The sequence below is a fragment of the Triplophysa rosa genome, linkage group LG5, assembly GCF_024868665.1.
Source record: "Triplophysa rosa linkage group LG5, Trosa_1v2, whole genome shotgun sequence".
In the NCBI taxonomy this organism is placed as follows: Eukaryota; Metazoa; Chordata; class Actinopteri; order Cypriniformes; family Nemacheilidae; genus Triplophysa; species Triplophysa rosa.
In genome coordinates, this window is record NC_079894.1 from 1926019 (window position 1) to 2070197 (window position 144179).

The 144179-nt window shown below is 39.2% G+C and overlaps 10 protein-coding genes across 18 annotated transcripts in view; 3 read left to right on the forward strand and 7 right to left on the reverse strand.

The window, feature by feature from the left end:
- dspa (desmoplakin a) overlaps positions 1–9569 on the forward strand; it is a 21373-nt gene extending 11804 nt beyond the window's left edge. The window contains exons 16-24 of one of the 2 annotated variants that reach the window (XM_057333017.1): positions 602–780; positions 1292–1430; positions 1518–1711; positions 1795–1957; positions 2178–2261; positions 2344–2451; positions 2550–2648; positions 4512–6338; positions 6664–9569. In XM_057333017.1, the coding sequence (XP_057189000.1) occupies positions 602–780; positions 1292–1430; positions 1518–1711; positions 1795–1957; positions 2178–2261; positions 2344–2451; positions 2550–2648; positions 4512–6338; positions 6664–9129 (5259 nt within the window). In that variant the 3' untranslated portion in view covers positions 9130–9569. The remainder of the gene's footprint in view (positions 1–601; positions 781–1291; positions 1431–1517; positions 1712–1794; positions 1958–2177; positions 2262–2343; positions 2452–2549; positions 2649–4511; positions 6339–6663) is intronic. The other variant, XM_057333018.1, reaches the window with a different exon arrangement.
- The window catches only part of LOC130553883 (transcription factor HES-1-like), a 28234-nt gene extending 8165 nt beyond the window's left edge, over positions 1–20069 (reverse strand). Inside the window, exons 1-5 of one of the 2 annotated variants that reach the window (XM_057333094.1) lie at positions 19936–20069; positions 13560–13740; positions 13371–13466; positions 13193–13280; positions 11834–12805 (exon numbers count right to left, since the gene is read on the reverse strand). In XM_057333094.1, the coding sequence (XP_057189077.1) occupies positions 12381–12805; positions 13193–13280; positions 13371–13466; positions 13560–13673 (723 nt within the window). In that variant the 5' untranslated portion in view covers positions 13674–13740; positions 19936–20069 and the 3' untranslated portion in view covers positions 11834–12380. Of the gene's footprint in view, positions 1–11833; positions 12806–13192; positions 13281–13370; positions 13467–13559; positions 13944–19935 lie in introns of those variants that run through there. The other variant, XM_057333095.1, reaches the window with a different exon arrangement.
- A 5965-nt stretch (positions 20070–26034) lies between these two features.
- On the reverse strand, positions 26035–35482 carry LOC130553850 (outer dense fiber protein 2-like). The gene is made up of 16 exons (XM_057333030.1): positions 35248–35482; positions 34904–35021; positions 33586–33711; positions 33231–33305; positions 32656–32727; positions 32341–32457; positions 32014–32199; positions 31714–31823; positions 31379–31514; positions 30828–30938; positions 30648–30752; positions 29796–29954; positions 29283–29383; positions 27122–27284; positions 26924–27049; positions 26035–26338 (listed from the first exon to the last, which is right to left on the reverse strand). The coding sequence occupies exons 2-16, from the start codon at positions 35000–35002 to the stop codon at positions 26177–26179; spliced, it is 1848 nt and encodes a 615-aa protein (XP_057189013.1). The 5' UTR covers positions 35003–35021; positions 35248–35482; the 3' UTR covers positions 26035–26176.
- A 4578-nt stretch (positions 35483–40060) lies between these two features.
- Positions 40061–47667, reverse strand: LOC130553878 (phospholipid phosphatase 3-like). The gene is made up of 6 exons (XM_057333085.1): positions 47384–47667; positions 45270–45427; positions 42792–43072; positions 41530–41587; positions 41242–41418; positions 40061–40663 (listed from the first exon to the last, which is right to left on the reverse strand). The coding sequence occupies exons 1-6, from the start codon at positions 47511–47513 to the stop codon at positions 40535–40537; spliced, it is 933 nt and encodes a 310-aa protein (XP_057189068.1). The 5' UTR covers positions 47514–47667; the 3' UTR covers positions 40061–40534.
- A 2538-nt stretch (positions 47668–50205) lies between these two features.
- si:ch211-188c16.1 (uncharacterized protein LOC562677 homolog) lies at positions 50206–62085 on the reverse strand. Its single transcript, XM_057333026.1, has 20 exons — positions 61917–62085; positions 60614–61508; positions 59413–59604; positions 58917–59343; positions 58499–58614; positions 58403–58428; positions 58242–58282; positions 58090–58131; positions 57567–57699; positions 57245–57404; positions 57001–57124; positions 55550–55584; positions 55397–55460; positions 54396–54430; positions 54262–54325; positions 53210–53299; positions 53102–53115; positions 50967–51000; positions 50814–50894; positions 50206–50676 (listed from the first exon to the last, which is right to left on the reverse strand). Exons 1-19 carry the CDS (start codon positions 61968–61970, stop codon positions 50822–50824), a joined length of 2619 nt encoding a protein of 872 aa, XP_057189009.1. The 5' UTR covers positions 61971–62085; the 3' UTR covers positions 50206–50676; positions 50814–50821.
- On the forward strand, positions 61370–73177 carry c8a (complement component 8, alpha polypeptide). 3 transcript variants are annotated; one of them, XM_057333044.1, is made up of 12 exons: positions 61370–61526; positions 64381–64425; positions 64497–64608; positions 64805–64949; positions 65031–65178; positions 67149–67338; positions 67580–67762; positions 69526–69766; positions 69992–70117; positions 70207–70364; positions 70495–70720; positions 72605–73177. In XM_057333044.1, exons 1-12 carry the CDS (start codon positions 61486–61488, stop codon positions 72751–72753), a joined length of 1764 nt encoding a protein of 587 aa, XP_057189027.1. In that variant the 5' UTR covers positions 61370–61485; the 3' UTR covers positions 72754–73177. The 3 variants fall into 3 exon arrangements, with proteins under 3 accessions (XP_057189027.1, XP_057189028.1, XP_057189026.1); XM_057333045.1 differs by lacking the exon at positions 64381–64425 and having other exon boundaries at positions 72605–73176; XM_057333043.1 differs by lacking the exon at positions 61370–61526 and having other exon boundaries at positions 64205–64425.
- A 1759-nt stretch (positions 73178–74936) lies between these two features.
- Positions 74937–85226, reverse strand: c8b (complement component 8, beta polypeptide). Its single transcript, XM_057333052.1, has 12 exons — positions 85162–85226; positions 84710–84830; positions 83933–84083; positions 83172–83313; positions 80744–80876; positions 80405–80602; positions 79953–80193; positions 79731–79859; positions 79261–79424; positions 77731–77884; positions 75606–75674; positions 74937–75111 (listed from the first exon to the last, which is right to left on the reverse strand). The coding sequence occupies exons 1-12, from the start codon at positions 85224–85226 to the stop codon at positions 74957–74959; spliced, it is 1722 nt and encodes a 573-aa protein (XP_057189035.1). The 3' UTR covers positions 74937–74956.
- Positions 85227–85923: 697 nt separating this feature from the next.
- dab1b (DAB adaptor protein 1b) lies at positions 85924–119440 on the reverse strand. 5 transcript variants are annotated; one of them, XM_057333061.1, is made up of 15 exons: positions 119056–119439; positions 109750–110066; positions 102638–102777; positions 98159–98257; positions 97740–97871; positions 97531–97653; positions 96250–96288; positions 94760–94825; positions 94465–94524; positions 93590–93646; positions 92056–92155; positions 91432–91962; positions 91030–91139; positions 88290–88405; positions 85924–87694 (listed from the first exon to the last, which is right to left on the reverse strand). In XM_057333061.1, exons 2-14 carry the CDS (start codon positions 109817–109819, stop codon positions 88331–88333), a joined length of 1602 nt encoding a protein of 533 aa, XP_057189044.1. In that variant the 5' UTR covers positions 109820–110066; positions 119056–119439; the 3' UTR covers positions 85924–87694; positions 88290–88330. The 5 variants fall into 5 exon arrangements, with proteins under 5 accessions (XP_057189044.1, XP_057189043.1, XP_057189045.1 ...); XM_057333060.1 differs by having other exon boundaries at positions 119052–119439; XM_057333062.1 differs by having other exon boundaries at positions 119016–119439.
- Positions 119441–139378: 19938 nt separating this feature from the next.
- tpgs1 (tubulin polyglutamylase complex subunit 1) lies at positions 139379–141454 on the forward strand. Its single transcript, XM_057333090.1, has 2 exons — positions 139379–139752; positions 140150–141454. The coding sequence occupies exons 1-2, from the start codon at positions 139484–139486 to the stop codon at positions 140694–140696; spliced, it is 816 nt and encodes a 271-aa protein (XP_057189073.1). The 5' UTR covers positions 139379–139483; the 3' UTR covers positions 140697–141454.
- A 115-nt stretch (positions 141455–141569) lies between these two features.
- Positions 141570–144179, reverse strand: part of plekhj1 (pleckstrin homology domain containing, family J member 1) — a 3425-nt gene continuing 815 nt past the window's right edge. The window contains exons 3-6 of the mRNA XM_057333096.1: positions 143177–143243; positions 142849–142939; positions 142695–142758; positions 141570–142606 (exon numbers count right to left, since the gene is read on the reverse strand). Of these exons, the coding sequence (XP_057189079.1) occupies positions 142520–142606; positions 142695–142758; positions 142849–142939; positions 143177–143243 (309 nt within the window). The 3' untranslated portion in view covers positions 141570–142519. The remainder of the gene's footprint in view (positions 142607–142694; positions 142759–142848; positions 142940–143176; positions 143244–144179) is intronic.

Here is a 144179-nt window from a genome sequence, read left to right on the forward strand (position 1 = left end):
TATTCATTTGGCAGACGCTTTTATCCAAAGCGACTTACAAGTAGAGTGCAGTGGGCAGTTTTCACTGCAGAGCAAACGGGGGTCAGGTGCCTTGCTCAACGGCACTTCAGTCATTTCCTGGTGGCACTGAGGATTGAACCAGTGACCTTCTGGCTAAGAGTCCAACTCTCTTAACCACTAGGCCACAACTGACCCTGACATATACCCCTTGCATATAAGTCACCATGTTCTGTCAGCCGTCGTAGTGTTTCGAACGGCAGGGGGAGGGGTGAGCGGCTGGTTGCAATTTGCAACCTTGCAGCTAGATTTCACTGTCTGGACCTTTAAAGAGAGTACCGAACAAACATTTGATAGAAATAATATAGACTGTTCAAAAACAGGACAAATACAAATGATGCAAATCAACACTATATCAGCCATTGGCCAGACCTAAAATCTCTGTAGTTTTCTCTCCCTTTCTCTTGATATCAGCATCAACTTATATTCGTCAACCAATATTATTCAAAACGGTCAATACAGATTTGGACTGTCCAGAGTCCAGAGACTGATCAGCTTTTAATGGCTAAATGAGTAAATTAAGTAAAAATCTCGTTCATTTCAGGGTGTGCATCGTGATCTGGACTCTATCCGAGATGAGTACCTGCGTCTGAGGGAAAAGATCCTGAGAGAGCTGGAGGGAAGCACTAACGCAGAGCAGACCCGGTACCTGCGCACCGAACTGGACCACATCAACAAGAAACTGGGCAGCTTGCAAGGCTTCTCGACGGCTTATATCCAGAGGCAAGAACATTCAACGTGGTCAAACAGGGCAATGTTTACAGTTATAGGTCCCTCTGATAGAACAAATTATTTTGACGCCCCGTTCAGACCGCCAGCGACAAAGCGAGGCGATGTCATTCATTTCAATGGTGAGCTGGCAACAGTGACCATTGGCGACGTGACAAAGTTGAGATTTGCTCAACTTTCTGCAAATGACGAGTGACTTTCAGGAGAGACTACCAATAGGAGTAGAGTAGCGGAGCTCACGTCATCCGTCTCTCGTCAGTTACTGCAGGGTTTGTTTATGAATGTTACTAGAGCAACCAAAGCTAGGAATGCCTTCTAACCACCTCGTAGCAAGAGACTAGCGACACAGTCGCTGGCGGTCTGAACGTACACTGAGAAGGAAATGAGACTTCTAGGTTTGCTAATATTCAGTCGGTTATTTCTGATTAACAACCTTGACAACTTGAAAATGGCTCGTGAAGATCTGGTGTTTGTTCTTATGAGGATTTGTCTGTACTCTGTTCAGGCTCACGGCTCTTCAGGCTCTGCTGCAGAGTCTCCTGCAGGCTGAGGACGTCATTAAAGTCCACGAAGCCCGTCTTACAGAGAAAGAAACGTCTTCTGTCGATTCGGATGAAGTTGAGAAATACTGCGTGACTCTCAAGGTGAACTTACCTGAACAATTCTTTGTATAGATCCTTGTCTCCTTTTCTGTTGTCTAAGCGGGTTTAAACTATGTGGTGCCTCTGCAGAACATGAAAGCTGATCTGGAGCAGAAGAAAGGTGTTTTAAAGACTATGGAGTCTGAGCTGTCCAAGGCCCTCCACTGGAATGGTCAGATAGGTCAGTCTTTCCATCAGTGTGACGTTGATCTGTCCAAGTACACAGAACTGGTTGGGCAGATGACTGACCGGTGGCGTCGAATTGTGACTCAGATTGATAGCAGGTAATGTGTGCTGCTGATTTTTCTTTTGATCTTGTCCTGATATACAATGCGCAAGTTAATGTGTAATAATCATTGTTTTTCAGGACATGGGACCTGGAAAAACAGTTGAAACAGTTGAATCACTACAAGCAGACGAATGGCATGATGAACAAGTGGATTCAGGAGACACGTCAGCGCCAAGATGCCCTCCAGATGACTAAATTCAGCAGTGTGGAAAAATTGATGGACCACCTGAACCAACAAAAAGTCAGTTAAGACACCATGTCCCAACCAAATACCTGAGCTTTATTACTGAATTTCTAGTGAAATTTGGAGAACATTACATGTTAGCTTTACTTTAAATAATACATTTACTATTTTTTTCAAGTAATTTGAAGACTTTTTAATCTGGGTTTAGAAATGTAGTTCATTTGATAAATTGTTTGATTAAAATTGACTGATGGATGAATGTTTCTTTAATGAACAGGCACTGTATTCTGAGATAAAAGGAAGAAAAGAAAAGGTGGATGACGTGGTCAAAGATTCTGACACATGTGCTGCCTCCATCAAGGTAACATTTGTCTCAATTACATGAAATATATCACACTAAAGGTCTTCTCAGTGTTTTAATATACATCTTTGTGTATTTACAGGACTATGAGCTCCAGCTGGCTTCCTACAGTGCAGGTTTGGAGACACTTCTCAACATTCCCATCAAGAGGACTATGCTGCAGTCTCCAGCCACTGAACTGAGACAGGAGGTACTGGCAGATTTACATCACAGTTCATTAAGTTTTGAATGGACAAAAAGACGGCATTGCTTTTTTACAACAACTGATTTGTAACTGTTTTGGTAAAGGCAACAGAGATGCAGTCACACTACATAGAGCTCTTGACACGATCAAGTGACTACTACAAGTTTCTCGGGGAGATGCTGAAAAACATGGAGGAGTTAAAGGTAAGAAACTATGTCTGATGCAATTTTAAAAAATGCACAAAATGCTGTCTTTACGTTTAGAAAACCATTCCTGTAAAAGGGTGACTTTGATGTTTTTAAATTATTATAATAATTTGGTTTATACCATAGTCTGTTTGAAAACTCAATTCTGATTGGCTTGAAGGTGTAGGTAGTTCCAGTCAGTTTGATCAATGTTTGAAATTAACTGACGAAAATAACTGTCGTTTTCTCCTGTCTGATCCAAAATTACACTGTAAACATCAATAACAGCTTCAATTTGGCAAATGACCATGGTATAAGCGAGATAATCCACGGCTAGCTGTGCATTAAAGAGTACATTCCTCAATATTTTTAAGGGCTTATTTTGGTTTATGGAGTGTCCGACAACAAGTTTATGTACATACATGATGTAAAAATACTATTATTTCGTAATAATAAGCAGTTTTTATTACCTTACTTCTTGACTGACTCTCAAATGATTCGTTCCGCGATTCATCTGTGTAATCTCCGCCTTTCCGCCAGCGTAGTCTGATCTGATTGGTCAGATAGTGTAGTCTGCTGTGATTGGTCAGATGGTCTAGTCTGCTGTGATTGGTCAAATGGTCTAGTCTGCTGTGATTGGTCAAACGCGTTCAGCATGTGTCGCAAATGGACCGCCTATCATTACTGCTGTATTACGGTTTGCAGGTGGTTGGATATTAACAGTGTATAGAGAGAGATGGCGTCGATTTTACCTTACCAGTTCGAGCCAGAGTCTGACGAATCATTCTTTAATCCTTATACAGATGCCAGTAAGAAAAAGGACTGTTTAAGACACTTCTCTTGTAACAGTTAGTTATCACGGCATACAGTGTACGGTGTTCGTATCTTCAGATGTTATTATAACTATAGTACACCACGCAGTTCTTGAAATAAAGACTTTGCGAGTTAATATGGTTGAACACTTACATTAGCGCAACGAGTTTATAGCTAACGTTAGGTAAACAAACAGTAACAACCCCAAAAATAACGGTAACGTTAGCTAAACACAGACATGAGATAACGTCACACAAATTTAATTTTAAGTAAAGACAAAAATAAAGAGTCACACTTACAGGTTGTGATTCGGTGGAGCTTACAGGTCCAAATAAAGTTGGTATTGCAACATCTTTTAAGGAAAGACGTTTAATGTATCCTGCAGTAAAGGCGCCAAGATTGATGAAGCAATCTTCGGTAAAATGACGAGCGCAAAGTAAAAAGTTCGGTTTATACTCCTTTGGTGTCGTTTGAAAAATAAATAGTAACCATTTTTTCCTCAGAAGTTCTTCCTTTGGTAGTGAAAATAAGACTGACTTAGTTTCACTACATAGAACACAGCTTCTCTTAGACATGATGCACACGTCACGAACGAGCTAGTACAGTGTTTGGGGAGGAGAGAGTTAAGTTTTCGCAGTCAGTAGGCGGGGATTTTCTAGTGACGTAGGTACATTGTGGTTAAAGATTCGGACAGGTCATGGCTTGTTCGCTTGATTCAGAGTCGATTACCTTTTTTATAAGCTAATAACTTTGTTATTCGTTCACCTTCGGATTTACAACTTGGCAGATTGCTTACATTCAAACACGGCAAAATTAAACACTTCATGAAATGTATTTTTTATGATCTTGAGGAATGTACTCTTTAAAGGATTTTTGCGTCCCGTGGGTCTTGGCCTCTACCTTGTGGAATGAACCCTTCAAAGCACGGCTAGCCTTAAATGATCCCTTACTTAAACCACATCTTTAGAGTTAAATTTAAGACTTGTTGCTCAAAATTTTTTTTCATTTGTTCTGCTTGTTTTACAACACCCAGTAACGTATTTCATTTGGATTTTTGTTTTTGATTAGATGCGGAACACTAAAATTGAACTTTTGGAGGAGGAGCTGAGGCGTATGAAGGATAACTTCAACGATCACATGCAGAAGAACAAGTCACTAGAGGACAGTCTGGCACGCAATCGGCTGGAGCTCAACCAATCCAAAGAACAGCTAATATCTCTGGAAGAGATAAAGAGAACCCATCTCATTCAATGTAATACTACTAAGGACAGCCTGGATAGCACCCAGAATCAGCTAAGGAGCTTACAAGACGAGTTGTCCCGCCTCACGTTGCTCATCGAAGAGGAGAAACGCAAGCGGAGGCAGGCTGAGGAGCGATACACCACCCAGCAGGAAGAGTATGAGATCACTATCCGCAGGAGACAGAAAGAACTGGACGATCTCAACCAGTCCAAGAGTCAATATGAAAGGGCCATCAAAGAAAAAGAGCGGGAGATCGAAAGGCTGAAATCGAAGCTGGACGATGAAGCCTCACGGCGCTCTGCAGCAGAGTCAGAGACCTCAAAGGTAAGATCACAGTTGAGCCAGGAGATTAATAGCCTAAAGCAAACTTATGAATCTGAGATCCACGTCACCAAGACCACCGTGCTCATGGCTTCACAGCAGAAGGATGAAGAATCAGTGACCCTAAAACTCCAGCTGGATAGATTAAATTCTGAGAAAAGGGACCTACAGGAAGAACTTAAAAAGGTGCAGCTCTCGGTCAGTCGCACAGAAGAAGCAAGGAGGAAAGCAGAGGCGGATGCACATCAGCAGAGATCTTCAGCAACAGAGACGGGCAGGTTCAAGAAAGAACTGGAGTCAGAGATTCAGATCATGAGACGATCAAGAGAAGAGATCGAGACAAGACACAAGGTGGAACTGGCCGAGGCCAACCGAGCAGCTCAGGATAAGGTCCATCAGATTAACGTGTTGACACAGAACCTGCAAGATGAGGCCAGAAGAAGGAAAGCCCTGGAGGTTGAGAACCAAAGCCTCAGACAATCTCAAAGCGAACTTCTCACTAAGCACACTTCCACCACCGAGACCATTAACAAGCTGAAGATCACTGAGCAAGAGATACTGGTCATGAAGAGAGAGATGGAGAAGCAAACAAATGAGAGGAGCAGGTTGGAACAGAACACCACCAGACTGCAGAGTCGCATCAATGAACTGCAGTCTAAGGTCAATGAGTTGCAGGCTGAACTGGAAACAGAGAGGAGAGGCACACAGGATGAGCTCACAAGGAGAAAAAGAATAGAAATTGAACTGGAGAGGGTGAACCAGACGTGCCGTGAATACACCACTACCATCAGCACTCTGCGGGCTAACCACGAAAAAGAAAGTGTTTCCGGCCGCAGATATGACCAGGAGATTCGCGGTTTACGTGACGAGTTGGATAAAAGCCAGAAGGAGTATAAGGTCACGGTAGAGAATTTGACCAGGGTGACGGTTGAATTGAAGGCCTTGCAGCAGCAGCTTGTACAGGAACAGGCCCGCGTCCGGGAGGCGAATCAGCGCAACGATTCTCTCTATAAGACTATAGAGGACAAGAGTAGAGTGCTAAATGAGAGCACCACTGAGATTGAGAAGCTGCAAAGCCTCACCCAGAATCTTACCAAGGAACGTCTGCGGCTAGAGGAAGAGCTGAGGAGTGTGCGAATGGAGAGGGATGACTTTAAACGAGGCCTGAGCACCATCGAGAGCGAAAGTGCATCACGATTGTCGGCCATTCAGTTCCAGTTGCAAACCAGCAATAACAGGGCACTGGAACTGCAGGAACTTATCAATGAACTGACTAAAGAGAGAGAAAGTTTAAGGGTGGAAATTGCTCAAATCCAAAAGCAATTCTCTGAGGTATTTCCTTGAGAGGCACAATTGTATTTTTATCTAGATCATTTGAATCAAAATACATCACAATTTTGGCTTGTTTGAAATGGCTTTGCTGGATAATGTTTCAGTGACCTTTGAAATCACCTTTGTTGCACACTGCATGGTTGCAAATTAATTTTCAGATTTTCTTTGGCTAAAAATTCAATTTGAAAAGAATTGAATTTTTTTCAAGGTCATAACTCATCTAACCTCTGCTAGCATGATTTGCGTTTATTGTTCTTTTTTGCTAAGTTCACTAAATGATTTTGAGGAGTTGTTTTAATGAACCAATTTTCTTTTCTGTTTTCAGACATCGCTGATGATCCAAAGGTCTGAGACCCACTACAAAGAAATCGTCCAAGAGAGAGACAGTCTCTTAGCCAAACTGAAACTATTGGATCAGGACAAAGGAAAGCAGCAGCGCTATGAAGAGGAGCTCAGACGCATCAAAGTCTCCTTGGAATCCGAGACGATGCAAAAGAAACGCTTCCAAGATGAAATTGAAAAAATTTCAAAAGAGTTCATGTACTGGAAGAGCCAGTACGAGTTAAAAGAAGGGCAGATCAGGCAGAGCGAGTTAGATAGAGACAAAGCAGAGAGAGACAGGGCCTCCTTGAGGAGTGAGATCCAGAGACTGACTGCTGAGCTGAGGAGTGTGGACGAACGCTACAAGACTCGTATTCAGAGCTCAGAGAGGGAAATCTCAGAGCTCACTCGGCTAAGGGAGTCCCTAGAAATGGAACTGAGGAGGTTGCAGCAGCGTCCAATTGCATCCGTTAAGTATACACAGACTGAAGAGATCGCTAAACCTCAGGAGTCAACGAATATGACAGTAAAAGGCCTTCGTACTGAGGTCACGCTTACAGAGCTTGTAGATTCTAAATTGCTCAGTCAAGCAGATTTGGATCAAATAAATCAAGGAAAGCTAACAGGCAAAGATATTGAGGACAGGCTCAAAAAGTACCTCAGTGGTTCTTCTTGTATTGCTGGTATTTACGATGAGGCCAACAATAGTGTCATGCCCTTTTACCAGGCCATGAAAGACGGACTACTCCGACGGGGAACCACACTAGAGCTCCTCGAGGCCCAGGCTGCCTCCGGTTTCATTATCGATCCAGTCAACAATATCTGCATGACAGTAGAGGATTCATGGAGGAGAGGTCTTGTAGGAAAGGAGTTTAAAGACAAACTGCTGTCTGCTGAGCGGGCTGTCACTGGATACAAAGATCCCGCAACTGGAAAAATAATTTCGCTCTTTCAAGCTATTGAAAAAGAAGTGATCGAAAGGGGTCATGGCATTAGACTGCTGGAGGCTCAGATAGCCAGTGGCGGCATCATCGATCCTAAAGGGAGCCATCGAATTGAAGTGGACGTGGCCTACAAGAAAGGTTACTTTGATCATGAAATGAATGACATTTTGTCATATGACGGTGACGACACCAAAGGTTTCTTTGACCCCAACACTCAGGAAAACTTAACGTATCTGCAACTAAAGCAGAGGTGCATCACCGATCCCAAGAGCGGCCTCACCCTTTTGCCTTTGAAAGACAAGACGAAGCCAAAGCAGACAACAACTCAAAAGAACACACTACGCAAGAGAAGAGTTGTAATTGTAGACCCTGACACAGGAAAAGAGATGACTGTTCGGGAAGCGTACCACCGGGAGTTGATTGACTACGACACTTTCCTGGAACTTTCTGAACAGGAGTGCGAGTGGGAGGAGATCACTATCTCAGGATCTGATGGCAGCAAGCGAGTAGTTCTTGTTGATCGCAAGACTGGAAACCAGTATGACGTTCAAGATTCACTAGACAGGGGAATTATTGATAGACAAAGCCTGGAAAAGTATCGTGCGGGGACTTTGACGCTCACCGAGTTTGCAAGTATGATCAACAGTAGAAGCCGTGGCTTGGAGCTTAACATCCAGTCCAGCAGTGCTGAGGACGTTGCCACTTGCAGCAGTCCCACACAGATCGCGCCATCATCTCCGACCGTCCGCAAACGTTTCTCTGGCATATCCATCACACTCTCCCCTCCATCTGATATGTTTGATGACCAGAGCCCTGTGGGAGCCATCTTTGACACAGAGACCCTAGAGAAGATAACCATCTCTGAGGCACAGCGGCGCGGTATAGTGGACAACATCACCGCTCAGAGGCTCTTGGAAGCTCAGGTTTGTACGGGAGGTTTGATAAATCCTGCCTCCGGCCAGAGACTCTCTCTGAAAGATGCCGTACAACAGAGCATCATCGATGATGACATGGCTGCCAAACTGAAACCAGCACAGAAGGCTTATGCGGGTTTCGAGGATGTGAAGACCAAGAGGAGACTGTCTGCCGCCGAGGCCATCAAGGAAAAATGGCTGCCTTACGAGGCAGGCCAGAGGTTCCTGGAGTTCCAGTATCTGACAGGAGGACTTCTCGAGCCTGAAACTGGCCGGCGGGTGAGCATTGAAGAAGCCATCCGAAGAGGATGGCTTGATGGAAAAGGAGCACAAAAGCTGCAGGATACGAGGAACTACATTAAGAATCTTACTTGTCCTAAAACCAAACTGAAAATCTCATACAAAGAGGCGATGGATAACTGCATGGTGGAGGAGAACAATGGCATGAAGATGCTCCAGGCTACTTCCATGTCTTCAAAAGGCATAAGCAGCCCCTACAACGTGTCCTCTGGTCCAAGCTCTCGCTCAGGATCTAGAGCAGGGTCTCGTACTGGCTCACGCAGGGGCAGTGTTGACTACTCTTCCGTTAGTTATAGTGTGATGACATCTTAGTAAGTCAACTGCTAATTCCTATCCTTAAGATGAAACAAGAGTTTATTTTCATGTTTTAGGTGTGGGGTTGAGTTGACATCAGTTTCCATATAGAATATACATTTACTAAGATTTTAATGACCAAACTAATGATGATGCTTTTTCTTGGGTGGGTTTATCAAGATGCGGTTTTAGATTAGCAATGTGATAGATGTGATTATTTACAAGGGAAATTTGTGACTTTTTTTAATGACATTCAGCGTATTGTTTATTTTTAACATTTTCTCACTTGGCTTTTCTGGTATATAAACATTTGCACCTTTTATCTAAATCATCTGCATATTTGGCTTCTATATCAACATGTATTCAGAAACATCAAAGCTTTGTTTTGCTTTTAACTGATGGGATTGTTTATAAGGTAATATGAACAATAAAGCATATTATTCTATCAAAATGTAAAACACCTGTCTCTGTCATTTAGTAGATCTGGGGCACATTAAATACCAACTGAAAGGGATTATTATTATTATGAACTGCAGGAAACATACCATAAAGATCTTTTTACTGTATGTGGCATATTCACAGTATATCAGTAATAGCATGTGATTAAGTTGTAAGTTCCTGTATTTGTTGGAATCTCAGATGGTAGACGACTACATTTAGTTGTAATAAACTGTTTGGACCATTTTCCTCCAAATCTTTCAGATTTGTAAAATGATTAAAAGCATTGATTGGACAGCCAAGTAACTTTCATACTATGACAGAAAAAGATAAAAGGAAACTCGCACTCGCAACAAACAGGAACAAATTCATAGAAATAAAGCATGCCTGCCACAGCAGGGAGTCCTGGACTGAAGTGGTTCATGACTCCTTGTTCTTTGCGAGTCCTAAAAGAAAACCACTAATAAAGAGGCTCAGCACAAGTGACTGAATCAGAGGAAAGAGAAAGAAAAGCTAAAGTAACTCCCAAATGAAGAGGGGTTGAAGGGCAATATGAACACGATCGGGCACCATGTCGACACTTCCCAGATTTTCTTCCAGAAGCGGCTGCTCTCCACACTGCCAGGCCACATATGCCCAGTGTTTCATCCATTGTGAAAGGGGCAGAGATCTCTGACATGAGAAGACGAGGTGAAGGCTTGTGGCTGGATAGGATTGCCTCGTGAACTAAATAGACCTCTTTCAACCTGACTGCTATTCATAGTGAGTCAGTGAAGCGCTTACTGAGTGATCTGGGCAGTAAATGTGATGTCATCATCGCTAGCCCCCAATACCCCTCCCTAAAACCATTAAGCCTCTTTTGGACAAACAAGGGCAGCCTTTTGGGAGAACAAATGACCGCATATATGCACGACGGGGCACGCCTTTGTGTAGTTGTCTCTGGCTGGGTGAATGTGTTTGGCTTTCCTCATCTTATTATCACTTATTGTCAGCCAAACACACAACTTAATCTGCGACAGACACTTTTTGGATTTTTGTTTATATTCCAACAACAATAAAAAAAACATCGATTCAATGATGTGTCCCTGTAATAATCAGAGTAGGTTTTGTTTATACAATTTTGTTTCACTTTCAAACATTTTTTTTAAAACAATTTTATCGTGTTATATTGACCAGCTGAGCCGCTTAATAATAGTTTATAATAATAATAGACCAAATAAATTCATCGCTAGTGTTTATTATTTATGTTTTGGCTTAAATTGTGCTCTGGGACCAAAATCATAAAATCACATTATGGGTTCAAGTATTCTCTTGGATGTGTGGACAAACGTTGGATTTCTGTAAAGGGTTTTGAGTTATTCTCCGTCACTGCCAGTGCTCTCTAGGGTCTGTCTGCTGAAGTAAACCGTAAGCTGAACTGCAACTCAAATTCTTTGATGCATGAGATGAAATGCCTTGATAAATTTGCCCCTTCAACCCCATTGAGACATCATGCTGGGAAATATAAGACCAATTTGTACCAATTTTATACACTGACCAATTTGAATGACCCTTTTTTGTGCTACATGGGACTCCTGCTAGGCTAAGTAAAGAAACACAATAAATGAGAATTTGGGAATTAAGTCACCATAAGACAAAATGTGTCTAGCAATGCTCCATTAGAGTTGCACAGTAAAACATGTTGTCTTTTATTTGATGTCTAACTGTCAAACATATTGGCTATTTCGAAAGTGAACATGCAAAACTGTCTCTTTGTTGAACAAGTTCTCAGCCACTTTAACCAGGAATAAGGGGAATTCACTAAAGTGAAAATAACTCTTATAAGTAATACTTTTAATTAAGTTGATATTAAATAATTGTATATTTAATAATTCCAAGTATTTTTATAATAATAATTATTATTATAACACGCCCTCAACACACTTGGTAAGGAAAATATTGAACACATTAACATCAAATAAAAACCTGTTGCTTCTGCAGCCAACTGAACAAGCATGCAAGCTGTAAAAGTTGCCTCATCTAATTAATATTCAGGATTTGATAAGGTTATTATAAAGCCACGCCCTCTTTCTTTACAACTTTTCCCGAAGCTAATTTTATACACCTAAACTAACCCATCCTGACAGATAATCACGGGATTTTAACTTTGACATGCTTATCCAAAGCAGCTTGCAAATAATAAGACATTTAACATTTTATTTAAATAAAACTAGCCAGATATTGAAATGAACTGTAAAGACAAATTGAAAGAAATTAATGATTGTATTCTAAAATGAAATGCAAACTTGATTCAATGTTATTTGATGCACAGAATAACGAAGAAAACGACGTCATTGAACGTGATTAATCTTAAATGATGTAAAGGGTCAAACTTTCTCCTCAATTGAACTCTGTAGTTCTGTGTCTTCCCTAGTACTACATGTATTATTGTATTTTCTAAACATTTGATGCATTTTAAACTCACCACAGCCGTACTACTGTACATACATAGGCCTACAGTAGACTAGCAAACTACCAAACTAAAAGTTTCTTATCTGTATTTATCCACAACAAACAAATATAAAAAGGTACATATCTGGTACATAAGCTAAATTATAAGGACATTGCAAAATAAATAAAAACATTTACAGCTTTATTATACAAATATTTAATATTAAAATAATCTTCCATGACAAAATAATTTCTATAAAAACGAATGAACGGTTGCCTACTTGTTCTAAATTACAATTCGTGCTGAATTCAGGCACCAAAAACTATAGTCCTGATGTTTAAAAGGAAAACATGCTTTTGCTGCAACTATTTACATCGCTGTACAAAGATTCTGGGAGGCTCTACCAAGGTCTCCAAAGGGAATCTTGAGCGTTTACTCGCGCGCTTGGGGACACGCCAGACAGAGGCGCACCGTTATGACCCCCGGTCACACTACTACTGGATGAACTGGGTATCAAAAGACCGAAAGTCCCATCACTTGACGGCACCAAACGAAAACCATGGTGTAATTTTGGCAAAATAAAAAGTGGCGCGTTCAGCTGCGGTAGCTCGAATCCTGGTTTTGAAGTGCGCGCGCGCAGGTGATGCTGGCGATGACACGAAATAAGGTCCATGTGTGAAACGCAGCTGGCCAGATGTGACAGGAGTCGGGTCTTCACTTCAGTGTCCACACCCTCGTGAGTGGACAGAAAACGGATAACTTCGTTTATGCATTCGCAAAATCCAGCTCTGTACTTGCCAATGCCAAGCATGGGAAGGCTGTTTGCTTAAACAAAAATAAAATACAACGAGAAATCACTTTAATAAGTTCCAAAAATAAACACATTATTTTAATATATGCACTCAAAGCAAATAAATAAAAAGCGGTATGGTTTTGTTACCCAAAGAATATTTCAACTTCACCCAACCCTTGAAAATGTAGGCTACTTGTGTGTGGTCAGGTTAACATTATTATTATTATTATTATTAGTCTACTATTATTTGTTCATTTCTGATAAATATAGCGGGATATGTAGGTTCGAATGATTGTTTTATAGGCCTGTACTGTATGAAAACATTGTTCCGAAAAGTTTTTAGTGTAAAGAATTTATTATTTGGTTAATATAAAATGCTACATTAAGTTTTCCTTATAAAGCATAATAAAGAGACTCACCAGTCATTTGCGCTCGTTGCAGATTTTTTAAGTGCTTCACTGTTATTTCAAGAATATCTGCTTTGTCCAGTTTGGAGTGCTTAGATGTCTGAATATTAAACGAAGAACAACAATTGTAAAACACACCCCCTTAACAATAATGTACTATATTTGACAGGGAAATTGTTCGTCAACTCACCTCTTTATTCAGTGCGTCCAAAATAAGCGACTTCAGTTGTGTAAGACTGTCGTTTATCCGTGCACGTCTCCTTTTCTCCATTATTGGTTTTGAGGACTTAGGAAACCAAATTAAAATAAACAAATAAAAATGTACTTTCCCAAACATATTCATTGGATCATATTTGATGGATTGTCAATGTCTCTTTACCTTTCTGTGCTGTAAGTCTCTGCTGTGATTCTCAGATGTCGTATTTCGCGTCATGTCAAGTGCGCATCTTTGCTCGTGGCCTGAGAGCTTACATGTGATGTGATGTGACGTCATGTCCAGATACTCTTCAGTCAGCTTTAGACAGCTAATGGTTTCCGCGTAAAATGTGAGCTGTGTAGGTCTATCGGTAAATGTTTCGAGTTGTCAGTCATTTACAAAAGGTCATTCTGAAGATGCTCCAAAACGTTTGCCTGCGTAACTTCCTCTCGCTGGCTCGTCCACGCGGTGAGAAAGCGGCACAGATCAAGTTCACTCAACAGCTGAGCCGCTATATGTGCACGCGTGTGAACGTGGAGCACGCCATTGGTTTCCATGCGATCACAGGCAACCAATAGCGTGCTCCGTTCCACGTCTTTTGTGGGTCAATAATAGTGATTGGTTGACAGTGACCACTGCTCTTCCCGAATACGCTAAATAACCGAGTGAACGTTATTTCATTATCAATACTAAGCTTTTATTAGCTTTAACAAAGTTCACCAAAATAACACGAAATAGAGATTAAGTGTGAATTAAACGTAATTATTCAAGTAGGCCTATGTATAATGAAATTGAATGAAATGATGGTGGTTGAGGAGATTCCCCCAAGCGCTTTTATTATAATAAATAATAATAAAAATATTATTATTATTAAAGATTATGATTACACTGCATTTACTGTTGGTACTTTGACAAAATGCTCTCTCATTTGTAAGAAATAAATGTAAATGTAACAGCCAACAGCTGTAAGTGATTCTGGAGTGATCGCCGGATCGTTTCTATGTGTGCAATAATTGTGTGTCTATGATTTTTTTTGTCTAAATATGCGGCTCGTGTCACTCCGTATTATCCACAAGGTATTTAATCACTTAGAAAAGTATAGCTCACCTTTCCAGTAATGATTTGAGTTATCATGCGTGTTCATGCAAGTTTAGGACACCAGACTTGATCATTTTGATTTCTTGATCCGAATTATGACTGAGAAACAATAGCACTCGTCTTATAGCAGACATACAGCCATGGCTAACGTCTTCATTCTGAGGCCTCATAAGAATGACACTTACTAACATCTTTGGCTCCTTCATCCGAAGCTGACCTGACCTAAAATGACAATAATCCTCCGGACATACATCTTTATTCTGAGTTTTCCATCTAACTCTGAACTCAAGCTTCATGCGAGATTCTTTTTCTCATGGTGGCAATCCCGGGACTGAAGAAGAAAGCATCCTCCCTTCCTTCAGCGGAATGGGTCCCCAATGGGCCGGACAATTCGCTCATTCTTTTCCGAGCCGTCTTCCCACGTCAAGATTTGATTGCGTTTGAAAAGGGAAATTCTGTTTCCTTACGCCCTTCATCTTGACAGCTTGGCCTCTTTGCCCAGTGCCTCTTCATGTCCCTAACCCTCGGACCTCTGCCCCGGCCTGCCAGAACAAACCCCATTTATGCTGTCAGTCTGAGCCTCACTACAGGGCCGCCCTCCGAATTTCGACCAACATCAACACCAGTGCAGATCTAACCTGTTTTTGCATCTTATGAGACGTCTGTGTTTGGGATTGCTTTAGTATGCACCAGCATACGGTCTCGTCTCCATACATGTCCTTGATGCATTTCTACTTCAATTTGAACGAATAAGCTTCACCATACTGAGAAAGCTTGTGTCACCATACAAGTCACAACAGCATGTTTAGATTGAGTAAAATCAAAATGGTGGTACATTATATGGAAATTGCTGCGTGTACACTTGTGATTGATTTTGTTTTCAGGGCGACGGATGCACGAGACTTTCACACAGACTGCTGTTTTGGGGCATCACCCAAAGCGACCCCTCTTCTCCAGTCATTGTGACCATATAAAGAGAAGCGGAAGAGGCGTCACGCGGCTGACAGACGGTTCCGATTCTCATTGTTGAATTTAGATGGATGAGGCTTGGGAGATCTTGAGCTGATGTCCAGAGACTGAATTCACCGGGTAGACATCGGGGTTAAAACCTGATTTAGGAAGGGTCGGGCTTTGCTCCGACATTCAAGTTTTCTTGCCGAACTCCAACGAGACGTCTCAGAGTGGCTCTTCAGCACTCAAAGAGGTTAAAGATCATTTGGGGACTCGAGCTGCTACTCACACAGGACTGTGAGAAGAAAAGCTAAAATACACATACATATGTAAATATCTCCACAAACACACCATTTCACTTTGCCATCTCAACAATCATTCTCAAGAAGAGCTGAACATTCCAACTTTGACAAAGGAAATATACACATCTTGTGCGTTGGTTTCTTGTTTACGCACCTGTTTTAAACTTCACTTTTAACACAAGATGTCACACTGATTATTGTTTACCGGAAAATCCTCACTCAGAAACGGCAGAATTCTGCGAAAGACCGCTGACTTCTATTTCCATTTGTATGATAAGAGGCTGTGACTCACAATAGTGTTTCGAATCACACATTTAGCGCAGCGGTGTTTGTTGGTTTGCGCACGTCAGTAAGATGAGTTTTAGGATGCTAACCTAAACATGAAAATTCTGTCATCATTTACGTAGCATCACAAGTTGTTCCAAACCTTTATACATTTTAATTGAGATATTAATTAAGATATTGGAAAGAATGCTTGTAACCAAAAAGTTCTTGGGTTTTCTTTATCATGGAGAAGATAATGGCATCATCTGCCCTGTTATCTTATATGGACACCCAGGATTGGTTTTGTTGCTGAGCTCACCAGTGTGTTGTTGTCTCCTCAGAATGTTGATGGCCGCTCTTAATGTTCCTGACATCTTTCTGATGGATTTGTTGTGTTCTTGAAATCTAACTATGGTCTGTTTCACATGCATGAAGATCTCCCTGAACCGCATGATGTGGGTTCACATCAAGAGCTTCCAAATGTAAACACCACACGCAGAATCAACTCCAGACCTTTAACATGTGTAACAAATGAAGAAATGATTTAAGGGAAAGCTCATACCTGGCCATAAAACAACTTTTGATTCAACTGTCCAATGACTTTTGGTCCCTTGAAAAAGGGGGAGCTTCAATTAACGAGCCGTCAGTTAATCTGGATGTGAATGCACTCTAAATAAAGCTGAGAGTGTGCACTTTAAGACAATATCCCTTGTATTACTGTAAATTGAATACATTTTGGTACACAGCTAAAATAACAAATGTGCCTCTGTCCAAATATTTATGGACCTAACTGTATATGGTAGTCAACGGTGCCCCAGAACGGTTTCCCACATTCTTCAAAATATCTTCTTTTGTGCTCAACAGCACAATGAAATATAAACAGATTTAAAACAACTCGAGGGTGAATAAATAACGACTGAATTTTAATTCTCGGGTAACCTATCTCTTTAACCCTTAAATGCATGAGTGTGTCCCCAATCATTATTACACATTTGGGTCTTTGGTGACCCGCAAGTTTATTATCTACCACGATTAAATCTCTAAATCAAATAGTAGCCTACAAAAATGTCCCAGCTCATACTTCATGAACAACTCCACAATGATAAATTAAAACATGTTTTTTTTGTACTTTGACTTTTTAGTTGTCATCAAAAACATGTAAAAAATGTACAGTTTCATCTGACGCGGGCGCGCCTGACCCCCAGTAAACTTCCGGTTTGTGTTTGGCTAGTATCTAATAATATAACTTTATATTTTATTTAATTTATGTCCATATTAATTTATATTATTATTTTATTGTATAATTATTGTATTAAATGAACTATTTGTTGAATTTTGTTGTATGTTCATTTTATTAAATAAACAGCATGTTGAATGGGTCCTGTAGTTCGGTCGCATTTAAAGAAACCGTATGATACATTGACATCTAGCGGTTGAGCTTGGTATCGCAGTCTAAAGTCAAAATATTGTAGAGACAGTTTAGCCAAGAAACGGTTCTTCTCGGTTTCTTTTGATTGTTATCAGAAATAATCTACAGGCGCTCTATTATTTGTGAATGTGTACCGGAAGTACACCATTTAGTCACCATAACAAAAGATAAAAAATCATTGGGTCTTTATTATTGTTGATAAGACATAGATTGAGGATTTATGAGACCCGGGTCATGCATTTAAGGGTTAATAGGGACCACAGTTAATGTCACATACAGAACGTTTTCTCTCAACACTGAGTGATCTTGTGAATAACAACATATTGAGATAAGTCAATGGCAGCTTCGAGGTATGGGCATCTGTCAAACTGTTGCACTTTCAGTTTGACACTAAAACTTAAAATTCCTTATCTGTAACAGCACGAGGACACTGTAAAAATGATCTGTTGGTTTTTGTTGTTTCAACTAAAAAAAGTTACTTGGTTGCCTTAAAAATATCAGTTAACTTAATGAATTTGATGCAAACTCGTTGTGTTGATCAATACTTTTAAGTTGAAACAACAAAAAAACACCAATCATTTTTTACAGTGCAACAACCGGATAGAAAATGAACACACAAAAAAAACATCCCTGCAAATTTGTATTTGCCAATACATACTTTTTATATAATTAAAGTTTATTTCATGTGGTTAATTAGTACACACTGTAGGTATGAAACAAAATGGAATGATCAAAATTGTAAAAAAGTACTAGTCAAAATCTTACAAATCATATTTTATTCACCCCATTATGACTGTACTTGACCAACGTATGTAAGAAGTGAACAGTTCAATTCACTTCACTTCTGTGTTGAACATCTTGTACTTTATTAAGCTCTTAGCAATGTGCAGAAGCCTGAGGAAGACTAAAAACCTCACACGAACGAAACACTCGCAGGGCGACGAGTTAACTGAAAGATTTTGGGGAACTGAAAGCACTGAAAACATGGTTCGGTTTCATAATAATCATTTCTTTCATTTGCTTAACTCGTGTTAATTCAAAATGATTCTGTTTTGAAACTATTTCATTCAATTGACATGTATACAGTATATACAGTATCATTATATATATGAAGAGTTCGTTTCCAAAACTCCATTTAAATAAAAAAAAATCACGTTTTGATTTAAGCCATAATAACAAAAACAATACAGCTAACTAACACAATAAAACACAACAAAAACATGATAACATAATAAAAGACGGAGTTATCTCATTTTGGAAACAAACTCTTCATATACTGTATATATACAATATATATATATGATTATGTTGTGATCAATATTCTTGATTAAAGGATGATGTCATCTGAAGTCAGGTCACTTCACAGGTACTGGGTCAACTAAAGGCAGTAGTGTCAGAGACTCAAACATATCTTTCTGGTAAAACATCGCACTTGGCTTACAATACAATCAAGACTGTTGTAGACCTGTCAATGAACTCATGCTTGATAAAAGACCATATGAATGAAGTCAGAGTTCGGTGCTTTCACACCAAAACTAAATAGCACATTGCACAAATAAATACAGAAGAACAGTATTTTTATTCTTAGGATCACTTTCAGAGCCGATGATAAACACTGACAGTGAAGCTGAAAATGACACAAGGTCAATCTTATCATGAAAAGAAAACCTTTTGACCAAATAGGCTGATGTTTAGACTCTATTGTTATTTAGTATATCTTTCAAAAATGGTCAACTTTCTCTGTAGCCACATCAATCAACTAAATACAAACTGACAAGGACTACATGTCACAAAACTCCCATTTTATGGATTTTTATCCCATTTTCCTCATTTTCTTAAAAGTAATAAACGACAAAGTCTAAAGCAATCAACAGACTTGTCACTGTTTAACTAGACTATCATTATCTGTGGATTACAAGCATTGTTTTCCCCAACAAAGACCCAGTAATCCAGTGCACATCCATCTTTGACCCTGCACATGAACCGCTCGACGCTAATCCAGAAGCACACAATCTCACCGTGTACAACAGACTGCACTACATGAACGAACAATCTGACAAATGATCCACTTCAGTGCGAATGATTCTTACTTACGCAAAAGAAATATCACACACCTCCCCATTATTCATTTAGCACCGGATAACTTCTTGTGCACAACAAGAATCTTCTCATAGAAAACTTCAGAAAGAAGACGTGACGCCGTTAAGACCCAATCGGGACAAAGTCTATTGAGTTGGAGAACTGTGTCTCTGAGCACCGAGTGGACCCAGCGAGCGAGGTTACTCTCAAAGTGACTCCACTTGTTTGCTCCTCCGCTTCCCGCTTTGACTCACATCCTCACAAAGAGCTCCCCAGCCAGAGCCCAGAGGAGGCCCGTGAGCCTTTTGTCTGCTTCAGAGGCATCACACAAGCAAGTCTGTGTGCTCAGCACGTGGGACAAGATTAGTGACAAACGGGCCCAGGGAGAGGGTCCGAAAGAATCACCCGGGTAATGTCTCTGAATACATTTACCTACCTCAGTGTCCTTTCACGCTGCCTTTGTTGACAAAGAGATCTATAAGTGGAGGAAAGAAGTGAGATGGGAATCCAACAGACCCCACAGCGCCCGCCTCAGATGAAAATATGGTGGCTCGTAAGTAGAGCGAGCATGAAGAGGTTTCACACGAAGAGGCCTTGTTCTTTCCTGCCCGGTAATCAGCACCCCAGAACAAAAATGAGCGCGCTGTTAAAGGGACAGTTCACCCTAAAATGAAAATTTTGACATGAATTACTCACCCTCCAGTTGTTCCAAGTGTTCTGATGAACACAGAGAAAGATATTTGGAAGAATGTTAGCAGCTGACAGTTCTGGGACATCGTTGACGATCAAAGTAGGACATTTTATTTCATCATTTCTTTGTTCTGAAGAACACAAACGAAGATATTTGGAAGAATTTAGAAAAGCAAACAGTTCTAGGGCACCATTGACTACAATTTAAAACAATTCTACTATGGTAGTCAATAATTTCCCAGAACTGTTGCTAACATTTTTCCAAATATCTTTCTTTGTGATCAACAGAACAATGTAATTTATACAGATTCGAAACAACTTGGGGGGTGGGGGCTGGGTGTGGTGGAGAGTAATTCATGACAGAATGTTCATTTTTGAGAAGAGTATCCCTTTAAAACAAAGTGTGAACTGGTTAAGTATAACCTATGATAGTCCCACAAAGTATTTGGATATAAATGTCTGAATGTCATTGCATGACACATGAAAGCAAATGATTTAACATTTTCGGAACTATTTTCGCGACTATATAAAGCTATCGTACGGCTGCGGTTCAAATGGTCTGCAACTCGAGTTGTTTGTAATACTTTTAAACAGTACTTGGTCTGTTTGTGCGATAAATACCCGTGACTGTACTTTTATTCGTGTGTTGTGTTTTATATGGTTAAAACATGGTTAGGTTTAGGGTGGGGGCGGGGGTAGGTGCTCCAAATATCTTTGAAACTATAAATATTTATGAAACCAGTTATATTTGTACTGGGGTTGTCAACGCCCATGCGATTCAATTTTTTCAGATTAACGCTTTATTCAGATTTATCCGTTTATTTGGTCATCCTTTGTCTAGCGTTACATTATATAATCACGCTCATATAAAGGCCTTTAAACCATTTAAGCGTGATTTGAAACCCGTTTTGTCTAGCATTTTCGTAAGATTTCAGATTTCAACGTGTTAAATCAAATCCTAATTGAATGCAAAGAGTTGTGAAAATGGGAAAGCGCGTAAGAACTGCGCAGAGCGGCAGCTCTTAAACCTGCTGCTGTGACTCCTGTCACTAATGTTCATCAAAGAACAAAAGAAAAGTGGAATTCAGTGTGTTTTGTAGCTTTAATTCTGTAATTAATTTATAATTTAGCATTAAAGACTGTAAAGGGTTTGAGAAATATATATATGTATATTTCATACCTGTTAGACATGAGAGCTCTCAATTATGCTGTACTTCAGTGTTTAACGGCTATAATTAATGTTAAAATAAAGACAAAATCATCAGTTGCAGTACTAATGTCAGAATGTTGGCTTTCATTCATAAAATGATGTCGTTAAAGAAATCTGTTGTTTCCACATTAATTTGGAGATTAAATTTGAAATTATTAGAATGTAAAAGTATATTTTAAAATATTCATGTAATGTACGATTAATCATGATTAATCACAGAAAAATGTGTGATTAATCAGATTAATTGTTTTATTCGATTGAAAGCACGAATTTGTACAAATGCAATGAATTCAACACATCTCGGTCTGGAGTGTATAGCGATCAACCTTAAGCAACGGAATACCCGCTCTTCGAAAAACGACGCCAAAGGGGTACCCTGCGCGTTAAAAAGTGACGCAGAGGGGCGCTGACCGAACGCCAATACAGTATGTGACGAGTCGGGAGTGAGAACGAGTTGGACTATCTGGTATCAACTGGAGTCAATGGGGATTCTGGAGGCTGAAAAGGTCAGTTCAGATGTGGTCCAGCAAAATAACACACGTGTATTTCATCATATTATCAAAAGACATTTTTTAACCTTTTTTAACCGTGAAATCTACTTTATATGAAACGCTTTGCTTAAAAAGTGTGTTTGTGTTATCTTTCTCTAATCTTTTCAAATGTGTCATACTGTACTTTGGAAAATGTAGATTTCAATAAAAAAGGTCAATCTGTTGAGACTATACAGTAGAAACATTGCTTCAATGAAGTTCTGCCACCTAGACTGAAAGCTATCAATATTCAGCTGAAGCAGGGACCACACGCCACACACATCAACTTGGCAGTTTAGAGACAGCCCATGGGTACGGTACTCTTAGGGTTGAGGTGGGTTTCCGAATAAAGAAGCCCTGTTTAGTGTTGTCTGAAGCCTGAGGTAAAGGACATGGAATTAGCTCACAGAAGGAAAATACTCTTGCAATGGGAATGCATCCTTCGCTTTTGTCTTGCTGTTCAAATGCTTCTCAGAAAGGCTCTAAGAGCCGAAATCCAGTTTGCGTGCAAGTCCTTCCATTTCAACATGAAAGTATTTCCAAACAAATACAATCTCAATGGCCTACTTAGCATGTAGATGATATGCTGTTTCAGAGCATTGATAGACGTACCGTGTGTATTTAAATGATAATATGTTGGGAGATGTGCGCTAGCGTGCAAAGACTTTCTTTGAAACCGCAATTGAGAAAAAGCGCAATCATGGGCTAATCTGAGTTAAAGACACATTCTTGATGTGCTAGGAATCAGGAAGATTCAGTTGCGTGCCAGCATTGTCAAGAATGAGCCGGCTTAATCTAACTGGAAATTAAAAATGCGTGACTGAAATGCTTTAAATGAGAGAACTCACTGAGGTCAGAACCTTTATTGAAAAACGTGACAAATAGAAGGTGCACTTGATGAACTTTCACACATGAGCTAAACAGTTTGATGTCATGTTTGAGAGGCAGATAGAGTAGATGATACAGAACTGGACTGAGTTAGCACGTCTGATGGACGCATTCACTGGATCTTTCTGCAGATCCAATCAGATCGGATTTGTAACCTCACGGAGTAGATTGATCAGTTGCTCTGTCTTCCACAAATAAAGTAATTCAGACAATTGCTTTCCAAGGCTTGCCTCGTCAGGTCAGATCATTTGTTTCCCCTGGGATTCTTAAAATCTTTTGCATGCTGCACTGTAAAAAAAATCTCAGTAAAAATGTGAAATCATGGCATATTTGGCATCAGAAAAAACCCTGTAAAATAACATTTTGTAGAGTAAAATCACACACTGTAAAACTTTGCTGTAATTTCGATTTCGTAATTAGATTTAATGTACGATTTTGTTTTAAGCATAAACTTAACTAGTTTATATATTTTTCCTTCATAAAACAAGACTAAATATCTTGGGTCACTTTTCTTGTTGTGTAAATGTATCGTAATTTAAGAAGTTTTAAATATTTTTAGAGAAAACAAGAGAAAAATGCTTAGGAAGAATGCCATTTTTTGCCGCGTTACTGGCTAATAATGACAGTCTCTTCTTGCTCATTTTGAAAGTGTTTTAATTTTGATTAAAGTAAATGAACACAGTACTAATTGGAAAGTAGTAGTAAGTAGTAATTAAATCTACAGTAAGTTACTGGCAAACCAAAAGTTTTACAGTGCACGTTTTCATGTTATTTTACAACAGACTTGTAAATTTGCAGTCTCTTTAGGTAATTTAACATTTCTACAGTGTTTCAAAAACACGTGAACATTCTGTAAAATAAAACAAAACAATAAAATTCAGTAAATTTACAGTATTTTTACAGTGTGTGTGGTAGACTCCAGATGACCCTCTGGCTACAGTCTTTTGCAGATATGATATCCATTTCTAACATCATTTCTTGCCTTTACACAGAAAATTCTAAGCTCTACTAAAGTGACCTTTAGATTGAACGCTTCCTTTTTCTTTCCAAAAAACAACGACAGCGTTGTCAAAACAATCTTCATTTACACAGATCCGGGAAAACGAATCAAAATGCTGTATGCCAAAGTGCTTTTTAATACCCTTGGTCGACGTATATATGTGTGTTTAAAGTCTGTCGAATGTAAATGTGTCTCCGTTGGTCTTAGCGGTGCAGTAAATCAACTTTTTGTGCACGTGCACTTTGAGACCTGTTTTCAAAAGTTTGTTTTTCAGTCCCCCAAGAATGGGAAAAAGTCCGCTGCAGGCCTTCCTGCGTGACCAAATAATAAGACTGGCTCACCCTTCCCAGAGAATTCCAGTACAAGTGGGGTTTATCCTCATTTAGCTCCCGTTTACTTATAGGATGATCTAGTCAGGATACATCAATTCATGACGCTTCTTACGTGGTCATGAATATTCCTATAATCCCCTGGTGGCATTCCAAGCACTTCCATTTTTATCCAAGGCTGCATGAGAACTCTTTCAATCTCAGTCCAGCTATTCATATCCTTTTCCCCTGATCTCTACAAAAATCCCACAGTAATCCCTCAGTAAAGCCTATGACTGATCTGTAATTGAAGTGTGAAACAATGTAACTAAGGAGCTCTGCGGCATAATGGCTCCGATACAGCACCAATGGGAAGACTACTGTATGGGAGCAGTGTAAACTTAATTATTCACCCCTGTGTTATACACGAATTCAAATAGTCTGAGATCATGGTTTTGTTGATTTATAGACACTTTTATGCAATATATTTTGTATTTGAGTGTATTATTTTAAAGATAACATTTGTCATTCATTTTATGTTTTTGTTTATTTTTATAATATGTATAATGTGCATGTACAAATTCGAAAAAAGTATATAGACCCATGTGTAACGTTATAATGTAAAATAAATTAAATAAAAAAGTGCCTGATGAGTCGTGTTCATAAATATATATATATAAATATACAGTATATTATGTATGTTAACAACGCAGGTAACAGTATGTGACCAGGATAATTCCAAAATATTAACTGATTAAATTTTTCATTTTTTTTAAAGCGTAACTGATGAAAATATATATTTAAATACTACATTCATATGTTGGTGTGTTATATAAACATTGTATATGAATGCATTTATTGTCTAACTCACTCCCTGAGTCCCAATCGCATACTTTCCGTCCTAATCGTATTCGAGAGCAGAATTAGTATGTCCCAAATCGTAGTATGTTGAAAATAGTATTCCAAAGATTCCCGGATGGTCTACTACTTCCGGTAGAAATTGGAAGTGCAGAACGATGCACAGTCTAACGGCTGATATTACCCACAACTCACTGCGAGTAGGCGGAGTTTAGTGACACTCACTGCATTAATAAAATCCAACAAGTAATGCTTCACTGAATTAATAAATGTAAGTATACAGTGAACATCACATAAGAAATAATGAATAAATGTATACTTAAATGCAAAGAAGGGCACAGTGTCGTCTAGGCAACAGCAGCCACTTCAGTTTCATGTTAGTATGTCTCGGAACGCACGGAAATGTATATACTGTACTTTTCCATTCACAAAAACAGGTCATACTTTGTGCATGAATGTAACGGTTGCCCTTCTGAAATCAAACCTGCATCCATCGATCAAGTGATTTTCTCTACAGGAATTCACTATCACAAACTCAAAATTCCTGTGTTTTGCATTGTTTATGGTTGTTCAAATCGATCAAACTATAAAACCACAAGGCATTTTTAACGTGTAGCAAAAATTGTTGTTCATGAAGCGGGAAAGTATTGACTGAAAAACAGAGGAAAAAGTGGCTTGCAAACCTGAATCTGCGGCGGAGAGGAGCCGGGTAATGGGTTTAATTTAACGACCAAGGAAGCCCAAATCTTTCTCAAACCTGATTTGTAATAAACACTAGCTGCTGTTGAAAGAACGAGTCCTTATTAACTGTGTAAAGTGAAAATCTCCCAAAAGTCCGTTATAAGGAAACAGCTTATCGTACAGAAACAACGACCACGTTTCTGGAAAACGCAGAATTTACACTCCGGACACGATAACGCCGTCGTTTTCAAAAACTTGCACAGCTGATCCAGTATGACAGTTTGTTAGTATCTCTCTGATCTACCCCCTTTTCAAACCCTTCCCTACACAACACATGCAACACGAGCCCAGGAGAACGACCACAAAATACAATCAATATAGAGTACATACTGTATATTATAGGTATTTATTGTATTTATATACTGTATTTATTTATTATTTTAAATAAATATGAGAAAGCAAGTAGCATGAGAATTCAATTTTCATGCATCACATACATACACCAAGAGTTGTCATTTCAAGTAGCAGTAAGTTGATGTGAGAACTTCCTCAAAAATCGTTGAGTAGGAATTTTTAAGAAAGTCCACATAGCTCCGAATGCTCTGTTTGTGGCTCTCAGATTGCTCCAGGCTCAGCTGCAAGTCTCGAAGTCGGTCTTCATATTGCTTTTCACTCTAAAGGGTACGAAACAACAATAAACCGGTGAGTACAAACACGTGTCAAAATTCACACAAAATAAAACACAACGATGAAAAGAGAGCGGACTTTATTTGAGAGTAAGAGTTAAAGGGATAGTTCACCCAAAAAGAGTGCGGGTCTCTATATTTTCTTTGCGGCGGAGGTCCGGACAATAGTTCTTTGCACGTGTCTGTGTGCACGCATCGGGTGGAAGTCTATACGGAGAGCCGAGGAGAATTGTAAACGTGCGACCATGTAGAAACAGAAATGGCGCTATATAGAAAATAAAATTAACTTGATTTTCAAGGGGGGCGGGGGTGCTGTTGGAGGGGCGGGGTGCCCCCCTATAAGGTAATGGTAGGGGAAACACTGGCATGAGATTTGTTTGGTTACTGACATTCTTCCAAATATTTTCCTCGGAGTTCATCAGAACAAAGACATTTATACAGATTTGTAACAACCTGAAGGTGAGTAAATGATGACAGAATGTTCATTTTTGGTTGAATTATCCCTTTAATAGAGGGATTTACAGTGATAAAACCAGACTTAAAGGCAAAAGAGACGAAGAGATGGATACTAACAGAAAGCTTGATCTGTTTGAGCTGCTGAAGTTCTTTCTCTCTTCTCATTTTTTCGGCCTCTAGTTGCTTGAGCTTGGCCTGCAGGACACTCTCTCTACCACAGGTCTTCTCCTTCACCTTACAAACCTGCACAAATCCATCACAGTCTAAACGTGAACACAAATAAGGATGACAGTGGACGAGCACACCCAGCTCTACCTGCAGTTTAAGGTCCGTGAGAGCCGTCTGCAGCTGCTGGTTGAGAGTCTGACCCTCATCTGAACGCTGTTGTAGTCGTCTGCTGCTGTAGTTCAGCTCCTCCTCTTGAACCGTCAGTCTGTGGATGAGCTCCCTGTTCTCACAGAGCACCTCCTCTATTCTCCTGTCATTCAAACACACGGGCAAGTGCACAAACCCTATAAACCTCCTTTGAAATGAACATACACTATAGCTGCAAGCAGCATCGTAATGGTCATGCACCACACACCCTAATCTAAACACCTAATAGTGTTGCACAATACACCGGTACTAGAAAGGTTGCGCGATACCCTGCTTTAAAAAAACGAAACCATTCCTCATTTTATAAGAACCGGTACTTTGAGAATGACAGCTGCAGTTCCGAGTGTTTGCCAGTAGGGGGAAGTGTGGGCAGCGCGCTGCTTCTACGTCACTCAATGTGCGGCACAAATAGTTTTTTCCTCTCGGGATATCATTGTGATGAAACTAGAGGCATGGCTGCAAATGCAGGTGCTCTTCGCGACCGCCCACAGCTTGTTGACAAAGTAGACGCGCGAAGTGAAATATGGCATTACTTCGCTTACGTTGCTGACAGTCAGGGCAAGCCCACAAACATCACAAAACCCGTCTGTAAGAAATGTTACAAAACAACGCAAGCAAAGGTAGGCAACACGTCCAACTTGGCAAAGCATCTTGCCGACAGGCACCCCGACTTGTTCAAAGAATTTTAAGAGCGACAGGTTAGCACATATGACATCAGTTTTCTGCTCATGTCGCCATATGTCATTTAAATGAATGTGATTTACCGCAAAGAGGTGTGTTGAGTCTAAGACTGCTTAATACGTGAGTCACAATCCATTATATAACACAGTCCTGGTGTTTAGGATGTTCAGCTTTATATTCGGATCATAGACCGTCTCCACGAAGTCCTGGAGGAAACGGTGTCCGAGAAATGGGGACTAACGACAACAAAAGGCATTTGAGAATTATACCTGGATACCATGCTTTGGTAATCTACATCTGGCTGTAGGCCTGACCCGTGTCTCAAGTGTCTTGTCCAGCGAAACAAAAACAAAACAAATCGGAAATGGCTGCATCTGATGCCTAGAGACGTGTGTTTAGCACATCTGGCTTCGTTTGCAGTCATAGACGCTTTAGACTGACTGAGGAACACCTGCTAAGAACCTGAAAATAGACAAAGAACTTTCTAGAAAATAAGTGCGAGTGAAAATATAGCAACATGTTCTAGTTTTCATGTTAATGTTCTGTCCGTTGTGAACCCATGTTTATTTAAACAAAGCATTAAAGCTCAGCAGCAACAATAATTTTATTTTTGTTAAAACATGGCTTGACAGACAGCTGACAAAATCTTTTTTTATATTTATTTAATTTTTTGTTTAAACAGCAAATACTGGGTGTTTATTAATAAATAAAAAGACATTTCTATTATTCAATTCCTTTTGTTTAGTTTTTTCCCACAGTATCGTTTTGGTATCGTAATATTTAATTTAGGTATCGTATCGAAGCCAACACAAGGCCATTGCACATCGAGTCCGAAATTTGCGTACGAAATTTCCGCACGTTAAAAATTAAATACGACCTCAATCACATTTACACACTGCCGCCAAAATTTTCATCCGTCATAAAAAAATTCGGACTGGGTTCGATTTTCTGCGTTTTACGCATCCGTAGCAAGCATTTTGGGAGGCGTTTGACAATTCAGAGACACCGTACAAACCAGCGCCAAATAGGAGAAAACTGTATGTGCGAAGACCCCAGTAGGTCTTACACTGGAGATTTCCCATGCTGAACACAGAAAGGACGATTAGATTTTTGGCACCTTCGTGATCAAATGTTGGTGGAAGATGAAGGCTGATCAAACTTTCTACAAAATGACAGCAAAGAACATTTCTGTGTATTGAAACCACCCATTTTCAAAACAATATCCAACACTGTGCAAGTGGTTGTTAAATATATTCATGCAATTTTTGGACACATTGTGTAATTGCAACAATGAAAGAATTGAAGCCTTGTGTATTTGTATAACGTCCTGTTCACATAAAACAATGTCTTTGTTCGGTTTCAGTGCTTAAAGATGCTTTGGGTGATGTTTAGTGTTTCAGCAACACTTTCAAACACTCACTTCTGAAGTCCATTCACTTTCTGCTTCAGTTGGGAGTTTGTTTCATTGACTGACTCTTTCATCTCCAATGAAGACTTCATTTTCTCCATCTGCATGTTTACCTGGTAACCAAGAACAGTTTGAGGATTCTGACACACATGACATATAAACATTTTTATTCATCACAAGCAGAAAACACATATGAAGGACATCACTTTACTGGTGAAGGTGCCCAGCACAGTTTGACTGTAACCTCGACCTCGAGTCAACTAAAGTGATAGCTAACCCAAAAAACCCAAAGATTTTTCACTTTCCTCAGCAGAAGATATTTTGAAGAATGTCTGTAACCTAACACCAGCGCTACCCATTGACTTGCATTGGTTGGTGTCCATACAATAGAAGTGAATGGGTACCGCCGTTGCCAACGTTCTTCAAGATATCTTCTTTTGTGTTCTGCAGAAGAAAGTCATAGAGGGCGAGTAACTGATTTTAATCTCCAGGTGAACTGTCCCTTTAACAAAGACAAACACTCACCGTGTCCTGTAGCCGTCTAATGGACCCGGTCTTGTCCGCACGTCTCTGCTCGGAGCGTCTCAGGTCTTCTCGACTGCGCTGGAGCTTCTGCTCGGTGACTGCCAGCAACTCTGGATATACCTGCAGTTCCTGCACACGTCTCTCCAGATCCTCCTGAACCTGAGCGAGATCATCACATCAACCCAACGCACAGATTCTAAATCTTAAAGTTCAACCTTTCTCACACATGAACACATGCACAATATTAATTACATGTTTATTTAACGATGTTTTGGAAAACATGTATTGGCAGATTAACCAACAGGATTCATGATGTTATACCGTAAAAATAAGAATGGCCATACCACTGCAAATGATCAATTCAAATCAGCATTTCTAGACGTGTTGTGGCCAGTTTCAAGGAAATCAAACCTCAGGAGTGACAAAGTCATCCAACAGAAATGAGAAAGACCGACGGCATGAAAAGACACATGAAAACTGTGATAATCAGAGAAAAATATATATTTAAATAACTTTTCCTAAATACATGTAGAAATATGACTGTTGCATTGCTTAAAAGGGAGTCGGAACTTGTTTTCTTTGCAGTATTTGAGGTGTGACAAAAATACACAGCATCTTTCACGTGATTTTCACCCGTTTCTCCAGTTTTCATTTTCTGCAATGCATGCAAATAGAACGAATATTTTTATTTGAAATTTGGGAGAAATATCGTTCTTGACAAAAACCGTCATTTTACCAAACCACATATCTACACATAGTAAATCGCAGAAATGTTTTCCTTCGGTTTATTGTAATCGCGCCACAGTATATCATTACACCCCTAAATCAGAGCCCACGTCTCTTCAAGGTTACCTGAATGATCTCAGCATCTCTCGCCTCTTTAGTGTCACGAGTTTCTTGAAGGAGGTTCTTCAGCTTGATTTTCAGCTCTGTGATTTCTGCCTTTAGTTCTGCTACCTGTCAAATAAAACGTTTATTGATAAAACACGACTGTTGAACATATGTTTTCTGAGTAAAGATGCAAGCTTTGACCTGATGCTGGTACTGTTCAGCTTGATGTTTCCTCTCCTCTGCAAGCACATTGTGTTCCTGGAGAGCAGCTTGACCGATCTGCAGCTTCTGTTCAGTATCAGCAATGAAGGCCTGTGTGATTAAAGACCCATCCGTCCATAAATGACAGCAGACATTAATGCATAAGTCTTAACAGGTAGCAGGACTATTAATTATATTCATATGCTACGTGACAGAAACAACCAAAGTTAGACGCAGGGTTGCCATGTCCCCGGTTTTCCAGCAAAATTGGACAAATTTAAAACTGTTGCTGCCGCAAATTTGTATTCCAAAAGTTAAAGGTAAAAGGATTTTGTCATTCGTGATAAGTTACTCATATAAAAATATGAAATTATGACTATACAGTAATTTTCAGGAAGAAATACAGTATGTAACGCATAACAGTCAATGTAAAACATATCTTAAGCGTAGAAGTGCCATGTTTTGAATTTTGGGCAGTTTTTGATTGGCCTTTGGTGGGTTTTGTTACACAGATCTGGCAACCCTGGTTAGAGGTCAACAGTAGCTCACACCTTGAGGGATGCGTGTTCTCGGTTGAGTTCATCGTTTTCAGAAGTGATTTTCTGCAGCTTCTTCAGTAAGTTTGCACTGGCTGACTTTGATGTGCGTCTCTTTCTGTCCAGCTCTGCAGTAAGTGCTGTGATTTCGCTGTCATAACATTCACACTCACACTTTTATGCAGTCAGTCAAAACACAAGCAACTAACACAAGAAGCGCTTCGATAATTTCTAGAGATTTACAGACACGTTTACAGACATCACGTGATTGTTTGTGCAATCACGTTCACGGTGCAAATGTTATTACAAGACATTTGCAGATTAATAAATGTACGTGAGATGAAAGATACTTTTTAAGCACGGCTGTCTGTGTGTCCAGCTGTAGTCTTTCCTGTGAGATGTGCTGCTGCTGCTGCTGCCACACGTCTCTCTCTGCTCCGCTCCGAGCCAGACGGACTCCCTGCGTCCCACCATTCAACAGACATCACACATACTGATCCAGCATAACACAGCGTCTAGACTGGCTTAAACCATCATCATGATGAAAATCTTTGCCTCTTTTAGAAAGCTCTGGACTCTATGTTTTGGCATGTTCAAGTTTTGGCACATCCATAATGCTGGAACGGCCCACATGAAAAAGATCCACAAACCTTCTCTCTCAGTTGTCCGTAGCATCTCTCCGCAGCCATCTCAAAGCGTTCAGCTCTGCGTTTATGAGCTCGTGCGGCTTTCGTCAGCGCCTCCTTCTCCTGACGTGAGCTCTCAGACACGGCGGAGATCTGCGCTCTCAACCCATCCAGCTCCAGCCTCTGATGCGTGACGGTCCGCTCCAGTGTCTACCCACAATAGCACCCACCAGTTACTAAACCCATATGAAGCTATCTCTTCATAACAACAGAAGGAGCTGCGCGTGTTGCTTTCAGATTCATGGTCATGTCTTCAGCTCCTGTAAAGAACTATGGTTCTGTAGGTCTCACCAGCAGCTGGACGTTCAGACGGTCATTCTGTTCCTCTTTGCTTTGAAGTTGGGCCTGTAGATGTGCCCGCGTAGCTTCAATTGACTTGGACAACTGAATCCCCGACTCGGTGTTCTCCTGGGAAACGCGCAGAGATGAAACTGCATTTATACATCACAGTTGGCCACAAAAAGACCGCTTTCTGTTGCTCTTCGGCATCTAATCATCGAATATTTGTGTCGTGTGTACTAGCACTTATAACCTATAAGGTAATGGCTGACAATCCTTTAAAAAGAAACCAATAAATGAATACAATTAGAAAAACTTAACACTTACCGTTTCCTTATGTTGCTCGGCCATCAAATCCTGACACTTTTTCTCTTTTTCAATCAAATATGATCTTAAGCTCTGAGAAACAAATGCAAGCAGTTATTCACACGCCCTATGCACCTTTTTCACGTTTCCGGGTTTCTCCGCAGCGGAGGTCGTCGTAGTTTGGGTAAACTTCTATAGCGGTGAATAGGAGACTACCACAAATATATTTTTGCATTCTCATTTGCTCACACAGCTAATGAAAAACTCAACGATAGTGTTTACACTACTTTAAATATAATGAAAAAAACAGAGAGAGTCTGAAAACGGCGTCAAAAGAGAGATTCATGAGAAACACCCTCGCATTAGGCTTAACAATTGTTTTTTGTATTTAAATGCAAAGGTAACATAACATTAAGTATAGTGTTATACATGTACATACATTTTAAAAAAAAAGAAAAATTTACACAAATCTTTAACAAAATCAAACAAAGTCATAAAATGGCTGTCATCAGATTTATGAAATTGACATTAGATTAATACTGAGCACTGGTTTTATGGAAGACAATCATCGAGGATCATTATTATATTAATGTTACCTGATTATCACTCTCAGTCCGTGCAAGCTTTTCTCGCAAAACTTCTATCTGTTTCTCTGTGTCTATCCAACGTGCCTGCAAAACACAAACTGGTCAATTAGATGCTTTTCTGTAACTATTGAAGAATCATTTTTATCTTTCCAAATGCACATTCGGTTTATAACAACTGGCAAACCTCCCAAACACGTCCATTACCCCAGTATTCAACACCACGTGACAATGTATTTGGGCCTGTGCACACTACCAATATTCTGCGGTTTATTGCAGATGCACATCTTTTATGTATTCTTTAATTGTTCTGCACATTCCTCATGTCATTCGTCCTCTAATAGAAAGTAATGAAGTACAGGTAAACCTCTTCATCGTGGAGTTCATTCAGCTGCTGATGGACAGATGAGATCAGATGTTTCATTGTGTCCAGCTTCTCCATCAACATGCTTCTCTGTTGTGAACACCGCTGCTCGCTGGATGATCTGGAGCCCTTTAAAACAAACAAACAAGCAGTCGGAGGAAACTAAAGCTTGTTTACCACAATATGGCTGACGTGCAGTGTTGGGTGTAACTAGTTACTAAGTGATTAGTTACTGTAATTTAATTACTTTTCCTTTGAAAAGTAAAGTAAGGGATTACTCTAATTTTTTCTGTAATTTAATTACTTAAATTTAGTTACTTCTGACGTAATTAAAGGGGTCATATGACACGGCTAAAAGGAATATTATGGTTTGTTTTAGATGTAATGTAATGTGTCTACAGGATTTAAGGTTGATAAACGCTGTATTCTCCACACACCGTGCATGTTTGTATCTCCTCTTTGCTCCGCCTCTCTGAAACGTGCAGATGTTTTACAAAGCTCATGGCTCTGAAAAGCGAGGTGTGCTGTGATTGGCCAGTTCACCAGTGCGTAGTGATTGGTGGAATACTGCAAGCGTGTGAGGGAAATGTAACGCCTCTGACCATATTTGGAACATCAGGTTCCTCTTCAATTGTACTGACAGGTACGCCCACCTTACTTGCGTATACATGTGGGCGGTCTTAGTCAAATCAGACCACCAACTGATGTAGATTTGTGGGGGTGTGGCTACACGAGGCGTTTCAGGCAGGTCTGGGTGAGCATTCGCTTTAAGATAGAATGCATCTTTTGTTCCCACACTTTCATTTCTGCAATTTTACGTGTCTAATACACGCATGGGCAACTTATAACACACCAAAGACACAGAAAAACACGTGTTCACGCCATATGACCCCTTTAAACTAAATTCTTTGTGTAATATACGTGCATGCAAAAGTGGAATTTACATCACAATTCAAAGTCTAACTTTAAAATCTGTGCTTTAATGTATAATTCTCACATTTGTAATACTTTGATCAGTTAATAAGAGTACTTAATGTAATTTGATATTATTTATTTGAATGAATTAAAAGAGCCGTTTCATGTCTATCCTTGAATCACTGAACTAATCAAGGTTGATGTAGGACTTAGAAAGTAATTAGTAATAAGTCATTAAATACTTTTTGAAGAGAGTAACTTGTACAGTAATCTAATTACACGATTGAATATGTAATTAGTAACTAGTAATGAATGACTTTTTCAGAGGAACTTGCCCGACACTGCTGATGTGTGATTGAGCAACATCAGTGAAGGTGTAAATAAACAGTGAGATGAGATGACGTACAGTAAACTCATGACGCAGACTGTGTTTCAGTGAAAGCAGCTGAGCAGCAGCACATTCGGCAACACTGAGGATCTTCAGTAGCGCTTTCCTCCTGTCCATTGACGCACACCCATGATAACTAAACACAAAAAATACATGCATTATTATAATACTGACAAACCTGTAAAAACCGTTTTAGATGAATCCCATCCGATGTCGCAGCCTAGTCTTGGTGCTGCAGTGCATTTAGATGGTATTCACGGGTGCACACAAAATGCAATACTGCTGCATAACAAGCTGTGTTTCGTGACGTTATTCGCAAACGAACAGCCGGAAGAAGTCGGAAAATAAACCTGCTAACTTACTGTTGTCACATTGCCGAAGTATCACAGTTGGAATTTGTCTTCATGGTCGCGTGTGGTGTTTTAACACCCTCGATTCCTGTCATTCCTGCAGCGTTTTCTTCACAGTACATCGGCACGAGTGCTCTAAATGCGAATGAAATGAAACCTATGTCTCAGTAGGCTAGCTCTTAAAACAGAGCAGAGCTTCATAGCGACTGTCGTCAAGTACGTACAGGCGACCGTAATCTAGGGTTGCCAATTATTTCTCATATAGTCATACAATGTTTATTACTGTACGCATTAATAAACAACATGATTAATAAATAATTGTATTTTCAAATATTTAACGAGATTTATAAAAACGTGTCTTCTTTTTAAATAATGGAGTAGAATGATGAAATGATGAAATAAAAGTAGAATTTTTAGGTTTTAAAATACCCAATTTGGCCACCGCATATAAGTAAAGGCGGATTTCATTGGTGGGTTTTCTAACGTTAGCTGCCATTGGCTGTAGTGAAGTATAATCAAAGCCACTAGATTGAAAGCCTGCAACCTTTAGCCAAAAAAGCGTAACGACTTCGGCCTCGGAACACAGGAAATGAGACCAGAGGCTAGTATATGATTGGCTGAGGTGCCTCACGTGATCCAATTGTAAGTATTACCAAAGACTGAAGCTACCAAGAGGCGAAACTCTGGTGCTTTTTGGTAAATAGCCACTAGGTGGCGCTCTAGTAGCGCGGCAGCCATTTTGGAGTGAAATAGCCACCTGGACAAAAGCGCATGCGCAGACATACAGAAACGCGCAACTTATCAGTAAGTTTTATGACACCTACGGTTAATGCTGTACTGTCATATATTTTCATATGTTATCAGTTGTGAAATCCTACCTTTTAGCCATCTTTATTGAGTGTTTCCATTTTAAGCTTTAACTTTACACATTTGATATTACTATTATTAGTTACTATTTTTTTTACCAAAATGAGATAATATTTCAAAAATCATGTTTTTTATTATGCTATAATGTCTTTATTGTGTTTTATTGTGTTAGTTAGCTGTCATTTTTTAGTTATTATGGCTTAAATCAAAACAAACCAAATGCAGTTTGATTGATCTCATTTTGGACCCAACTCTTCACATATTGTACGTTTTAATCCCCTGGAACACACTACAAACATGATGATCTCATAGAACCATGCTAAAAAAAAACAATAATTGAATGGATTTAATGGTAATAATGTTAAATCCTATTGGAATAATACCAACAACTTTTTGTATTGTGTAATGGTTTTAATAGAAAAAGCTAATGGTTCATGCTTCATAATGGTAACCATTACAATTTCTGATTTCTATTGGGTTTCTATTGTTTTTTTTTTTTCAAGGATGCATTACCGCTGAAAAAACAATAGAAACCCAATTCAAATGGTTTCCATTACAATACCATATGAACCATTAGCTTTTTCCATTCAAGTTTGCCCATTTTTCTGATGTATGTCCTCGATTTGTTGGTATTAATAAAGTGTTTATAATGCTAATACTTGAGAACTCACATGGTTTCTAGAGAGCAAAGGTTTTCTCATCATGTATTGTCATCATTCAGGTTGGATTTCAGCTTTATATTTTTTTTAAACCAGCTGATATTGCCATCGCGACAGCACTTTCACCCCAAAATGGCGGGGTGTGTTGTTTAATATGTTTAATATCCGTCGTTACCACATATACACATTTCTGGGTGCTTCATATGACATAAAGCTGCCGGAACATTCGTGCATTAGGGAAATAAACAGATAATGTCACGACACAATGCGTTTACAAATAATTATCTAAAATGTATACATAGGCTATAACAGGAAGTTGGATTTTTATATTGATAGCTAACTTAATTCCACAGTAAAAATAGCAGATAATTAAAAAAAACACATTTTGGCTGAGCCCGAAAGCTAGCTGAGTAGCTGCCAATCAAAAGTTACTGAAAGTGAAAATTAAACTATTCAAAATTGTGCTCCAACTGGTTTCTCTGCTGCTGTTTTATTTTTTCGAGCTCAACTCTGCTCGACCAATCACCTTAGGGTTAGCACACACGCATAGCATTGTGGGACATTTAAGGCTTAACAACACCTAGCTGTTATAAATTCACTCTAAACCAAGGCTTATTGCTTAAGTTCAAGTTCAAAAATTATTCATCAAAGATCTGATAAGCATCTTAGAAAAGGCAGTTTTTACATACATTCTAAATCATAAACATCTTCCAGATGTCTGCATGACATCCGACAGGAAACGTCTCAGAGACCTATTGCATATGAACAAACAATGTGTTTGTGTGTTTCATTTCATGCAGATATTAATGAAACATTAGCAATAAGATTGAATTGTCTTGTGTCAAGATGCAGTGACTGATCAGGTTGGAAAATAACAATTTTTCTTATTATTAACCTTCATTTAACCAGGAGTGTCAGTTTCAAGCGCAAATGTACACAACAAAAAAACAACACATAACAAAACAAAATATCACACTAACAACAATTACACCTCATTGAGTCGTCTTCCAGTTTCCGAATAATTCGTTTAAAATGTCACAAAGACACCACATTTTGTCAATTCAATTTCGATTGAAGAAAATTCCAGTCAAATGGAGCAGCATACACTTCCCCCGGCTCAGTTCGAGCAAATGGTACAGAAAGAGTATAACAATTATCAGAACATTTTTCCATTGAATAAAAACACGAAGATATGATGGCAACAACCCTAAGATGGATTTGTAGATCATTAAATACCAATGCATTTTTCATCTCGTGGACAAAGAAGGCCAGCCCATAGGGTACAATGATGGGTCAATGGCTTAAATACCTATTGTCTGTCAAACTAGGTACTAGCTCACGATTACAGCACAAAAAATGTGCAGAGGGGCCGCGCACATTGAAATGAATGTTTATGTTCAGTCAGCAGTATTTCACTTCCCGTCTGCTCCCAGGAGAGCCGCTCTCAGACATATGGAGGTCATTTGAGTGAATTCTTTAGCGACAAAAAAAGTTAAGAAAATGGACCCAGTGTTTGAATGAAGTCTTCAAAATCATTCCCATGTTTCAGATTATTTTCCTTTAGGAGACATTTTTGTTTGAAATGGTTCATGACTGAACACTGTAGAAAAAGAACAGTAAAAAAAATAGAAATTTGATATATATATACCGTAAAATAACATTTTGTTCCTGTAAAATTACAGGATTTAAGAATATATAAAAAGTTGTTTTCCCTGTTTTTCTTGTAAATTTGCTGTCTTTTTCTGTAATTTTATGGGGTTTTTTTTTTTTTACCGTATTTCAAAATACATCAAAATCTGTAATGTTTGAGATTTTATGTGGAAAATCTGTAAAAAATAACTGAAAAAATCAGTAAAATTATGTTTATTTTTTACACTGAAGGTACAGCAGCCATCTACGATATCAAACACCTCTCTTATAGTTAAAAACTTACTCCGTGCCAGGTGATTTGAAAGTGGCATCATGACATTTATATTTTACATTCTTTAACTAAAATATAACCTGTGAACGAATGACTACCTAATATACTGTATGTTCACCCTAGAAAATGTACTATTTGCAATAAAGGCTTACGCATTCAGCCTTAAAACTTGTGCTTATAGTGTTAGTTAAGACATATAAGACTATAATCTTAAACATTTTCATCATTTTCCTTTTTCAACTCTTTCGTCTTAAGCCATCTGACCAAATGCAAAGCTGTAAAAATGTGACACAGTTTATTTGCATTTGAAGCCCATGAGTCTGGGAATGCATTAATGCGGGTGGAAGTGACACTTTTCAGTGGCGTTTCAGTGTCTACAGTTCCAAGTAAAACATCACCAGGGCGAAAGTCACTTTCAAAAATGTTTTCTAGAGTAACCAGCTTTCCTTTGTTTGGATTAGACACCACACGTGTGTGTTTATAGGTACAGTACCTATCATAAGTTCTGTTGAGGTTTATAGTGAAGGAGAAAGTGGGAGAGAGCTATGCCAGATTTCACTTTGTTAACTTGACTCCTTATGTGCCAGAAATATTAGTGTAGGAGAGGGGTCAAACGAGTACTCCTAACACTGGACAAATAGATTTCATGGTCGACTGACACATCTCTTCCCTAAACAGAATTTCTTATAGAAATCACGGCTGAACATTAAAACAAGTATAACCTATATGTTATAGTGACCCAGTACATAAAGTAAATTTATACGTGGGAATATGTTTTAAGACTTAAATTCAATTTTGTTTTATACAACATTCAAATGACATTGTTTAACAGCACAGTTTTGATCTTTTGGTGATAAACTCACATATTAGTGGCCACGTACAGTATATAGACTGGCCAGTGTCTGATAATATAGCTATTTTTATTTGATTTTATTTATGTTAATATTCATTTATATTATTGTTTTATTGTACAATAATTGCATTAAATAAACGTTTTGTTGAATTTTGTTGTATGTTCAATTGATTAAATAAACAATTTGTTGAATGGGTCCTGTAGTTTGCTGCATTTTAAGAAACCGTATGGTTCACTGACATCTAGCGGTTGAGCTTGGTATCGCAGTCTAAATTCAAACTAATGGTGAGACAAGTTTAGACGAGTGACGCTTCTTCTGGGTTTCTTTTGATTGTTATCAGAAATAATCTACAGGCGCTCTATTGTTTGTGAATGTGTACCGGAAGTTAAGGTGGGGTCACAAAAGTGCGCACGCGCAGTAACGTTTCTTTATGATGTTAAGATGAAACCGTCTAAAGATGCCACACTTAACGTACAAAGAAAACACAAACCTTAATGCAAGTTGTCTTTCTGTATTTTTAAATCAAGACTTTGTCACACAAAAGTACAGAGAGTTAAATTGTGGCATTAGATTAAAAATAATACATTCCACCCTTGCGGTTCCTTCCATCCGGCAGAAGGAGGTTCTGTAAAAAAATCAACCTGTCCATTTAACAAAGAGCTGCTTATTAACACACTTCTAGCATTCTACACACTAACACACAAAACTACACATTTAACAACAGAGCACTGGACAGCTGCACAGTTTTAACCATTAACATTTAAACCTTTTTTTAGGTTGTTGTATAAGTAACAGTCATTTGTTTAATAGAACTAATCATCCTTCCAGAGGCACAGGAATTTGTTTAAAAAAAGAGGAAAGTTTACGAGCATATGATGCATAATCATGAGGTATCATGTCAGTCACGTCTGTGTTTATAACACACAGACAGTTTTGCATGTAATGTGGATTACATAGTGGTGTCAAAGTTACATGTGTTCAGTCCACTGACTGAATCCTCACGCTGTAGAGAGATGGTTGCTCCGTTCCCTTATGTCCACAGGTGATAGACGGTCTATCTTTCTGGTGGCGGTCGACGGAGAAGAGCTCCTGCCTTTTGACCTGAAGAGGTCCGACACGTAAAACATCTAGAAATGACAAGAAATTACAGACAGTGTCAGACAAATATTTACACATTGTAAGTCAAAATTAATATTCACCGTAATTGTACAGAATTTTTCTGTTGTTTTTACTGATTTTCCCCATAAAATGTGAAAAAACAGAATGTTACTGTTTTTTAAAAGATTTTTATGTATTTTTGAAATACGGTGAAAGAACGTAAAATTACAGACCACAAATTTACAAGAAAAACAGGGGGAACGTTATTTTACAGGTTATTTCTGGAGCCCCATCTGCCAGAAAATTTCTGTTTTTTTAACAAGATTTCTTTTTTTACAGTTTATTTTTGAAATACGGTCAAAAGCTGGAAAATTACAGAAAAAGACAACAAATTTACAAGAAAAACGGGGAAAACAATTTACTCTATATCCTTCTATCCTGTGATTTTACAGGGAAAAAATATTTTACGGTACATTTCCGTTTCTCCAGCTTACAGAACATTTCCATTTTTTTAGGGATTTTATTTTACAGTGTTGTATTAAGGCCAAAACAGGACCAAAAGCCATATGCATTAGAGAAACGTAAAGAGTGTTGTGAGTATTCTTACAGTGCAGTACGCCACAAGAGCTCCCTGAGCAAAGCCTGCGAGTATGTCAGTGGGGTGATGCTTGTGATCGGAGACACGTGACAGGCCGGTGTAAAACGCCATCATGAGCAGGGTGAACTGGAGGAGCGGTCTGAGAACACGAGCCGCTCGCCAGGATAACCGGGACTGCAGGTACAACTGCACGGGTGCAAAAATATTAGAGATCCACACTTACAGAGAAATGTTATCATGAACGACAGTACAGTCATTTGGGGGATAAAATGAGACATGTCGTGCACTTATACTTACTACTAAATACAGCATTGTGTACATGGAGAAGGAGGCGTGGCCAGAAAAGAAGGATTTCCTGTTAACGATCAAAGTACTCTGTGTTATTTTCTGGGACAACAAGTTTCGCGTTACTTTTAACCAATGTTGGGTAAGTTACTCTCAAAAAGTAATTAATTACTAGTTACTAATTACATATTCAATAGTGTAATTAGATTACTGTACAAATTACTCTCTCCAAAAAGTATTTAGTTACTTATTACTCATTACTTTCTATATCCTACATCAACCTTGATTAGTTCAGTGATTCAAGGATAGGCATGAAACGGCTCTTTTAATTCATTCAAATAAATAATATTAAACTACATAAAATACTCTTATTAACTGACTAAAGTATTACAAATGTGAGAATTATACATTAAAGCATGGATTTTAAAGTTAGACTTTGAATTTTGATGTCAATTCCACTATTGCACACACATATATTACACAAAGTATTTAGTTTAATTACATCAATAGTAACTGTAATTAAATTACAGAAAAATAAGAGTAATCCCTTACTTTACTTTTTCAAGGGAAAAGTAATTAAATTACAGTAACTAATTACTTAGTAACTAGTTACACCCAACACTGCTTTTAACACAACTTGTGTTAAAAGTCAACACAAAATGTATAATTAAACAGAACACATAGGCCCTGTTTCATAGACAAGGCTTAAAGTGACAGTTCACCCCAAAATGAAAATTCTATCAACATTAATGAACCCTCTTGTCATTTCAAACGACTTTCTTTCTTCTGCAGAATACAAAAGAAGATATTTCGAAAAATGTTGTTGACCAAACAGCGAGTCCCAGCCTAAAATAAATGTGTGACCTGTCTTAACTGAATGTAAGTTGCCCTGGAATATCTTAAAATATATCGGTGGCATTGTTTTGTGTCAAGACGCACACCAATCATGTATTCTTCTAAGGCATTTTTATGAAAACGACATAAATATCTTAAGTAAACTAAGGCGTAGTCCTGGCTAAAGCTAATCCGTGTCTTTGAAACCGGGCCATCATGTTTTAAAACGAACACATCCCTTTTAAGAGTGCATTTGTACGCATTTATTTCAATCAGCCAAATCAATTGAAAAGCAATACAGAAGAGGAGCTTCTAGAATCTCTAGCATTATTTGTCAGCAGACAGTATCTAATAAACAAGCATGCATATTTCAGTACTTCCAGGCCCATAGGGCCGCTGTACCCTCCTCACCCCCATCGAATAAGAATGTAAAATCATACCTGGCTTCCTGAACTTTGCCGTCATCTCCTGTGCATCTGTATTCAGTGATGTAACCCAATGAACAGTTGACGGAGGCTAAATCCGGCTGGCACACATCTAGGAAGTGAGGTCGTAAGCGGCCCACGGAGACTTTGGCGATGTCTGTGCAGGACTGACTGACTGCACAGCCAAACACGAACACACCGACTTGCTTGTAGAGAGCAGAGATGTACGGGTTCCCCACAAACGTGACGGAGCTTTTACGAAGGAAGCGAATTCTGTAGCTCTCGCCTATTGTGATCTGGGGACGTGATAGGGCAGAAATGTGATGTCTAGCAGAAATAAATTGCCTATTGGACGAATCTTTTTTCAAATGTATTGGGACACCTAAGAGAAGAGGTGCGTCCCAAATCGTGCACTATTCTGAAAAGTGATAGTGAAAGTGACCTACAGTATTTGTCAGGTATGGTGACCCATACACAAAATGCAAGTCGTGAACACACGTACACCCGGAGCAGTGGGGCCAGCAGTTCTACGCCATTTTGTAGTATAAATAGTGTGAGTAGTACTGCGTCCACATTGAAAATGCTCAATAAAGAAGTGCACTTTAAGTACCCGGATGACGCAACTGAAAATATGCATGCGCTTAAAGTCCCAGTGAAATAAAAAATCACAATTCTTATTTTTTCATGAAATATTGCAGCGTTTATTGTAAATACTTTATCAATGTGGGTCATTTTCTTTTTAAAACTCATGTGCCCTCATAATCTTCAGTTAAAATCAGAAAATGCACTTCCTTCCTGTAATGACTATCCATCTCAAATGACGTAAATTAGACAGCTTGGGCGGAGCATCCGTTAACTCCTCCCCTTCAACTGTCAGTCTGCTGCCAGCTTCATTTCAAAATCAATGCAACAGCTGTTTTTACACATCCAATCAATTCGCAGGGAAACACGCAAGCCACGCCCACTCATTTTCTCTTTTGAAATTCCTTTTCACTCGGAAATGTGTCCGAATACGGAAGTAAAAACGATCGCAACTTCCTGTTCACGGGGACTTCAACGGTCGCAATTTCACTTACGCAGCAGAAGGGACTATCAGACACTGCTCGAGCAAAACTCTCCTGCAAGATCATTACGCTTCGATCTGGTGGTGACTGAAGTCATGCGGGGCGAAACATATGGAACTTACATTAAATGTACGATGTACAAATTGTGCGATTGACGTCATTTGCGCTTGTCTGGGAAACCGCATATACTTCCGGTTAGTATAAAACCGTTAAGTATTCCATTTGGGACGACACTATCCTTCTTAAATTCATACACTAGATGGTTGAGTACATAGTGCATAGTGTATAGTATGTCATTTGGGACACAACTAGGCTGCGTGGGAAATGGCATACTGTGACAGTACGTACTGAATGTGAATAAGTACCCACCTATCGGCCGTTAAAACAGTATGTTCTGTATAGTATGAGTGGGAGTAGTATGTATACATTTGGGACACACTGCGTCTGCCATGTTTTATGGTCATGTGACCCGTATGCTCTTTGACCTATGACGTATTAACAACAACCTACACGTGAGCGTTGATAAAAACATGATTTAGTCACGAGAAATTCGTTTATTTGCACTTACATTAAAAACAAACGTCTGCCTTAAAGTTTTCCGCTATATTTATTAGCTTCCGTGGCATCATGGGATAGAGAAGTGTCCATCCGATCCACACTCATGAATCTTGGCAGAAGTAGTACACCATGCGGGTATTTCTCGCCTACTGTTTTTTGCATACTGAGGTATCGAACATACTATTCATGACTCATACTCATTTTCGCCTACTATATAGTATGGAAGTAGGACATTTCGGACGCAGCCCTATTGTCTACCAAACAGGAAGTGGAAAATGTGAATACAGTATTAGAATAGACACAGCCTCAATGCAAAGCATCGTGAATCTGAGAAATATTGCTTTCCTGATTGTGTTTCAATTGAATAATTCAATCTCATTGATTATAATGAGACAACATCATTTGCATTTTCTCTGTCTTTTTCAGCTGGTGAGTTTAAGTGGACGCATTAAAATAAATGATTTCATTTTGAGAAAGACCTACGATTGAAAAAAAAACCGAATTATTTTTGTGAAATGCTTTTTCTTTAAAGAATGCTTTATTTCAGTAAATTCCAATTGGTTTGACATTTTGTTTATTTGATGCGATGCCATTCAGACATTTTTAAATGTCACTTAAAAGACTAATCTCTGAATTACACATTCGTTCTTTCCTCCAAACGATGGGATATTTTATCATCTTCAGCGTAGTCGCCTTTTGTAGAGTTTGCAGAAATCTTCACTTGTCATTTTATCAAGCAGCTTTTTTTCTCTCACCCAGAGATAGTTTTTAAACATGAAGAAATATGTTGGCACAATCATATTTTAATCTAGACAAAAATAAGTCCCAAAAGTGTAAATGTGTGAGCACACACGCAGAGAAACAGACTTACGGAGAGAATGACTATGAGCATGCCGACAGCTGAGAGAACGCCATCGCTGATCGTGTCTCTGTGTTTGGCGGGATATTTGATGGATTCATCTGAACAATAGAAGCCGCGTCTGTAGGGCTTCACAGCACCAGACTCTATGATGAGAAAGGGCAGGGCAGCTACAGGCAAACAGAGAAAGACATGGTCAGAAGAGGGGGTTTGCTGGTAAAATATGACTGACAATTTTACAGTGACAAAAGAGCCCTTCAGGAACCAAAGATGTTAGGAAATGCATGTAAAATTAGGAAATGTCCAAAGAATGTGGTTCACACAAGAGGTAATAAGCGTTCACATTTGAGTGTCGAGCTAAATGTCTCCAATCAATTCAAATGCAACCTGCACGCGTGGTGCAGTCCGGAGCAACTTTTTGCACTAACTTTGGTTTAGAAATAAAACCAAAACCTTGGCATTTTGGAATCTTAACATGATTTAAAGTCCCAGTGAAATAAAAAATGACAAATCTTATTTTTTCATGAAATATTGCAGCGTTTATAGGAAACAGCTTATCAATGTGGGTCATTTTCTTTTTAAAACTCATGTACCCTCATAATCTTCAGTTAAAATCTAAAAATGCACTTCCTTCCTGTTATGACTATCCATCTCAAATGACGTTATTTAGACGGCTTGGGCGGAGCATCCGTTAACTCCTCCCCTTCAACTGTCAGTCTGCTGCCACCTTCATTTCAAATCCAATGCAACAGCTGTTTTTACACATCCAATCAATTCGCAGTGAAACACGCAAGCCACGCCCACTCATTTTCACTCGGAAACGATCGTAACTTCCGGTTCACGGGGATTTTAATATGCTGTCTGAGTCACCAAATGGTGTTTTTCCTTAGATATTTACATTTTTACAGAATATTACAGGAAATGATTGTATAATTACACCAATTAGCCACGAGTATTTATCATTCCAGAGCACTAGAGTTCAAATCGTAAAATTATGTAAGTGTTTCATTTTGAACAAAATACTGTACAAATATTTTGACCTCTCTGTTGCCACAGTGATAAATGTATGAACGGCAACTGAGCCCACTGAAAAAATGATGAGGAATGTGTGTTTCCAGTCGCTAGATTTTTCTTTTACAGTGATTCTTTTTCGTTAGAAACCATAAAGGAAATTCATGTTTTGACACCTGTAAAAACTAAGATCTCATGAGTTTAAGGGAAGGAATTTGAATCTCACATTTCACTCGCACCGTATAAACATCGGAGTGCTGAATGGAGAAAGGAAGCAGATGTCAAAGCAAGACTCGTGAGGTATGTAAGAAATGTGGAAAAATAAAGACTAAGTGAAAAACGGGAGCATGGGCAGGACGGGCAGTTTGTAGTTTCTGACTGTGCCTGTAAAAGTTGATATTCATATTTAAATTCTTATCCCGTGAGTTATATTCTTCATTCTAATGTCAGCTATTTTTTATTTTAGTCTTCGATTTAGCTTTAGTCCCACGATGAATAGACTTCTTAGTTTTGATCTTTATTTAGTCATCCGTGTCCTGTTTTTGTTTAGTCGACTAAATGTCTATGCATTTTCATCTCGCTTTAGTCAATACATGATAAAAAGAGTTATTTTGCTAAAAAGTTGTCATTTGAGAAATTTGTTTTTATATTTCATTATAAGTATCTCTTTTACCAATAAGCACAAATCAATACAATGTCAAATCACCTGCATAGTCATTCTTTAGATGGTTTAACAATAAGAAAATGTCACTTTTCTAAAACCTACAGACTTCAAAAGTGTTAACAATGATCAAAATAAACAATTGCCCAAACTATACAAGATGTTCATTTCCTCGTGCAAACCAGGATGCTGGAGTATTGTATTTACAAGCCCAAGTCATCAGAGCATACCTGGAATCTGACATTTAAGTCTCGGAGACTCATGTTTTGCCTCAGGCAATTATTATTACATCATTATGAAAATGTATTCGGCAAAGCTTGAACCGCTCAACAGTCATCCAAAACATCAACAGTGGAGCTGAGTTTAACCCCAAAATAAGGCCCAAACTGTAAAGAACACTATATGCATCTCTTCAAAAACACTACCTTTGTAAAACCCAAAGTGAATGACTTACCTAGAAACAGACAGAAAAGGTCCAGACCGACCATCAGCCTATTTCTTCTGTAGTCTTTGCCGTCGCTCTTGTTGTTCAGTCCATTGCTGCTGTCTGCAGTCATGGCTTTCTCCACCAGTAACTGCTGCATTTATCAACCTGTGCTTGTTTGCTTTTGTCACTAAAGACTAGAATGAATATAAGAAGCAACGCTCAAGTTGCAGAGACGTCTTCTCAACTCGAACTCCTGAGTTCAACGTTGTCTACCTGATCTAATCGGAAAACTCGACGTGGTTCAACACTAGTCGAACACCACAAACCCTCTTTTTCAAAACGACAAAAACCTGATGGCGAACAGCCCTCCACCCCCTCGGACTGGAGTTAACTCAAACCACATGGTGTCCATTAAAACAGCCGGGCAACACCACATCTGGAACTGTGTGTCATGTCCATGTACAGCATGATTTACTGTAGTGCTCGTTTTACGAATCGCCTTCTAAAGTAACAGAATCGCATTGTCAATGTACATATTTAGCAGATATTTAAAGCAACTATTTTAATACACACATCTTTGAAAGCATGACAAATCTTTGGGGGTTGAAGCTCTTTTGAGTCAACAAGCCACAGCACCCATCACACGCCACAATCAGAAGCTGCTTTATTGGCCGAGTGTGCAAGCGCACGAGGAACCTGTTGTGGTTTTTTAAGCTCTTGGTACATAAAACGATTAAAAAGGAATCGAGATCTGTAAGGTCTGCCGGAGGGGAGAAGTGCAAAGCCATCTGTTTCTAGGTGTGAAGTGAAGTGTTGGACCACATTTTCTTGTCTCCAGATGTCATTAAGGTCCACGTGTGGGACGATCCTGACCACAGTGTGTAAAACAAATGTTTTATCAGTACACTATAGGGGGTCATGGTTTTTAACCCATTTGGGTTACGCTGTCGCGTCATCGTCTTCAGTGACTGTGTTTAGTTTCAGAAGTTTTTGAAAGAGGTGAGAAACCAGGGAACGTATGCAGCAATGTCCTATGTACACTAAAATGTTGGGTTGGGTAAAATATGAACGAATCCACCCGTCGGATTAAATAATCCATATCCATATTTGACCCAAACATGGGTTGAAACAACACAGAACTTTTTTTGGAGTGTAAACATCTGCGGTCTTTAGACATATTCCAAAGCAAACTAAAGCAGAAAACTATGAGTCATACTACTTCATTAAAGCCATACTTCAAACAGAAATGAAAATTCTGTCATCATTTGCTCTCCCTCGAGTTGTTCGTTCTGATGAACGCAGAGAAAGATATTTGGACGAATGCAGATTTAGACCCCCATTGACTCCCATAGTAGGAAAAATACAACGGTAGTCAAAAGTGCCCCAGAACTGTTTGCTGTCCTACATTCTTCAAAATATCTTCTTTTGTGTTCAGAACAAAGACATTTATACAGATCTGGAACAACTGAAAGGTGAGTAAATAATGACAGAATTTTCATTTTTGGGTGAAGTTTAAGCATTAAAGTATTTTAGCCTTTAATCACACATCACATTTGGGGCCAAAATATAATTTAACGCCATAAGAAGACAATACAGAAAGTAGCTTCAGATGTTCAGAAGATAAAACGGCCATCATTTTGTTTTTTTCAGAAGCTGAACTATTATAATTAAAGACCAAAACAGTTTGGTTACTAACATTCTAAAGAAGTATCTTCCTTTTCCCCAAAGAAACAGTAATTCAAGTTTGAAACGACATAAGGGTTAGTAAATGTAAATAAGATGAATTTTTGGGGGGGCAAACTATCACCAATTTATTAGTAGTTATTATTTACTTTTTTTTTTGAAGAATTAAAAACTGCCAATAGGTTGGGGACGGTATAAATGCCATTAATTCATTAGATTCACTGAATTGGTTCAGGAATGCAGTAAATGACTTATAGATCCACTGATTATTGATTCACCCAACTGATTCTCTCAAGGAATGTCATTTAGAAACGAAACCACGCCGTGTGTTCCTCAGAGACACGCAACACTTCTCCTGAGGCTTTATACTTTTACATATCTTCGTTGAAAAATTAGGAAAAAAGACAATGTTGTCTTCATATTTAATTAGCCTAACTGTTGTATAACGTCAACATGACATGTGCACTCCTAGTTTTCTGGACAAAAATAGCACTACTATGATATTGCGCCAAAGATTTGCCAAATCTTTCTCTTGGCATTTTATAAGCCTGGAGGTCTCATGAAGTCGACACGAAACGGAAGTAGCGATTGTTTTTTTTCTTCCGTACATCCGAGTTAAACAACTTCTGAAATGAGTAAACTCATCGAGTACTGATGGGATCGTTAAAAGTTGTGTGTTGCCAACAAAATGGAGTCAGATTTGTAATCCAGTTTGCAACCTGTCAGTCATTGCAGCCCCGCCCTCGCGCCATTGCTCGTGATCATAAGCGAAGAGAGATCGTTTCGAGAGGAGGTTGTTCAAGTTTTTGATTAAAGATTACAAGTGCAAATGAATAAAAAAAATAATGATGTGCACGGATAAATCATTTGTAATGAATGCTACAAGCCGTGTCAATCAATTAGAAGTGATATTTTTCATTTCACGCAGGCTTTAAAGAGTATTGAAGGAGTTCCCAATCTATTCAGGGCTCTCTTATCGGCTGCTTTATCTTCATTATTTGGTCATTAATTTAAAAAATATTTTTTAACATTTTAACGAATGAAATACATATGTTTTTTTCTATAAAGGTAATTTCAGACATTGAAGTATACGCCTACAGATTTTTAAGTGTTTCCAAACAGTATCCGTCAGTTCATAAAGAAAACATGTCCGAATCTCTGCCGTATACTGAACAATTTATTACAGACAACATTCACGTGATCAAACCACCAACTGTCCAAAGTGCCCATATAATACAGACACAATAAAACAAAGAAAACAAAACCAACTCAAAGGTGTATTTTACAGAGATCATACAGAATTAATTTCAAGTCACTTTCGATCCGTACAGATGACTTTAGTATTGTTTATCAGTAGTACATACAGTAGCACTGTGTGCCATTCCCATTTCATTCAGTCCCGGGTTTGTCCTCTTTCATGTCCTGCTCTTCGCTCACAGTGAAGTTTACTGCCAACATAATGCCACAATTTACTGTAGTGTTTCCTCAGGAGAAATACATTGTCACAAAGTCCTTTTATGTCTCATTTGACTATTTTCAGTGACTAAACCCAAAAGTGATGGATTTCTAGTAAAGACCATCTGCCGATCAAGGGTGAAACTTCTCAGTCATGACAGAGGCGACTGCGGTCAACTGAACTGTGGAGAAAAAACAAAGCTCTCTCATTGGCTTTTCTCGCAACGCTTACGCATTATTACAGACGTCTAATATTTCATGCATATTTATTTTAAGTTATATACAGTACTGCGTAAAAGTAAATCAGTAGCACACATACCAGCGGTCTCACTGAGAGTCGGCGTAGAGTGCCGGGGGCGGCAGTAGATCAACGTCTGCAAACTGAAAGTCTTCTGCCTCTCTGTCATGAACACGCGGAGGATATTAACCCACATCTTTGTGTTTTTATTTCTATTCTCTCTCGTTTACTTACAAGTATGGAGGCTCATCCATGGTACTAAGAAAACCTATAAAGTGAAGAAAGATGGTTTTTAGAAAATTATCTTTCTTCTTCTGAATGAAAAAAGTATATAGCACTCAAACACAGTTTTCTTTTGATATATCGTAAGTGAAACTGGACAACAAGCGGATGTGACGTCATAAACTAAATCAGGCTGAAACAAAGTTGTTTTTGAGTTTCTTCCAATGATTTAAAACAGCTCGCCCACAGTGATGTTTAGCATAACCGCCAAGACGATGACATTATGTGTGTGTGACCTTAAGCTAGAAACTTCTTTCCCAGTTCATTTCTTCACTTGAAAATAGAAAATAATAAACATAGTTTTTAGTTGAACGTCCTGCTGGATAACTGGGGCCGGATTCACAAAACATTGTTAAAGAGTAGATAACTAGGGATTTTTAAGGTCCTACTTTGGTTTATGGCGTGTCCAACAACAATTTTATGTACATAGGTGTAAAAACACTATTATTTCATAACAATAGGCAGTTATTCTTACCGTACTTCTTGACTGCCTCTCAAATGGTTCGTTCCGCAATTCATTTGTCTAATCCTCTCCTTTCCGCTAGCCTAGTCTGCTGTGATTGGTCAGATGGTCTAGTCTGCTGTGATTGGTCTACTGCGAATGAGGCTCGCGAGCTACAGTGTTTGGGGGCGAAGAGAAGTTTTGGTGGGCAGTCCTAGCAAAACGTAGGCGGGGACTACATGTAGCGACGTAAATCTGTGGCGGTTGGCGATGAATCGGACTAGGGACGACTCGTTTGCGTGATTCAGAGTCGACTCTCTTTTTTCCAAGCCAATAACTTTATTCATTCACCTTCAGATTTACAACTTGGCAGACTGCTTACATTCAAACACGACAACATGACACACTGCATGACATGTCACTTTCATCATCTCATGTTATGTACTCTTTAAGAAGAAAATTCTTCTGAACTGCCATGCTTTTTCTTCAATTCTAATTAAATTCCCCAAAAAACGGTTCTTTTAGAATTAAGAAGAATCCAAATTCTTGAAACAAAAGCTGTCGTAACTATCATCTTAAAATGAAGACAGCCTGAAGGGTTGTCTTAAATCTCAAAAGGTAAGATGTTTCATACATGTATTTGGTTGTTTCATGTGACGTGAACTGTATTGAGAGCATGGCGCTAGCAACGCCAAGGTCATGGGTTCCATCCCAGGGGATTGCACAGTCATATTGCATTTTACTATACATTTTTGCTTCTAAGTCACTTTGGATAAAAGCATCTGCCAAATGCATAAATGTATCGAGCCAGAATCATCATTTTGACATTTACTTGCCATTAAGGAATATTCCTATTGATATAATAAAGGTCTAGCTCCCTTACTTTAGCTTTCATTATTAGTGCTTTTTACATGACTCTGGGACAAAGTGACTGGAAACGGAGAGGGTGACAAATATTATGCAGTAGTAACACACAAAAAGTATTATAATAAGTATTTCTTTTTACGCTTGCTAACATATTACCTAACACATGCGATGCCATTTAACACATCCCATGCTACTATATAGGCTATACAAGAATGCGATGTGAAAGTTTATTGTATAGATAAACATATACAGTTAAAATACGAGCAAGCGAGAGTAATCATATTATTTTATTCTTACGACAAAAATGAAGATGTTCTTAAGAAAATATTTGAGAATCGCACTTATGAACATACTTACGAACTTCCTATAATTTATCTTAACAATTTTATCCTAAGAATAGTTTCGTGAATCCGGCCCCAGGTTTTGTAAAGATCTGTAAAGCGTGTAAAGGCGTGTGAAAGTCCAAAATGTGTTTTGAGTTGGACAGAAAACTAAAAAACTAAAGAGAGAAAGTCAGAAATTCTTCAGTCGAAACTTTCATACTGTATGTGATTGGTGACAAAACAAGTGGAAATCTGAGCAAATGTTAAAGGAGTTGTTTTTGACTTTCCATTGTAGGAATAACAATTACTGTGGGAAGTCAATGGGGGCGTATTTTAAAGTGAAAACTCCTTTAATGTAAAATATGAAAAAGCCGATAGGAACTGATAGAACGAAGTAACAGCCATCACCCCGAGTTACACAAGCAGATGACCTGAGAAATACTGCAGTCACTTACTTGAATCATCAGCGCTGATATTGCAATGAGGAGAAAGTGAAGACGACATTAACAAAAATCAAAATGGAAAATAATATTCATGAAATTAGGTCAGAAATAAAAGGATACTTTGGTAGATGTAGTTCATTTTCCGTCGTGGTGATGCGGTTTTCATGGCCGTTCTGAAAAAACACAGCCAGTTTCTGCAGAGCTTCACTCCTGACATATGCAAGGATACGCTTACATTAATGTCCATTTCAAAGCGAGTGCACACATTTTATGACATATTCCGTTAGAAAAATGTATAAAAAGTCAGCACACCAAAGCGCCAAACAAAACTTTCACAAAACGTATTAAAGGGGTCATATGGCGTTTTTCTGTGTCTTTGGTGTGTTATAAGTCGCTCATGCATGTGTTAGACACGTAAAATAGCAAAAATGAAAGTGTCGGGACAAAAGAGTCATTCTATCTAAAAGTGAATGCTCACCTAGACCTGCCTGAAACACCTCGTGTAGCCACACCCCCACAAATCTACGTCAGTTGGTGGTCTGATTTGACTGAGACCGCCCCAAATGTAGACGCAAGTAAGGTGGGCGTCAGTGTTGCTTTTGTCAACAAAAATTATGACTAAATATGGTCGTCAACGAACCTTTATCACGTGATGAAAACGAGACGAGACGTAAATGCTGGTCATGTGACGATGACTATAATTAAATGTATAATGCAATATTGTTGACGAATAAAAACGAGACTGAATGTGGTTTACAAAATAAAAACTATGCTAAAATGTCTCTTCATTTTCGTTGACCAAAACGAGACGAGATGTTCTAACGTTATTTCGTCTGATGCTTTAACCTAGATGCGGAGCTGAATCCTGTTATTTCAATGTCATCTGGCTGTTCTGCGTGTCTGAGTGAATTATGTGCAGTTGAACATACAACACGAGTGATGGTCGAGGATTTATCTGCGTCTGCTCTGTATGAGGACATGAACACATGAACTTCATCTCCACAGTTGCTCTGAGAGTTTATTTTACCAGCGTTTACTGTTTGAGTGAAGCTATCGGCAAACACAAAAACTCAAGCGTCTTCCTAAAGACCCGTCAAAATAAAAGTCCCGTTAAACTGAACACTCAGACAAAAAATACTTGCGTGAACTCTAGTATTTGCTATGTGACTCACTGTGTGTTGATGTCCTCCGTGCTGCCGTCACTCACAGTGTGATGAGCAGATAAGTTACTGTAAACTGAAGGAGGAGAGAAAGTGATGAAATGTGCAGAACACGGGAAACGTGAGAAATGACAAGCTGTGCTTACACATGTCAGGCATAGAGACGGCTCTGTTCTGACTCCTGAATAACAGAACACAGAGAACAGGTTACAAACTCGCTTATAACACAGATGGGTTGAACTCATTCTGACTGGACGGGCCACATTACAATCGCACCATTAGCACAAGCTAGTTTTCAAAGCCATGCTATACATTTATGTACAGAATGTGTAGGGTGACCATACGTGCCAGGATTCTTTCTCCACCGCATACGTCATTGAGGTTCTCACATTTCAGTTAAAAACATTATCAAATTGACATTTATTTCTCCCAAGACGTATAATCAGAGTAGTTTCATTCTTACCGTGAAATATAACGGTTGCTTTTCTAAAATAAAACCTGAAATGATAAACCTCAATGATGTATGCGGTGGACAAATGCGACCTCCGGAAGACACAACCGAAATCCTGGCCAGGACGTGTCCGGGGGAAATGGCACGTGTATGGGCAATGCTCTGGGAATCGAACCCTCTTAAAGGGATACTTCACCCAAAAATGAAAATTCTGTCTTCATTTACGTTACTCGCCTTCGAGTTGTTCCAAATCTGTATAACTGTCTTTGTTCTGATGAACACAGAGAAAGATATTTGGAAGAATGCTTATGACCAAACAGATTTTGACCCCCATAGCAGGAAAAATGACATTTTTTGTGTTAAACACAAAAGAAGATATTTTGAAGAATGTACCACAGCAAACAGTTCTGGGGCACTTTTGACTACCATTGTTTTTTTTCCTACTATGGGAGTCAATGGGAGTCAAAATCTGTCTGTTTTAAGCATTCTTCCAAATATCTTTCTCTGTGTTCATCAGAACAAAGACATTTATACAGATTTGGAACAACTCGACGGTCAGTAAGTGATGACAGAATTAATGTTGCTAACATCATTTTTAACCAGATGAGCTACAAAAAAGCTACAATCTTTGAAACATGAATACAAATGAGTTTGAATGTAATTCAAAACGGTTGTGATCAGTGTTGTAACGCTTACAAATTTTCAGCAGATGGCGACACCGTCTCTTCATCACATGTCCACTCTTCACTGTCATCAGAGACTGAACACAAACACAGAGAACTACATGAAATGCACAAAAGTACAGTATTGATCAATACAGCAACACACACACGCACAGGAATAACTTACAGCTGCTTGTGAGCACTGGATTCTGATGAGATGACCTACAAAATAGGTGTTCAAGAGGTTCATTTATGCATATCATTGCAGTTTAGTGTCTGGGTCAGAAACCCTCGGCACACATACGAGTAAACAGTCACATGATGCACTTTGCTCCATTTTGAAACAGTTTACCGTCAAAGTAATGCTCGGCAAATAAGACAACATTGCACAATTCAGTCACATCATAGAAGTGCTGCACACATCGCAAAAGACTTTCTACAAGATTACACTAGTTTTATAAACAAGTCCGAATTAAAGTGATGAAATGAAACTTCTGTCATCATTTCTTCACCCTCTCGTCATTTCAAACCTATTTGACTTTCTTCCGCAGAACACAAAAGAAGATATTTTGAAAAATGTTGTTAACGGGACCCCATGACTTGCATTGGTTTTGTGTCCATACAATAGAAGTGAATGGGGTCCAGTGCTGTTCGGTTAACAGCTTTCTTCAAAATATCTTCTTTTGTGTCCTGCGGAAGAAATAAAGTCATACAGGTTTGAAATGACAAGATGGTGAATAAACGATGTCAACATTTTCATTTTTGGGTGAACTATCACAAGGTTATTTTAGTTTACTAATATTAACATTTTGAAAACGTTTCTGTCCATTGAAATCAAATAGAATATTGACCTAAAAATTATTGGAAAAACTTGAACTAAATGAAAAATTGAAATGTTGCCTCAAAAATAAACTTGTGTAAGTTTAAAGCACTAAAATAATCAACAAAAATTCAAATGAAAATGAATTTATCTTATATAGCAACATAACAAATCAACAGTTAATTTAAAAAAGCAAAATTGCTAAAACCTTAACTAAAATTAACATAAAAACAAAGTCTAAAAGTAAAAGCCAATTTAAAATATTAATAAAACTCAAATCAAAACTAACTGTCACTTAAAACTATGGCTAGTGAAGTGAAATATTTTCTCCTCAACTAAAGTAGTTTAATAAGACGCCAAAGCATCGATTAAATTACATACTGGATATAAACTCAATTTAGATTTTTTTAGAAAACAAGACTTTTTTTGTCATTTTGCTTCTCAAATGTATTCTGATGAAAGACGTTTTATATATTTGTATTTATTTATATATAAAACAAGACGAAAACACTCAGTAAAATATTAATTGTTCGCATTTCACAGGCACTAAAATACACGTGCCGGTCTCTCTGCAATCTGCATCGACCTAAAACCTTGAGTGTAAATAACTTTTTTAAAGTATTAAAATCATTAACTTCTAACCATTGTGTTATGCACATCACAATAATTTGATATGCTCTGCTGTTATACAAAATATCAGCACCAATCAAATTTGGCAATCGTAATGAACTGATGTATAATTTTAGGAGTACTGTGCTAACATAAACAAAGCACATATTGCGTATACATTGTGTACACACAGTGATGTGGATCTCCACCTGCTGCTGAAGCTGAGGTTATCTCCATCCGTTTGGCCTCGTCCAGCGGCCTGTGACGCTCTTTTCCCGAGCTCCAGCATCTCTTTAATGTTCAACTCCACATTCATTACAGATATGTAGCCATCTTCAAAACAAGGCAAGATTCGTCATGCTACACAGTACAATGGTGAAAATACTGGGTTTGCATAATTAATGACCGACTGCCCCGAGACACCCGCCATCGTCAGAAAGGAGCCCGTCTCACATTTGTTGTTGGCGTCTCTGGCTAGCCACTTTCCTTTGGGGCAGCTGACAGTTCGGATGATGCTGATGACGTCTCCGCTCTTGACGGACAGGTCGTGTTTACGCAGTTTGCTGGCCACGAGAACTCTGGCGTGATACATGGGCTCCTCCAGTCCGGTGATCTGAGGAGACACACATCAGGACTGTAAAAAAAGAAACTTACATTTTGTATTTATTTTACTTTTTAAGTTAAATCGAATTAGCTTTATACGTCAATTGAACTTAAATGATTTCGTTTTTTTACGGTGCACATGCGCATTTACACTTGCGTGACAGTCACTAACTTTAAATTTCTTGTGCATCTCATTCCTCTTTTTCTGTTTCTCTTTTTGTTCTTTCTTCTCCCTTTCCAGACGTTGCTTTTCTTTCTTCTTCTGCTCTTTCTCATCGTAGTGTTCAGGGCTTAGTTGCTCTTTCCTGAAGGAGTCAAAGGATACGCGGCGCATTTACTCTTAGTGTGGGATGAAGATTAGCGCCAATATTCGCAATATAATACAAGATATAAATGGAAAACGCACAAAAACATGGCCAGGTGGCAATACAGGCGAAAATTCTAATAAATCTTTGCTGGGACCATTACAAATGTCGTTTTTTACGACAATTGTTGTCATTCAAAATTGCAAGTCGTCTCATTATCTTATTATATAAAAACACAGCAGTGTTGGATAGAGTAAGGTAAAAATGTTGTTTTCCACATTAGTGCGAAAAATAATGCAAAAAAAATGAAATCTTGACATGTCCTTCATCGACGGTGATCAACATATCAGAATGAAGCTGACGGACATGAATTCAAAACAAAACCGATACCCGTCATGTTGTGTTGGGCCATTTTGATCTTCAGAACTGGACCTTAAAAGAAGAAAAAAAAGAAAGGAAAACAATCATGCGATAAAAGTAAAACCGTTCCGTTCATACACACAGATGATACATTCCCAAATGAAATATAAACGCAGACCAACCACGGAGTGACATGCCACATATTTCTCCGCACCTCCTCTTTCTGTCAAAAAATATCAAGAATACGTGAACTTGGTCCAAGAAGATTTTCCAAAAAATCGACACTTTCCTAAGTAGAATTCTTTCAAGAAAATGATCAGTAAATTCAAGTATTGTTACTCACCACATGGCCATTATCAGCGTACGGGTCTGAAAAACAAACAAAAATCTCACGTCCTATAAACCGGTGAAAATGTGAACAGTCTAATCCAGCACTCACTTTTTGGAGGTCCTTTACGCTTCCTGGAGTTTTGAGAGAAAGGGAATTTGGGGACCGACTCCACATCCTCATAGACATTATCACAGGTTTCGTGGATATGCTCCTGCTGAGAAGAGCTGATGACCAAAATCTGTATGAGGATGAGACTACACAGGCCAAACGCCTAATCTACAAAAGTGAAATCATTATAACAAATGCACACGAATCGCATTTTCAAAAATCATTTTGGCCCTCGATTATTTATGCTTCGCGGAGCTACCGTGTGCATCACCTGCACTCGATGTCTCAAAACGTAATCAACATTTACACCCTAATAATCATGAACCGTTTTACTGTGAATGTTGCAGATGACAAAGCTCTTCATCAGCGATGACAATATTCACGACCCAGCTCAACCTCCCATATGTCTAAGGCTTACTTAGATTCTGATGGAAGTTGCTGTTCACCGCTGGAGTGATTTGAGACGTGTGATCCATTCACTCCGACATCTGCACTCACTGGCTCTGAAGGGGCGACCGATGACAAGATCTTTACGTTTCTCTTCTCCTCTAAAGATCCGGTGTGGACCTCTCCTGACCACATGTTCTGTGAACCATCACGACTTGGACTACGTTGCACCAGCGGAGCCTGAAAGCGCACGCCATCGACTTCATCCGGCAGAGGTGGCGGAGGCAAAGAACCCGACTCTGGAAATTCTGTCGCCTCTAATTCCAGAGCTGCTATGTTCATGGCATTACTCTCTTTGGCTTCTGCGGCAAAACTATCAAAATCTGGAAATTCAGGGGGTGGCACGGTCGCACCCTCAATCGATGCATTTCTGCTGGCCAGAATCTCAGGTTCACGTTCTGAAACGATACAAACGCAGCAATGAAATTATGAAACGATTAAGTAACGAATCACACACTTCCACCTACCATTGCTGTGTTTTTCACTTGAGTCGATGGAGTGACCTCGAGTTTTACATCTGCTGAGATTGACATGCGGAGGTCTAGGTGGCTTTAATGGCGAAGGCCCCAGGGTTGCCAGGTCAGGCAGAGGTTTGCGTACTTGAGAATGATCCTTTTCTAGCTGTGCGACTCCATTCAGCCTTATATGAGTGACGGCACCTGAAGTACAGGTGGAAGAATATCAACATTACTAACTCCTCAAACCATTTTATATAAAGGAACCATTATAGACGGTTTCAAAGCGACAACATAAACGAGCGTGACTGCGCATGCGCGCGTGCATGGACCGCCCTTAACTTCTGGTACACATTCAAAAACAATAGTGCGCCTGTAGATTCTTTCTGATAACAATCAAAAGAAACCGAGAAGACCCGTTACTTAAACTTAACTCTTCAATATTTTGAATTTAGACTGTGATACCAAGCTCAACCACTAGATGTCAGTGTACCATACAGTTTCTTTAAATTAGAAAAAACTACACGACCCATTCAACAAAGTTTATTTAATACAATGATATAAATTAATATTAACATATATTTAAAAAAACGCCGCTAGAGGGCGCACGATCAAAACAACAACAATGGCGTAGCTTGATGACGCTGTGAAGGAGCGTGGAATGATGGGATCTGTGGTCTTCATGGCCATCAATCAGACGGGAAGGAGAAATCATGTTAGCGGATGAGGTAAAGTTTTATAACTGTTGCGAATAATTGTGGTCCATAGATAAGTGACTGCTCGAAACAAGCTAGTGGCTAGCTAGACACTCCTTCCGCATTTGTCCACGACACTGTTGTCATGCGGTTTCTACGTCAGTAAAGGCGGTAACGGAGGGGAACGCGGATATGACGCCATTGACAGGCGACCGCACAGCCCCGTGACACAGTTTAGAATGGCCTTTTCCTCACGATTTACAAGTAGTTGGAAACATTTGAGATATTGCAAGTACTCAGCTGAACAAAATATATAACACTAGCTTAGTGGTTTTTGGATATTTTACTGCAAAATTGTTACAAACTGCACCTTTAAGTCAAATATAAATAATTGTTAGACACTAGCCAAACACAGACCGGAAGTTAACTGCAGTCCAGGCGCGCGCGTCCGTTGAAACGGTCTACATCATGCAAAATATCATACATACACATTTATGCATTGAAGTTCCTCAACTTACTTGGTGATGTTTTATTAACCCGAAATGGAGACGTGGATGCATAAACAGGGACACCGTTAAAGGGACATCTGGCCCGCGCAGGAAACACAGTCTCGGGATGAGAGCGCTCAGATTCAGTAGGAGACGGAGGACTTCCGGTGGATGTTACGCCTTTATTAGGGTAGAAGCTCTTTGGTCTGCCACACACCAGCAGGTTCTTTTGAGAGAGCTTCTTCTTGGCTTTCTCGAGCGTGCTGAACACATGCTGGTCGAAGAACTGGGTGACACTGCTAGTAGACGAATCTGTCAATGTTTCGGAAGGTGAAGACGTAGACGGGTGCTGTGGACTGGGACACCGCGAGCCAGGGTTTGACACCCACGTCTGGTGGATCTCCACGTGTTCTGTGTTCACGGCCTTAACAGCGGACTCTTCGGTGTGAACATGAGAAGTGCCGCTCTGCATGAGCTCCAGCCCGTGTTTAACAGTCTCTTTACCACATAGTGACATTTTGCTTGGCTTGAATGGTGCAGGCATTGGGTTCTTGACGCATTTGAGAGGCGAGGTGATCGGAGCGGCGGTATCGCGCTTCGGCTCGGTTGAAATCGGCAACACGAGGGGCAAATGTCGGACTTTAAGCGAATGCCTGTTTCCGCCATCTTCAGGTGTCGTGTGAGCAAAGCTCGGAAATGATAGAGGCCGTTTTCCTGAAGGAACTTGCTGGTCTTCTCGGAAAATGACTCGAGGTAGGCCGGGGGTCTTGGTCTCCAGAGCTGGACTGGAGGTTATGGTAAATAAACCCGAGCGGCCGAAAGATGCTGTTGGGAGGCGTTTGGGTTTCTCGGGAAGCATGGGTCTGCTTTTAGCCAAGATCTCCTCTTGAAACTTTGCCCTGATGGATTTGAAATTGGAAACTTCCTATAATCAATATAAAAGGTGAATAATAATTAGACAGCATCCAAACAAAAATATGAATTACGTTGAAAAAGCAGTTGCCCTTTTGTAGTATTATAGTACATGTTTAACCATGGTTTTGTTTTTGCAGATTGATTATCATTTGTATTACCATTCGATTTAGTACCAATATGCTATATAGTGAGTAAATGTTTGGTTTACTAAAACCAAACAACTGTTTACTAGAGTTAAATAAAGGTTCTAACAAGGGTAAGACAATATTTGGTGTACAAACGCTAAACAGATTATTATTTACATAAATACAAATGAAAAAGTGTTTGTGCCAAAATGGATGGAAGTTTTTTTACAACGTGGCTTGTTTAACTTTTATTATTACAGGTTGGTTCATTTCACTCAAAACAACTTCTTTACCTTCTCCATTGTTGTTTTATCTCCTTCTTGGCCGAAAACGGGCTCCATGAACATCACATAACACAAACTAAACCCTGATAACTCACACGACGCGTTCAGACGCGCAATGCTGTTTTGACTTGAGTTTATTTAAACCTGGCGCGCTCTTGAAGGCTTGGCTCATGAATATGAAATACTGGTCGCACCGGATTGGCTGAAGGGCAGGCGACCAGCTGTCTTAGCTAATTCGCTGAAAGAAACGTTGGTAAATGTTTGACAAATGACTGCTGGCCAAACGCTTGCTATTTAATATTAATTATGCTCCAAGCAAAATAGGCGCTTGACTTCAAGCGGCGCTGCGCAGACCCAGAGCCGTTGAAATACAGAGTTACGACACACGATCTCGCCGCCGTGTGGTCACGTGGTTCGTCTCAATAGTTCCAAACAAATCCGTGCTGTCAACCTATTTGAATGGATTTTAGTGGGACAGACAACAGCAACTATTTTTGCATACATTTTGCTAAATACAAAATGTATACAAAATGTATAAAACAATGCAATGTAAGTCGCTTTGGATAAAAGCGTCTGCCAAGTGCATAAATGTAAATATATTAGCACATTGTGTACACTGAATACGTTGACACACACATATATATATATTTGTCTGGGGAGTAATATTAATATAAGATCTATGAATATGAGATCAATGAATATAAAATATTTCCGCCAGTTCGTTAAAATGTTAAAACATGCAGTTATTTCACCAACTGTACAGCAAATGCGTTTGGGAGACATTGAAATGAATGGGCTTCAGTGCTGTTGCTGCGTCCGAAATCGCCTACTTCCATACTATATAGTAGGCGAAAATGAGTATGAGTCATGAATAGTATGTTCGATACCTCAGTATAAAAAAACAGTCGGCGAGAAATACCCGGATGGTCTACTACTTCCACCGAGATTCATGAGTGTGGATCGGATAGACACTTATCTATCCCATGATGCCACGGAAGCTAATAAATATAGCGGAAAACTTTAAGCCAGACGTTTGTTTTTAATGTAAGTGCAAATAAATGAATTTCTCGTGACTAAATCATGTTTTTATCAACGCTCACGTGTAGGTTGTTGTTAATACATCATAGGTCAAAGAGCATACGGGTCACATGACCATAAAACATGGCGGACGCAGTGTGTCTCAAATGTATTCATACTACACCCACTCATACTATACAGAACGTACTGTTTTAACGGCCGATAGGTGGGTACTTATTCACATTCAGTACGTACTGTCACAGTATGCCATTTCCCACGCAGCGTCTGTGTTTGTTCTAGTGGTCGCTCCATGACGCGAGTTACTTGCTTTCCATTCTTACTATGGAGGTCTATGAGAGTGTCATAATTCTGTATTTCAACGGCTCTGCGCAGACCGATCGGCTTATAAAGTACCGCTTGTTTTTTCGAATCGCTCTGGATCGGTGTGCTCAGTGCCGCATGAAGTCCTTTTAGCACAGGCCGTTTCTCAAATGTAAGGCTGCATCCTCTAGAGGTCGCATTTGTAGCCTGCATACGTCATAAAGAGTGTCTTCAGAATATTAACAATTATACATTTAACCATTATTCTTAGTTAAGTGTACTTTGTTGTCTAAGACTTGTGAATTTAAGATCCAGTTAACTGAAATAAACCAGGCTTGATGACGTATGCAGCCTGCAAATGTGACCTCGGAAGGATTCAGCCTTCCGTTTGAGAAACGGACACAGCCTTTAAAGTCACCATGGAATGGAAGTTGCGATTGACTTCTTTTCCGTATCGTGACGTATATCCGAGTGCAACGGGCTTCTGAAATAATAAAAAATGTAGGGCGGGCTTTATTTTGCCCTTCCATTTTTGATTGGTTTGTTGTAAGTGTGGCCTGGAGGGGAGGGCTACAAATGCCTGGCCATTGGACAGTCAGTATAGTCCTGCCTCTCTTTTGTTGCTGACGTCATGTGGTGAAGAGTTGTTGTTGAGAGGGGGGAGGAGCTTAATGTTTTTGATTAAAGATTACAAGTGCAAATGATTTTTGAAAAAATAATGATGTGCACGGATAAATCATTTATAATAATCACTGCAACTCGGTGTAAACACTTGGAATTTTCCTGTTTGATTTCATGGTGACTTTAAGAGACCAACCACATGTTGAATCATAGAAAGAAATGCTGAAAACGGGACCCTCTTAACTATATTTACAAAATTGTATTTATTTATATAAATAAATAAAAGACCGTCAGTCCTGATGAACGAACAACTTTACCACTTTTATTCTTTCAGTGACAGTCTTGTATCAATAGATTGTGTGTAAGAGGTATTTCGTAAGTGACCCTGTGGATCATTTACAAAACGGACAGTTTGTTGTCTGGCCACAAGTGTCAAATCAATCTCAAGCCCAGCAACGGCTCTTTCAGTTATGAGTGGATTTGTGCTTTCTCTGATTTTTCTTTTATGTTTCAGTCAATGTGTTTCCGGCAGATATACAGATGATGTCCTGCACAACAGGTAGATACTTTACTCCGATGGTCTTCTCATGTTGTACGTTACTGTTAACACACCGTGGTTTGTCTTTGCAGGGCTAATGCTTCTTCAAGACATACGAGGAGTGCTGAAAAACCTGCTCCCATCGACTGTAAACTCAAGAGCTGGTCAGCGTGGTCACCATGTTCCTCCTGTACGGAGTGGCTGGTAAAAACGCTTTGTGATTTATAGGTGTCATATTGCGAACCCAAAAACACTTTTGAGATTTCCTTCGTCTTTTATAAGATGTCTTTTTCTTGTTTTGAGCAAAGAGAACGTTGTCAGATTCCTCTGAAATCGAAACTTTTGATTTCATTTATTTGAAGGCTGCACAGACACGATGTCAATTGAAATTGTTTTGCAGTTTCGGTTCCAGCATTTGGAGCGTCCGTCTCAGTTCGGGGGTGAGCAGTGTGTTCACAGTCAGTGGGATAAAAGGGAATGTAAAGAAGAGGGCGACTGTCAACCTCAGGACCACTGTGGGGAGACCTTTGCATGTGGGCCCAATGGTAAGCATTCGTCCAGCCTCTCGGTCAACACTGTTTGCCTTTTGCCCAAATTTGAAATGCAGTGTGCATGTGTTCTCACAGGGCGTTGTATTGGACAGCAGCTCCGTTGCAGTGGTGAGAGTGAATGTCTGTCAGGAGAAGATGAAATCGACTGTAATGAGATCAACAAAAGAGAAACCAAATGCATCGACATGCTGGCCATACCAGGAGCTGAGAAAAGCACTCAAGGGTAAGATGATGACTGAAAATACTGTTCATGTACATGTGGTGGAATACTGAGTGCTGGTCATCTTTGAGGTATCTACTGCGGCCCCAAGACGTATTTATACATGTGGACTATACTAAAATATATATATATGCGATTAAATTTGCATAACAAAATATCACAAAGTGGCATTAGGATAACATCGCACAGTTTAATGTTGTTACATTTATTGATTGTTTTGTTTTATGCATCCGTAAATTCACCCTGACACCATTTGGTTGTAAAGAAGTTGCAAAATGTCTCAGAAATCTGAAGGTGATTCTACAAATTGCTCTAGTGTCATTTGATTTGATATTTTGTTAAAGGGAACCCAGGGTATAGAGGGATGTATGGCTTAATATGTTGTAATAGCCTTACACTACTAGCATTTGTGGTTAGAAACACATCAAATATTTTCAATTCTTTAAAAAAACCTAAATGTAATCTTCATTTAACCTTAGGAGGCCGCCATCTTCTTTTTCGATGACGTAAGATGGTTGCGCGCGCACAGGCAGCTAAACTGAACACAGACCCACTAATCAGTTCCTCAGTAAATATAAGGTATAGCATAATATATATATATAAATAATGCTAAAATAATAAAGAAAGAAAATAAAGACGCTATTTGGTGTATTTTCATATATTTTAATATTGTTGGTCAGAAACAATACAAACATACATATTAATAACAAAATAATTTCGAATTTATTATATACACGATGTTTTTAGCCATTATAAAATGCATTTTATCCCGATTTTGACTTTTTGATGTTGATTTACATCAGTAGCGATAACGTTATTGTCTTCTCTCTCTCGATCATTCGCTGACGGGGGCTAATATTCACGTGTGCTCTAATACAGAATAAATAACCAAACCGCAAACATCTTATTATGTGTTTATCAGTATATTCTCATAATGTGTAAAGTATACGATAATGGTGGATGCTGATGTTACACTGTTTTATTTTATTTCACATTTATAAAGTCAATGCCATTGTTAATATATTAAGCCACACATCTCTCTACAGTATACCCAAGGTTCCTTTTAAAGGGATAGTTCACCCAAAAATGAAAATTCAGTCATGAATTACTCACTTTAGTTGTTCCAAATCTGTATACATTTCTTTGTTTGGTTGAACACAGAGAAAGATATTTGGACGAATGCTTGTAACCAAACAGTTCTTGGGCCCCATTGACTCCCATAGTAGGAAAAATGACAATGGTGGCCAAAAGTACCCCAGAACTGTTTGCTGTCCTACATTCTTCAAAATATCTTCTTTTGTGTTCAACAGAACAAAGTAATGTTTCCTACTATGGGAGTCAATGGGGTCCAAGAACTGTTTGGTTACAAGCATTCGTCCAAATATCTTTCTCTGTGTTCATCAGAACAAAGAAATTCGATTTACTCACCTCACTCGAAGGTGAGTAAATGATGACAGAATTTGTTTTTTTGGTTGAAGTACCCCTTTAACTAATTCAAATGCATTTATACATTGAGTGTTTTTAGCCCCTGTATTTCAACAAAACATTTAGTAAGATATAAAAAAACACTGGTTCAGACGCACTTCCTATTTCAGTTTTACACTACATACTGTAAGTGTTAAGGTACATAAAACCAACAGAACATTTATAACCGAATGTTCAAAATGTTAAACAAATATCTTAATTAGCATATATGTAAAAACAAGATGCTTATGCTAATAGTCCACGACACATTACTAACATAAAGTAAAAAAATCCTGATTCTGTCGTAGGAAATCAGTACTGTAAATGAAATACAGTACTTGTATCGTAAATGAATATACGGTATTCATACTGTCAATGAAAATACAAGACTCTGAAAAGGCATTACATCCAGCTGCCAGTAAGCTACTGTAAAATTCACAGCAACCTTTTTACAGCTAACATTTGTGTGTTTTCAATCCTGACATTTCCTTTTGGATTATTTTCAACAGATTTAATGTTTTGTCCGGTACTTCTGTGAATCCTGTTTTGGACCACAATTACTACGGAGGCGTTTGTGAATATACCTATAACGGAGAGTGGCGCAAACTCGCCTACGATCCCTTCTGTGAACACCTCGGATATGAAGACGATGAAAAGTATTACCGGAAACCTTACAACTTCCTCTCCTATCAATTGATGGTGCGTCACCTGTAGTTTATATAATCCTTTCAAACGTAATGGTGATGAATGGGGACATACTGATTGACTTGTGATAAAGTATTGCTGTGAAAGGTTCTTACATTACACACCAAAAAGAGTTAAATAATGTGACTGAAATGAGGGTAAATTATGTAAATCTGTCACGAAGACAGTGAAAGCACTGTGAAACAGTTATAACTTTTGGTTTGCATCAGATTTACAGTGGTACTGTTCTTGCCAGGCACAAGCAACTACTGAACAATCATCAGATTATTACGAGGATGCCGCTAGCTTTCTCAACGCAATCAAATCAGAATCATCTTTCAACTTTGGAGTGACCGTTGGAGTCTATAATGTGGAAGTTGGCTTGGAAGCAGGATTTGACCACAGTTTAATACGCAACATATCACAATACAGCAGTAAGGTAATGTCATGCATCACACCTTCTATACATGCAATGATGGTGCGTGCATTCAATAACTTCAAAATATGAGACCACAGGGTCTCAGATGAAAAACCTTTGAAACAAAGAATTGTTTTGAGATGTTATTTTCAACAGGCAGTAACATACACATGATCAAAATACATTGGTAAGACCAGTGAAGACTTCATTTTGCTTTTGTGAAGGTCACAAAATGGGCCCTATCATACACCCAGCGCAAGTGTTTTTGCTAGTTTCAGCCTGACGCAGTTCTCATTTTCCCGTCCTGCACCGCGTTGTTTAAATAGCGAATGCATTTGCGCTCATTTGTGCGCCCATGCGCGTGCGCTGGTCTGAAAAAAAGAGCGTTGGCGCGTTGCTATTTTGAGGAACTGAAAATAGAATATTTTTTTGTTATTTAAAGAGCGCATTAGTAGAAAATGCGCCTCTGGGCGGGTCCACAACGTGCTTTCACTTTATTTATTACACAGAGGGAAGAGCAGCAGCACACAAACATGCCAAATATAAAAATAAATGGAGTACAATGTAAGAGATGATTATTGTGCGCATTAGACCATGCGCTTAGATCGTGGAAATAGGGCCCAAAGTATCATATTTACATTCACGTTAATTTTCCATGCAAAATGTTGTGTTTATAATATCATTTATAATAATGAGCAGTAAAGCGCTGTTGTTTATTTCTTTTTCACTGCGCCTATAGCACCTGATCATTTGTTCAACATATTCTGTCAGGTTTATCCTGTGTAATCCATTGCAGGTTGTGCACACTTTGTGTGACTTAGACGCCGTTTATACAACACCGTTTTCAACTGAGAATGGAAAACGTTTTATGCGTTTGAGCCGTTCGTTTAGACGGAAACGACGTTTTGGGGGACTGAAAACGCAAACTTTTGAAAACGGGTCTCAAAGTGCAACTTTTTGAAAACGCCGCCGCTTTCGTTTCCATCAGAGCCATTGAGAGAGAGAGTTCTGCCAACGGAAGTCCTGGAGCGTCACGTGATTCATGGAGCCTTCAGATAGTTCCAGGAAGTTATGTTTTATTTTTAAATGCTTTATTTCTTTCATTTTTTTATTCATTAAATGGCTTTCGTCTTTAAATGGGTTAGAAGTTTACCTAAGTTGGTCTGTTTAGTCGCAGCTCCATGCGTTACTTGTAACTTCCGGGAACTATGGAGAGCTTCCATTGATGTGAAAAAACTGTTCCATTGGAGTCAGCGGAGTTGACGCGACTCTCTCTCTCAATGGCTCTGGTTTCCATGCAATACGGACCTTTCTGAAAACGACGACGTCACGCGCATGCGTATTACGCGCTCAGTCGCGCGAGTATAGCCAAAACAATATGGCGGCTTCCCTTACTGTGAGTCTCGCTGCTGGACTATGTATTAATGTTTATCCAGCAAAATGTGGATTTGCTGCACCAGTAAGACCAGCGGAGACACACTATTTACAAGACTTTAAACACACATATACATATACATCGACCAACGGTATTAAAAAGCACTTTTAGCTTATTAATACCTTATTAGTGCATGTGCCAAGGCACATCCTGTTTCTTTACACAACAACATCGCCATCCACTGGCCTGGCGTGCGGACTACAGCGATTTTATCCGTTTTCCTGGATCCGTGTAGATTCAGACCCTTTTGATAACGCTGTCATGGTGTACTACGTGAAACTTTTCATGCAGATTTTGTGAACGAGGCAAAACCCATATGGAGCGCATGTCCATCTTTTCACGTGTTTAGGAGGTGGGTTTCGTCAGGCTGCTGTCAAAAGTGCAGACGGCTCAGTTTAAGATGAGAAGTAAAGATCTGATGCTGGACGAGGAGATGCTGTGGGCTCTGACTGACCTTCCTGTCCAGTACGACTTCGCTGCCTATTCCCATTTCTTCAACGTATACGGCACACACTACATCACAGAGGGCACCATGGGTGGAGTTCTGGATTACGTTGCAGTTGTAAACAAGAATGCCATGACAAGAAAGGGTAAGACAGGACAGCTCCGCCCAAGATTTAAAACACGCAGCGTTAGAAAAACTAAATCCACCTCAGTATCTTCACATTTGGCATTTGTGTTTCTTCAGCACTTTTCTGTGCTTTTCCAATCGGCTTAGACCCCTTGACTTCCATTGTGCCTGTGTTTTATGATTGTGTGTAGTTAGAAGAAAGAAATGAGTGTCTTGTCATTTTATCCCATCTTGTTCACATCAGAACTCTACGGGGAATCGTTTGGATACTGTATCGGTGCGTCTTTGGGCCTGAGTGTGGATGAACAAATCGACGTTGACCTGAAGTTGAAAGCAAAACATTGTGATAAAGATGCGCGGATAAGAGAACGTACGTAATGCCGTCGGATGCCTGATCTGTGGTGTCTGTTGGGTGTTGGGTGATGCAACAGTTCTTTAAATCAAACTTTTTCTTAACAGCTAGTGAGTCATCCAGCGACGTTATTCTAGATACCTTTGGCTTCGTGAAAGGCGGACATACAGGCCCCAGCACTGGAAACTTGCACATCAGGGATGAAAAAAGTTACAAGATTTGGGGAAGGAGTCTTAAATACAACCCTGCATTAATTGATTTTGAGGTGCGTTCGCTCCACCATCTGTAAATGCTTGCCATGTAGTCATTTCATGTTAATAGAGTCAACTCTCTGTGGCTGAATGAAATTGATCAGCAAAAAAACGAGTTTAATCGTCATTGCGGTCCGCTCGTAGGTTCTACCGATATACGAGCTGGTGCGCTTTAGCACCGCAGTGGAGCAGCTACGTGCGAAGATCCCCCACCTGAAGAGGGCATTGGAGGAGTACATGCAGATATTCAACACGTGTCGCTGTGCCGCCTGCCTGAACAATGGAGAACCTGTGTTATCCAGGACGTCCTGCAGCTGTTCATGTAAATCTGGATACAGTGGCGGTGCCTGTGAAGAGACTCAAAGAACAGGTAATGTGCTGAACAAAGTTTAACACGTGCCATTTATATTTCAAGTTCAGTTTGGGAGTGAGAGTGTACAGACTTTAATAATAGTATTTTTTATTTATATAGCGCCTTTCCAAAACCCAACGTCACTTTCCAACTATAAGAACAAAACCAAATAAACATTAACATCAAGCGCCGAGGTCAGACGACATTTCCACAAAGAGCAATAAAAAATAAAGAAAGAAAATCTTTACGTCCTTTATGTACAATCGGTCACAGTGATGTAATGAGTGAGGTGTGTGAGTGGTCAAACACAGGACAGGTCACAGGACTTGAATTGGAATCGCATGTAAACAGACAATTGCTGCGTCCCACTTCGCATACTATCCTTCCTAAATAGTATTCGAAATTAGAATTAGTATGTCCCAAATCATAGTATGTATGCTGAAATGAGTATTCTCAAAGTACCCGGATGGTCCACTGTTTCCGGTGAGAAAATTCGGTGTGTGACACTACAACGGCTGATATTACCCACGACTCACCGCGAGAGGGCGGAGTTTAGTGACTCTACGCTAATTAAATCAACTAAGACATGCTTCGCTTATCAACAAATATATACAGTCAACATTACATACGAAAAATGAATGAATAAAGACTCAAATGCACGGAAGAGCTGTATTTTGATGGATCACAGTGTCGTCTAGGCCAGTGGTTCCCAAAGCGGGTGCCGTGACAACTGGCTAGGGGTGCCGCCGAATCTCAGCTTTTTTTCGGTACCATATAATCATTTTTTACATCATATATTTTAAAATATATCAAAACATCAACATATGAGCATGTCCATATGAAAATGGAAAATACGTAAAAAAACATATATTTCATACATATGTAAAGCTTAAATATCTTTTTTTTACCGCCACTTGGACTGTTCCCAGGAGAGTATCGCTCCGCTCCGCCCATTGTACTGATGCGCGCTCATGTGGGACACGCGTCCCAGCTGTCTCAGGTTTGTTTCACGATTGCTCCTCCTGCCCCCGCTGCACTGCGTTCATATTATTATTTTTTGGGTCCGAACCGCGGGTTGTTTGCGTCATCAAGCCTGCAGCTGTTTACCCTGTCGCTTAACGACGACGCAGGAGAAGGCCGCAAAATGCCTTACATTGCTCGCTTCACTTAAAAAAAAACACTACAAAGGGGTGCCTTGCCTTCAAAAAGTTTAGGAACCCCTGGTCTAGGCAACAACGGCAACTTCAGTTTCGCGTTAATATGTCCCAGTGCGGGCATACAGTTTTGCTACGCACTAAAATGTATATACTTTTCCATAAAAAAACAGTACATAGTATAAGTAGGCGAACTGGGACGCAGCAAATGACTCCCTGCGTTCCAATTCGCCTACTTATACTAGCCCTCATAATAGGTAGTGTTTTTGTGTTGGAATAGTAGGTACTTTTGAGTGCACGGCAAACGAGATCGCACACACTGGGACATACTAACAGGAAGCGGAAGTGGCCATTGTTGCCTAGACGACATTGTGGCCATTAAGTGTCACACACATCAAAATACAGCTCTTCTTTCCATTAAGGTATTTATTTATTCGTTCATTATTTCCTATGTAATGTTTACTGTATACTTACATTTGTTCATTTAGTGACGTATAAGTCATATAATTTAATGCAGTGGAGCGTCACTAAACTCCGCCTACTCGCGGTGAGTTGTGGGTAATATTAGCCGTTAGAATGTGCATCATTCTGCACTTCGAATTTCTACCGGAAGTAGTAGACCATCCGGGAATCTTTGGAATACTATTTTCAACATACTACGATTTGGGACATACTAATTCTGCTCTCGAATACAATTAGGACGGATAGCATGCTGATTGGAACGCAAGTACTGTTTTTTTTCTGGCAGGTCCTACACATGGATCCTGGAGCTGCTGGAGTGGCTGGTCACCCTGCACGTCTGGAAAAAAGACGCGGAAACGGGAATGTAACAACCCTGCGCCAAAAGACGACGGTTTACCTTGTATCGGAAACAGCGATCAGACGAAAAATTGTTAATTCTTTGGCTGACGGCGTCTGTTTGACCGTCTTTGTTTATTTTGATTTATACAAAAATGTTAGTAAGAGACATTTTTAAAATGCCGTGTTGGTGGTTTAATCCTCTGTCGGCTGTACAATAAAATGTTTACCAGAAGTACATTATTTTACAGTCATACATACAGTGGGGGAAGAGCGTTTCACAACGCATTTCAAAAAATGTTTGATTTTGATAAGTCATATTTTCACACAAGCTCTGCACACGCTTCAACACAAATGAATGACAAAGTTTGTTTCCAACTTGCAAAAAAAGTGGCTAGGAGTTGTTTCAGCTGTTTCAAAATGGTACTGTTTTAGGCAACGAGACCGTTTGAGATGATACGGTTGGATCTGATGACTTACACAACCAACCAACCATGAGGATGAAATGTACTTTTATGCCGCCAAAATATCTGTCTTCTCTGTCTTATCTGTCTATACCAGTCTTCTCTTCTATTAGCTGTTGCTACCCAAAAAATCACTATTATTTACAGTACACAAAGTTAAATGTTTCTCAACTTTTTTACATTGGTAGACACGCATATGCTGTTGAAAAAAACAGCATATGCTGGTTTGGCATGTTTTGATGCTGGTCTAAGCTGGTCCATAGCTGGGGCCCGTTTCAGAAAGCAGGTTTAGTGAAAACTCTGAGTATATTAACCCTGAAATGAGGGAAACTCTGGGTTTTCTGTTTCAGAATGTGAGGTATGTCAAACCTGAGAAAGCGGGGTAACTCAAGCCCGTTTCTAAAGGAGAGGTCACTTATACTCAGAGTCAGTAACCATAGTAACTTACTCTGTGAACCTAACCTGGTCGGGAGCAGGTTTTCTTTGGTAAACCCAGAGTTTATTTCCATCTCCTCCCCTTTTAAAGCGCAAGTGGTGTAACTCATTCATTAATACAGTCATTCATGGCACACATTTTGATCACACACAGACCATCTCAGTGATTTATATGTCATGTGTGCTTTTATAGAGGATTCATGAAGAGGCTGCATTTATTCTTAGGGATGTACTTTCATTTCAGCAATTTAGGACCCGAATGGAATTTTCTCATTTCCCTGTGCATTTTTATTAAAACTACCATTTTTCTTCACAGTGAATTAGATATATCAAAATATATCTCATCCATTCTTACATCAACAACATCAGCCACCGTACGTGTATTACATCAGAGCATCATTTTCTATGGACGATGAGAAATGACTTAATAAAGTGTATAAATAAAGTGCATGAATAAAGAAATTAATAAATACAGACATACATACAGAAATGAAGCGATAAAATAAACAAGTAATTTTGACGTGCAGCCATTCCAACTGCAATCTTCTCAGAGCAGGGTTCGAACCGACGATCAGTCTAACTTTGCACGAGAGTCTGACGCCCTACAGGTGTCCTATACACCATGACGTCTCATTCGTGTAACTAGAGCACTCATGGCGAGTGAGAACACACAGTTTTTTTTATTATTTCTGTTTTATTTCTGTTGTTTCATTCATTTAATGATTAGTTTGTTTGTTTGTTTATTGGTATCAATTTAAACTTAAGTCATTTTCAGGACATCAGTAAATCCACTGTATGCAGTGCGGAAAGTGCTTTCTGCCGCCATGTTGCTTTTTTTTGGTGCCGTTGCCATGGTGAATCGTAATATCGGAGCTCCATTGATGATGGCTTTTTATAGTCGTGGTGACGCGCTTAACCCAGGGTAAGTCTACCCAGAGTAAACTGAACTAACTCAAATCAGCTGTTCTGAAACCAAAAACTCAAAGTTTCTCATTTCTAAGTAAAATAACTCTTGAGTTCAAGGTTTCACCTAGAGTTGGTTGAACCTCCTTATTGAAACAGGCCCTTGGTCAAACCAGCATCAAACATACCTACATACAGCATATACTGTTTTTTTCAACAGGCCCATCCGCTCGCCAACGATTGCTGTCGCTTGTGTTGCCGGAAGTCTCCAGTATACAGTACATCGCTTACGGTGTAGTGTGAGCGGGTCATCGTGTAAAATTCAGTGTATGTAGAACAAGTGGATTTCAGCCGCGCTAAACAAAAAACAATACAAGCACACATACATGTATTCATTAATGTACGATGGACAGGACTCAACAATGTTTCATTGTGTGACTTTATTAAATGTCTTTTCAAATCACAAGTTCACAGTGGCGTGAGAAATGGTGGCGTGTAGTTCAGATGCAATCGGCAGATTCCTCTTGAGGTCCCAGACAGGTCATCCCGCCGCTCTGCGGGGCCGGATTGTCACACTGGCGTGTCCGGTGCTGGGTTCTCCCTGTACAGGCGGACCACGAAGACCAGCAACTCCAACTGGCATCTACTGCCAATGCTGGGCGTGTTTGTAAATAAAATATAATATCAACATGATAATACATATATAATCCAACATCATAAACGTAGTCCATGACGATGTCAAACAAACATAAGAATTGCATTTACTGTATAAACTGCGTTTATTGACCGCATTCGGACAGAATTTGAAAATTGCATTCAAACTTTTGATGGTGTTATAAGCATTACTTGATTTGCATAATCGAATTATCTGGTTGTGAAACAATGCAGACAGTGCATGCAAACATACACTGCTGTCAGAGCAAGTCAAATGCCATGCTGAGCTCTTGCGCTCCTCCTCGGAGTGTACACTTGGGTGTCATAATGTCACATAGACCTTATAGTAGTCTTCTGTGAATTGTGCACAAGTGTCGGCTTGGCAAGAGGGCACATTGGCACAAACCAAAACCCATGACAATGAGCTTTAAAGACGTACAGCATGAAAGCAGTGAAACCATAATATTACAACAGTCACGTGACACACAGACGCACCTTTTCTCTGGGTGATCTCACAGCTCACGCCTTTGAAACCGGGTGGACAAATGCACAGACACCTTGTGCCTAATAACAAAACACATAACTATAATTAAACAAAAAAACGTTTGACTTGACTTTTATTTTTGTCACGGTCAGTGTTGGGTGTAACTAGTTACTAAGTAATTAGTTACTGTAATTTAATTACTTTCCCCTTGAAAAAGTGTGTAATTTAATTACAGTTACTTACTGATGTAATTAAACGAAATACTGTGTGTAACATATGTGTGCGCAATAGTGGAAGTCTAACTTTAAAATCTGTGCTTTAATGTATAATTCTCACATTTGTAATTAATAATACTACTTTATGTCGTTTTATGTTATTTATTCGAATGAATTAAAAGAGCCGTTTCATGTCTATCCTTGAACTAATCACGGTTGATATAGGCTATTACTAAGTAATTAGTAATAAGTAATTAAATACTTTTTGGAGAGTAATTTGTATAGTAATCTAATTACACGATTGAATATGTAATTAGTAACTAGTAATTCATTACTTTTTCAGAGTAACTTGCCCAACACTGGTCAGGGTACAGGAGTAACGATCATTCTGTAAACTGGCAGCTCTTACGATATCAACATTTAGATCTTTAACCTGATCACAGGGCGACAATCTGGTTTGTGGAGTACATTCTGGAAAAACTTTTGAAGACTTAACTAGTGTCTCACTGTAAAGCCAACATACACTCACCTAAAGGATTATTAGGAACACCTGTTCAATTTCTCATTAATGCAATTATCTAATCAACCAATCACATGGCAGTTGCTTCAATGCATTTAGGGGTGTGGTCCTGGTCAAGACAATCTCCTGAACTCCAAACTGAATGTCAGAATGGGAAAGAAAGGTGATTTAAGCAATTTTGAGCGTGGCATGGTTGTTGGTGCCAGACGGGCCGGTCTGAGTATTTCACAATCTGCTCAGTTACTGGGATTTTCACGCACAACCATTTCTAGGGTTTACAAAGAATGGTGTGAAAAGGGAAAAACATCCAGTATGCGGCAGTCCTGTGGGCGAAAATGCCTTGTTGATGCTAGAGGTCAGAGGAGAATGGGCCGACTGATTCAAGCTGATAGAAGAGCAACTTTGACTGAAATAACCACTCGTTACAACCGAGGTATGCAGCAAAGCATTTGTGAAGCCACAACACGCACAACCTTGAGGCAGATGGGCTACAACAGCAGAAGACCCCACCGGGTACCACTCATCTCCACTACAAATAGGAAAAAGAGGCTACAATTTGCACGAGCTCACCAAAATTGGACAGTTGAAGACTGGAAAAATGTTGCCTGGTCTGATGAGTCTCGATTTCTGTTGAGACATTCAAATGGTAGAGTCAGAATTTGGCGTAAACAGAATGAGAACATGGATCCATCATGCCTTGTTACCACTGTGCAGGCTGGTGGTGGTGGTGTAATGGTGTGGGGGATGTTTTCTTGGCACACTTTAGGCCCCTTAGTGCCAATTGGGCATCGTTTAAATGCCACGGCCTACCTGAGCATTGTTTCTGACCATGTCCATCCCTTTATGACCACCATGTACCCATCCTCTAATGGCTACTTCCAGCAGGATAATGCACCATGTCACAAAGCTCGAATCATTTCAAATTGGTTTCTTGAACATGACAATGAGTTCACTGTACTAGAATGGCCCCCACAGTCACCAGATCTCAACCCGATAGAACATCTTTGGGATGTGGTGGAACGGGAGCTTCGTGCCCTGGATGTGCATCCCACAAATCTCCATCAACTGCAAGATGCTATCCTATCAATATGGGCCAACATTTCTAAAGAATGCTTTCAGCACCTTGTTGAATCAATGCCACGTAGAATTAAGGCAGTTCTGAAGGCGAAAGGGGGTCAAACACCGTATTAGTATGGTGTTCCTAATAATCCTTTAGGTGAGTGTATATTCAATCTGTAAAAAAGTTCAACTTTGACACCCAATATCAATGCAAAAAAAATACAGATCTCTTCCTTCATGTGCGCTGGAGTTTTTCTTTAACAATAACCTTCGGAGTTTAACCTTCCACTGTGACTCTTCGCCACATCATCTCACAGCTCATCTGTAAGTTACTGATCTCACCTTTGAGGACCGGCACGCCGTTATTGAGACAGGGAGAGCACTGGCAGGAACTGATTTCTCTCATGTACTCGGCCAGAGATCTTCTCAGGTTCTTCTTCAGAATGTTAGCGCTGGAGAAGTCTCGTGCCGACACCAGCTCGTACAGCGGTTCCACCTGTTGAAAACGTCACAACGTGATAACATTACAGCATTGTCAAAAAGACTTGTCACTCACTTTTGGCCACGGAGAATGAGAATAATGACTTCATTTTTAGGGTAGCGCATGTTTCAGACTGGGGATATATACTGCACAAGATGTTTGAAGTGCTTTTTGGCTGTTTGTGTGAATTCTTTCAGTGTATGACACCACTTATTATTGGGACAATGTGGAGACCTCAGCTCAGGCCCTGACCTTTAAACAGCACACCACACCACCCACGAAACCAGCCTATAGCTAGCAGGATAAGCATTCAAATAAAACCTTTTTAAGAGCTTCCTAAAAGCCCCAAACAACAAAAACCCCAATCACCCCACCCTACGCTCTTAAATATAAGGTGCTTAAAAGGTTCTTCACAGCGATGCCATAGAAGAACCATGTTGGTTCAACAGAGAACCATTCAGTCAAGGGTTCTTTAAAGAATCATCTCTTTATTCCCTGTTGAAAAAAACAGCATATTCTGGGTTAGGTATGTTTTGATGCTGGTTTGACCATCTTAAACCAGCTATGGACCAGCACATGACCAGCTATGGACCAGCACATGACCATCTTAAATCAGCATCAAAACATACCTAACCAGCATATGCTGTTTTTTTTAACAGGGTTACCTTTTTTATAATCTAAAGAACCATTTTCGCCAAAAAGAACCATTTGTGAAACAGAAAGGTTCTTCGGATGTTGGAGTTCTTTATGGAACCATTTAGACCAAAAAGGTTCTTCTATGGCATCGTGAAGCATCTTTATTTTTAAGAGTGTATGTGAAAATACACAGTAATACAGTAAATTGTCTCTGCACACAAATGTGACCGTAGACCACAAAACCAGTCATAAGTAGCACGGGTATATTGTAGCATTAGCCAACAATGCATCGTTTGGGTCAAAATGATCGATTTTTCTTTCATGCCAAAAATCGTTGGGATATTAAGTAAAGATCATGTTCCATGAAGATATTTTTACATTTCCTACCGTAAATAAATACAAACTTTATTTTTGTGAGTGGATGCTGTAAAATCCCGAACCAAAATGCCCGGAAACAAAACAAAAAATGCCCTACAAACTTCACTTCCCTTTCACAAATCCTAACAAACCATACATCAATAGAAAGCTTATTTATTCAGCTTTCAGATGATGTATAAATCTCAATTTATCAAAATTGACCCTTATGACTGGTTTTGTGGTCAAGGGTCACAAATTATTATTATTACATATGACATTACAGAAGCCATAGTCAAATTGCAATAAAATTGATTTAAATGTAATGGTAAAAAATGGATTTAGCCACAGCCCCACATCAATACCATCACGGTATTGGGAAGCGCCACCAGTGAGATTACCTTCCTGTTTAAAAAATCTGGATTATAGAAGACAGCATCGCCCCACAGCTGCATGTCACTTGGAGCTGGTAGTTTTTTTGCAGCTAGACGCGAAACACTCTCACTGTCACCTCCCCTCACCACGATAATAACGTCTTCCACGATTTCATTAGTTTTACTGGACTCTAAAGCACCAGAGAGAAAAACTGTATGTTCAGTGCGGTCAATTTAACAGAATATTTCAGATCATAACATTAAAAGAGTTTAACTTTTGCCAGTTGCATGCAAAATCTCAGACACCCCCCCCAAAATGCAGAAGAGCAAAAACATGTATAAGACAACAACGCACGCCATTGGTAGACACATAAGACCTAAACAAACAGAAATGTAGCACACATATACAGTAAGTGACTTTCTATCTATCTTTTGTAGACTCCACAATGACAAACTCCAGTTGTTTGACGTTAACTTGAAGCGTGACTTTGGCTCACCTCCAAACTCCTTTAGCAAGGCATCACAGCCACCACCTGAGACTCCTCCACTCACATACACTCCCTTTATGTTGGCCCCGAGTTTTAGACCAGCATTCACACATGTTTTAGCATCACTGAGGGTGTAGCCTGCAAATGAAGACAATACCCATACATTGAGTAGAAGCTCAAACTATGGCCTGATAGGTATTTCGAGGAACCTTCGTATCGTTGTTAGTGTACCCGCTTTCTCCAGTTTCTCTTCATTGAGGACGAGGGTATAGTCGAAGTTTCCCCCGAGCGTTGCCTCCTTGACAAAATGTGTCCCGTAGTCATGGTAGAGTTGCCGGTATTCTCCATATGTGTATTCCAGCGGCAGGGCATTAAGGCGGGACAGGAATTCTGGGTGTAACATCAAGTTTGAGGACTTCAACGCATAGCGTGCCACCACAAGTTCAGAGTACGCACGGACAAATTTCTTTTTCTGGGGACATTACAGAAAATGAAATCATGGGGGGGGCTACAACAAAAAACTGTAGTTTGGTCAACAATGCAAAACTGTCATATATTTGTTTTATTATAGCTTGGCAAGAACAACTCTGCAACAGACATTCCTACAGGAAATATTTAAAACAACATTCTGTCTCAAATTATATTGACCAATAAACATGATTAGAATGAAATGTAGGATGTACCATTTCAGAATAACGCCGCATCTTCTTCGCTGATTTCTTATAGTGGTGGTCATTGTACTTAAAACCGAACTCAAACACAGAAGGAATCTTTATTCCAATAGAAACACTGGTCTCGGACAGAGTTGATTTGCTTTCACTGCTGAAGTATTCACTGAATGTCTCAAACCCCTCCATTTTATAATCCAGGGAGCCTTTTGTCTGGGAAAAACAAAGGAAAACGGTTTCAATCAAAATGTTTGTTAGCCACATCTACGGTAACAACTTTTTCAAATAAGTAGCCTACTGTGGAAGCATGAAACTAGCAACATGCAATTCTGTGATTGCGTGTAAAAAACATGCCTCTATTGTGTACTGTTGTAGGTTATATGGCTTTCTGTATCGAACATCCTGGATAAAATGCGGCAGACATCCACCGGCATAGTAGCGGTTATCAAGCACCACTGCTTCTAGTTTGCCGTTCATGATGTTGATTCTAGAAATGAAGAAGAAATGTTTTCTATATATTTGGCAAAAAAGTAAGGTTGTTTGGCAGAACTACAGCACATAATAAATTCTGTCAGACTTTATTCAAGTGTGCTTGAATAAAAATAAAAGGTATACATTTAGCTTACTTTTTATGTACTTCTCAGAACAATATTTAAAACGACACTCGGTTAGACTTAAAGCGTCCGTGCAAGGGTGTTTCGTGCATTCTGACTTCTTTACACTGTTAAACGTGCTGTCTTCTCATGCTTGACGTAGTCAACTTGTCAAAAAAACGAGTTGGACGTATGACGTGGTATTTCTGTGCTCGAAACACTCCCCCAGCTTTCGTACAGGTTTCGGAAACCTTTTTTCGAAAATGAAAATCTGTTTCATAACAAGTCTTTTAGTCACTTATTGGACAATTCTACTGGAAAAGCACGCCCACGCGTCAACCCGCCAGAGTGAGAAGGAAGAGCACGCCCACGCGTCAACCAGGGAGAGCAGGAGAAGGAGCATGCGCACATGTCAACCAGCTGGAGCAAGAGAGAGAGAGAGCACTGCGTTTGCGAATTTCAGCTGTGTTTGTTTGTTCACTGCATTTGGGTGATGGAATGGATGTTATGTAAACGGTGGATATAACGTCCCAGTGCTATAAGATGCCAGACATGAACCGCACGCGGTAAGTCGTATGTCTGTGTTTTGTTGGCAATGGGTGCACTTGCGCACGTGCTTTAGTTTCGCACTCAAAGTTGACTACTGTTACACTAAAAGTATGCTTTAAAAAGCCTATGGGCCAGACTTTAATGATTGCCCTTCACTACTCATAACAATTAGTTTAAAGTAAGCAGTATTCTCGATGTATTAAATACAAGAGTTAAAGCACAAATAATGCATGTATAATGATAGACTGATACGAGAGCGCATCTGGTACTCAAAAAAACTCCACATGCTTTGGGTGCTCCAGAAGGGGGAAATGCAAATCAAGAAATGGATTCTTCTCAATAAATAAAAAGATTCTGTCATGATCCCTGTCTTTGTTCTGTCATGATCTGTTTCAGGTGCGTCTTGTTAGCCCTCTGGTTACCCTGTGTATTTAAGCCCTTAGCTGCAGCTAAATTCGCTCACTCGTTTCACTCATTCACTATTCTCTATATAGCGAATGCTAAATTGTCCACTATATAGGGAAGAGGTGAATGAAAATGAGTGAACAATTTCTTAAGTAATATATCCTGCGTCTGACAGTACTGTCGCGGACATTCATCATAACGCTTATATTACACCGTGTGGTGATTGTTTTGTAAAAAGGTAAAGTTCACTTTTACATTATTTGTCACGTTAATTGTATTCGTTTTTAATAAAGAGAACAAGACAAATGTTTGCCACGTTTATTTACTATTACATTTATTACGTTTAATAAAATTACTTGATATATTTAAACTAAAACACTGCTATATATAACATACATTTAATCTGTTTATTCTCAAAAAGTAGAAAATAACTATCAACAAGAACAAACATAAGTGTATAAACGTACATTTGCGGCATTAACGGTCACTCTTCTGCAGCTGATTCTAATCAGACGGTTGATTCGCGTTGCATCATGGGAAATATGAATGAGCGACGCTGCGTCTGAAATGTCCTACTTCCATACTATATAGTAGGCGAAAATGAGTATGAGTCATGAACAGTATGTCTGAAACCTCAGTATGCAAAAAACAGTAGGCGAGAAATACCCAGATGGTGTACTACTTCCGCCGAGATTGGTGAGTGTGGATCGGATGGACACGTCTCTATCCCATGATGCCACGGGAGCTGAGCAACGGTCACATTTCAAATGAAAATCAAATAAATATAGCAGAAAACTTTAAGGCGGGCGTCCGTTTTTAATGTAAGTGCCAATAAATTAATTTCTCGTGACTAAATTATTGTTTTTATAAACGCTCACGTGTAGGTTGTTGTTAATACATGAAAGGTCAAAGAGCATACGGGTCACATGACCATAAAACATGGCAGACGCAGTGTGTCCCAAATGTATTCATATAAACACCCACTCACACTATTCTGTTACTTTGTTTACTTTCATTAAAATTCTACTGCACGTGGAACCGCTTCCTGCCTGGATTACTCACGTTACAGATTCCATATCCGTTTATCCTTTAAATAACGCTTTTTTATATTGCCACACTTCTATGAGAGTGCCTGGATGCGGAATCTTTTTATTCTTTGGGAAGAATCCATTTCTTGACTTACAAATAATGCATGCTTGTCAATATTGAAAGTGTGATAGGTGTGTGTGTCAAACCCTTTGGCAAGGTTCTCGATTCCATAATATTCCTCAGTGGGCTGATTACAGGCTTTGTGGACTTTTTTACAGCCCTGTTCATCAGAGCCGTCCCCACAGTCATCATCACCGTTACAGCGAAGACCCTCCAACACACAGCGTCCTGTTAAAAGAGACACATCTCTCAAAACTAGTAGTAGAGTATCTATTCTTTATCATTTTAAATATGAATGACAGCTTCTTATGAAATGTTTTGCTTGTGTCTCAGCTGTCTTTCAGTTATAGTTAGATAAATGACCCTCAATCTAGCTACATGTTAGATTATCTCAACATCTTAAGGGTTATTGCATTTAAATATCTCTGCTGTCTTTCTGAAACCTCATATCTCCACATTTTGCGATTTTTTAAAATCTTTTGTCATCGTTATTATTAGTCATCCATTATGTTTGTTTTAACAGTTTTTTTGCAAATATCTAACCAATAAAAAGTATTTAAAAGTGTATGCAAATTGCAAATATCCCTGTTGAAAAAAACAGCATATGCGGGTTAGGTATGTTTTGATGCTGGTTTGACCATCTTAAACCAGCTATGGACCAGCGCATGACCAGCTTAAACCAGCAAACCAGCATGAAAACATACCAAACCAGCAGCTGTTTTCTTCAACAGAGTTGGACATCCGAAGTTTCAGAAGGACAGCGGAGATACGGAAAGACACAACTGATACCTATAAAAGATATAAGTTGTATTGGTTTTGGTGGGGACAATTGTGCGGTGATGAACACCTGTGGTGGTACAGCGGAAACCCTGACATGGAGGAGCTGGTTTCTGACAGGAGTATTGTGATGGAGGAGTGCACGACTCCTCCTGTCTGCCGTGATTCTCACACGATTCTCCTCCAAACTCAGATGGCCGAGTCAGCGTGGCATATCGATACTGAAAATAAAGAGAGAAACAAAGAGGCTTTAATGAACTCATTTGATCAGCGTTTGATCTAATCTGAGAAGATTATTTCAGTTTTCATAAATTGTGTAATGTAAATACATCGTCTACCCTGTTGAAAAAAACAGCATATGCTGGTTTGGTATGTTTTGATGCTGGTTTCCTGGTTTGTTCTGGTTTAAGATGGCCATGTGCTGGTTTAAGATGGTCATGTGCTGGTTTAAGATGGCCATGTGCTGGTTTAAGATGGCCATGTGCTGGTTTAAGCTGGCCATGTGCTGGTTTAAGATGGTCATGTGCTGGTTTAAGATGGTCGTGTGCTGGTTTAAGATGGTCGTGTGCTGGTTTAAGATGGTTGTGTGCTGGTTTAAGATGATCGTGTGCTGGTTTAAGATGGTCATGTGCTGGTTTAAGATGGTCATGTGCTGGTTTAAGATGATCGTGTGCTGGTTTAAGATGATCATGTGCTGGTTTAAGATGGTCATGTGCTGGTTTAAGATGGTCATGTGCTGGTTTAAGCTGGTCAAACCAGCATCAAAACATACCTGACCCAGCATGTGCAGTTTTTTTCAACAGGGTACTCATTTCAGTATTTTGTGCACAGTATGGTGATCACTCACTCTTTTCTTCAGGCAGGGGTCACAGCGTGTCCATGAAGACCATTCAGACAGTAAACAGTCCACAGGCTTTAGAGGGACTTTCGGAGCGTCCCTGTTCCCTGAACTGCACACTATTACAGCACTGACATATGAAGATTTCAAAAGAAAATCAACAAGAAGGGACGCGATAGATTAAGATCGCAAGCACCCTTCTGAGCGTTGGTAAAATCATTTTTGATAATTTGCAAAACACACATTTTGCTCATACGGTGAATTTGTTTTATCAACATTATGGCTCGAACCAAAGAATAAGACATCTCCATATTATTCCCAAAATATCATAGTAATTATCCATCAAATAAACTGAAAGAGTGTAATGAATGAACACATTTGCAAGCCTGAAAACAGCACTGGTAAGATAAGCAAAGTCACCCATCCAACTGCAGAGATACAAAATGAATAAATAATCCTACCATATAAAAGCCAGACAAAGAGTTGCTTTGCTGAAAGCTGAATTTGCTGTCAGAAAACACAGCATTTTTGCAAAGCACCAAGACGGACTCGAGTAGAGAACACAGTGACAGACTGTAAAACACTCAACCTTCCCATCAGCCCCTCCCCTCATCCGTACCAACATCAACACATTCAACACTGCCGTTCTGTTGTACACATCACATATGACCTAAAACATTTCAGCCAGCACATCGATTTTTGGTATTATCATTCCTGTGCAATATTGCAACGATTTTTAATCAGCAAACTTACAGAAGATTTGGACAACACTGTGTCCTGTAATGTGTTCTTAATGGGTAGAAGAAATCTAGAAGCCTTGAGAAGGTTTGTTATTTCAAGCCTTCACTTCTCGCAAATGAGTTGCTTCATCTCAAACTCAACAGAGAGAATCAATAGATTGTGTTTGTTTGAACTGCGTTTAAAGTAACCGTTGGACTTCCAGCTAAACATCAGTCTTCTTATTTACACTGAGCAGCACTTTTAATATTGTCTTTCAAACGGAGGTCTGGACAATATTGTTTTTGAAAAAAAAAATCAATTTAGCCCACTTGGATATACATTTACGTGTGCGTGTAAAAGATATGATCTTTTATCGGACCATTTATTTTATATTTTGATATAAAAATAGCACAATGCAGTTGAAAATAATTTCATAGCTTTCTATTAATTTGCGCAACGAGCAAGTACTTCCTGTTCAGAGACATATTCATTGAGGATGGGTTATAATCATGACAGTATGTATCAATCTTATGGTGTTTTATTTGTGACATCACATGACCTGGTGGCAGGTTTACTATGCGCTTCAAACTGTTCAACACTTACACCTCAGACAAGATACAAATGAGTACAAACTGCTAAGACGAAATATAAATGATATGAAAACAATCAAGAATGATCTGTGCAGTGACTCTTACAGTAACACGTAGTGCACTTTTTCCTCCAAAATACATTATGTTATTCAGTATTATATTATTGTCATGAGGATACGCACATTTTCACACAAATTCTCATGACCATAATTCAAAGGATTTCATTTATACCTGTCATTGTATTGTGTTTACTGTGTCAATATGCCATCTTTGTATTTTTAGTACATTTTTAGTTTAGTAATCAGCATAAATACAATTATATAACCATGAGTACTTTGCAATGTGCCTGTTATTCAGTTTTGTATTAAGAAACAAAAACGAACTGGACATGTTCTTGACAGATTTACTCGTAATCACAGATGTTTACATTAGACCAGTACATCAATGGCACTGGCAAAATCATATATCAAAAACATAAGAAACATATCTATCCCATGATGTAAACCTAAGCAAATTGACCCAATAACACACATCAGATGTCAGTTTTTCATTTATTTCAGTCGCTTTGCTAATATTCTCAGAAAAGCTCCCGACAGCACAGCTCTATGAATGTCACAGCCCGTGCACACGTATTTTTAACAACCGAACCGCTTTTTTTCTTAATCCCAAATATTAACATATATTCATATTTTCTTTTGTCTTTTCCTTTCTTATATAAGGCAAAGTAAACACGCTGATCTGATCTGTGGAGGGCAAAACTAAAAACGGCACTTCATTGCTTCAAGAACGTCTCAACGAAAAGAGTGACGAGAGAAGATTACTGCAATACAACAACAAAACTGAAGGGAAAAAATGAAAATATATAAATGTTTAAGACCGGACATATTCAAACAATTTCTGACACTTCAACGTTGACAATATCCAGACACTTTAGCAATGACACTGTTCTTGAATCTGCAGACCTCTGCTTTGATGGCATCATACAGAATGCAAACATTAACCCCCAAGAGTTACAGATATAAACACACAATATTGCTGTTATGAACCACACCGAGCTTTCAACATTGACAAGAGCAAATCTCATGGTGCAAAACCTCTTTGAAATCCAGCTGACGTTTTCCAAACCATATGGTCTCACAATACACTTAGATAGTAAAAAGTCACTTTTCTTTATTTCATAGTATCATTGTACGGTATAAAAGCTGGAAAATCCAAACAAGAACATTTGTCCTCCAGTTGTTTCTTAGCACAACCCTCCATAAAAAAAGAAAAGTTGAAGTTTTTGGCATCTCCATATTTCAAATGCACAGCTTCACGGTTAAAGTGAAACCCACTTCTGGTCACAGCAAACACGACCTTAAATCTATGAGCATTAGAATGGTTTTGCAGTCTCTGTAGACTTAAAAAACACAATTTGACCAATTGTGTAGTCCCGGTCAGATCACACTGCGCCAATGTTCTGTGACAGCTGCGTATTATTAAGAGAACAAATATTGAATTTCCTTAGTTTTTGAATGGTTGGCAGCTGGTAGAAAGTCCTTCTCTAAGTAAAGTTGCGCTTTATTCCAATAAAAACTCATTCTTCAGACGAAAATGAACCTTCAGCCACTTGTGAAATATTCCACAGAGCTCACTACAGGGTTACTGTGGTCTCTCAGCGCTGTCCTGCACGTCCAGACTCTTCCTGAAGATAGACAAATACATACATGGCTTTAGATGACACAGTTCTCACAGACTGGCACATTCATCATGAAACGTGTCATCTTCATGTTTCATGGGCAAAAACTAGATGCGACAGGCTCGCACAGGGGATTGTGGGATTGACAGCAGAGCAGAACACAAGACTTAAGGCCATTGCACATTGAGTCCGAAATTTCCGCACGTTAAAAAGTAAACATGAAGAATGTTGTCAACTGGAGCCGATTCACTTGCATTGGTGAAGAAGTGAATGGGGTCCAGTGCCGTTCGGTTACCAGCTTTCCTTAAAACATCTTGAACGAATGTAAAGAAAGTCAAAACGACAAGAGGGGGAGTAAATCCTTTTATTTTTGGGTGAACTCTAAGTTCTCCGTGTCAAAGTCTAAAATCAAATAAAGTCTCAGAGGATTCAGTATGAACTCAAATTGCTCCACAAATTTCTTCTGAGGCATTTTAGAAGAAGACACGGCAGAAGATTGTCATGACGCCTCTGAGCTATGGAAGAGAAACTTCTAAGCAATAAAGCGTTCCTCCGAGGTGGTTTAAAGAAAGTGTGACAGATCATTGGGTCACTATCGGACCTTGAGGAATGAAGGGAAACGTATCCAGAAGTCATCTGTACTCAGACATCTGGCTGGGAAGAGTCTGGTGGGTCTGTTGGCTGAACGTCAGTGATGAGAGGTTGAGAAGAGACCTTCTGTAATACAGAGACATTGAGATGAAATCTGTCTGACAGTCTTTTTCTATGGTATAACACATTCATGTTTAGTTTGATCAGTAGGTTGTGCCGTCACCCAATGTATGTGCCACGCTCAAGGCATTATTATTGAAATATCAGAATCAGATTCAGAATCAGAAGAGCTTTATTGCCAAGTGTGCTTGCACACACAAGGAATTTTCTTTGGTGTTGGAAGCTTCTAGTACAGACATTCAACACAATGACAATACAATATAATAAGATTTACAGTCTAAAAGATTCTAAATTGTGCATATATAAAATAAAGACTATTTTACAGAAAATGGGGGATAATAACATATAAGAGACATTGTACAGGGTAGTATATAGTAGAATATACATATTAACAGATTGTATGTACACTTGTGCAAATGGATAATTTAGTAAGTGTTATATACATGTATACATAAGCTGTAGATATAATAAGGCACTATAGTGCACACTATAGGAGTAGTGGAAGTGGAATATTGCTCTTAAGGAGCAGTTATCTGTTTAGGAGGGAGATTGCCTGGGGGAAGAAGCTGCTTCTGTGTCTGGAAGTCCTGGTGTTTGGTGCTCTAAAGCGCCGGCCAGAGGGCAGCAGATCAAAGAGTTTGTGTGCTGGGTGTGTGGAGTCAATGATGATTTTTCTTGCCCTGTTTTTCACTCTGGAATCGTACAGGTCCTGAAGTGTGGGCAGAGGAGCACCAATAATTTTCTCAGCACTACGAACTGTCCGTTGTAGTCTTCGTAGGTCTGATTTGGTGGCCGAGCCATACCAAACAGTAATTGAAGTGCACAGAACAGATTCGATGACCACTGAGTAGAACTGGGTCAGTAGCTCCTGTGGTAGGTTGAACTTCCTCAATTGACGGAGGAAGTATAACCTCTGCTGGGCCTTCTTTACAATGGAGTCTATGTGGGACTCCCACTTCAGGTCCTGAGAGATGGTGGAGCCCAGGAACCTGAATGACTCCACAGTATCCACAGTGCTGTCCAGGATGGTGAGGGGAGGAAGTGATGGAGGGTTCCTTCTGAAATCCACTATCATCTCCACTGTCTTGAATGCATTCAGCTCTAGGTTGTTTTGACTACACCAGGCAGCCAGCTGAGCAACCTCCTTTCTGTAGGCAGATTCATCACCATCTTGAATAAGGCCAATGACTGTGGTGTCATCTGCAAACTTCAGGAGTTTGACAGAAGGGTCTGTAGAGGTGCATTCGTTTGTGTAGAGTGAAAATAGCAGTGGAGAAAGAACACATCCTTGAGGAGCTCCGGTGCTGATGGTACATGTGCTGGATTTAAATTTTCCCAACCTCACTAGCTGCTGCCTGTTCGACAGGAAGTTAATAATCCACTGACAGGTAGAGGTTGGCACAGAGAGCTGGGAAAGCTTGGGCAGGAGGAGGTCTGGGATTATGGTGTTGAAGGCTGAGCTGAAGTCTACAAACAGGATCCTGACGAAAGTCCCTGGTCTGTCTAGGTGTTGTAGGATGTAATGCAGTCCCATGTTTACTGCATCGTCCACAGACCTGTTTGCTCGGTAAGCAAACTGGAGGGGATCAAGAAGTGGTCTGGTGATGTCCTTCAGGTGGGCCAGTACAAGTCTCTCAAATGACTTCATGACCACAGATGTTAAAGCAACAGGCCTGTAGTCATTAAGTCCAGAAATTTTGGGTTTCTTCTGTACAGGGATGATGGTGGAGCGTTTGAAGCATGAAGGGACTTCACACTGCTCCAAAGATCCGTTAAAAATATTAGTGAAGATGGGCGACAGCTGCTCCGCACAGACTTTCAGGCAGGAGGGTGAGACATTGTCTGGGCCTGGTGCTTTTCTGATCTTTTGTTTGCGGAAAAGCTGGCACACATCCTCTTCGCAGATCTTAAGTGCAGGTTGAGTGTCAAGAGGAGGTGTTAATGGTATTGCAGAGATAGGGTCAGGGCGGGTGTGAAGGGTGAGACTCTGCATTTCAAAACGACAATAGAAGTCGTTCAGGTCGTCAGCCAGTCGTTGATTACCCATAGACTGAGGGGATGATGGCTTGTAGTTGGTAATGTCTTTCAGGCCTTTCCACACCGATGCAGGGTCGTTGGCTGAAAACTGGTTCTTCAGCTTTTCAGAGTAGCTTCTCTTAGCTGCTCTTATCTCCTTTGTCAGTGTGTTTTTGGCCTGATTATACAAATATTCATAAAGCATGGCTGAGATCAACATTACTTTCTATGGTTGAATTGCAAAAATACAAATACAAAAAAACTTTACTAAGAACTGGACTGAAAATGAAAATGAGAGCAAATTCCGATACAGATCAGAAAAGCTTATAAAAGACCCGTGAGAGTAGTAACAAAAACCGACATTCAACAAAAACATATTTAAGTACAAAAAGCGCAGTATTTGATTTACTTTGATTTATTGTTGTATTATAGATTCGCAACGAATCTCTCAGTCCAAACAATGAATAACGCTTCATTACGTGAGGTCTTTATACAACCCTGAAGAAATAGTTCCGTGTATTATATTGCATTTCTGTCAATAGATCCTCCTAAAAACCCCGTATTGTTCCTTTAATTTAAAAAAATACTTTAGACAAAACAAACAAGGTTGTTACCGATTCTTCCGTTCCGTGGTTTGAGGTGTCGTTTGTGCTCAGGATTGATGGCGCTGTTGACGGGACATCAGCTACACGTGTGGAGTCCTGCTCAGGACCAGGAGTAGCACCTATAAATCAAATCAGACACAACAAGACTTTTTAAAAAGGTAAATAAACCGTTAACAGAATTTCCTAATATTTGTTTTGTCCCTTTTTGCTTTAATGACAGAATGAACTTAACCTGAGTTTGTCAAGTCCAGCATGATCTGAGAATGTTTAAAGTGTGCTCTAATGGAAGCACGCAAATAACCATTCTGTTTAAATATGTCAAATGTCCTTGTATATCACATAAACAGACTCGATTTGTGGTTGTTTATCTCTTACATTGACTTTGAGGGGAAATGAACGTTAAAAACTCACAAGAGTCAGCCGTGGACGGTGATATCGATGATCCTGGTGTCAAACTCATCTGAGAAAAATCCAGCTCACCGCAGCAGTCGTCCACTTCCTGTTTTCTGAAAGGCTGTGCAGGGTCTGCCGCAGCCTCCTGTTGCCCGGCGGTAACCTGAACGGTTGTCACCTCCCGAGAGTCCTCGCTTAGGTCGTCTTTAGATGTGCCGTGCCACGGGCTGGTGACGGCTGACGATGTGTCCGGGGGCTCACAAGAGTGGGGTCGCATGGCAGCGATCGGGACCAGGCCCTGAAGCACAGCGGCTGGGATTGGATGTGGCCCCATGCCCACCGTCTGGGCCGGTACGAAGGCCCACTGCTGCTGGCCGGTGGCTGGAGAGTGGAAGAGGTTGGCCTGACCCCAGATCACAGGCTGTCCTCCAGGAAGCATCTGAGCCACCTGCAACGGTGCCTGAATCCCGAAGGCCATCGGTGCAGCCTGAGCTGCGAAGGACTGTTGTGCCCAGTGGGCTGCCTGGAGAGCACCCATGCTCATATACCCTGAGATACACAAACATCATCAAAAACATCCAGGTAAAGTGTGACCGAGTAACTCGACAGAAAACGGTGGTTGCTACAGTAACAGTACTGTACCCGAGGGCACCGCTGGTGGGCTGAAATGGGTGAAGAGTTCTGGGTGGAGCTGTCGTCGTCTTCTTCCAGGATCCAGTGTGATAGCAGGAGATGCTGGCATCTGTGACAACAATGATAGTCACTGATTTGATAGAATAATAGAATTATAATATATTTATTTTGATCATTTACATGATATTTCCTATGTACTTTTTATACTATATGTATATGTATATGCTATGTATAATTAACATATAAATACAAATAAATTAAGTAAATTCATTTGCGGAGAGGGCCCAAATGGCTCTTTTGGTCGCAAATGTTGCCGACCCCTGTCCTAAATTAATGCAAAGAGTTGTGAAAATGGGAAGCGTATCAGAATTGCGCAGAGCGGCAGCTCTTAAAGGGGCGGCGTTCTTAAACCTGCTACTTAATGTTCTTCAAAGAACAAAAGAAAAGAGGAATTCAGTGTGTTTTGTAGCTTTAATGAGGATTCTTCTGAATTTCATTTACAATTTAGCATTAAAGACTGTCAAGTGTTTGAGAACTTCAGTCAATTTCTGTATATTTCCTACCTGTTGGACATAATAGCTCTCAATTATTCTCTACTTCAGTGTTGAACGGCTATAATTAATGTTACAATAAAGAAAATATCATCAATTTAATGGAGACATCAGTTGCAGTACTAATATCAGAATGCTGGCATTCATTCATAAAATGATGCTGTTAAAGAAATCTGTTGTTTCTGCATTAATTTGGAGATTAAATGTGAAATTATTAGAATGTAAAAGTTTATTTAAAAACATTAATGTTATGTGCGATTAATCGTGATTAATCACAGAAAAAAATGTGTGATTAATCAGATTATTTTTTAATCGATTGAAAGCGCTAAAAAAACAAACCCCTTCTTCTCTCCCAACAGGTATTGTCTTGCTTTGTGTAACCTGGTAACTTGTTATAGCACTTCCTCTTCTTGCACATTTTTCTAGGTGCGTTGGTGCCTCATCGAGAAGGAAATTGTTCTCAGTAACCGTGCGCGCACCGCGGGTCATTTGACTAGAGAAAGCAGCGCGGCTCGCGTTTTCCATGCGGTTTTAGACGCGAAATGTGAATCTCCCCTAAGTGTAAATGTACTTTACCCCGATTCACAACCATACGATTTTATTGGAAATGCTAGTTTGATATCGTTTGACTTCATCTCACATAAGTACGTAAAATAACCTGCATCTTAAAAATGTAATTTTGTTGTTTTATTGTATATTTTGTTTTTTGGTTGTATTCTCTTCTTGTGTTTTCCTTGCATATCCTATATTGGAGACAAACCCGACCCATTCTGGGTTGTTTTAGGCCAAAATGCTGGGTTGTTTTAACTAATTGTTGAGTGAGATATGAAACATGAATATTTTCTGACCTAGCGCTGGGGCAATTTGCATGGTACCTAATGTTTTTTAATACCTAGTGTACAGTATGATTCACTGTGACAGTTGTGTAGTGTAGTCCAGCCATAAGACAGAACACATGAGCATCGCTTGAGGATCTCCTGAGGTTTACTTACAGAAAGAATGTCCGGAGGGGTGGCCATGTCACCAAAAAGATCAAACTGGTTTATATTCTGTAAGACAGGCAAAGAAAGGTCAATTCCACCAATAAGCAGTGCTTTGACATGTGAGCATTTGTGATCGTTGATGAGATGAAAGCAGCTCTACTGTAGATACGTCACAATGACTGAATGATAACGTCAACTACTCAACACATTCCAACATAAACAATATGAACAACAAAGAGAACAAGAACTAAAGTGAATGTCCATGCAGTCAGAACCAAACGTGTTCGCCAAAAATGAAAAACGTAATCTCAACAGATTCAAGCACGATCAATGTTTGAGGTGTGCGAGGGAGGTTTGTATAAAGCACTCGATAGGCTCCAACTGAACCAACAGACAAGCAATAACACTTTGTGAAATGGGCTGATAGCAATGGTTTAGCATGGATTCATTCTGTTCTGACCGACCGAAGCCTGCTTGAGATTTTACAATGATGTATGTTCCCTTCTTATGATGCTTTTCCATGCAATCGTTGAAGTACGTATGCAGCTAATCATCAATAAACATTTATACTAAACGCAAGAAATCTCTCTACAATAGTTGCATGATTTTCAAAAGTATTATTAAATCCATGCAGTACATCCATACAAGAGATGAAATCCACAAACAAACCTCTCATGAGAATCACTGCTCGGTTTCTCCTCGCCTGTTGCGCTTTCGTACAAAACTTGAACTCTGGACAACTTGTCGTGGCTTTATAACATTTGTTTTCGCTACAAGATTCGTGAAAGGTCTTTGAAAGCACACGAGGAGGAGGACATTGAGAGGTTTGCTTGAGGATGGAATGGGACGGGGTGGGTGAAAGTTTGATGTACTAGAACACCTACAGTCTTAAAATGGCATTTGGGAACGTCATACACCCCTTCTTTCTGCTGACTTGTGGGGACCTAAAAATGATAATATATTATGAAAACATGACTCTTACCGCACTCCAGGACTATATACACTGGGGATTCAAATAAACAAATCAAGCAAAAGCTATTACATGAGAAAACTTACTAAGAAGTCTTTGGATGAAACTACTGATAGTATCAGTTTTAAGGATAAAGGATGTCTATTGTTTGTATGTGATACTATAACCGTAGAGATGTGGACGGAGAAGGGAGGGGCTTAACAAAGTACCTGGTAAACGCTCTCTTCTGATTGGTGGCCACGGAGGGGTTCGTGTCCGGCTTCAAACACAATGTACTACGAGGGGTTGAGAAAGAAAATGAGAAAGGCCCCGCAGGGAACCGATCAGACAGACAACAACATTCAATACTGACCCGTCATTTTTGCCTTGAACAATGAATATCTGTGGAGTCTTTAATCTTCTATTCTATTCTCAGATTTCTTTCTGAGAAAAGACCCCAACGTAAGCAAAGTTGATATCTAATCCTCTGTAATATGTTATCAGAGCTATGAAATACAGTATAAGATCAATCTCTTTGATACATCTCATTTTCAACGGTGGTAAAAATCTTTTCCAGACTGGACTTTTTCGCCCCATTATAAATTGGTGCACAAGCTTCAGAGCTCAACTAAACAAGACTTTTTGAGAGTTTCCACCTTCGGCGAGAGAGAGGAATGAATGTTAAAAGACAGTTAAGGTTGTCTGTATTCAGCGTGAGCTAAAGAGCACTGGGTTGAAAAGATTACACCACACCCGGTGTATAAATAAAACATACAGTACACAAAACATGACGGCACACCAATGCACTAGCAATGACAGGAGCTGAATGGTTAACAGAGGAGTACTACATCAAAAAATATTGAGAACATTGAAATGAAGGGGTTAAATGATAACAAAATCAAGCCGTATGTGTCAGTTCAACATACATGACATGCTCTTTTAAACCTGGCTCAGATTACAGGAGTTTTAATCTGGTTGCAGCACACACGCAAGGAGAATCTTGATAGATTCTCTTAGTTAAAATCTTAACCATGCTCAAACAAAATCTTTGACATTTCTGTCACATCACACACTACAAGATCATTTTAAGATTATTGTACCAGAGGACGCGCGTATCACGTGATTTCACCGGAAAGCAGATGTAAATAATGTGATGACATGGGGACATCTAGTGGTAGTATGGCGTTATGTCAACTGGTGGTCATACAGGGATGTTAAATAAAGTTGTGTGAGGTCAGCTCGTGTTCACCGTGTATAATACAGAACACAACGGACATTGCGAAGCGACAACTTTAAGGACGAGGTATTTGTTATGTCGCCACATTTCAACAAGCTGTTGAAATCTGTACATCTCCGCTATCCAACGCACTGCATTTACATTATTACTGTTCGGTCAGTCACTCCGTAATCGAGCAGTCTTGTCTCTCATTGGTTGTTGTAAATGTACCGACGTCATCAGCCCGATTTGAAATCCTAAATATCAAACATGTTTGATATGATCGGGGCGGCCCCGATTGTTCTCGGAGCAGATCGGGATGCGTAAGATTTGATCTGTGAATGCCTCACATTACATGATAATCTGGACCGAACATCGGCCATGGATACGATTTTTTCAAAGATTCTCACGAGGGGTAAAATCTGGCCGAGAATCCTGTAATCTGAGCCAGGCGTAATTGTTCAATGTAACTGCTGAGGCCTCTGAAGTGTGAATCTTGCTCACCTGATAAATTGGATCATCAGTCTCATCTTCCAAAATGGTCTGCACCAGCCACGGAGATAAACAAGCATAATTATTAAAGCATTTAGGTAAAGAAGAAATATTTAAAATACTAGCAATATTATTAAAAAAATGTTGCTCTATATTTCGTTTGGCATGAGTATTTTCACTATTTTCCACACTTCTATATTATGTATATTATTATACTTCCGTCTTATGTAATAAAAGCAATTGTTAAAGGCACAATATGTAAATTTGGACCGCTAGATAGTGCACTTTCAAAACAACAACAGCACCAAAGGAAAAGCTTAATGACGTCATGCAGGAGAGTGGAATGATGGAAGATGTCGTTTTCACCATCCAGAGGCGTATGGAGATCGCCCATCATATTCACGGACGAGGTAATGAATTAATTTATTACGTTTGATAACATAATTTTATGTCATCGTAATTAATTAGCTGCAAGAAACGTGGAATGTAATACTACGTTAGCCCATCACTGATATTTGACTTTGTCAAATAATTTGGTAGTGTAATGCTGCGTAAAAAACAGTCATACAGTCGTCGTTTAAAAAGTAAATTTGAACGAACCCACAGTATTTACAAGTAACGTTACTGGCTACATATTTTTGTGCAACACATACTGTGTTTAATTACACTGCCATAGACTTGTTCACCAGACTTGATAAAAAGCGTTACTGAATGCGAGAGCAAAGTCTCTGTCGAGTCCAAGTTGGTCGCGAAGCTCTCTCCATTTCAAAAACGCCACACCGATATTAATCCTTGTTTTATACCTACATCTGTCCATAAACCTGCTTGCCTCATTTGACTGACGTTTACATTTTTTAGGATTTTCTTTACTCGCCAACAAGTAATCATGATCCATAACTGAACATAAAACAGCTGCGTCCCAGATGCTGTATAACCGCCACTTCCGTATTTGCGCATTGCAGTAGTTTCTACAACCGGAAACTGAGGATAGTGCGGATATTAAGTCACTGATATGCGACAATTACAAGGGAGAAAAGGGACGAGCCATTATTTAAAATAGGAATTTCTCTGGATTTGCACATTCTTGGGAACATTTGGGATAATGTTAGTACACAACTGCATGAACTATATCACACTGTGCAAGTGTTTTTTGGATATTTCATAACAAAATTATTACATATTGTGCCTTTAACAAACGCAAAGATGCTCTCAGAGTAATGCAAAAGCAAATCAGCCCCTGCAAAACATCTACCACAACTTTGAAAGTGACAACACGTGTTTGATCTACGGTACCTGATAGACGGCTTGCTCACAGTGTTTCTGATCTTTCTGAGACTTTTTTTGAGACTCCTCCCTCTGTTTGATGTCATAGACGAGGGTGAACAGGTCCCGCAGGTCCAGAATGACTGGCTCCGCCTACAAGAGAAAGACATGTGAGGTTAAAGGCTTCAAACCGTCAAGAGTTATAATGTTAGGAAAGGTAAGAATAAAGAGGCACTAACCGAATGGCTCGTCTTGATGGCTACAAATTTGTGGTTGCCTTTCTTTCCGCACACGTAGCCGAAGGCCCGATGGTCCCTTGTGTCTTTGGCAATATAGGAGATCTCATGGACCGAGTGGTGGTGTTGTAAGACCTGTGGATTCATAGAGTTATAACTTCATCATACAAGCGGCCAGCAAAACATATACTGTATGTAAAACCAGTTTGCATTTGATTGAATGTCAGTAGATGCTAAGGCGTCAGGGATCTAATGTTTTTAACACTATTGTTTCTTCACGATAGTGTTTAATGCATTGGAAAAAGTGTGTCATGTAAAAAGCCAATTTACCACTATGAACTGAAAACTAAAAACAACTGACGGGTAAGGAGTAAAATGTGCATGTGTAAATCACCAGAATAAATGGGCTTCTTCCAACTCACCCCTGATCTCTCATCATAAATCTTGATTCCACCGAAGGACACAGTCAAGAAAACTCTCTGTTTATGGTTCCCTTTCGATCGTGCCGAGGCAGCGATTCCCTGTGGCAGTAAAAAGAGAAGAATGAACAGATCTGCAGGAAAGGGAAATTCTCATCTCCTCAAGCAGTTTGGATAGGGGATGGATGCAAAGGTTACATAAGTGACACATGTTCTGGTCAGAATCATTTGATAAGGTGGCTTTTGTTCCTTTGCGTTCAGCACTACAAAAGAGTGGATAGAGATGTGTCTGAATGGAACAGACAAAGATCCTGCTGACTGAAACTTTTCAAGTCGACTTTTTCATTTTCTTGGTCTTTTGTTGTATAACGAAAAGCAATCCTTATTACGTTCTGTGGGTTTGATCATCTGACGTCTCGCTCAATCCAACGCTTAACATCTTAATAAACGCATTCAGAGCTGTCGATGCCAGTGGTCTGTGCTCTCCTTTAATGAGCTGTCAAAGCCTGTTTCAACACCGACTCGAGAACAAAGAGAGAGGAGCGGTGACGAGATGGACTGCTGGATCTGTTAGCCGCTCACACATTCAGTAGATTAGTAATCCATGGCTTTGTGGAAATGCTATTGGAAATCCATTGCTCTTTGACCCTTAGAAACCTGCGACCTGAAACAAACCGTTCTGTGAAGAAAACTGGTCACTGATCCATCTAGACAATCACAGCACAATGCAATACATGTATATGAACTATATTTAATCCGTTTTCAGTCAGTTAATTACTGTACTTGCACCTTTTACAGATAAAGCAGTACCAGAATGCATTGCAACAAGCTCAGTGAAAAAATGTATTCGAGATGTAATAAATAAGTAATAAATAATTGAGCATTAAAATTAGGGAACCAGAATATATTATCGGCCGATAAATGGTCATATTTGATGTTTATCTGGCTGATATTTTAAAGTCGACAAATTACAAAGTATTTGAATATCAGACAATATATTGGTTCTCGGCTTCCAATGTTAAAGAATGATCAGTTATCGTTATTAGTGCACAATCTTTTTCAAAGGGCCGATTCATTAGCTCTGCCCCTTCCTGTTGATGCACTAGGATGTAGTAACGAAGGAGATAATGTACAATATTTACGAACCTCGCTCTGCAGAGCAGTTTGTTCCTTTAGGACTACTGTAGAAACAACACAGTGAATTCCATGCAAGGGGACCCGCGGTGTACGTAGATAGAAATAGCTCGTTCTAAGGTTATAATGCAATATTGCTCGAGTAGGAGTGTGATAGTGCTCTTATATCAGCATGACTGTGATTAGGAGGCAATCACATCCGCTGATATTAGAGCACTATCACACGACTACGAGAGCGATATTGCATTTATACAACAGTTCAACAGCACAAGTTTATAGATATATCAGAAACCGTGGTGATACTGGTGGAATATCTCATGGCTCTCAGCCAATCAGATTCAAGAACCAGAAAGAGCTGTTGTATAATAAAATAATAACACTTCATTATGTAAGGTCTTTATACAACTCAACTCAACTCAACTTTATTTATATAGCGCTTTTACAATTTTCATTGTTACAAAGCAGCTGTTGACATACAACTCTGAAGACATACTGTAGTATTGTACAGTGTTGGGCACATTACTTCGAAAAAGTAATTAGTAGTTAGTAGTTACTTCTCACAAATAGTAATTGAGTTAGTAACTGAGTTACATCATTATAAAAGTAACTAATTACCAGGGAATGTAACTATTGCGTTACCTTTTAAAAAATGTTCAAATATGACAAATAACTTGGATGCCCCCAATATTAAATATGTTAAAGAGTAGATAACTAGGGATTTTTAAGGTCCTACTTTGGTTTATGGAGTGTCCAACAACAGGTTTATGTACATAGAAGGTGTAACAACTCTATTATTTCGTAACAATAGGTAGTTATTCTTACCGTACTTCTTGACTGACTCTCAAATGGTTCGTTCCGCAATTCATCTGTCTAATCCCCTCCTTTCCGCTAGCCTAGTCTGCTGTGATTGGTCAGATGGTCTAGTTTGCTGTGATTGGTCTACTGCGAATGAGGCTCACGAGCTACAGTGTTTGGGGGAGAAGAGTGAAGTTTTGGAGGGGCAAAACGTAGGCGTAACCTAGCAAAACGTAACCTAGCAAAACGTAGGCGGGGACTACATGTAGCGACGTAAATCTGTGGCGGTTGGCGAATCGGACTAGGGACGACTCGTTTGCGTGATTCAGAGTCGACTCCCTTTTTTCCAAGCCAATAACTTTATTCATTCACCTTCGGATTTACAACTTGGCAGACTGCTCACTTTCAAACACGGCAACATTACACACTGCATGACATGTCACTTTCATCATCTCATGTTATGTACTCTTTAAATAAATGAAATGAAAACTAAATAGAAAAAAAAATTGTATTAAACATTGTACACTAATCTAGACTATTTTAATGTTGCTGTGGGTCAATGTGAGAGACACCTATTAAATTCAATATTTTATATATCAAATTCAATATATTTTTATTGTAAATATTTTAAATATTATCATTACTATACTTGAACCACAACTGGTCAACAAATAAGTCAAAAAATAAATTATGCTTCTAAAGATATGTACCAACTTCATTTTAAAACGAAAACTCAGCTTTCAAAGGGAAACGTATTGTCATGACTCTGCCTTATCTTGTCATGGTTTTCTTGGTCTTGTGGCAGAGTCATGACAAAGCCTTTGGTTTTGTGTGGAGAGGAACAGATTATCGTCATTATTGACATAATATGCGTCCTCTCCGGTCTTGTCATTGGCCCCGCCCCTCTCGTTCCCTGTATAGCCTTCCTGCCCTGTCTCATGTTCCTCACCTGGCCCTTGTTATCGTCCGTTGTTAGTTACCCTACATAATGCCCTTGTGTTTATTGTCCTGTGCTCGTGCGTTGTGCTTGTATGCGTGTCCGCTTGTGCTTGTTGGTTTGCTTGTCCTTTGAGATTCTTACCTGTGTCTCTGGAATACCTTGTCGTGTTTTTTCTTTATCATTTAGCTAGTCTTGTTCCTGTCACTTTAGAGTTAGTCCAGTTTTCTTGTTCTCCTGTCTCCTTTGTTTTTGCCCCCACGTGGGAAGTCTTTTTGTTATACCGCCTTGGTTACGTTTTTCCCCATTGTGGGTGTTTTGTTTCATGTTAATAAATCTGTTAACCCCTTCACTGCCGCTGCCTGCATTTGGGTTCTTCTCCCTCACACAACCGTGACGCGTATGGACAAGGTCTTGCCACCGACGTGGAGCCTCTTTCTATCTGGGTAGAAGTTGCACGTTACATACACATTCCTTGTGTTTCACCATGACGAGGGAAAAGAAGTGCTTATATAGGCATTGGTGTACTCTGTGTGAAAACCTGCCCTACTCTGCCTCTGGTTGGCAAAAGAAGAAATTGTACTTTACCTTTGCCAATCATCATCAGTTATGCGGTTATCTCCCACCCCACTCACACAAAATCAGTTGAAAAAAACTTTGCAGGTCCTTTTTCTCCTTTGGATGAGAGCCCACTTGGATGACAATCAATTATAGTAACGCTGCATTTTATCGTCAGTAACGGCGTTGTAACGGGCGAAACTGTAATTCATTTGATTACTCGTTACCGTTATTCCCATCACTGGTAATGTATATTGTATTGCATTTCTGTCAATAGAACCTCCCCCTAAAAATGTAACTTGCTAATATTAACTATTAAAATCACTTTTTGTGTGGCATGCTTGAATGACATTTAATGGTTTTGCCAGAGCTTTCCAATCCGTCACTTATAAGATTTCATAGCAGCTCACTGGATTTGGAAACAGAACTACGTCATACTGCGTCCAACAGCATCACACATAGGGATCTAGTTTTATAAAGGTCGGTTTTTCAAGGACAGACCAGCACGGAGCACTGAGAGGGTCAACAGTGTCATAACGCGATCCTGCTTCAACTCCATAATTATTGTTGTTTCAGCCCTCCTGTGGTGAAAATGACACACCAGGTGGAGGTGAAAAGGTAGAACGCTGGCGAAAATGTGTTTATATGACCTTGTCATATTTCCCAGGGTTACAAAACAAACGTATTCATCTATAATCCCTCTCTGTGATTTTGGGATACGATACAGGCAAAGTATGCCTTTTCTGTGGCACTAACGGCAGGACAAATGAAATGTGCTTGTGAGAAAAAAACATGTCATATTTGGGTGATCTTCTGACATGTGAACGATTTTATACTGACATACGCACCTGCGTCTTTTAGCATGGTTTTGTATAAATAGTAGCACCCGCTGTATTACTTCATCTACCTGTACACCTCAGTTATTTTCAATTGTAAACAAAATCCTTTCTGTGGTTTGTCAGCAGCATCTCAAACTCTGTTCTCGTTTCTGTGGATGCGTCACATCCCAAACGCTCAATGTAAGCTGCAGTTGCTTTCGCCGGTGTCAGAGATCTTACCTTCAGCTTCATCATGGAGTCCTGACACAGCTTGTCTCCACGCGCTGCCGTCACATCATCAGTGCCGATCAGCTTGGCCTTGTAACTGACGCCATCTCCCCTGAAGCGCTGAACCAGTGCCTGCTCGCTGCGATCCTGACCTGTGGACAGATGAAGGGTGATGGCGAGTCATTCGGACACCATCATGCAGTCATGAGGCTCATGAGATTGATGTCCTGGTGTTCATGAGTTTACCAGCTGCTGTTGTGAACCACGTCAGAGCAATTCCACATTGTATGAATAAGCATATCATATTAAACTATATTAAAAATGACTTTAGAACTGATTTATTGAATATTTATTTCAATAAAACCAATAATGATTTTAACTGAGCTGAAGAGAAGAGAATAGAATAGAATAACAATGGAAATGCACATGTATCAGCCTCTAGCGGTTTATTATAAAAATTAAAATTTAATTCTTTATATGGAAAGAATTATATAGAAAATACCATATACTGAACTTCAGAATATGAACAGGATAACAAAAATAGTATCGTGCAAAAAATACAAGATCAATGTTGCAGAAAGCAGAAAATAAATGGTGTTGTATCTTTATTACATTTATTTCCACCTATTCTATAGTCAATATAAATATTGAAGGAGCCAAACTGTGTTAAAGGGATACTTATAACCAGACTTTGCCCCCCATTGACTCCCGCAGAACTGTTTGCTGTCCTACATTCTTCAAAATATCTTCTTTTTTATTCAATACAAAAAAAATGATTAAGTATTTTATCCTACTATGGGAGTCAATGGGGGGCAAGATCTGTTTGGTTATAGCATTCTTCCAAATATCTTTCTCCATCTTCATCAGAACAAAGACATTTATACAGATTTGGAACAACTCGAAGGAGAGTAATTGATGACAGAATTTTCATTTTTGGGTGAACTGTCCCTTTAAGGTTATGTGCTATTTCCATTTTTGATCACTGAGTGGCGCTGTGAACGTGGTGGTCCATTTAGTACTGTATATAGGTGGCCTTGCTACTGTTGTAAGCAGGCGTTTGACCCGGAAGGGCAAAAAGTTTTGACTGCAACAGCGTAAAACTCAAGGACATTGTATGTATTGGATATAATTGGACATTATGCACGTTGGCATTATGTGGAGCCAATAAACTGTGTATGGTGATGCAAAAGAAAAATGGTCTCTTCGTTCCTTATAGAGATTTGCAAAGAAACAACGGTACATGAAAAAAGCGCGTAAAACTAATTTAAGAAACACGTGGGGAAACTAATTAACAAGAAAAACTACAAAGGACTACAAACATGACACGAAACCGGAAATAAATTAAGAGTCCAAAATGACGGGGGAACAGAACGGATCATTACAGTTTCATCGGACGCGCGCGCATGGACTGCAGTTAACTTCTGGTCTTGTGTTTGTTTATCGGTCTGGCTAGTGTCTAATAATACATCTATTTAGTGTTGGGGAAGCTACTTTGAAATTGTAGTTAGATAAACTACAAGCTACTCATTAATAAAAGTAGTTAAAGGAGCCAGTCTTTTGCTGTTTTCGACGCTTTGATTATGTTTTTTGGGTGTTTAACAATGGATGTTCATGTTTCTAATTTCAAAAAGCGCTTTATATTTCACATATTTCAAGTCTATTGTTCACCGCTGTCCCTCTTCTGACAAAACGACTGGATTGCTTCCGGTCTATGTAAAGTCCCACCTTCCGCAACGCTCTGATTGGTAAAACTGACCAGGTCGGTCGTGATTGGTTCCTCGTTTAGAGCGCGCGCGCGTGTGTGTGTGTGTGTGCGTGCGTGCGTGCGTGCGTGCTAATTTGATTAAATTTATGCAAGGAATAATTGACTCCAGTCCGTTCAATTATTCGAAAGTGAATGCACACTCCTTGGTAATGCGGCCACGACACGAAGTGAAGGGGACGTTACACCTCAATTATTCCGCTTATACCAGGGTTACCACACCACAGGACATTGTTCAGATGTTTAATTTCAATGTTTGTCATGTTATCGTCTTTAAAATGCTGTTGATGGTAGGACTACTTTCTTGCGCATCTCGTTTCCGTTGGAGCGAACGGACTCGGAAGCTTGAGCCACGTGGTGTAAGTTCATATTCATTTATATTATTATTTTATTGAATAATTGAGTTGTATTAAATAAACGATTTGCTGAATTTTGTTGTATTTACATTTTATTAAATTAACAATTAGTTTAATAGGTCGTGTAGCTTTGTCGCATTTAAAGAAACCGTACATTGACATCTAGCGGTTGAGATTGGTATCGCAGTCTAAATTCAAAATATTGGAGAGAAGTTTAGCGAAAGTAACGCTTTCTTTTGCTCTAGTCCATTAACGTGTGCATGCGCATTTACATTTGTTTATGTTGTCACTTTGAAAACGTCAATACTCTATATTTCTAATGTTGCAAGTGAAAGACATGTTACAATTGCTACCTACCTTCCATAAAATACAATACTGATTAAAAATGCGGTATGCCACATGTTCACATCTACTTCCACATTGATATTCTAGATGAAAGCGTTGCATTTTAATGCGATGCATGTAGAGGAAGATAAAAGAGCTCTCATTTCAAATAATGAGCATAGAGACTTCAGTGAACAATCATACAGTGCCTATTAAGGGAACTAAAAATACTGTAAAAATGATGGAAGCTCCAGCTAGAGAATTTAAATGAAGGACAGAACTGATGGTCCCCACAGACCTTGCTCCTCACAGGGTCATGTGATGTACTGTACCACCATGTCAAAGACATTTGTAACGATCCTGATGTTGGTCTGAAAGAGGCTCTTTTCCCTTTATGTGCGGTCCCCTCGGTCACCTTCCGTCTTTATAAATCTCTGTTTCAGGGGTTTATAGGCTTTGAGACAATAATTTCTCTCACCAAGCCTTTTTCACATATAATTACCAAAACTGCACATGATTAACATGAGATCATTCAATTATCTAATGATTTGATTTGAAGAAACCTTTTTAAAAATTAGGAAAAAAACTAGGTACTGTATGCCATTTGTAAGTTGGTGTCCACAAATAAGTGTAAACACATACTCCAAAAAAAAGGGCATCAATATCTCATGTAATGAGCTTGGGGTAGTACCATCTCATTTTAAAACCAATGGAAGATGAGGAGTGTGCTTGGGAAATAATTGTAAAAACAAATAAAGAACTATTTTTGCTATGACACACTTAAAGGTGACATGAATTAAAACCACAATTTTAACGCGAGCTTTTGTTATATAAGAGGGAATGGTATTCACGTGAACATCATGTAAGTGTCAGAACTGAAAACGCCCTTGTTCCTGAGATTACATCTGTTATTGTCACACGGCCCAGCGAACGCCAGGTTCTGGAATGCACCTATCTGATAGGTTGAACACCGCCTCCACAGAAAGAGTATCAATGACTACTTCTCTAGCCCCGCCCACTGGTTCGCGCATGACAGAACTGAAGTAACACAAGTGGCGCGGAACCAGATCGAGCGAGCAAGCAATAAACAAACATGGCATTAAAGATAGCTAAATATTGTGCCAAGAACACAGTCGCTGCATAACCTTCCTTCGATATTAGGAATGTGTGGTTAAAGTTTATTTTTAAAGACATTCCAGCTCATGGGAAAAACATGGAGCATTTGTTCGTTTCATTTCTCGGAGGATTCCTTTGTGAACAAAGCACAGGTCGACGCTGGATTTGTGGAGAGACTAAAATTAAAAAGCAGTGCTGTGCCGTCAATATTGGATCCGATAGGAATGGCGCAGCAATCTTATGTGAGTAAAACATTTGTGTACCATGCGTAATTGCTTTGTTAGAGATCGCTTGATATGCCCTGAGCCCTATTCGCACGAGATTAGAGTTACCTGGGGACCTCTAGTCATTTGTATTAATTGCAGAGGTTGTCTGTGATCTTAATCCCGTGCGAATCGGGATCTCTGTGATTTGGCGGGCTCATATATCATTTTTCAAGGTTTTATCCACCGTTTGTGAATAATGGAGGCTGTTTGAAGTGTTTTGGTATTATTTCGGGTGCTTAATAAGACTTTACCTTTGTAGGCCCAACTATTGATTCTAAGTTCAAAGAACTCTTAATAGGTGTAACAACTAAAGTTTTGTAGCATACTGAAGTCAATATTTTAAGGCAGCCAGGTAACAAATTACTTGTGTATATAAATTGAATTAACGGGTCTGTTTTTACGGTGTAGGAGCGTTCCCTAAGATGGCATTTGTTTGAACTAAAACCTGAACTTTGTGTTTTGGTCATTTATTTACACGACACCTGCATGTTTTGGGGACCTGAAAACAAAAATGGGTTTGAAATGTTTTTTTTTACAAAAATGGTGACGTGATGTGTATTAAGTATTCAGTCTATAAGAATGTAGGACTAGACCACATCTACTGTATGTCAACAAATGTTTTTTATTTATTTAATAACAATATTCTGACCATACAAATACTGTAATCAAGTATATATATATATAAAGAAACAGAAAAAAGTAAACAAAAATTAAAAAAATTCCAGGGGGAATAAGCAGTTATATAAATACATGAAAATAGTACATGCCTGAAGAATGTGACAAGTTGTAAATATTAACTTAAACACTTAAAAGCAAGGTTTTCCACCCGAAAATGTACACTTATGGATTTGAAACTTAGCCATTAAAATAATAAAACTAATCAGATGTGTCAGAAGTGTGAATTTGTTTGTCGTTCTGATTTACAAACAGACCTAAAAATACATGTTTCCAGTGTAAAATGACATTTTTATCAATATGTTCAACAAGAAAGTCAAGTAAATGTTTGCCTAAAAACAGCCACCAGGGGGCAGTACCAAAACAAATGAATTACTGTCTCTTTACTGGAATTACACAGGCTCCAAGTATCTATATCCATTTTAAATTGGGCAGGAAAACATTTACAGGGTATATTTTGTGAATAAGTTATCCTCTTTAACTAGGCAAAAGCCAAACTTTCTTCCAATTGACATCATTCACAAACTGACTCCAGCATGTCATTACATTTGGACGTGTAACAATGTCCTTTTGGAACATAGTTCTTATCGATTTATTCTTATTACGACCATGAGAAGAAGAGAAACGTATTTCCCCACCAGAGAACTGTTGACAGTCCAGTCTCCTCTGTTGTCAACCAATGGTATTCAAGTGTTTCTTTACAAAGTGACATCATCAACTAATGTAATACAGTCACTCATGGATCAACGATCTAAGGGAACACACACACTTACTGATAAAATATCTTGAAAACCACGAAGTGGGTCGAGCACAGTGTTTCCATTTCTGTCCCTTTAAAGTTTGCGACAGCTGCAGCAACGACGCATGAAAACAAATGTGGCAGTCATTCAAATCACACACAGGATGACGCCGGTGCCAACTTTTGTACGGTTGATTAAACTGCTGAAAGCTGCCACATCTGAAGCATTTTACTGAAATCAGCAAACATCATTTTAGCTTGGAATAAATCTGCTGTCAACAATAATGTTCTCCTGACAGTTTCTGAGATCACCCATATAAAGGGTTTTAAATGAGCATGTCACGGTGTGATTGGAAAACTTCACTACTACTACTCTCATTCTGTTCTATTCTCGTGTGAAAACGCAGTCTGGATCTGTGCTGGTGAGTGTCGGTCAGTGAAGCTCCTGGACACGCCTGCTGGCTCTTCGCGTGAGGCGTGTTAGTCAAGCTCAGACGTCGCAGGACAGATGGCAGCAGATGGGGAGGAGATAGACTCTCTTCAGACGCCTCAAGCTGTCAGGAGACTGTTTCACTTTTGGAGGCTTGATAAAGGAACCGATTGACCTTTGACCTTCCAACAGACGACTTACCAGAAATGAAGCATTATTCAATGCAGAAATATTCAGCACCTTTCGTTATGACATAGTGACATATTTGTAGTCTATTCTTCCAAACCCGTTGTTCTGTTGAACACAAGAAGACATTGAAGACTGAGTTTTTAACCAAACAGTTCTGGGGCACTATCGACTACTATAGCAAGAGAATGCAACGGTAGTCAATAAACAGAACAGAATCCCACAACTGTTTGGCTTTCCACATTCTTCAAAATATCTTCTTCTTATTTTCAACAGAACCAAGAAATGTATACAGGTTTGAAACCAGTTGAGGGTGAGATGATGAATCGGTTTCAATGATCAGTTTTGTTGATCAAGCAAGCCCTCGTCTTTTTCCAAACATCGGCTAAACTAGATTGTGAATCGCAGGTGTGTGGGAATCAATATAATTATGATGTTTCAATGATTTGGTTAAACGAGTAATGGAGCACTTAAGAAGCCGAAGCGGTCTCGGTGTATTGAACAGAAAACTTTCAGTTTGGTGTCACTGTTTTGTTTTTGCTGTCGTTGAATGAGACACTCATGAAGTGTGTACTGCACGTGTGTTTTTGTGTGCGTGGTTTTTGGTGACAGCTGTGCGTTTGAATCAGTTTTCACGAGGATTATTGTCTGTGAGCAGCAGTTGCTATGGAGATGGAAGAAAATTCAAGGATGAGGCCATTTCATTAATCATTTATGGACGGCGAGAGTGAAACATACGGCAGGTGAACACACAGCTTTCTTGTTTTACAGTACAAGTCTTACTGAGGTGAAGATTTGATTGTTTTAGAATATTATACATCGTTTTGAAAAAACAAGAGGTGTATTTCATCTGCATGAGCAAAGTGCATGCAAGTCAAACATAATCAGCGTTTAGAAGAACACGGTTGAGATTTTAAGGTTAGGCACAACGCAGGAAAGAGTACCCAGAAATGTCGTTTCAGTAATCATTTGTATGGGAAATAGTACTTTTTGCCTAACATATCATTAAGTAGTTCACAAAAGACACAATAAATGAAGAAAGTGGAAGAAATGAAGACTGGGTGGAAGCTCATTGGCAAAAGTAAAGAGCCAATCCTCGGGTCTCTATAACATCCAGGCATGACAACCCATTCAATTGAAAGCGTTTCTTTGCTTCGTGACGTCCGATGTCAAATCTGAGCCCACGAAGAAGATCAGTTGACAGCCACTGGTTACGCCACATTTCTTGCCATCTTATATATACAGTATATTCAATCATTCAAACACTGACCTTTTCTCTTGGACTCCTTCTTGACACTGAGTTTGACATGGGCTTGCGTCAGTTCTGCCTCTGTTGACATCCTCCTCTGTCTGTAATCTTCTCAATAGCATGGAGATGGTTAGCATGGAGAAGTGCTGTGGTCCTCTGAGGATGTTTCAACACAACGGCACGCTGCTCCAGTCATCGGAGCTCTATGTCCAGTACACAGACAGAAGGATCTGCTCCAGTTGGTGGGATTGTTTGTATTTGCGCTGATCTGTGATCTTCTCACGGCTGATCCGGTGACATTTACATTGTCACATTATTCATGATCTGCGTCCAAAGCACTGTGAAGAGAGACGGAGACAGATTTATCACAGAAATGCTGCTGGAATTAAAACTGCATAAATCTGGTTATAAATAACTTCACAAGCAAACATAAGACTTTTTTTAGCCGACAAGTTATATTTTCACTTACACTTAATTTATCCAAAAGTTACTTAATGTTCATCATTGCCACGTCATTTCAAACCTGTATGACTTAGTTTTTTCTCCAGAAAACAAAAGATATTTTGAAGAATGTTGGTAACAGAGCAACAGCTGTCCCCATTCACTTCTATTGTTTTGAAACAAAACCAATGCAAGTCAATGGGTACCGCCAACTAGTGTTCGCTTACCAACATTCTTTAAAATATAATATCTTCTTTTGTGTTCTGCTGCATAAGAAAGAAAGTTTGACCATCAAACATGAACAACGCTGGACTACGTTACACACGAGCTCCAAGTTTCAAACTTTGACAACTGAGATGAATCACTTTTCCACCCATGAATCCTCTTCATCTGGTGTATCATACAGCATTAATAACCTTTCATTTGGAAAGAGTTCATGACGATTAGGTCATAAGGAAGATGATGGCCATCAGTATCTGAGCACCTGTCATTCAAAGGCATCAGTTTTATTCTCAACATGCAGATGATCGCAGCGCCAGCCGTGCATCATTGTGTTCGACGCGGGAACGGTTTAATGTGATGAACGGCTGCTCTTCAAGCCGATGGAAGTAGGTCACCACGCCGCTCAAGCTGCTCTCGGTTTAAAGAGCTCAAGAATCTCATCTCATCCGGGTCAGATCGGAGAAACATCGCTAGTCTCTGTTGTGCTGCCTTCGGTCCATGTAAAGCACAGAGAAGACGCACCTCGAAACCCGCTCGCTTCCACACTTTGCCTTTTAAAGGGACAGTTCACCCAAAAATGACTCACCCTCAGATTGTTCCAAACCTGTATACATTTATTTTTTCCCGCTGTACACAAAGGAAGATATTTGGAAGAATGTCGGTCACCAAACAGATCTCATTCCACATTTACTGCCATAGTAGGGAAGATAAATACTATGGGAGTCAATGGGAGATGAGAGCGGTTTGGATTACTAACATGTACTGACGTTACAGCACTGTAAAAATCCAACTTGCAAAATGTTCTCCCTACAAAGATAAATAAGTAACTTGAACATAAATGTTTTGTTAAAGGAGTCAAATGATTGTTTTGCATAGACTAAACAAAATGAGCCTGGATTTTGATTGGTACCATGGTTGAGGTTTCTGTGTTCAATGTTGAGCTGTTAGTGCATGACACCTTGCCTATACTGGTATAAATGCACTCGTCACAAACTGTTTAAACAGGTATTTGATCAGAGTTTTGGTCTGTTTGAAGACACATACAGTAAAAGACAATTAATGTGTTTATTTTTAAATAACCAATCTATATTCTCTATGTATGTTCAGCCAACAAAACATATTTTCATTAAGTAAACTTGACTATGTCGTGACAAATAATGACTTAAACATCATTTTTTAAGTTGGATGGACTTGAGCTTACTCACAAACCCAAACGTGCTTGTGTTAGGATGCCTTATTATCTTAAGTTGACTCAACTGTTTGAGCATATTTCACTAATATAACAAACCACACCTTACTAACCATTCATTAAGGTTTTCAGTGAATATCTTTTAAGTGCTCAGTGGTAGGACCTCTCTCTTCTCTCTTTATTTGCTTCCGCTTGGATCAATAATTAGGGAGCATGGCTTGCCTTTTCACTGTTACACAGACGACAGTCAGATTTATGTGTCTCTTAAAAAGAGTGACACTGTTAGATCACTTTTCAACTGTCTCGATGATGTAAAGACCTGGAGAGAGTTCAGGGAGCAATAAGTGATATGTCACACAGGAGCAATAATACAATAGTACGTGCCCTCCAAAGCCTTTTCTGGAACTGTTCCACAATGGTGATAAGATCTGCCTGTTTCTACAAGATTAGCAGAATCGTTAGCCATAGTAGGAAAAATGTCTTTATATTTTTTATTTGGTTGTGTTGAACACAAAAGAAGATATTTTGAAGAATGTAGGACAGCAAACAGTTCAATTCTTCAGGCATGTACTATTTTTTCCTACTATGGGAGTCAATGGGGGCAAAATCTGTCTGGTTATTAAGCGTTCTTTCAACTATCTTTCTTTGTGTTCATCAGAGCAAAGAATTTATATAGATTTGGAACAACTCGAAGGTGAGTAAACGATGACAGAATTTTCATTTTTGGGTGAAGTATCACCTTAACAGCTACATTATAACTTACTGTACATATAGGATTTAAGTCGAAAAGGCTCATTTGTCTCGGTAAAGAACATATAATGCTTGTGGAAGCATCCGGAAATGTAATGAAGCTCTGAAATACTGTACAAGAATTGGTACACATCGGTCTCGTGAGACGATAACACGTGACCATAATTGTTACTTTTGTGTTGGGCTAGCCGAAAAAATATTTTAGCTGATGAACATTTCTATGCAGTATAATTATTTTCTTATCATTAAAGGTTTAGGATTGGAATCAGTCAGGCAAAGAGATTGTGGAGGAAGGTCAACACTACACGCTTCAGTACTAATGAGATCAAGCTCTGGTTCTCCAGCATCACACGTTTCCCTGCGGGATCTGCTCTTCCCTACACATCAGATCTGTCTCTGCTTCTGTTTTAGTTCCTCTGTGCAACATTTGTGTGGAATAAATAATGCATATTTTTAGAGCTCAGGGAAACCCTTCAGCTGTTTCCAAAAGGTAAAATCCAAAAGATATGACAACCCTTCATGCCACTCATAATCTAGTCATTTAGTCACTCGTAAAAAAGAGCCTGAAGAAATGGGTCATCATCTGTGTGTGATATGCCTGATTCACACTTCTTCACGTCATTTACAATGAGCTTGTTAAATTTGGTCTAGTTCCTCCACTATAAATTTACACTAATTGCAATCCACATCGAATTAATATCATTTAATGCGGCTATTAGCATTTTTGCTTTGAAATACCGCACACCGAACATCCTATTACCCCGACACATATCAGTAAAATAGCTGTCAATTTGAATGTCGCCAGCACCATGCATTAGCAGAAATTCAATATTTTGGACCAATTCACACTTTATAACAATGAACTAAAGACTAAATCATTTTGAGCATATATTAATGTCAGTAATTTGTACTCTGTCCTAATGATTCCCATGGTCCTTTATCACGTCCTATCATAATCTGTTATTACCTGTCACTATGGCGCGAGGTGACGCTACGTTCTAATTAGCATATCCGTGACGTCATCGCACCGCACTTGCGTTTACTCTCTGAACTTTGCATTTTAATACAACTGACACGGACGTTTGAGTAAGTGACGGATGCATGATTTGCAGAATGCAGAAACAACGCCGCAAAACAACATTAGAGATCGCTGCGTTATCATGAAAAGTATGAAGTATTGCGTCTTGTTCCATTCCAATGCAAGGTATCTTTGAAACCAAGTCTAAAAAAATTATTAAGCAGAACATGCTAGACAATCATTTGTGCTTCCACCATGCATATCTGATCTCACATGAGTTCTCAAATGATAGAATCCTGGAATCACAGGAAGTGTGAAATATCTCAATATGTTCCTCTCTCACAGGCAGCTGATATTACCACACATTAGCAGCTTGTCATACTGCTCGCCATAACTATTGCTAATCTACCAGTTACCTATGCCAGCAAACCGTATAACACCAAGAAATCGTCATGATTAAGTGCACTAAAGCTTAATTTAGAATATTTCTTGTATTGTCCGGTTTGACACATCATGATAGCTGGCAGAGCGATGCAAACACATTCTATGGTTCAGAGGAGCCATATACGCGTACACACAGGTTTTGACACATGCGCGTTGTGACATATTGCAATAACTCTGTGGGCCTACAGGGGTCAGGATTTCTTCTCCTACCTTGAATCGATGCTCCCAGGACACTGTTGCCACTAAGTGGTTAAACTAATTACTGCAAGAAATGGAATGCGCATGCGCGACCTTCACGTACTTTGTGCGCGAGGTAACAAAATTCCGCCGGTGCCTACTATTCTGATGCTGAAATTTGCGTCACGCGCACTGTACGTTGTCTCTCATGTATGCTTCAAAAGGGAACTATACTTCAGCCTTAAGGCTCATGTGGAATTATCCGTAGGAGTTAGTGGGGTCATGTCATGTCTGTTGATTTTTGTAAACACTGAACAATTTAGTGGTTCAACTTGATTGGTAGTGACAGTCAAATAGCATTTCATGACATCACATGTGACACAAGCCTGTTAACCAAATTAGCCAAATTAACTATCAGGTCGTTTTTCATAATGTTTAGTTGCTTTCTGTGGGCAAACTGAACTTGCTTGAAATATTACTTTGAAACAATACGCAATAAGCAATGCAATATCATTTTCCAAAACTCCAGGCTGATAAAAGCAAACATACAGACACATTTTGCGGCTTATGAGTCACTCAGTTCTAATGGCTGCTGTTCATTAGTTTAGTATACGGTACACTGCCTTCCTTAGTTCACCAAAAAATTTAAATAATGTAATTTCGAACCTGTATGACTTTCTTTCTTCCACAGAACACAAAAGAAGATATTCTGAAGAACGTTGATAACTGAACAGCGGTGGCAGCCATTGACTTCTATAGTATGGACACAAAACCAATGCAAGTGAATGGCTGTCATCGCTGTTCTGTCAACAACATTTTTCGAAATATCTTCTTTTGTGTTCTGCGGAAGAAAGAAAGTCATACAGGTTTGACACGAAAAGAGGGTGAATAAAAGATGATAGCATTTTTTGTTTTTGGGTGAACTATCACTTTTACGTCACAGATGAAGAATGACTGGTAGAAGGGAGAAGGCAGAGATGTTTGTCTCTCTGAGTGACTATAGGGCACACTAGACGGCCTTTGTCGCCCACCCTCAAATCCTCCACACATGCCAGATGTTGCTGGCCAAGTTCATAATTCATCCGTGGGGAAGGAGCATTAGCATACAAAGGCTCCAGACGAAGCAGCAGTATTTATGTCACCATATGTTTCAAAATTTCAGCAAATGATACATGCTGGCTGTGATTTGTTAAGTAACGTGTCATCTTCTCTAAAAACAAAATTCCTGCCATCACTGCGGCTTCCTGACCACCTACAGATGAGATGCAAACAGCACCTTCAAACTCACTCACAGATTCAAACGATAGCTTTTAAATTTTGACATAAAATGAATTCAGTCTATTCCTCATTCAGACCACTGGGGTTGTGGGAGTGGCTAAAGCTCAGGGTTAGTAATGGGATAGTTGCTGGTTTACGCCCCATAAAGAGTAAGCCATGACCTTTTTTGCCAATGGACAGTACCCTTGAGCAAAGCACTTAACCCCTGCTTGCTCCAGAGGACTAACCCTGTTATAAACGTTCTGGATGTTGCTTTGAACTTATAAAAGCATCTGCTAAATTAGCGGCTTATTTTCATTGTGAGTCCCCCCAGTGAAGGGTGCACCCCTCTGTGCCCCCCAAATACGGACTTAGAATTTTAATTCAGTCCAAAACATTTAATGCTTATTTTTCTGATGTTTAAGTACACAGGATTTATGATAAATACTAAATGAAAACATGCTATAAATCTGTGCCCCCCTGGTACCATTTTAGGGGCGCCCCCAGTTTATGAACCACTGTGCTAAATTTCTATGGTGGATACTGTACTGCTTTATATAATGTAGATTGTATCCTAACTCCAAATCAACTGTAATGTGTCCAACAATTAACAGGGGACATGCAAAGTACACAATATCCCATAATTCAAGGCTTATTAGGCCTAAAAAATGTAAACCAACCCGTAGTGCTTTCAACCGGGTTTGTCATCCAAATAAGTGCTGTCTTTTAATATTTCTAAGCCTTGTGCTATTTGAGACTGGGTGACGTGCACATTTCTCGTTAATTTTCGATTAATTACAACCTCACTTGAGCGTCTCTCCATTTTACTCAAATATATTATTTAAGATTATGTATTTATTAAAATCAGCGCAGTTTTCCTCCAGATTTCTTTTCCACGGTTTAGAGAGAGGTGTCTGGCAAATGCCTTACTGTATGTTCTGATCCACTGTAGGTACTGGCACAATAACCCAAAAAAGCTATGAAATGCTTCACGTTTTTGATTGATGTTGTCTCAAAGCTACTAGTAGCGAAGTTTAAGAAAAGGTTAGGTAAGTCTATAGAAAAGTTCTGAGAGAACAATATTGTTTTATGAAGCCATAGAAAGTTTGCTGCTTTGGGATCACGACCGGCACACACTTGAACAGGTAGAAGAAAATGAGTGCATGATCCTGGCTTGAAAAGGCAAACCTCCCGTCAGAGATAATACATCACATTTCCTCCTGGGTGTTGATGCACCTGATGGAAGGCAGAGGTTCTGTACATCCACCGTGATCTTATCTCAGAAGTTATTACTGTGTTCTTAGAGCTCCATGGGCCCGACTCTTACTTTAACTCTAACTTTTAAGTTTTACTGTAACTTTAATTTCTCTAATGGCTTGTCCACACCAAGACGCGCGTTTGTCGTCGACGTTTAACGCCTTGTGAATAAAAAAAAAGGCCACCAATGTGAGTGTGCACACCGACAAGCAAAACGGCAGGCATAAAACCGTCATTTTTTTAACGCCTCGGGCTCGTTTTCTTGGTTTGACGCGGCGCGTTAAAAACTGGCCGACCAATGAGATTGGCGCTTTTGTTCACGTGCCTGGAGCTGCTGAAGTTACAGTAAAACACCACTTGGTGGCGCTTAAGCACACATTGACGAAGAGGAAGCGAGATGAATTCTTCTTCTGCGTGACAAGCGAGTGTCAGACGCATAAAGTTGCGCGGCGCCACCTTGTGTACCGGGGAATTTCTGTTCTTCATTAAGCGCCATCTATGTCAGGGAATGAATTCGCACGATCACTCGGCTCATCGACAGTGAAAATCGTTTGGGTATGAACGCCGAAAAACATCTTGAAAAACGCTGGCGATAAGCGCGTGCGGTTATCGTCCCGGTGTGGACAGGCCTTAACACTAACTCATTTTCCTGCAATGCAGTGAACACCAAAACTGGTGAATCCAATCAGACGTTAATTCACTTAATACCCAACATCTTTAACCTGTTATTCTAAGTTTAAATTACCTTCAGGTCAATCAATCAGTAATACCTCTGTACACTTCAACAGTATTGAATCATAAAGGATGAATCAATAACTGGTGCATTAAAACTGAGAGAACTCTCATGAGCAATAAGCTACCACATCGTAAGTAATAAAGTAGCCTTTTAAATGTACTAATTTGTTAAACATTGTATGATGTTATTGGCATTAGTTATTCGTGTTATACCAGCATCACTTGTCATGACCCATATGGGAAGAAGCCCTTAATTAAATAAGCCTCAGCTGAAGCAATGGTCTTAAAATGCATTTTCAGATGTAGCTCATTTATTTTCATGAGATGAGTCTGATAGGAGCCCAGATATCAGCATCCCAACCCCCACCAACCCCAAACCACAAGTCCAGCTGAATGTTAAATACCTATAGCCAAACATGCATATACTCCTCTCACATCATCTCATGGTTTCGGTCATTTTTGTATATATATTGGTTTTTGTAGGCATTGCTTTTGTATATACATCACATGGCTATTAGAATGAATAACAGAACGTGCATAACTGTATGCTTCTGTTTTAAAGTAATGACGTTTCAGCAACGTTTTCTCTAAGAACATACGAAGAGCTGGTTCCAAAATGTTATAACTCAAATTAAATCAAAAATCATGTTTTTTTTATTGTGCATTCCAATGAATATCAATCAAACTGCAGTTGATTTGTTTTAATTTAAGCCATAATAACAAAAAAATACAGCTGGGCAATTCCAGCGTTATGGACGTGACATTTTGCGTTATGGACGTGACATAAAAATGCTCAGAGAATGAATTTGTTGCGATTATATTGAACCATCTGTTTATATTTTACTGAACCCTTGTTGATAGAGTCTAAACATCAAAAAATGTCACTCTATGAAAAAAATGTATATTTAAAAAAAGGGAAATAAACATGCGTTATGGATGTGACAAAAAAAGGACGCGGTTTTTGGGAGACGATAAACTTTGTAGGATTTCTATAAAATAAAATGCACAATCCTGAAGCAATAATACCCAATGAATGGAGAAGGGATGCCTCTTTATAGAACATAAAATAGTTACTTTATATTCATTTTCATGTGTCCATTTATGAGGAATATGTAGCGTTATGGATGTGACAATCCTGAAAATGGCACTTACCTGACTATGAAAAATCATGCACTAAAAATAAAACAAATGCTTTACAAATTTGAAGAGAGATCTCACATGGGTATTTGAACCACCAAATGTTCAAATCTGTGCTGTTACCATAGTAAAAACCGCTGGTAAAAACTTAATTTTTTCGTGGTAAGGTTGACATTTTCACGGAATTGCCCAGCTAACTAACCCAATAAAAAACATGAATTTTTGAGTTTTTGTTTTTGCGTGGTAATGTAGTGTGATAATGTAGCTATAACGCTGGGTGATGGGTAACTGCTATTTTAGCATTATATTACATTTTTGACAACTAAAATAACGTTTCTGAACCAAATTGCTATTGACACGCACATAATGAATTGGAAAGTGAACGTGGCACTTTCCTCCTAAACATTTCTCAAGCTGTTTTATATAAAACTCTATTTGAGACTAGAAATGCATAAAAGAACACATGCGAAACAAGACGTGCACTTTTTCGTCATACAAATGTTAAATAGCCTACTACAATATTTCATTCAATGTTGCATTTAAACCAAGCCTCGTTTAAAACTCACCTGTCAAACAATACATTATCCAAATGATAAAAGTAATGTATGGATGTTTACAATATTACGTGTTGTATAATTAGATATTTAACAGCATGCGCACCTGTAACGGCAAACATCGCGTTGCATAGCAACTCACCTACAGCAGTAAACGGTGAAAATACGTCGAGATCACTTCCAATGTAACGTTATTCCAAACATTCTCGATGTGCCAGTCGCTCTCGTGGTCAAATTCAGAGGTAGACCCATGTTACTGGCCCTCAGCACATCTGAACGTGAGCTGCAGACAGAAGCAGCGCGTGTCCGTGTGAAGTTGCTCAGTTTCGCTCTCTGCGACGAACACTCGACACCAGCAGACGCGAGACAGAAATGAAATGTTTCTTTTCAGCCCGAACAATGTGCTGTGAAGAGAAATGAGGTGAGGGGGCGGGAGGAGAGAGACCCCCGTGACAAAATGATTCAAATGCACAGAGGATAATGCGGAGATGAGTGAAGGGGGAAGGGAGGGAGAGGATTAAGTGGAAAAAATGAGGAATCGGATGCCCACTTCTGCATGCACTGGATGCCCACTCGCACCAATGCATGAACCGATTATGTTCTATATTATAAGACACCGATTATATTCTACGTCTTAAGATTGTATAGACCTTTCAGTGAGGAAGTTTGTGAACTTGATAGAGTGACCTGAATTTCTGCATGACAGTGATTTTTTGGCCACGACAATCGTGTAACGAAAACCTGTTATTGTGATAGCCCTTCGTACAATTTCATATTAATAAAGGTAATAAAATGACAGTGAGTTAATGTGTTTTTGTAACATTTTCAGCATTTTAGGAGACTTTTAACATCATGAAGTTACTTCAATGGTTGAGAGATACACTGTCACAGACTGAGACAATTGAGTTGTCCTTGTGAACTCATTGACCCCACGTGGTCTCCTTTACTCAAAAAACATTATAAAACAGAACATCTGTCATGACGGTAAACATATGATCATGTCATATGTATCTATTTATTCATTTAAATAATGTCAAATGTATCTTTAATTCTGTTTATTTTATTTTTTAGCCAGTAAATCACACTCAAAATAGAAGTGTAGGAAGTTGGTCAACTGGTTATTAACAGTAATATCATACGGTTTGTGCATTACGTCAACAGTCGTGGTTATTAATATCACAATTGTCAAAAAGCGGTATATTGTGACACCCAGTGCTCGAATTGAAGGGGGGCTGGGGGATCCGGGACCCCCCAAAAGAAGTAAAAAATAGACTTAGGGGGTCCCTCAGATATTTTTATTTGAGTAAAACTGATAATGACAAATGTGATTAAATTCATGCAATGGATATGGTAAATTTCATGAATTAATTATTTACAATAATTGATATTAAGTTTGTTTATGGGCTGGTTGTCATGTCTCTAAATTCTAAAGACCCGATATGCCCAGGAAATTGTGACATGACTGCTTGATTGGCGTCGCTCCGGTGAAGCTCACTTCAGATAAAAAATGAAGAATAATAAACCTCCACTCGCAGTCGAGAAGAGGAAGCTTCTACTTGTTTGAGGGGTCATTTCCTCTATATATCTATCCACTATATTTATAAACTCCATGTGGGGGCTTTTGTATCCTTGTGTAAATTATTATTAGGCCTGGTTCTGGGGTGCTAGAGATCTGGATGAAGATGAGTGACAGCTTTTAGTCATTATAAAGGGAGTGCTCCTTGTGCGGTTTCTGTGCTATATATAAGTGAATCCATTCAGAATTGTATAAAACTTGTTTTTCATGCTGCTAAGACCAACGGCCACATACACGCTGCAAAGTTTCAGGAAGTACATCGGCATATTAATGCGGGATTCACTCTTGAAATAGCTATGATTGACATGTTGATAGCCATAGTTAGTTCCTGAATAAAGCAGGATTTTGGACTGAAATGGTTGAATAGTCTGACAGACTCACTCAAAACAGTCCCTTGACCCCCCATAAGACTTGATTCAATTCGAGCACTGGTGACCTCCTATACTGTAACAACAGTAGAGCAACAGAAAATAGGCGAGTATAATAACAGAGTCTTTATGGATGAATTGAAAGGTTTGAACTTTTCAGATGATGGATGAGAGGATGGCAGGCGCAGCTCATGGGAAATGCACACACCTCCGTTTCTGAGTTGTTTTTGTACGCAGACATGGACTTTGTTTTTATTAAATGTTCTAATCATGGACCTTCTATACTTTCCATCATAATCTGCAGTACAGCATACTTTGGTACTTGAAAAGTATATATAATTGTATAACAGTTAGTTGTGATCCTCTCATTTAATTGAGCAAGCAGCGTTCTGTCGTGTCATATATATAGGACTTGGCCTTGGTGAAATTAGGACATTTAAGACGTTTTCTTTACAAACATGTATTACAAAAAACATTATTTGTGTGTATTTTGAGACAAAACAATGGCACTGGTGTATTTTAAGATATATCAGTGCAAGCTGTTCACTTTTGTGATGATAAGGACATTTGTCTAGAATTTATATGACCTCTCAGTCATAACTGCAAATGACCACATCAACAAATGAAGAGTTTGGTTCCAAAATGAGAAAACTCGGTTTTAAAAAAATTCAACAATCATGTTTTTTTATTGTGCACTCCAATTAATATCATCAAACTGCAGTTGGTTTGTTTCCATTTAGTCCATTTTAACAAAAAAATACAGCTAACTAACACAATAAAACACAATAAAAACACGATAACATCATAAAAAGGATGATTTTTTAAATGAATTATAAACGGAGTTCTCATTTGGAACTAAACTCTTCATAAATTGTTCTAGTTTTTGTCGTCACACAGCAACTGGCCACATATCTAGCCATGCTGAAGAGCAACAAAATACAGCACAATTATTAAAAGGATGTCAAATTCAAGTGATTAATGAGAACTGGATCTTACAATGTCTGCCACAGAGATCTTGAGAAGTGTATTGGGGCACACGGTAGACTGTTTCAGTTAACTTCGATAATAATTGCATCTAAATGACAAAGAAAAAAGCAATTTCCTCATTCTGTCTATTGTGTCTCCCCTCTGAATAATCGGAGTTCATTCCGCCTCTTCTGCACTGTGAAATGGTCTCTTACAGAAATCAACTGACCCTTGACTTGGCCTTCTTGCAAACTTTGATTCTCTATTGTTGCCTTTTGTCTTTATGTCCCAATTCACATCAGGCATTTTGATGTTATCATGGTGGTTATGCAACCTGAAAATACAAATGTATATAATACGCTACAATTAAAAACAATGATGTTTCTTAAAAACATTCATTTGTTTGTGCATGTTCTGTTTAATTCATATTATACAACAGTTCTTTCTGGTTCTCGAATCTGATTGGCTGAGAGCCACGCGATATTGCACCAGTATCACCACGGTAACTGCTTCACTGACTGTTTGTATCACTCCGCCACTAAACTAACTCGGACTACGCTGTCCTCACAACTGCGTCACTCTAAAGAAGCATGACAGCTAGCTAACAAACACACACGCACACATATCTGGTTTATTATCTGTGTGGGGACAGTCCATAGGCGTAATGCACACGCACACACCTTTCCAGAATTAACTTTTGTGATCCTTTCTCATTTTTTTGTAAAACTGACATCCAAACATGACATGACTGTATGATACAATAAGATATGAAGTTACAAACTGCACATTAATGTGTTTGATATGCGTGCACTGCAATCTGACATGCGTGTAACTTTCTTTCATTATTATATCGATTACAATTAAACTTCCCAGAATCAATATTATGTTAACACATAATGAGAATGCTTACAGATAGGCTAGTAAATACATCTACAGGCATCTTCCTCTAGGCAACGATTGTTTGCATGCTGAACTGAAACTGATGCCGCACGTTGGCTGTTGCGATCTAAATCAACACTGCGCATGTATGGAAGAATAACAAACTTACATCAAATACAGAAAATGGCCACTAGATGACCAGATAATGGGCTTAACACAAACCTATGAAAGTGAAATTGAAAGTAACACATGCAGATTGGCTGAGTCTCTTTTTACGGCGCAGGACTCGAGGGTTTCGATCACACGCTTTAGACAACAGATATTGCAGCGTCAACTTTCTACAGTAAACAAGCGCATTTTTACATTAAAAAAGAATGGGGAACGTGCCGCAGTGCAATGGGATTAACACATTCTCGATGAGTTGTCTTTTAAAATTAATAATTAATAAATAAATAATCAATTAAAATTTCTCAGTAATGACTACACTGAAGCAGCACAGCGCAAATTTAAAAGACGTGACGGTTTGGAATTAGTAACGGAGGTTTGTTTAACTGTTATGCTGCTGGAATTCGTGGCGGAAGAAATGAGTTCCCCAGTTCCTTTAAAAACCGAACGTTTTAAAGACACTTCGATGTTGTTTCTGATTTTATTTTGATATTGTATAAATATCTTCTGTTTTTAAATATTTTATCATTTTTATTTATGCTAATATTACTATTCCTAACACAGGTCGATTTATGCAGAAAACCTTTATTTATTCTGCTTTTATGTACTTTATTGTTTTTATGTGCTGCGTTTCTTTTTATTCATATTTTATATTGACTTTGTTATTTTGATGTGTTTAATCTTCTTATTTTTCCAATTTTTTCACCTTTATTGTATATTCTTTAATATTGTATTGCCTTTTAAATTATTTGTTCTTATGCCTTTCCACCCTGTTTTTTACATAACCGTGCTCTATTGTGGATAGAGTCATGACTAAAAGATGTCGTTTATTTATGATGCAAACGTGACTATATTCATGATATAGCATGGCCTCAAGTGCCAAACTGTTTTCATTACATGATTACAGTTTCATAACAATATTAAGAGAACAATTCTTTTTGTCCTCCAATTAAGGATTGATGAGGAGTGTTCTGAAATGTTTCTTTTGTTTAAAATCACACATGTGCGTCTATTTACAGATCTCGTGTTGTAGCCAACCTGAATGGTAACAGCAGCAGCAGGGTAAAATGAGATAGGCCTACACTTCTCTGACAGCCACAGATGTCACGCCCTCAGTTCTCAGTCTATGTCTCGGTGCAGATGGATAGTCCATGCAAGACAATATTACGCCTAGAGTGAGTACAGACACATGTCTCCAGTCACAGTAATACAGCCACAACACTGGTCTATGGAGAGGCCACGTGGCAAATGTCAGAGTGTTAAGTCAGTGTATTATATGCGGTGAACCTCCATCCCAGCTTCAAAGTGATGAGTCATGTGCTATTATGAAGCAATTTTCTCTAAATATGCAGATGTCTATAATGTTCTGTTCTGTGATGATAACCTTACTGATATATGGTAACCATAGAAACCATTTGTCGATCCAGAGTTCTAGTCTGCACATGAGTCACGTGCGGTTGCACGGTTCAAGCACCAAAGCTCGTTTGCCTACCACGTTCAAGAAACCTCGCCTGTTTTCTATTACATTTATCTGACCGCAGTAACCATAGCAACGATTTCACAATTCAGGTGGTTTGGTCACTGGTTATTTTGTGGCCATGGGCACTTCGGAGCCAAAAATACACACTGAGATCTTTTTATACATGTGCCTAAAATCCTGAACATGACATCTTATGACAACAGAGGCACCGAAGCAAACCTTCGTTACATAAGAAGTTATTTCTAAGGTCAACACCAGTGGAGTACTCGCTCGGATGAAACATCACGACATGTGAGCTGAACAAGAATTAACCTTCAGACACATTCCTGCGGTCTGCAAATAAAATGTGGACTCATCCTAAATCTGTATGTTTATTCAAAAATGTTTGTTTAAACCATTTATAAAGTGTCCTTAATCCATTTCCTAATAAGAAAATGAATCCTTATAGTGTTCACAGCAACAGTTATTAAATCATGATCAGTGGGGAAACTTGTGTACAGTTTTATCCTTGGTCTTGATTTTTTCAATCTTAAAATGTAACGCTTTTCTGCGGTTTAATGCAAACATTTGAGTTTTTAGCGTTTTTAAATGACAATTCGTACATCGCTTTCAACTTACCTTGACAGATTTAAGCGTTCCTGTCAATCATTTCTGATGCATTCATAAATGAGATATTTGCTCAACATATTCATTAGTTAATAGTTATTAATGTTTCGGTGTTGAAGTGTTATTTTTTACTGTTTGTTTTTCTCCCCTTTGTTACTTTCGCTCTGTTGTGTCTGTGTTTGGGATGTTAGTGAGCAGCTGGTCTGAGTGAGATTTAGATATGTCCTCTGATAGAATGTTAGAAAGTTGAACTCTGTATATTTTCTTGCAGACACCCTTGATTTAAAACCTCTGTGCAATCATAAGACCCCTTTAGTTACCCCTTGTTAAACAAAACTCAGTCTCAGCCTCAGACGTCACGCCCACGGACTAAACGTCTGATGCAGAAGACACACTTTTCTGGAAACACTTCCGCACGTGCAAAGTCGTCATCTGATTGGTTGAATTTCACAGGATTTCCGGGAGACGTGCATGTCGCCAACTCGAAGCCATCTGATTGGTTGAATTAAGCTGTCGTGTTTACAACGGTTGCTATAAGAATTCATCACAATCAACTTTCGACACGTTAGTGAATGTCCACCGGTCTGTTACGGCGGGGACATGTCCACGCCTCGAAACATGACACGGCACAAAACGAAACGTGATTAGTTGCTTTACCTGTCAGTCATATGGCTCAAATCCCTAGATTTCTATTTATGGAATTTTTTCCCCATTGTTGTTTTTAAAAATATATTTTTGATGTTTTTAAACGATTAAACTTTATTTTAAAACATGTGTCCAGGATTTTCATGTCACTACTGAAACACTTTTAGTCCGTTGGCCACACCCCTACATTTTTCATCAAGAATAATTTCTGTGTCCCTCTCTCTAACTGCTACATGGTGAGTACCCCCTAAGAAATGTTTTGTTCCGAGAACGTTCCCAGAGTGTTCCGACATGGTCACGACGTGGAGTTTTTTCAAGGGTGTGGGGACGTTATTTGGTGGACCTTCACAGAACATTCAGGACGTTCAGGAAGTTTTAGTATGTTTTGGTAGTGGTATAGTATGTGAGCTGTAGTTTTTCTATTAGATATTTACTGTCAGATGTGTGTCTGCTATATGTGCTGGCTGCGTATGTGCAACAGTTAGTTATTTGTATTAACGTCAAATGTTGAAAGTCTGATTCAGATGTGCAAATTGAATATTGTGATCACTACCAACCCTTATCAAAAAGAAGTTTATTCAAGTGTGCTATAAGTATACTTCTTTTAAACTTAAAATAGGAAAGTACATTTTCAGTCTAATTCTTATGTACTTCTCAGAAATATACTTACATTTCCTCTTAAGTATACTTGATTTTACTGAGTGAAAAGTTTAAGTATATTTGGCCTATACTTGTACTTAATCTTTTGACTTCTAAGTATACTTGGCTTGTACTTGTGTCTATTCTTTTGCTTGAGTAGCCTTTAAGAAAGCCTTTTTTAACTTGTCTCGAACCGCACCGTTTGTCATAGACCCATAAATGAGGTGTAAAATTGAGCGGCTTATTGAGGAGTGGTGTGCAATGACTTTTATAAGTGATCGTGCGTACGATGGCGGTGAAGCTATCGAGCCATGCACCAGCAATTATTTAGAGCACAGAAACCACCTTACAACACTTTTGCAATGACCCAGAATGCCTTAGCAACACCATAGCAACCACCTAAAAACACTTAAGCAACCAAGTGCCAAGTTTTGCCACAGCAAGTAACGTTTATTTTCTTCAGAGTTTTACGTACTTCGGAATCTTCATATTTTCTTCTAGTTTTTCACACTGTCTTTTAACTCACATCTTTTAGTTTACACAATAACAAGTCCGATTTGAGTTGGAATAAAATAAATACATATGCCTGGAACTTAAATTCTTGCTTAAAATTTTTATTTATTTTGATTTGACATTTTTTCTTTACTTAGTTTAACTAAGCAATGACAACTCTGAATTACAGAACGTGATGAAACTCAACATACTCATTTATCTGCGCTTACAAGTGTAAATTACATGCGTGTATTGGTACTGCTCGTGCGCAGTTATGCAGTTCAACCTGTAGGTGGAGTCCATCTGAACACTGACGGAGTGAATGAAAGTGAAGAAGCACGGTGTGAGGTATGTTGGTGCTTTTCTATGATATTTTTATCGCTGAATGGCTTAATTTTCATTGTTCAACAACATAACAGTCATGTTAAGTGAGTTCCACGTTAACATTACATGATAGGACTGTAATCAAATTTCTCCACTGTGTTGAACTGAGATTAGCAAACTAGCAAATGTTTTGATTATTTGTAGATGAGTTAATGTTGTTATGGGTATAATATAGACCGATATGGAGATTAAAACATGAATTCCACAACTACTGATTTGCGTTGGTAAGGTAAATTTGGTCTGTGTTATAAATCTTTGATTTATAAATAGCTTTTAGTATTACTCCATACTCTGGATTATGTAGACTAATCTTCACTTTCATTTGCAGAAGTTGGGTTCTGAAACAAGTGGAGTACACATCGTAAGTATCGTGTTGCATACCGGCATAAAACATCAAATCTACCAGAACCACTTTGTGTCAGTTTGTTTCATTCAAGTCACACAATGGATTAAAGGTGTATTTATAAAAAAAAACCTCCTATGTATATCAGCTCTATAAAGCTCGGCCAATCAGACTCTTAAAATCAGAACAAACTTTTATTTATTCTCAGAGCCATTGAGAGAGAGTTCTGCCAACGGAAATCCAAAACGCTGGAGCGTCACGTGATTCATGGAGCCTTCAGATAGTGAAGTTAAGTTTTCTCTTTAAATGCTTTATTTCTTTCATTTTTATTATTCATTAAATGGCTTTCATCTTTAAATGGGTTAGAAGTTTACCTCAGTTGGTCTGTTTAGTCGCAGCTCCATGCGTTACTTGTAACTTCTGGGAACTATGGAGAGCCTCCATTGATGTGAAAAAACTGTTCCATTGGAGTCAACGGAGTTGACGCGACTCTCTCTCTCTTTCTCTCAATGGCTCTGTTCTGAAATGTGACCCTGGACAACAAAACCAGTCTTATGGGTCAATTTTTTGAAATTGAGATTTTTACATAATCTGAAAGCTGAATAAATAAACTTTCTATCGATATATGAGTTGTTAGAATAGGACAATATCTGGCTGAGATATAACCGTTTAAAACTCTGGAATCTGAGAGCGCAAAAAAATCAAAATATTGAGAAAATTGCCTTTGAAGTTGTTAATCAGGGGCACTGTGGCAGACCATCCACTCACAAAAATAAAGTTTTTATATATTTAAGGTAGGAAATTAACAAAATATCTTCATGGAACATGATCTTTACTTAATATCCTAATGATTTTTGGCATAAAAGAAAAATCGATAATTTTGACCCACACAATGTATTTTTGTCTTTTACTAAAAATGTTCCCGTGCTACTTAAGACTGGTTTTGTGATCCAGGGTCACAAATGTAATGCCCATCAAATGCTGAAAGACTCACAAACACTGCTTTGTGAATTCTTCTTTATATGAAAGAACTCTATATTTTGTTGTATAGTTTATCATACTGTTTATTGTTGTCTCTTATAACTTTATACTCAATATTTCAATTTAAGACCCTTTTTTTCTCTTCTGATTCTTCTGATTCTTTAAATGGCATGTACACTTGTTCATATTTGTAATGCAAGTATGATTATAATATTGTTTTTCTTTCTTACAGAACTGTGATTGTATCAAACCCAATCACCTGTCGCAGAGAGACAGTCAAGTTTCTCAACACGTACTGCATGTGGAGGCTTCTAAAAGTGATTGTTTTAAAAGACATTAATGGATGACCTTTCACATATATGATATATGCTCTGTTATATGTCAAAAATATATATAACAAATATTTTGTACAGTTATCACATGTGATCACAAATGAATGTTTTGACTCTCTTTGGTTATTATTTTTTGTATTTACCATATAGAAAAGTTTTCTATTTATTATGTCTATTGTATAATTTCCAGTTTTATACTTCTGTCACTACTTATTATATTTATATACTTATGATATTAATATGTATTTGTAAAGCTGTGAAAGCTAAATAGCACCAAAAGTGGTTCTTTGGCTCGTAACCGTTTTTAGTGCTACATAGCACCTATTTTTAGCTTAAGTCTTAAAAAATGACATTAAACCATTAACCACAAGTACTATAAGGTTCAATACAACTCATAAAATACCACGGTATAAGTTGGTTGTATAATTTGGGAAGCCGGATAGACAGTCGTGTAGCCACTAATAAGTTTAAACAAACCGTGCTCGATGACATTCTTTGTGCGAATGATGGGTTATGCATGTATTACACTGAATAAAATATAGACCGCTAGTGTCACGGGGGGGTGTACGCAGCCACAGTCGGAGAGATATCCAATACTACAGTATATATTTTAAAGCATTCACTATAGAACACAACGTAATTGCAGACATAGACGAGACTTGACTTGACGATGAACGAAGGAACAGGGTGAGTGGGTATCGCTGACAGGTTAGGATGATGGGAGACGAGGAAAAGGTGAGGGAGCGTGGAGCATGATGGGAGGTGTAGTCCAGAAACAGGCAGGGGAACATTAAGACGCAGACGGGTGACACTACGTGCAGTCCCTGGGATGGAACCCATGAGCTACAGGAAAGCTACTACACAGATCCTTAAATCATTGAATGTGTAATGTAACGGACAGAGGGTCTGCTAACTGTATCGTATCTCAGACGAGAGCTGCCTCTGCATTATGTGATCTGCATTTATAATGCCACGATTCAGGTCATGTGCTGTGACACCACACGGCTTGAATCGTGTACAACGAGACTCACATATGCTGTGTACACACCAGTTGCTCTGATAAAGTGAAGGCAGACAATTAAAGCGCACATCAGAGATCAAGATGTTATATTTCCTGAAATGCCATTTCCCACACCACAGAAATCATTTTCCTGTATAGAAAAAAGGGAATGTCTTGACTGCTGGAGACACTATTATTGCTGCAATTTGTTTTTAATTTTCTTTTCTTGTTTCCGTTTCACAGGGAAGATGCATTATCACTGCCAAAATGAAAAATGAATCGTTGAATAGTTTGTGAACTAAATAGGTTTTGATCGATGATTTACATGTTATAATTGCATTCATATTATTCATTTTGTCAGGAATTACACTCCAAAGAGAAATCAAATGGATGCCAACAGAATGAGGGATGGCTTTAACTATGGAAAGGTTGTTGTGGGGGGGGGGTGCCTATGCCTCGTACTGTACATGTATCTCTGGAACGCCTGCTGCATCTTTACTGTAGGAAAGATGCAATTCTGGATTTTAGTGATTAGGCACACTAACTGTGAACCCATAAATAACACTACACAACAGGTCAAATGTACAATATATGGTCATACAATGCTAGAATATTGTTGCAGAATTGTATCATTTTAGTTCCTATGTGGTTGCTAAGGTCTTTTGGGTGGTTGCTAGGGTTACAAGGTTTTCCGGGTGATGTACTATACAGTTGGTAGGGTGTTTTAGGTGGTTTCTGAGTGCGGCTTCGCGGTTTCCTTGATGGAAACCACTTGTCACAGCCATCAGCCAGAGTGCCCTTGTGCTCCACCAGACGGCACACGCCACATCACCTGGACTGCCACAGCACACAACCCTTTACTGGACTCATTATCCCAATCGTGTTCACCTGTGTCCCATTAGGCTTGCCAACTCTGTCTATTTAAACCCAGTGTTCTCGTTCATTCCTTGCAAAGTCTTGTATGTGTTACAACTGCAACGCTGAGCATTCACTTGGGTTTTGTAGCCATGTGTTTGCGTGTTCACAGCGCTGTCGGTTACCCCATTTGTTTTCACTTTTGGATCTTGTTTTGTGTTTTGGACTGATCAACTGTGTTTCGACCTCTCGTCTGTCTAATGGATTATGTGTTTGGATTGCCCTCTAATAAACATGTTGCATTTGGATCCTCAACCTCTTAAGTGCAGTTTCGTAACAGTACTGGTGGAATGTCAGATATCAGATTCAAAAACCAGAAAGAAGGACAGTATGCAAATTGGGACACAGATTGTTTAGTTTAAACAAGTGTATCATCTAGGTACTTAAGTGCACCACTTCTTGAATTGTCTGTGAATACACTACTCACATTATTTATACTATACAATGGTGGAGAATATATTGCAATTTGGACGCACATTGGATGGTGTGGGACACGCATACTATAAATTACTAGTGATACCCCGGGTGTATATCTGTCCACAATTCACTTGATGGGTTTAATGCAGAGGACAAATATTAAGTACGGGTTTGCCATACTGACATATCCAACACTTTCACTAATAAACAGTTACACTTCTGCACAAACACAGCAAGCAAATATTTGTATCTCATTCGAATCATTTTAAGCTTTGTATTTATAAAAAGAGGAAAACAGAGAAACCGTAACACAGGCCCATACACTATCATTTCCGTCTGCCTGATTGACTCATCAGCTCCATTTATTCAAATGCAATTGCTTCAGATGTTCATGCTCTACCACAGCTAGACACTCCAAACAGAGTCTCTCTCTTTCAGACACAGATGTGCGCGCACACACACACATACACACGCACACAAACACGTGCTGTTTTTTCAGGAAATGGGAATTCTGCTCCTGAAATTGGAGCACGGAGAAAAGGGGGATTTGCGAGAGAGAGAGAGTGTGGTGGGCAGAGCAAATGCTTTGATCTATAGCTGGAAAAGGCGGCTGATTCCCGAATGGTTAAAAATATTCAGACGGATGCTTTCAGGCTCACTCTCCATTCAATCTGGGAATGCTGATTAGCAATGCAAATAGCAATAACGGTATTTATTTCAGTGCCACGCCAACTCTCTCTTATCCCAACCCCCAATGTCTCCTTAAAGTAATGAAGTGAAGTGTAAGGACCCAGTCCGAACTATACTTCATGTTTGTAGTAGTATAAATGTTCCACATTTTACAGCTTTACTTTGCATTTGAAATATCCTGCATGGAGCCCATTTCATTTATTAAATCGTGTTAAATGTGCTACAATGTTTGTGTAAGTTTAAAGAGTACAAGTAATCAAGTAAGTAGTTGTGTTGGGCTTTGTCATGGCAATTTGTAACTATTTTAGGTTTTAAAGGTTTTGTTTTTTCATTTTAGATGAATATTGCAGCAGTGACCTCACATTTTCCATTTGGCCGCACTGCCCAGTTCCTCAACAACTAGACAGTACTTACCCCATAGAGGGAGCTAAAATGTTTTTCAAAATGGCTATAGGTATACGGTATACCTTAATTCTTCATTTGCAAACGTGATAACACATCCCTCAAAAACTAAAGGGTCTAGTTGCCGCCACAGGAAGGTGCCTATATGATCATCGTCATGTTAAGCCAGTGACTTGTGGATGATGAAGAGTTATATGATCTGACTTCTTGAAGACTGTGAGTCTGAAAGAGAACATTACAGAGCAGCTACTGTAGGATCATTTGCCTTCATGGGTTTCTTACACTTGGGGCAGTTGGGAATACAAACCAGAAGTGAAGTTAACATTTCATGATATGATCAATTTTTTATTCATAACTTTCATATGTGCATGTAAATACTTGTGTATTCATTTTGAAATAAGGCGTTTATGTATGGTAGTGATTTAAAAGTGCTTTTTTTATTTTGATATTTTACAGTATTTTTTGCTGTAGTCTTATAGGAGATTCAAACCAAACACGAATTAAGCGATTTGTGCGAGTAAATCAGTGACGGAGCTAGAGTTTTTTACATGGGGTGGCCAGGGGTGGCCAAGGCTACTTCAGGGGGTCCACAGACCATGACAGAAAATGTCATGCTGATAAGAGGTACAAGTGATAATTTAATTCTAAATGTATGTAGATTAAATAAATTATAAAATATAAATAATGAAAATGTTGAAAATGAATTTAAACAGAAACAACGCAGCACCAGAGGTGTCTTTAAACTGATGTGGATCAGAGCAGCATATAGCTGATAAAACATATACTCATTCCATAGGACTGCAAGATTAAAACAAAATCATTGATGTTGAATATTTCCCTTGATGTTATCTTGATTATTAGCCTACTTTCAGATATTAGAATACATGAAAACTTTTTACACGCTACAAAACAATCTGAGAAGTGTTTATGATTTACTTTATTGCTGTTTTGATTCTCTAACATAAAAATCAGTTATTCAAACGGGAAATATATAGTAAACAAAAACATCCAACATCACTAAAACACTCAATGTTGACAGATATTCCCTTGGAGATGTGTAGTGATGGACTTTCTGTTCATGCCTGGCCGTTCTGTTTAAGCCCTGCTGTTTTGTTTATGTTTATTTTTGGTTAATTCATTTATTTCTTTGTATTTGAGTGCTTGATTTCGTTCTGTTAAATCAACCCTTGAGTTAAGTATGCCAACCACCATTTAATACCAACCAGTGCAGTGTATTACCAAAAGTATTCTTTTTTTTATCTTTTTGGTTTTGTTGCAGGGACCAGCCTGTGTGAGGTTCTCTGTCCTTGGGGTCTGCTGGGTCTCTTATGTTGCTTTCTCAAGCTCTCTGCTCTTCGCAACGAGGCCAGGCGACTTTTAATATCGCCTTGTAGTGCCTGTAATATATATACTTTTTATTTTCATATTTGAAACGTCATATCTGAATGTGTCACATGTTTTTATCCTGTATACATTTTTCATAAGCATGTGCATGCCGTTGAGCAAAGTGAGAGAAAACAAAGTAAATTTGTTATTCTCACGAAACCACTGAAACATGACAGTAATGATTTTAAATATACAGTAAACCATATAATTTAGTAGCACAAAATATGATCATAATAACAATAATTGTGTTCTCTACCTTGCACACAGGGTAATTTTAACATAGGAATGAATTATTTTTGTATTTTACTGCACTTAGTCATTTAGCAGACTCTTCTTTATCCAAAGCTGTATCTAGCAGATAATGCAATAAAATACAAATGTAATTGTATTTTAGAAATCTCATTACCGTAACGCATCCAGCTGTTTGACCTCATGATGTGTTGTAAATTCTGAAAAAACAAACTGCTGGATGATCAACTTCTCAAAACAAAGAAACAAAACAAAAATGACAAATGAAGAAAGAAGAAAGAAGTGTCCATAACTGATGTTCTCATCCTCCATAACATTAAAAAAAATAGATTTCTCTAGTTAGAAGCTTAATATTCTCTTGTCACACTGTGTACATAAAAAATATTGATTCTCATTACCAAAACAGTTTTCCACATTAAAAAAATGTATATATAATTTTCCATAATTTAATACTAAAGGAATAAGGTTGTAGTTGTTAGTAATAGATGCGTTAACTAACATGAGCTAACAACGAGCAATATAGTTTGTGACGGTTGTGTCCGTGGGGATTCAGTGATGAAGAATGAGCTGATGGTGCTGTCGGCCACAGTAAAATGACCCAACAACGTTAACCTTGTAATGTTCAGTGGCTGTATAATGTAAGCTTTTTATTGTTCTACCTGGATGTGATAAAAAGGTCAGTGTAATGTAATATAACCCAATCTCATCTACAAAACAGCCTTCATGCTGGTTTAATGAAAACATGTCACTCCAAAACAACGCCTCCTCTACTGGACTGACACAAACAATCACACTGCGGTCTGTGTTTGAACAGCACACGTTTCTTTCTTTCTTTCTTTCTCTCTTTCAGTGAAAGATTATGAAGTATATAGCATGCTGTGTTTTTTCAGGGGGACTAATGGGGGGGGGGGGGGATTGACAGGGCAGTCTATTAAACATCGAAAGCATCAGTCATTGTGATCATGAGATAAGCTCTGCCATACTCTGCTGTGTTATTATTAAAGATTAAAAAAGATTATGGTGGATGTAACACACCAATCAGACACAACATTATCGTACATATTGTGTCGGGTACAACAGTGCAGATTAGATTTACAGGGCATTTGAAAAGCTGACGGTAGAATGACATCTGACTCTGAGGTCTTATAGCATCTAACAGATCCACACAAAACAGTTGAAACTGTTAATAAAAAGCTCTTTGCTTTTCATTGATATGCCTTGAGATACTGTAAGATACTTCTGTCATTAGTCAGGCAATAGGGGTTGGCCGCTTGAACAATTACCTCTCAAAGCAGCTGCAGGGTAAACGGGACACATGAATATAAATCAGCCTCATTAGTCCTGTCAGGACGATCTCCACTGGGAAGAGGGGAAGCCCTCTCACCCTTTTGTGTTCCCCTTACACCTGTGAGCCCCTGGTACTGGGGCCGATCCTGCCAAAGTGAGTCTTGACGGATCCAGACTTCAGGATTCTAGAAATAAAACACATTGATCTAGTGCAGTGGTTCTCAAACGGTGGTACGTGTAACACTAGTGGTACTTGAAGAGACCCCCCACACGACAGAAAATTAAAAACCTCGATATTTTAATTTACACTGCGTGTCTTGAATATAATTACAAATGTTTCGTTGATAAAATGATAGATAAATACGGAATACATCTCATCCTATGTGGAATTTTAATAAAGTTGTTTAATAAAGTTGTTTATTTTATCATTGGTCGATGTAGACACAGAGCGGGACCACTGCATGCAGGTGCTTGTGAGTCTCTCTCTCTCTCTCTCTCTCTCTCTCTCTCTCTCTCTCTCTTCCGATGAGCTGCGTGTAAATTAAGCTTCTTGTGTATTTCTGTAATTGAACCGCTGTGTAAAACTTGTTATTGCTGTAAAACACTAATTCAACACGGGTCTGCATCTACGAGGTTAAATCAATACTCAAAAAAATTATTTCTATAACATATGTTCCAATCAAGTAGATCAAAATAACATTTGATGCTTGTTCAATTTACTTAAATAAATCAAGTTAACACAAGACAATTATTTTGAATCTGCTTTAATAAAAAAGCAAGTACTTGGGGCATGCCATGAGTGTAACAAAACCAACTTCTGGCTAACTCCTAACAATAAGAGCTATATTTCGCTTATTTAGTGCGTGTTAAAAATAACAACTACATCAGAAAATATCTTACGTACATGCGTACAGTGACAATAAAGGCATTCTATTCTACCTTAAACTAACTCAATTCAATTATGGACAGTGGTTCCACATAATGGAAGCATGTTAAATACTTTTAGTAGGATGAATTTAATTAATACAATTTAATCAGTTATTCGGACATGGTTGTTTAAGTTTACTCAGTTCAGTTTAGTTCATCATACATGAAGTATTTGAGTAGAGATAACATATTTCTGTTAGGAACCACTCTCCATAATTGAATCACGTCAGTTAGTATAATTTTTGGAGTGAATGAAGCGAGCGTTACGTTTTAGTTTTATCGCGCCGCTTTGACAAGAGCCGCTGCAGTAAAGCGTGAGTCTCTATTTATTTATCTTCTGTGTTAAATATTCTTTCCACATTGTTTGTCTCTAATATAGGTTTGTACAGGGACGTGCACACAGACATTTTGAGGGGCAGGGCCTCAAGTGGAAAAAAGGGCACTTTTTTAATCCCTCACACTCACCCAATTGTTTCATGTCGTTTCATTTTTCAAGAATGTCTACAAAATAATCAGTTCACATAGAGACCATGGTCTTCTTTAGAATTCACTCATTTTATCACAAGAACAGGCAACAACAAAGGAAACTAAGCCACAATGTATATGTTTTCTATGCTAAAGTTTCAAGTATATACGACCGCACAAAGGAAAAGGACATATTTTCACAAATAATTTGTTTATTTTGCACAAGCCAATAAGCTGTTTTCATTATTTTGGTGTTATTGGGACGCCAACAATGACCTTCACACTAAACTGAAAAAGACAGTTGGTGCCAATTTGTTATTTTACAGGACAAAAACCTGCAAAAATAATTAAAACACACTGCAAACAAATGATTGACAAAAATACAGCAGCTTAACTAATGATTATTATTATTGATGCTGTTATAATTACACTTACCGTAACACGCTACACACACACTGATGGTGACAAGAACTTTGTTTCACATTTGAGGGAGGGCGGTTTAGATCTATCAGCATACACAACATATAAAATGGATAGTCATTAGATGAGGAGTCTGACATCAAACTGATCAAGTTATTGTTTAAGGCGGGACACTTAATCAATTTTGAGATGTTGGTCTATTTTGCTTTCATGTCGTCTTTTGCTCTTATGGAGTGGAAATTTCCAAAATACACATTAAGGTGTTTGTTTTAAGCCTTCTACACCCTCATCTGTTTGCTTCTGTAGATATCTGCTAAATTAACCCAGAACGAGCTGCATATATATCTGAATATGTAAACATAACATTTCAAGGGAAAAGACTCTTGATGTAAGTCACATTAACTAATAACTGGTGATATGCTTTAGTTCTTTTGTATAGGCTTCGGCATGATACTGGGTTGGTTGCGAGGTCCGTGCACCTTCGGATAATTAATTTATTCGTTTATGTTTTCAAAACGGAAAAACAAATAAACTGATCATTTTTTACATATTCCACCGTATTGATGAGCATAAAAACAAATCTGAGACATTATGATATCTTTTAGTTACTCTTTATAGCTGTCTAGGCTTATGAGGTTAAGAGTCTAAAGATATTAATAAAGAGACGACACACACAAGCTGTTTCACCACACGCTGTGTTTCTTATTCGTCTTCCCCGTAGGGCTCCCGCATACATGAATACAGAGCACCACCTAGTGGTAAGAACCAACATACATCACAGACATATTTTTGGTTTGTTTTCCTCGATATTTCTTTAAATGTATCAAATAAATATACAATAAAACCAAAAAAATAAAGTATTTTTTATTAACGAAGCACATTTTAGTCCACTGACTGCACGTCCAGCCGCAGCCTCTGGCGGCCAGTGGCGGTATTGCACATAAGGGCGTCTCAAGCACAAGACCGCTCTCTTCAATAACAGTTTTCAGTGGCGTGTGCCAAGCATATGTAAATATGTAGGTAGTAATTTCTGTGCAATGTAGCAGCATGTACAGGTACTGAAAGAATGCACATATGTACGCGCGCGCGCGTCAGTGCTCGTGTCAGCAGGAGGGATTTAACAACAGCCCCCGTTTAAATTCATAGTGAGAGAAGCTCGTTTCGCACTTTAATGTGATAGAAATGTGCACTTTAGTTTGCACTGTTCATAAAAATGTTAAACAAAAGACAAAACCTTTCTACATAGGCTACAACTCTACACGCACGATAGCTGCGAAGCCGTCTAAAATTACAACAGAAAAAGCCATTTGAAGTTGTACTCTACGTACATAGTAAACCATTGAAATATGTTTAGAAATCCATCCATGTAGATACCGTTACAGATGCCTTAGGAATGGCTTTCAAAGACACTCTTAACTCCATGGGCATTAGTCAACATGTGTCAGGACCCACTCACCTTCGTAATCATACTTTAGATTTAATACTGTCTTACGGTATAAATGTGGACGACGTTAAAATCCTTCAGCAGAGTGAAGACATTTCGGATCATTATCTGGTATTATGTTTGCTTCACTGGCCTACGGCTGCAAATAAAACTCATTGTTACAAATATGGTAGAACAATAACTTCAACTACCAAAGATGCGTTTCTCGATAATCTGCCCGAATTGTCTCAAATCATGAGAAATAACGTTGAAGATCTAATTTAATACCGTTTTAATTATGACTTTCAATCTCATAATTATGACTTTCAATCTCATAATTATGACTCTCAATCTCATAATTTCGATTTTTTTTTATGAGATTGTATGTCATAATTATGACTTTTTAGGAGCCTGGTTTTTATCACGTGGCGGAATTGGGCTTCCATATTAAGACATCTAGAAGATGTCTGTAAGATGTTAATATTCATAAACTGACCTTTCAAAGACGTTTATAAGATGTTTTTACTCAGCAGATGTTTTCAGGTCTTCAGATCTTTAGCTTAACTGTTATCTGGGACCACATTATAAATAAGTAATTTTGTGCAAATGATAACGCCAATCAATTTCAAGTCATCCCCCATGCGCGACACGGCAATGCCGGGCGGTACCGCTGGCTAAACCATCCACAACGGTCTGGGGGGAATAGTGAACCAGGCGACATCAAAGTACCGCGAGAGCAAACTCCTGGGTATGGTTTTTAATCGCTCTCGCGATACCTTGATGTCATCCGCCTGTCTTGCGGCGCTGCATGAAGGTGAACGAACCTAATGTAAAAGACATTGCAGACGGATTCTCCTTTTTGCCACATTTTTTGGAACCGATACAATAGAAACCATAGGTCTTAGTGTACACATTTGGAATTTTGTGGAATTTTGAATCGCTCTCGCAATATTTTGATGTCATGTGACATAATCGGTGTGCGCAGCAGCGCATAAAGACGCATTTGCGCATGCTTATCAGCTGACCCGAGTCATGTGTCCATAGCAACCGTCTCTTTCGTAGAGGCGTTTAACCGAACCACGATGTTTTAGTTGGCAAAAGGGGTCATTTAAAGGCAGAACCAGACGAAAGGAACCGATGGCGGAGAAGCGCAGGTCCGGTCCCGTGATGTCCGATCCGAAAGCAGCCAAATGCGAGACGGACCACGAGTTTCTATCTCAATCCGGGGTCAGCGCGCTGCTCAGAGGGGCTCTGCTGAAACTGGTCGAGTCCAGATCCGAGGACCCCATCGGCTTTCTGGCCGAACATTTCGGTCATTTGTCGTCGGAGGTGGATGATGGAGGTTCGGAGAATCTGACCGTGAGCAGATCGCTGTGGCACCTGAGTCTGTCCCATCACTCGCAGAGGTCCTAACACTTCTTTACTATATTGATGGCTGTGCAGCCATTTCAAAACCTTTGTTTTCACCTTTTTCTTTATAATTGTACATGTCGTATATGAATTAGTACAAGATTGTGATTACCTCACGTCATGTGTAACCTGTATGACTTTCTTCTGCAGAACACCAAAGAAGATATTTGGAAGAATGTTGATAATCGAACAACATTGAACCCCATTGACTTCCATTGTATGAACACAAAACCACCGAGACATTTCTCGAAATATCTTCTTTTGTGCTTTACTGAAGAAAGACTCGCATACAGGTTTACAGCCACATCGGTTAAAACAACATCAACAACGACAGAAATATATATGCATTTAAAATATATGAAATGAACTGTTTCTATCTTTAACGTGATACAGATCTGCATTCAACAATAACGTCCGAGTGGCGTATGAGCTTCTGACGCAGAGCGCCCCCCGTCGCCGCCGCACCGGAGGGGTCCGTGGGGTCGTGTACACGGAGGTGCTCCGGTGCCTGTGCAGTGAGGGCGGGCTCTCCGGTGCCAGCGCCGCACCCCTCCTGCAATGCATCCAGTGTCACGATTACGAGGCCGTGCCCTTCGAGCTGTTCCGGCAGGGTGTGCTCACATGCTCCGTGTTCGCAGACTACATCCGTAAGTCTCAGTGCCTGTACGCGGCGGTGGCCAGAGCTCCGGACAGACCCGCGGAGAGAGCGCTGTGCCAGGCCGTGCTCGCCACCCTCCAGGAGGCGCTCGAGACGGCCGACGGGCCCGACGTGGCACGTTACCTGGAGGCCAGCGCTAAGATCTCGCCCGCCAAGCTGGCGCAGGCCATGGCAGAGGCTCGGCCCCCTTCACAACAGCAGGAGGGTCCCACCATGGACGCTCAGGAGTTTGAAGATGCTGCAGCTGCACTCTTCATAGCTCGGGTGCGAAAGGTCACTTGAAGGCCTTCGCTTGCATGGAGAGAGCTTTTGAAGACTAGCCTAAACGTTCTGGAATTTACGACATCATCACGTGAGTTACTGGATTCGGGATTGTGCAGTCGGAATTTGAACACGGTCCAGTCTGCGGCTCATTCTGGTGACAGAGAACATCAGGCTGACATGAGAAGTGATGCAGTGCTCTGGTGCCGGGACGGAAATCACGCTTTAACCTCAGCTTCATTTACTGTTTGTGAACTTTGAGAGTTGTGAAGAGGGAAATGAAAGTGAAAATTTTGTTTGGCCGTTTCTTTTCACCTTCATAACTTTTGCTTTAGCTTGTCTGAATGAATTGAATCCAGGTTCAGTATTATTAAAGCTTAAAGGGACACTTCACCCAAAAATGAAAATTCTGTCATCATTTACTCTCCTTCGAGTTGTTCCAAATCTGTATAAATGTCTTTGTTCTGATGAACACAGAGAAAGATATTTGGAAGAATGCGTATAACCAGACAGATTTTGACTCCCATAGTAGGAAAAATTCAATGGTAGTGTATAGTGCCCCAGATCGGTTTGCTGTCCTACATTCTTCAAAATATCTTCTTTTGTGTTCAACAGAACAAAAAAATTATAATGGGCGAAAAACAAGCTTTATAACACGCCTCATAGTCGAGCAAACTTTATTAAATGTGCTTTATTTTACACTCTAAATGAAATCACTATAAGATCTAGATATTTACGCGCTGTATATACTAAATGGAACCTCAAAACTGATGAGAATGATTCTGTCCCAGAATTTGTTTTGATTGAGTTATAAGTGTCGTTTGTGTGTAGTGTTCTTCTGGACCGGTGTTGAAGCAACGTGTGTATGTAGCATTAAAGAAATCAAAAGAATCCTTTAAGAGGAATATATCGTTTTTATTAAGAAAATAAGATCATTTTCAGATCGTGACATTGGGAACAAGCAATTGCTGAAGGCTTTTGCCGCACGAAAGTTCAAACAAAACATTCATAATATCCTGAAATAACAGCTGCATTATTAAAGTTATGGAAAACGTGCATTAAACCCACGATTACATAATAAAAGTCATCTCCTCATATTTTGCTGTTGAGTGCCCTTCATGTGCACAAGACTCCGACCAGTTAAACCAAACCCATCTGAACACAACATGTTCTTTTGATAAAGGAGTAAGTGTACATTTCAACTCATTCGGCATACTTTCATCTGCTTCTTTACCACACACCACAAATTCATCATCTAATTCTGACAAATATGAAATCACTAGGTTTAAAACTGTGTGTTTGTGTAATTGTCACAACCAAATGTCCAGCTCGTAATTCACCTCAAAATCAATTAGAAAAGAAAAATGAAAATAATGAGAATACTCAGTCATTATAGTAATGAGATGTGATTCATTATCATAAAGATGACATCGTGTGCTCTTAAAAACACATTTGTTTTAAATCTATTAGACACATTTTCCCTTTGATTGTGATGTGAAATGAGAGCTGGTCAGCTCATGCAGCACGAGAGGCAAAAGAAATGTTTAACAAATAGTGCCCTGAATATAGACCCCGACTCGCATCATTACTGAACACTACACAGTTTAGTGCACTTAAACGAGAAAGATGATGTTGATGATAATGTGCTAAAGCTGTAAGCATGTCCACACAAAACGAATGAAATCAAATTCCTTTTAGCTTCCGAGAGAAATCGGCCCATTTTATCCCGCTCGCCTTGACACCAAAATAATACAACTATTGCAACTGGCTCAACACAGCAGACGCTCATTACAGTGATGTCATCTCTATGAACGTACAGTGATCTACAGACGAATGTGACGCGTTCACGGAAGCGGTGGAGGCAGAGGAGGAAGACCAGTGTTGACCTGAAAGCGTGTCTCATCTGAAATCCCGTACTGCTCCAGAGGGTCCTGATCAACCGAACGTGACACACACGTTACTCATCTTGAGCTGATATAGCACAGGTGTTTTTGTAATGATCAATGCTAGCAGTCTCACCTTGCCAGTCAATCGATGGATTTCAGTGCGGTAGAATATGAGGTTTTTGCGCATGAATTCGTAACTGTAAAGCAGAGGACAGATTTCAGTTATGAGCTTTGTGTATGAATATGAGATGCAGAGGCGGCGGTGCGTGTGCGTGAGTGTCCATCACCTGGATTTCATGATGGCGTCTATCCACTCCACGCACTGCATCCGAGAATCACATTCAAACAAATACTTCCGCTCCGCCTCATCTAGAAACACTGAAAAACGTGACGCAGAAAACACTCGTCATCTTTTTCTTTTAAAGGCCCATCCAAATAGAGTGAATCTTGACCAATGCTGAATGATTATGTGTAAATATCACCGTATACTCTGTTTTTTTCCAGGAAAAGTGTAAATGCAATGTACAAAGAGCAAGAACTTTAGTCGGAGGACGGACAACGATTCATGAACATTCAAGATAACAATTTCTAGGTAAGATCATTTCCACCACTTACCAACAGAGAAAACAAGCTCGTCTTCTCTCTCCACCCGACACTGCTCCAACAGAAGAGCACCCATGGGCTGAAAACACACAACATGTCAACATGAATAAAATGACACGGATCAGACCCTCGTGCACTCTAAAACCCCCTTTGAAGGGCACTTTGAATTGAGAACAAACTGGATCCCGTTGGAAGTGGAATGACCCTTCAGAACGAAGGACTTCGAGGGAAACGACAACCAATTCACTCCCACGATCCTGAAGATGGCACAGAAGCGTGTTCCGACGAAACGTTGTTTGGTACCCCATACACTTCATCCCTTCAAAGTTCTTACTCTGGAGGGTGCACCCTCGGAAGGGATCAGGGCTCTTAAGAAAGGAACGTAGGGCCTGATTCAGATCAGACTCCCTGCGTTCCAATTCGCCTACTAATACTAGCCCTAATAGTAGGTAGTGTTTTGAGTTGGAATAGTAGGTACTTTTGAGTGCACGGCAAAAGAGATTGACCGCACTGGGACATACTAACAGGAAGCGGAAGTGGCCGTTGTTGCCTAGGTTTTCAAACTGAGGACCCTCAGGGGTCCTCCAGAAGGTTCTAAGGTGTCCCCAGAATTTTTTGTTGAGAAAAAAGTGTTTATATCTAAGTGTTCATGTCGTCTTTATTTGCTTCATGCATACTATTTAGAATGTTCTTCATAAAGCTGTCATGAAAAAACTGTGAAAGTCAAAATCAATTTAAAAATTCTCCTCTTTCAGTTTATACATTCAACATTCCTCTAACTGTACATTGCTTTTAGAATATCACACTTATTTATCAAACATGTTTCTTTATACCGTACATACAAAAATAGTTGGATATGTATTTTCGGATGAGGGTCCTTCACATAAGGTTCATCATATTTGGAGGTCTTGACATCATCATAAACTTTGAAAACCCCTGGCCTAGACGACATTGTGGCCATTAACTGTCACACACATCAAAATACAGCTCTTCTTTCCATTAAGGTATTTATTCA

What these genes read in the sequence shown, in the direction of transcription:
- LOC130553850 (XM_057333030.1), bottom strand. Translation starts at nt 35,002, where the DNA reads ATGGACAGGAGGAAAGCGCTACTGAAGATCCTCAGTGTTGCCGAATGT. An exon ending in GTCTGCGTCATGAGTTTACT is followed by an intron (nt 33,712 to 34,903) that starts GTACGTCATCTC and finishes TTTGTTTTAAAG; the next exon opens with GGCTCCAGATCATCCAGCGA. An exon ending in TCACGGACCTTAAACTGCAG is followed by an intron (nt 27,050 to 27,121) that starts GTAGAGCTGGGT and finishes GGATTTGTGCAG; the next exon opens with GTTTGTAAGGTGAAGGAGAA.
- c8a (XM_057333043.1), top strand. Translation starts at nt 64,337, where the DNA reads ATGAGTGGATTTGTGCTTTCTCTGATTTTTCTTTTATGTTTCAGTCAA. An exon ending in TATCACAATACAGCAGTAAG is followed by an intron (nt 67,763 to 69,525) that starts GTAATGTCATGC and finishes TCACGTGTTTAG; the next exon opens with GAGGTGGGTTTCGTCAGGCT. An exon ending in TGAAGAGACTCAAAGAACAG is followed by an intron (nt 70,721 to 72,604) that starts GTAATGTGCTGA and finishes TTTTTCTGGCAG; the next exon opens with GTCCTACACATGGATCCTGG.
- tpgs1 (XM_057333090.1), top strand. Translation starts at nt 139,484, where the DNA reads ATGGCGGAGAAGCGCAGGTCCGGTCCCGTGATGTCCGATCCGAAAGCA. An exon ending in CTGTCCCATCACTCGCAGAG is followed by an intron (nt 139,753 to 140,149) that starts GTCCTAACACTT and finishes AACGTGATACAG; the next exon opens with ATCTGCATTCAACAATAACG.
- dab1b (XM_057333061.1), bottom strand. Translation starts at nt 109,819, where the DNA reads ATGTCAACAGAGGCAGAACTGACGCAAGCCCATGTCAAACTCAGTGTC. An exon ending in GAAGGAGTCCAAGAGAAAAG is followed by an intron (nt 102,778 to 109,749) that starts GTCAGTGTTTGA and finishes ATCTGTCCACAG; the next exon opens with GTCAGGATCGCAGCGAGCAG. An exon ending in CCCACCAGCGGTGCCCTCGG is followed by an intron (nt 91,963 to 92,055) that starts GTACAGTACTGT and finishes TGTGTATCTCAG; the next exon opens with GGTATATGAGCATGGGTGCT.
- c8b (XM_057333052.1), bottom strand. Translation starts at nt 85,226, where the DNA reads ATGCTGTGTTTTCTGACAGCAAATTCAGCTTTCAGCAAAGCAACTCTT. An exon ending in AGAGAAACTGGAGAAAGCGG is followed by an intron (nt 79,860 to 79,952) that starts GTACACTAACAA and finishes CTTCATTTGCAG; the next exon opens with GCTACACCCTCAGTGATGCT. An exon ending in CGGCGTGCCGGTCCTCAAAG is followed by an intron (nt 75,675 to 77,730) that starts GTGAGATCAGTA and finishes TTTTGTTATTAG; the next exon opens with GCACAAGGTGTCTGTGCATT.
- LOC130553878 (XM_057333085.1), bottom strand. Translation starts at nt 47,513, where the DNA reads ATGCAGCAGTTACTGGTGGAGAAAGCCATGACTGCAGACAGCAGCAAT. An exon ending in ACACAATGCTGTATTTAGTA is followed by an intron (nt 41,419 to 41,529) that starts GTAAGTATAAGT and finishes GCACCCGTGCAG; the next exon opens with TTGTACCTGCAGTCCCGGTT. An exon ending in CTCTTGTGGCGTACTGCACT is followed by an intron (nt 40,664 to 41,241) that starts GTAAGAATACTC and finishes TGTCATTTCTAG; the next exon opens with ATGTTTTACGTGTCGGACCT.
- si:ch211-188c16.1 (XM_057333026.1), bottom strand. Translation starts at nt 61,970, where the DNA reads ATGTTCATGGAGCCCGTTTTCGGCCAAGAAGGAGATAAAACAACAATG. An exon ending in ATAAAACAACAATGGAGAAG is followed by an intron (nt 61,509 to 61,916) that starts GTAAAGAAGTTG and finishes TATTGATTATAG; the next exon opens with GAAGTTTCCAATTTCAAATC. An exon ending in AGATGCACAAGAAATTTAAA is followed by an intron (nt 57,405 to 57,566) that starts GTTAGTGACTGT and finishes GTGTCTCCTCAG; the next exon opens with ATCACCGGACTGGAGGAGCC.